The following is a 144179-nucleotide window of genomic DNA, read 5'->3' as shown; positions in this document are numbered from 1 at the left end:
TTTAATCCCACAACGGGAAAATAAATATATTTAACAATTTATATATTATACTCCAAAACAAAATCTAATCAAACCGGGAGGGAGGGTAATAAACACATGGATGAATTCCAGCAATCTGTAATTAACTTTAAGTTATTTATTTCCTACAATAGCATGTTACAACAGAAGTATTCGTGCACTGATGATTACCGAAAGGATGAAACAATAGTGTCTGTAGCTATTAAAATATAATTATAGTAATTGTGGAGGGGGGAGATAATTCTATGATCGTGCACGATTATAAAGAAAATTGAAAATAAAATAGTAATATTTTGTTACAGAATATCAGAAAACGTCGGTTTCAAACTCCACGTATGAGGGACTAGTCTTTGGGTTTTTATGTTTTTGTTTAGTTTTGGTTTATATCTGTTACACCAGAAATGGTGTCCCACACGCTGCGCGGAATACTTTTTTTTTTTTTTTTTTGCAATTCACGATGGTGTTTTTAATGCGTGCATACACACACAATACATATATATATATATATATATATATATATATATATATATATATATATATTGTATTTAGGCAGAAATTTTTATATAAGCAAACTTTGTTAAAAATAACACGATTCCATTGCTTTATTAGACATACATTTTGTTACCGATTTTATGTTGTTAATTATAGGTTGCAATAACATTAAGTATGAAAATAAAAACATTTTAAAATCCTTAACGTATTTTATCTTGTGACGTTACGGAATTTAAATTGTTATCGTCTTTCATGAAACAATCCGTGGCCGTTTTTCGCGTGCGCGTTCCTCCGTTCTTTTATAAATTCTCTTTTCTCAAGCTTTTTTTTCCATTTTACTTTTGTCACCTGAAAATGATTCTATGAAGAATCGAAAACGTTCCTGATACATATGAAACATTCTTTTTTTTTTTTTTTTTTTTTTTTTTTTACCACAAAAAAAAGATCATTAGAAAAATTGAAAAACGAACAGTAAAATGAAGTAGAGGAGTTCTCGTATTTTTAACGTTTGCTTAAACATATTTCTATAAAATGTATTCAAACTAGGATCAAAGTGTACATCTCCTTAGTCGGAGGTTTTAAGGAACTGGATATACACCCACGCAAAAACTGATTTTGTGTCTAACTTTGTTCTCGTGGGGGGGGGGCATGAATAAAAAAAAATAAACCAATCAAACATCTCCAACACAGGTGCATAAAATGAATTTAAAAAAATATACAATCTCATTTTAATGAGTACTAGCAAGCGTAGTTCTCGGTGAGCATGAAACTCCATTCCTTCATAATTATGCTGATCCATAATAAAACCTTGATAAATTAAACGACTAGAAATAAAAAAAAAAATTTTAATTTTAAATGCTTTGATGATAATTATGTCTAGACAAGCATGTTCAAGTGATATTTTGTATTTAGTTATTACTGTTAAGGTCTCTAATGTTGGAAGGCCTTCTACTCTAAGGTTTCTTTCTTTGAACTACTGGACTTTAAAATTACTTCCCTGTTTCCTGCTTCCCTGACTTGGTACAAGTTTAGCAGAAGTTTAAATGTAATGTGAACAAACATCTCGCTGCTTTCTTAATCTCACACCGTCAGTAGCCTGCTATACACGATTCCAACTAGTAGCCCCTTTATGCCAAAGTAGCGATATGGCTTGTTTGGGTTGTTAAAAAAAAAAAAAAAAAATTTTTAATGCTCAATTCAAAGTAGTGCGGATGATGTATCTGTTCAATTATGGTCGCATTCTTCCAGACATTTCCTTTTTACCGTTGAGGTGCAGTATCTGTTGTGTTGATACAATTGTTTCAGGAAGTTCCTCTTATTTATAAGTGTATATCTGTTCTATGGCTATAATAGCATCATCCGATGCGACCTCTGTTACATTTTTTTTGTTGTTGTTGTTAGTTCTGCGAGGGCAGTCTCAAAAGTAAGGCCTATATTTTTTTTAACTCAAAGACTGGAATGATACCATTTAAAACGAGCGACCTTTTGTATTCCACAATTTAATTTTCTACATGCTCACCACCATTCTCGATGCACTTTTGTCAGCGTCATTTGATGCCTCTGACATAAAAGTCCGGAGCGTGCTTTGTCATTTGCATCTCAGTTGCTACTCTGAGGAAATCGAACCCACTTTCTAACTGTGCTGACATGAATTGCATCGGCTTCATAAATGGAGGAATTCAATAACGCATCTCTGCTTTTGACGCACATTCATAACAGTCGTTGCTTTCTTAGTCTCACACCGTCAGTATCTGCAACAGATGAAACTTTCACGTCGTGAATGCATTGGTGCCTCCGTTCAGTCTCTAAAGACAAATGATACCCCCTGTAGGGGAAGCTGCGCGTTTGTGAGGCAATGGTTGCGCAATCTCCAACTACACCTCTCCTGAATCGGCACTATTTGAGTCCAGTGGCTAGAAGTCCAGGATGACTGGAAACAAGGCCGAGATAAGCGGAGAGCACATACAGCACCTGGAAGTCCCAAATAGTCACCCATCTGATACTGGCCAGGCTCATTGTTTCTTAACTTCGATGATCTGACGGGAATCGGTGTGTTAAACATTATGCTGTATGAATGCATTAGTTCAGTTATGTTAAGTGTTATTTGCAATCTTCTCTGATCTATTTGGGCAGGATATTAAAAATAGGAGGCATTACTTTTCTCCCGTCCTTCATAAGATACCATTATCCTTTTTATTTCATTCATTAAACACTAACAAGCTTTAAAAACCGAATCCTTAGTAACTTACATGATTTCCTCTGAATGTCCATGAAAAGAATAAAAATGCTTAGAGCAGTTAATAGTATTATAAAATAATTGTACTTTGTAAATATAATACACTTAATTTTTTATTTACATTTATCGAATCTTTCTTTAAACTTTACACGTTCTTTCTATCAAAGAACTTTCTCTCCATAGATACATTGATTACGTCATTGATTTCATAAGCGTTTTTTTTTTTTATAGAACTAACTTTTTGTGATTAATTTTTCTTTTGGGAATATGTAAATTACCATTATTACGTTCATAAACCAGACACAATAGACCACTAGGAAAACATTTAGAGCATTGTTACCGAAATACAACCTAATTAAATGAATAGTTTGCGATAATTGGACTTCTATATTCTTCCCTTTACGCACGAGCCACATACCCAAAATTATATTTAAATTATAAATGCCAAAAACTAATCTTTGGAATAAACATTTGTATAATATTTGTATTATTCAACTGTTTATTCAAAAGATTGTTTGGTATTTGTAATTTAAATAAATTCCGGATGTATAGCCTCCTCGTGGGTGGCGTATGGATGGCATAATCTAGAAGCCCACTTTTCACAAATTCTACTCATTAAATTACGCTGTATTTCGGCAATAACTCTCTGAATATTGCCTTCTACGTGAGCTATTGTCTCGTTTATCAACGTAAACATGGGGCATATTTAGATAAATAAATGGGGCATATTTAGATAAATAAATGGGGCATATTTAGATAAATAAATGGGGCATATTTAGATAAATAAATGGGGCATATTTAGATAAATAAGCGGGGCATATTTAGATAAATAAACGGGGCATATTTAGATAAATAAACGGGGCATATTTAGATAAATAAACGGGGCATATTTAGATAAATAAACGGGGCATATTTAGATAAATAAACGGGGCATATTTAGATAAATAAACGGGGCATATTTAGATAAATAAACGGGGCATATTTAGATAAATAAACGGGGCATATTTAGATAAATAAACGGGGCATATTTAGATAAATAAACGGGGCATATTTAGATAAATAAACGGGGCATATTTAGATAAATAAACGGGGCATATTTAGATAAATAAACGGGGCATATTTAGATAAATAAACGGGGCATATTTAGATAAATAAACGGGGCATATTTAGATAAATAAACGGGGCATATTTAGATAAATAAACGGGGCATATTTAGATAAATAAACGGGGCATATTTAGATAAATAAACGGGGCATATTTAGATAAATAAACGGGGCATATTTAGATAAATAAACGGGGCATATTTAGATAAATAAACGGGGCATATTTAGATAAATAAACGGGGCATATTTAGATAAATAAACGGGGCATATTTAGATAAATAAACGGGGCATATTTAGATAAATAAACGGGGCATATTTAGATAAAATCTAATGAGTTCAAATCGTCTATTTCGTGAAATTATTCGTTCATCAAATGTTTCCAAATGCTTTTCAAAATTTGCACATGTTGCTAGATATCGGTCTGTTCATGATGAATAGCCAAACAAAGCTGAACTCGGAATAACAACAGTTGCCTAATATGCAATTAAAGAAAATAGTTGTCGATTTTAAATTTCGCCGCCTCCAAAAGCACCCTATATAATTAAACTCATTTTAGCTACTCAATCGATTCTTATATTTGAGGCGGGGTACTTTATTTTGATATCATTTAAGCTAAAAAAAAAAAAAAAAAACATAGTTTCAAAATTGCTATTTAATATCGCTTCCCATCCCTACCTCCCAAAAATCATTCAATGTTGATTCAATGTAACTTCGGTAATAACACTGAAAATGTTCATTGTTATAAAATTAATAATTAACAGATGCTCACACCTAGGAGTATCCTTTACTTCTACAAGGTCACCTTTCGCTCATGCACAAAGTATTGTTGCCACAGCTAGATTGGTGTATCTGCCATTAGTCTTTCTCTTAGAGTGGGTCCAAACAAAAGTCTCCAACCCGCACTACCAACCAAATTCCAACCTCTGTCCCATCGCCGTACTTGTTTTACAGTTATTTTAATGGAATATGTTCCGACAAACTCAAAGCACTTGTACCTCTCTGATGTAAATGATTGACTAGATTAACTCGACAAGCAGCAAAATTCCACCCTTACACTGTAGAGATCCTAGATGCTAGAAAGCTTTCTACTTTAATAGTTTCTTCCCTTAGCTGATTGACTTCGGAATTCCCTTCTTGATCCCTGCTTCCTTGACTGTACTGACATGCAGAAGTTCAAGTGTAATGTGAACGGACATCTAGCCTCTCAACTCCTTACACTATGTAGGGATATGAGAAGCTAGACGTCTGTTCATATTACACTTGAAAAGTTAATTTGGTCCAAAATAGTTGCCCCTTACGTCCAAGTGACACTGTCTTTTTTGGGGTTAAATAAGTTTAAAACAAGATAGTAACTTAAATTTAACGTTTAAATTATGAGCGGACAAGACGTCTTCAATCAATCCATGTGGCGAAATCGATTAGGTATTTTAACAGTCTTATATTACGCTTAGTTCTGATTTTAAAGAATTTCTGGGTCAACTAAAAAATTCCTGGGCAACGTCAGCTAGGGACAGGTAGCGTTATATAATATGCCTGTTATGAAATGGAAAGGGACCAAATTCTAAAGATCAACGTTGGCTTTATTAGTAAGTTTAATGATTCTATATTCTATACTAAAATAATCTAATTACATATTAATTTTTAATAGACATTAAATCAAATATTTATTTTTTAATTATACATATTAAGTTTCTTTTGTTTTCATGGACATCTTCCGAACACCATATAAAACTTTTGAGAACTCATTTAGACACTGTTAATTTTTTTTTTTTTTTTTTTTTTTGTTTTTTTAATTATCGCTCTTCACAAATAAGATTCGCCATTTTATTAAATAATCAACCTAAAATGTGATTATTTCTTGTGGTAAGAATCGAAATAATTAAGTTTATTTTTCTAAAGTAGAATTGTGTATTTTATGATCTAACACAGATTAAATTTTTTTTTTTTTCCTAAACGCCATAATATGCAAATTTAACTGGAATGCGTCACTTCCGCTTCCAGGTTTCACACGATGACTCCCGACCTAATTTAACCGGAAGTGGATGAAAAATAAAGGCTGACCACAAGACAAAGGTAAATACAGTAGCTGTTATCTAACCCGGTGAATTCTACCAAGAGCCAGGAAGGAATCGACCATGCGGAGAATTGTGAAACTACTTTTGATCTTAACAGCGTTTGCAATTGTGCTACTCGCGCCTGGTTTCATTATCATGAACGGTCGAAATCGTAACTACCCAAGCCATTTAATACTTCTAGAAAAGATCAACGCTCGACAATGGCGAGTTCCAATCGTAGAAATCTATCCACTCCCCACGGCGCTGGTGCCTTCTACACAAAGTGCTGTTGATGTAACGGGTGGAACGGTTGACCAGGTAACTATCCAGCAGATTTCGAACTGGTTTAAACGCTTCGACAAGTACAAACCCAACGAATCCATAAATCACACTTCACACCGTTTTTTTAGACCCTTTCTCATTGCTAACGAAGACGTGTGTGGAACTACCACCGTTGACATTCTAATATATATCCAAAGCTTACCCGAAAATTACGCACGGCGCAGCGCCATACGCGAAACCTGGAGTGGCCGTTCTGTCTTTACGGATATTAACTTAAGAACGGTGTTCGTTTTGGGGCGGTCTAGTTCCAGCAATAATGGGAATGAAATGCAGTTTCTAATCAGTAATGAAAACCTCATGTATAAGGACATCATTCAGTTTGACTTTATCGACTCTTTCAAGAATCTCCCTATAAAAAGTATTGGTGCACTGCGTTGGATATACCAGTATTGTCCCCAAGCCAAATACATCATCAAAGCCGACGACGACATCTATGTGAACATGTTTCTCGTGGTCGAAAAGATTATATCGGAAATATGGCAACACCCGCAAACTTTGGCATGTCACTTCAAGAAAAACGGCACAAGCCCCATCGTCCGCGCCCCTTCCAGCAAATGGTACGTTCCGAATGAAATCTTCAAAGGACATAAATATTTTCCCGTGCGTTTTTGCAGCGGTTATGCCGTTATTTTCACTGCCGATTTGATTCCCATAATGTATAAAAACTCTTTTGGCATTCCTTATACGATCGTCGATGATGTTTACATTTTTGGTGTGTTGTTGTCCGGTGTTAAAGACGTTAACTACATCAACTATCAACGTAACTTCACGTTGGACCAAGGCCGTGCCCTGAAAGAATATGAAAATAAAAATAATATAACTCATGTAGTGGCCAGTTCTTGGGCCAAGGACAGTATGCAACGCTACTGGTACGCTACAATGAAAAAACTCAGTGATTGGGCAAAACAGCACTCGGCATTATCCAATAGTATTGGACTAGGAACTACATAAAGAAATAATCTTTGTGTTCCTTAGTTTTTTTTTATGTATAAAGTTCTTTTACTCACTTTTTTTTTTTTTTTTTTTTTTTTTTTTTTTTTTTGCGTGTATGTGTATATTTAATATTTATGTATGTTTTGGTGTAAACACACTGTCATTTTATTGTAAAAATAAAATTTATACAATATTGATATCCGCATTGAATTCCTCTTTAAAATTAATACTGTAAACGTTTTTCATCTTGTTATAGGGCTTTGTTTTCAGTACTTCAACTAGCAGCAAAATTTCTCCCTTCACTGAAGCTCCTAGATGAAAAATATTTCTGTTCTAATAGTTTCTTTCTTCGGCCTGCTTGCCTTTCGATTTTCCTCATTGTTTCCTCAACAGTAGTTATCATAAATCTACGTCCTATCACAGTAGCTTTTTACGCTTCTATGGCAATATGCTTTGGGGTGGGGGGGGACAAACAAAATAACAAAATCCCGCAAAATATACTGCAAATTTATGTTAAGAAGACAATACAATGCATAAGTCAGTTTCGGCGATGTAGTCTTCATCGGACATGAAATGCTTTTTTCTTTCCTGGCATTTCAAGTTATGCTAAAGCATAACTTGAAATGCTAGTGACACTAGGAAGAAATTGAAATATATACAGGCCTTCTGCATATAAAAATGGATGCAAATTAAACCTTGAGAGAATAGAAGGGTTACCAGTTGGCAAGTGCTAAGTAAATTTTATAAAACATTTTCATATTACTTTATAAGAATATTTTCATTTAGTAAAAGTTAATAGTGCAAACACTTGTTTAAAAAAAGTTGAGTTAGAAGTCAAAATGTCCATAGTGAATATGCTTATGTAAATAATATACGTACTAGTGTATTTAGCAGCGTGGCATTGCGTATGTGTTGATTGACCTTGTTTTTGTTGGTGCGTGTATAGCTGTGAGTAGCAGTTAGTTTCTGTTCGCCTGACTGTCGTTACTGTGTAAGAATATGTGCACGAGATGTAGAAATCTGGTACGCAAGTCATTAAGTCCTTTTCGCCTTCCCTGTGATCTGTAGAAAAATGGATTTTGTTGACCAAGTATTATAGGGATTAAATTAGAGTGGTGGAAATATATACTAGCAGAATACCCGGCGTTGCTCGGGATGTAATGAGATAGGTGGAAATATATACTAGCAGAAGACTAGAATTTGTCAGGATAATGCGTTGTACATTACATGTCCTCCCGAAGGTAAAATTATTTCATGTGCTGTAAATTACCTATCCTACAGAAGGTACAATTATTTCATACATGTGTAATACCCGTCCTAGGTTAGGTAAAATATTCTTTTTCTTGAAATACCAATGATAGGCATGAAAACTTCCTCTATCCTAAGAATAACAAATATGTTCAAAATCCACTTTAATTTTCTCATTGCTTATATGGTTCCAAGCAACGCCGGGTAGCCCTGTTATCTATAAATAAATCCCACCTGTCTGTCTGTCAGAAACTTTCGATGGAGGCAACGGATTTTCACGAGATCGGACGACAAATATCGAAAAATTGGCTAAAAACATTAATTCCTTCACCCTCAACTGGGCCCATTTCTACAGTGAGGGGTCGCTTTTTACGAAAGTCATTGCCTCTTTTTGATGTCCAACCTTAATTTGAACCTACATCACTTCCAGTTTGACGATGGGCGCAGCAGCTAAAGCATCACTTTTTTTTTTATATACTTTCCTACTAGCCTGCCTGCCTACTACCACTTTCCCCCCCCCTCGCAATTTTTTTTTTTTTTTTTTTTCGCTCAACCAACATCCTTACACATCTCCACTTTTTTTCCACCTTTGCGTCACTAGTTCGAGCCTGCCTGCCTACTACAACTTTTTTTTTGTTTTGCTTGACACATCTACAAGCACCCGGGCACCTAGGTTACCTTTTTATATAAGTGAACATTTTTTGTGTGTGTGCGTGCGTGCGCGCACGGAACGGTCTCTACAGTGGTTCATCTGCAGACTTGAAACTTGATTCAGACCTGTGGATCAAATTCGATTTTGTTTTTAGCCAGTAAAAATAGCTACTAACAGGTCAAAATTGGAAACTTGACAGGCGTGAATCGATTTAGTGCTCTGCGCATGCGCAAATATGTATTTATATGTTTAAGTTGATTAATTTGTAAAGTTTTATATCCATGTGAACTTGCCTCACATGGTAGAGTAACGCTGGAGAGCTAAATGTTTTGGTTTCGATTCTTACTGATGGCACTAGTAATATTTTTTTAAATTTTTGAAATCATTACGATATATTTGGTACAATAAAATATCAATAGAGGATAGGCGTAAAATTAAATACGAAATCTGCATAAATTGCAATATTTTATTTAAGCGTATTTTGCAACCGGGCAATGCCGGGCGGCTTACTAGGGTGGGTGGTTGAATGTATGAATCCGTTTTTATGACGTCTGACTTTATAAATGTGTTCTCGACTACCTTTTTGAAGTAATTTTTTCTCGAGTTTTCCATACATTTGTCTTTGTCGCGGTCCGAGGATTTTTTTTTTTTTTTTTTTTTTTTGTAGATATTATAAAAAAAAAAAAAACTTAAGCATAATTTTAACAATCTTTGCTGAAATGAAAAATGTTGCCTACATACACACAACTTAAACAAATATTTGTATCCCTAATTTTCATATTTTTATAGTTTGTTTTTTTATTTACAAGAATGTTTGATAAATGATTGTTTATCAGTTTTTAAAACTGACACAATTGTACTATAATAAACAAACAAAATGTTAGTATCTAACAGTTCAGCCCGGCTTTGCACGGGCTCTATGTACTGTTCATAACTTTGTGTATGTATTAGTGATGGGACGATTCCAATATTTTTCCCGATTCCATACTAAATTCCCAATTCCGGTACAACTACCGATTTCGAGTCTTTATAAATCTCTAAATATGTAACTATAGAGTTTTTTCCCTCATTTCTGTAAAAAAAAAAAAAAAAAAAAAGTTAAAAGTGCAGATATTTCCCTAAACGTAAAATAAAATTACACATGTGAAAGACGATCGATAGTTTTTTGCTTTACCGGTAATTTTAAATCAATAAATATTTATTTTATGATTACCAGCAATGGAAGATTTTGCTTTATACAAAATCAAATAAAAAAAGACAAAAGAATCGTTTTGGCATCGGAAAATAGGTACCAATTTTTTCGATACCAATTCTGAACCCCCAAATTTATCAATTTTTTTTTTTTTTTTTTTCGATTCCGATTAATCGCCCCCAACACTAGCGCGTGTGTATATATATATATATATATATATATATATTAGTTTGACTCCTGTCCAGGTAACCTACATTTAAAATTTCAAGTGTTTAGACTCGAAATTGGTGGAGGAGTTTAGTCTGCAAAGGTCAACTCTTTCAACTTTGATCTTTTGACAACCAACTTTTCGCCTCAAAACTGATTAAAAAACTTGCTGCATGTCTGAATACAATTTATGTAAAATTTGAAATGTTTGACCCAAAATTTGCTGAATAGTTTGCTAGAGCCCGCAAAGGTCAAATCTTTTGAACTATGACCCCTTGGCAGACAAATTTTCGGCCAAAAACCGATTAAAAAGCTTGCCTTATGTTTAGTTTAGACCAAAAATTGGCTGAGTTATTTTGTAGAGACCGCAGAAGTCAAATATTTTATCTTTGACCTTAACATTTGCTTTGGGCTCAAATCAAAGTTTGATCCATGTCCAAGTAACCTACATCTAAAATTTCAAGTGTTTACACCCACAATTGGCAGAGGAGTTTATGATACCCAAGTCAGTTTTCTTTTTAAAACTTGAAATCGCTACTATATATTGGGTGCAATATAAATAGATAATTGGCTTCATAATAATAAATACGAAATCTGCATAATATTAAAATATATTTAAGCGTATTTTACGACCGGACAGCGCCGGGCGGCGTGCTAGTATTTCATTAAAAATAATACTTTTTAAAATGAGAAATAAAGTTTTTATGGTAATCAAATACTTTTTGCTTGTAGCGGATATATATTATTTACCAAGGTTTAAAAGTAAAAATATTGTTCTTCCTTGTATTATTCTAATAAAGTTATTAAATCAAAATAGTATTTATACAAAATTCATTTTCAGTTTTTTTAGCAATTTATTAAAAATCATGGATTACAATAGAAAAATACGAGCATGAAAAGTAAAAAAAAACTAGTTAAAGCTGGAAGAGAAAAGAACAAAATATTCTTATAAAAATATATAATAAATTTATAACTTAATTTAAAATATTACAGCATTAAAAATTGATTATATGTTATAAATTAGTTTTAAAAATTCTTTATGCTGCATTATTTTAAGTTATAAACTTATATTTTTTACTAGAATATCTTGTCTTTTTCTTTTCCATGTTTAAGCTTAACTATATTGTTTTTTATGCTCGCATTTTTATAGAAAAGCCACGATTTTTCCAGGCTTCCAGTAAATTCACTTATTCTTTGTTTAATTTAACTCTTATTTTTTTCGTTCTAATCAAGTTTTTCTTGAATTATTACTGTCAGGTTCGCTCTATCAAGGGGTCCGGTCACAATTGCACTGATGCATTACACCTTGACCAATCCTGCAAAGCCAATAAACTTTGATTTATTTTTATTTTTTCTCCCTGGCCAACATGTTACCCAATTAAGATAGTTTAATGTCGTGACAATTACTACCTGGTTCTTGTATCGGGTTGTAAACGAAAGTTTTAGCCCTGTTAAGTTTCGATTAAATTTTTTTTGTTTTTTGTTTTTGTTTTTTTTTACATAATATTAGATTATGTAATCGTTAATGTAGTAGCCATTCTTTTCTATAAACTTTCGATTTATCGATGACGTTCGTAAAATTTGTTCGGTTTTTGGTAGGTTTTGAACAAGAAATAGGAAATGTTTTGTTTCTTGTGTGTGGGGGAGTCTATTTTTACGTTTTCTGCTAAAGTACGGTTAGATTCAGTCAAAAGATCTAGCGGATAAATGTCTGTATATTCCTACCATATTCCTCGGATTCCGTACGAAAATATCACTTAGATGTACATGGTAGAATGATAAAATTGTCGCTCTAACAAAGATGACCGGCTTCCATCTCCGTTTGATGAAAACCGGGGTTTTTTTTTTTTTAATTTATTTTTTTACAGACCATCTACTACGAGGGGTGTGCAATAAGTAATGCCCTTGGCCCACTTCCCATAGCAGTAGAGCAACGAAACTTGGCACAGTTATTAGTCTTTCTTTACATAGGAACCACCCAGAGTTATGCATTTATCCCATCGTTTGATGCAGCTCTGGAGACCGTTTTTGTAGAACACCCCAGCTTGGTCCTCCAACCACGACGTGACTTCACAAATCCAGGCTGCATCATTTGGGAAACGCTTTCCTGTCAAAAACAACTTCATGGCTGGGAAGAGGTGAAAGTCAGAGGGTGCAAGGTCAGGAGAGTAGGGAGGATGGGGATCTGATCTGGCGACATGCGAGTTGTGGACTGGGGCGTTGTCCTAGAGGAGGAGGGGGGTACCTTTGTTGATCTTGCCCCGCCTCTTGAGTTTGATAGCTTCCCTTAATTTCCTCAAAAATGAAGCATAATAGGCTCCTGTAATTGTGGTACCCTTTGCCAGAATATCTGTCATCACTACTCCGTCCTGGTCCCAGAATACTGTGAGCATGACCTTGCCAGCGGACGGCTGCACCCTTGCCTTCTTTGGACGTAGTGAGTCCAAGTGCTTCCACTGCATTGACTGGGCTTTGGTCTCTGGATCATGATGGGTCCAGGTTTCATCCTGTGTAATCAGTCTTTTGAAAAACTTTGACTCCTCTTCTTGGCACATCTCCAAATTTATCCTCGAGCACTCGACGCGTTCTCGCTTCTGGAATAGTGTGAGCAACCTGGGAATCCATCTGGCAGACACCTTATGCAAATGGTCATGAATGATAGTTTCCACAGATCCTGTACGAATCTTGACATCTTGGGCTATTTGGCGAATAGTAATGCGCCGATCTTCCAAAATGGCAGCCTCAACTTGACGGACAAATACCTCATCAATGGCAGAAGGGGGCGACCAGGTCTGAGAGCTGTTTCCACAGACTTCCGGCCATGTTTGAATTCACGATGCCAGCGTTTTACAAGATCATATGATGGGGCATTATCACCATAAGTTTCTTTCATTTCATCAAGTCTCCTGTGGTGTGCGTCCTTTCAAACACAAAAACCGGATCACTGCTCGACATTCAACAAGCTCCATTTCACACCTGACTCGGTTCAAACACCTGTAAAACAGAAACCGCAATTAGTTCAGAGCTGTAATTTGCCACATAACCCGTAGAGATATAAATCCTTGCACATGCAAAATCTCAGCTAGATCAGACAACTGGAAGTGGGTCAGGGGCATTACTTATTGTACGCCCCTCGTAGTTAGCCAGTAGTGTACAAATCCCGAGAGCGATAACTTTCTATCATGTCTGAAAGTGTCACAATGTTCAACGAGCGAGATTGGAGACGGTTATATTTAGAACGTTTTCCCATGCAATCATTTTATCTGCTTTTTATTTTTTACTTCATTTTAAACTAGCCTGGGTGCCCGACGTTGCCCGGGTGTTTGGAGGTGTGTGCTGAGCAAAAACAAAAAAAATATAGAAGGCAGGCACGAACCTGTGACACGAATGCGTAAAAAAGTGGAGTAGTGTGTGTATGAGTGTTGGTTGGGAGGGGGGGGATTGCGAGCGCAAAAAAAATAAAAATAAATAAATAAAAAGTCGTACTAGGCAGACTGGCGCGAATCCGTACCGGAAAGGAGGAAAAGAACGTGAAAAAAAAAGTGACGCGTAAACTGTTGCGCCCATCACCAAACCAGAAGTGACGCAGGTTTAAATTGATTCTAGACAATCGAAGAGGCGATAACTTTCAAAATATCAGCTAAAAAAGTGACCACTCCCTGTACAAAAGTGCCTAGTTGAGGGTGAAGAAATTAATGTTTTTAAGCAATTCTTCGATATTTGTCGTCTGGAGGGTCGAGCTTCAAAATGATACCGATCTCGTGAAAACTCGTCGCCTCTGTCGAAAGTTTTTGCGAGACATACACACATACATACATTTAAACAGACAGGTGAAATTTATATTATAGATTTAAATTTTAGATTATGTAGGCATATATTTTAGTTTAAAACTTGGGTTCGAATTGTTCGAATTGTTTCTTTATAAATAAAAATTTCATACGAAAATTTGGGACGTTAAAGCCAGCGCAAAACATTGAACATTACAAAAACATTTAAACAATTCGACGACTTTTAATGAAACAAAGTTTATGACATTAGGTAAATGGAAGACCTCTAAAAATCAACTTTTAAAAGGCAAGTCTTTAGTTGGTTCGCTAGAGCACTTTTACCTAATATTATAAACTTTCATTAAAAAGTCGTTGAGTTTGTTGAATAATATTACGTTTCACTCTGCAATTAGCGTCACATGCTTTTCCAGAGAATTCATTGTCAAGCCCAAATATCAGTTTTTCTGATAATATTTTTGTAACCTTAAATGTCTTGTGCTGATTTTAATGCCCCAAAATATCGTATGGAAAAAAAATGAATTAGTTTTACACTGTTAAAATGAAATTTTTTAGTGTTCTTTCTTTTTATTATTATTAAAATATTGTACTAAACCTTTTGTGGCATTTCCTGAAGAACCTCGATGCCAAGCCATGTTGGCATCTCGAGAAACGAAAGGGTCGATAAACTGGCTAGAGAAGCCACAAAACACCAAACCATTAAAAACATTAAAATTCCAGAAACAAACCTAAAAAGAAAAAATTAACGAACATATAGAAAACAGGTGGCTAAAAGAGTAAAATAGATGCACACAAAACAAACTGTATGAACATGAGCCTAGAATCAAAAATAAAAAAAAGCAAAATGCCTTGAAGGATTACACTGAACCGAATAAGAATTGGACACGCAAAACTAAGCCATTCTTACTTAATCAAAGCAGAGTAAGCTTCATACTCCACTCTGCAACCCACAAATAACCATAAAACATCTACTCACGGAGTGCAGAAGATATAAACACATCCAGAATAGATATTTCGGAACGGAAAATATTGAAAAAGTATTCCAGGAAGTGGAGCCTCAACAGATTTTAAAATATCTAAAAGAAACAAATTAAACTTCTGCAAACTAATCTAGTAACATTCTATTCTATAAAAACAAACTCTTTACATTCGAAAACAAACTTTTCGGAAAATTAAAAGCCTTTTGCTTCTGAAAATAAACCTCTTTAATAAATTTAAAACTTCCTATGTCAAAACTTTTCTTGGAATTAAATGACCCGTAGAGATTGAAAAGCCGTTAAGCAAATACACTCGCTCACTCCTGAAGACTCTAGGGTTGGGTTCGAATTGTTTCTTTTATAAATAAAAAAATTTTTCAAAATTTTCACAGGAACTAATAAGAAAAAGCAAATAAGCAACTTATGTTTTTGTACGCTTTTAAAATGTTCATTGCTTTGTGGTGATATTCACTTAACCGTAATGCGTGTGCATGGTGAAGGAAGGGGTATCGACCGGCCACCGAATTCATGGCGGCGGTGACGATAAGCATAGGTCGGAATTCCTTTCCTTAACAAGAAAAACCAAAAAAGGCATCGGTAAATAGCAACAACTCTGGAACAAATTCTAAAACTTAAAATTTATTTTATTTAACCAGAAATACGTCATTTTTGTACATGGGAGATGTGCAAGTTTTTCTTGAATATTCGACATCTCACCATGAGCACGAAATTAAAAAGATTAAAGTCCATTAATAACGCGGAAAAATCTGCATTTTTATAAGACGAAAGTTCAGAATTATAATCGAAGTGAAAAAATAATGAAATTGTAAGGGTATTTGCTGGAACTCTTTCGTGACTGAGGAAATCGCTATAGTCAACATATTTTATGAAGAAACACCGAATGAAAGTATACCAGAAAGGTAAGTTTTGCGTGGAAAATATTTCTTTGATGTTTGCGTGAGTTTCATGATTGAGTAATCTATCCATTGCAGTTTGAACTTGGTATTCTCAGCGGTGCAGTTTTAACGTCTTTTGGGCAGTTAGCCGCGAGCGATGATGACTTGTGGAAACGCTGTTTGACGGGGGGGGGGGGCTCCGGCCCTTTCGTATCGAGTTTCTAGAATGTTCCGACTAGACGAATAGACAAAAATATGGTCTCATGGATTTGTGTGTAAAATTAACGCGTTACAGCTACGTCTCAATGCGCTGATAGAATTGCGTGTGCAAACGGTGACAAAATCAAATTGTTCCTGAAATGAAGAAATTCCGGTCGAATAGATTCTTCTGATTACATGACGAGCGACTTGATTTAGCCGGTCACTACACATGTAATAAGTGTAATTTATTTGCTAAAAAAAATATGAATCTTTGAAAACATGGTGGTGCTTAATGCCTATCTCTATTCTTTTAAGGAGAAGAGTTTAAAATCCTTCGCGGCAATGTGATGTAAATGAGAAACGTGTATGAAGTTTGGCCTATTTGTATTATTGAGGAAGTTATATAAAACCAGACATCTGTAATAAGTCAACATTTACTGATAAAACTTTTTGTACGCGGGTGTTTAATGTCCTATTAAAAATTTATTTGTGGGTGGAAGATTGGGCTATTCGGGGGATATAACGCTATTATGAAGAAGCAGATTCCATGTCAATCAACCAACAAAACCAAACAGTCATTACTTCTCTGCTTATGAAGATGAGCTTGCCGAGTGCATCAAGCTGATGTAGGATAGGGTTGGAGAATCACTTCTTAGATGCTTCTTCATCAAGTTTGCCGGAACCCACAGAAGATCAATGGGGAATGACTTCTTCGTGATACTTATGACCAATATAGATAAATACTTGAAGCCGGAGATCGTCAAAGCAAACTTCAGTTGCACGAGTATCTGTCTTTTCAATGCCCAAATGGTCACTGTGGAAAGTCAGCCCCATGCCCGTGTTACTGATCAAACAGTCCTCCACATCTTCCTTCACACCAGGTCCTGGATATGACCTTAAACTATATCCGATGGTGAGGCCCCGGCTTGCGGGCTTTGGGTAGTGTGGAGCTATCTTTTAATTGCTATTGCTCCCAGGTACACTCTGACCCGGAGTGATAGTACCTGTTAGGGTCCCAACTATGGGTTAAATAGAAACCGACTTGAAAAAAATATATTCTATAAAAAAAAAAAATTCTTCAAAATCACTGGATTCGGCATTAAATAACCTGAAAAGAGTTGATATGCCGTAAAAACAACCAACCAATCCTTCACACTAACTTCTCTAGTATTTTCACTGTACCCCCCCCACACACACACGCACTAAAGGACTCTTATCTTCAGATATGTTTGTTTCTTTACTGACTTCATCATCTTTGTCCAACTCACTCATGGAGCTATTTGCTGCTAAAGATGTCGCTACATCATCCAAATGGCGTGGCTGAGGAAAGGTGAAAGGCAGAGGTAAAAAGAACACCATGACAGGAGAGACCAACACCGTGATCAAGAACATCGACGGATATTGGCCCTGAGGAGTATTACAGAGCTGGTACAGGGGATGGCGGTATTTTTAGGTTAAGTGTGGCATTTGTAATTCCTGGTATCACATACAATGCATTAGCATCAACATTTGACTTAGCCATCCTTCATTTTAAAGATCTTTCTGTGGTTATTGCGTACAACATCCCTGTTGCTTAATGTTCAGAGATGGTGCTTATTGCCTCAGGTGACTAAAATTTGTATGGAAATTCGTGAAAGATTCTAAAATATGCTACAAAATATTCCTCTCTGAACACGAATCAAATATTTGTTTAAAAAAGATATAACAAATATATTTCGCCCATGATAGCCCAGAGAAACTTCGAAAATTAAATTTTATGAAAAAGGTGGTGCCTAATAGCTCTTGTTTATCCTATTGTATTATCATATTGAGGGCATTTCCAACTAACCGATCCTGGATATGACCTTAAACTATATCCGATGGTGAGGCCCCAGCTTGCGGGCTTTGGGTAGTGTGGAGCAACCCCTTAATTGCCATTGCTTCCAGGTCCACTCTGGTCCGGATTTGTAGTACCTGTTAGTTTCTATTTAACCCATAGTTGGGACCCTGACTTGAAAATAAAAAATAAAAAACATTAAAAACTTTTTCTTCAAAATCACTGGATTCGGCATTAAATTGCCTAAAAAGGGTTGATATGCCGTAAAACAAAAACAACCAACCAATCTAACTAAACCTGACAACCTCATTGGAATACATTAACCTTTATTTCATCTGATCTTTAACTCTTGTTCTGTCTACGCTATTAGAAAAGATAACGATCCTCTTCACTTAATTTTTTTTTTGTTTTTTTACACTTTTGAACACGCATACATTAATAGAAACTTAATACTCGAGAGACAAAAAAAATCTTTTAATCAAAGGAAAACATGTGCTAATATCCAACAGCATCTATTTATATCTGTTTGTTGTCTACTTATTGTATCACACGCTAAATCGTGCGCATGCTTCAACATGTTACAGTATGCTTTTTAACACTGAAGTGTTTTTATTATAAAACGCAGAAAGCTAATGTCTCTTTTATTTTCAGGTCTGTTTTACAGATTACTCCCAGGAGTTTAATAATCACGCATTTTTCAATTTTCTGTTTCTTTCCCCCCCCCCTCCCTGCGATTATTACAACAGCCATCCATCCTTTTTATGGATTTATCACGTTATTTTGCCAACACATTATCACGGACAATACTCTCTCAATCTATGTAGATCTAAAATAGTGTACGTGTTCGCTCAAGGGGAAAATGCTTGTCTCTCTGTATAATAGGTAGTTTCTGTTGCAATATATTTTTGATATATTATGAAATGGTAAATGAAAATTGGAAGGTTCTACTTGTAGACACTGGCGATAAGAACTTACTAATCAAACGGAGCCACGTTCTGCTAGCAACCAATCAGAAACCTGAATGGGTGCATAAAATCCGCACATAATTTTTCATGTCCACACGAAAAAGATCTTTAAAATTTTGCAGATAAAAAGCAAAGTTCAAGACTTATACAGATCAGCTACCCAATGAAAGCACTTTTCATCTCCGGGATTTATAGATTAGCTAGCCATAGGAAACTCTTCTGAAATTAAAAATGACTTCAAATTTAAGTTGTGTCTGGGAATGTTCTTAGAAAGTTTTTGTATTGGAATGCCTCCGATAAGTATCAAAAATCGATAATCGAAAAACTTCTGATTAAAGAAGTGACATTCTGATCTTGACAAAAGTTCACACCCTTATACAGCCTAACATCAAATGTGCATTTGAGAAATTTTTATCATTTTTATTTTTTAAATTTCTTTAGCAGTTTTTCGATTTATCTTGTTTCCTCTCTCCTTCTTTAGATGTTAGAAGACTTTTGGGTACTTATGCAGACTAGGGACAGAGCTATTGCGTATTTCGGGCAAGTTATACAAACTGACGGAAGGTGCCAAACAAAATCTTTTTTGTCCATGCTAAAATGCTGTTCCATTTTAAAGATGCTGAATGACAACTTTATTTGTTTTTTATTTTACCGAAAACTATAGCCAATGTTTAAAACATTAGCAAACTGTTAAAAATTAAGGGAAAAAAAAATATTAAAAACTGTTAAAAATCAAAAAAAAATAAACTGTTAAAAATTAAGAAAAATTAAAAACTGTTAAAAATTAAGAAAAATTAAAAACTTAAAAATTAAGAAAAATTAAAAACTGTTAAAAATTAAGAAAAATTAAAAACTTAAAAATTAAGAAAAATTAAAAACTGTTAAAAATTAAGAAAAATTAAAAACTTAAAAAATTAAGAAAAATTAAAAACTGTTAAAAAATTAAGAAAAATTAAAAACTGTTAAAAAATTAAGAAAAATTAAAAACTGTTAAAAAATTAAGAAAAATTAAAAACTGTTAAAAAATTAAGGAAAAATTAAAAACTGTTAAAAAATTAAGGAAAAATTAAAAACTGTTAAAAAATTAAGGAAAAAAAATAATTAAAAACCACCATCATACAGTAACTTTCACTTCCCTTTTGTCCTCACATTCCAGGGACAATGTTTCTGACAATGAGTGAAGAATTACTATTTTCTGGGTCCGAATCTATTCCATCTAACACTTATCGTTTGGCAAGTTTTTGACATTGAAGTACTATTTGTTTTTAGCTCCTTACATCAAATGGTTTCATGCCTTGTCTGGGGGCGATTTCCATTAAAAAAAAAAAATTAAATGAAAAAAAGTATTTGTCCAGTTTACAGACCAAAATAATGAAATACTGATATTTAGAAAGCCCTTTTTAATATGGGAGAAGAAAAAAACTGGAAACTGTGGCACTAACTCGAGGTATGTTTAACCGGCTTCCTCCAAAGGAAGAAGTTCCATGAGAGTATGAAATTCACAAGCAGTCCCCATTCGCATGTATATCCTCCATTAGGGGAGACGATGACGTTAGGTTATTGCAACTAGTGGTGGGACGATTAATCGGAATCGGAATCGTTAATCATAAGAATCATGTATTTTGGGAGGTATCGGAATCGCATCGTTAAAAAATACCTTAATTTTCCGATTCCTTCATTACGATTCTTTTAGTCTGATGTTGAAAAAAAGAAAAAAATTTCCTGATATTTCTAACCGCAAGAGAGAAATGTAGCATGTTATAAAAAGAAACCAAAGAAATTCATTATTAACAGGGCAATGCTTAGTGCCCCTCCCTTACAAGGTTCATTCATTCAGACCTATTGTAATCAAAACTACAAAAGAGTTAACTTGAAAAGAAGTATGCAGGGCTCTACATTGCGAGTAAAAATTTTAAAAAATACGCTTATCTTTTTGGCAACTGTTTTTTTTTTACTGACAAATCTTCTAATACTGAATGAAAATGCTTTTTCAACTTATATTTTCTTAAAATAAAACAAGCAAAGTCAAATTATTTAAACAGTAAAAGGTTTAATAGAACAATATACTTGTTTTTTCTTTTTTTAAAAGAAGGCTTTTGAACGAAATATCTCTAAAATGAAATTGATCATGTTGTATTATTTCGCAAAGTTTTGACAGTAGTCGGCTTCTTTTGAAGTTTCCAAAAAATCGACCCCATACCTATCTCTTCCAAACCTAAAGTTATTAAATAACCCCTTCGTTAATTTAAGGGTAATTAATTCAATTCAGTCAAGTTTTTGTTTTTTTTTTAATTTCATTGAAATAAAATCCATTATTTTTTTTTCTCCAGAAAGATAAAACCCTGAATTTGATTATATTAAAAGCAGAATAAAATAATCTTTTTTCTAGAATTTTAAATTGAAAATTAAAAGTGTTTTGCGCAGTTTTTTTCCGAACGAAAAAGAAATTAATATATATATTTTTAAAAGGTTTTGTAATCAATTTTTAATCGTAAATATTATTTATAATATTTACGATTAATTAAATAATTTCATTTTAAAAAGTATTTATAAATAGAATTTTACTTAAGACTTATAGTTTAGCAATATTGAACCGCATCAACCATGTGTGAATTGAACACAGTCAACCAAAAAAAAATTCAAAAGAAAATGCATATTTGCATTTCATTATGTAAACTTTTATACATTGGTTTCAAAAATTAAATTCTATAAGTTTTTTTTGTTAACTACCGGTTGGTACAATTTACCGCCCCATCCCTTTATATTTTTTTCTTTTTGTCTTTTTTAGCGGATTATTTTCAATTAATTATCCACATAAGTGACTAGCTTTAAAACAAAATTTAATAGTAAATTATTTGTTTACAGAAACTGAATTTTCTAATATGGCCCAAAGTCCAAAAAAAGTTTTGCATGGAAACTTTTTGAAGTTGATGAAGATGATGAGTTGAAAGCCATTTGCAAAGTCTGTCAAAATATCGCGAGGAACAAAACCATCTAACATGACCACAACCAACATGTTAAAACATTTAACTATGAAGCATCCAAATGAATTGGAGGAGCAAAATAAAAAAGAAAAGGAACAAAAAATTACCAACTAGTCACTCAGAGCAGTTTTATTAGTGAGGGTCGAAATCGCAGCGTCTTTTTTTTTCCTACGTCACCATATAGGTGTCACCAATTTTTTTAACCCTCCTTAACTTCAAAGAGTAAATACAATATATACAACTAAAAAAATAATTTTTAAAAATGCTGATTCTATTCATGAAAAATTCTTTTAACTAGAAATTAAAACTTAGGTAAAGATAGCTGACTGACAGCAATAGAAGCACTGGTTAACTACTGAACCACGTGGAAAGGTGCGGGGGGAGGAAAAAAAGGAAATTAAATGATAATAAATTATGATTACCGTCTTTGAAAGGCACTAAACTCCTAAAATTTACTTCTTTAAAATTTATGGCGGCACTCCCCGGCGATTTTAAAGCACTCTCTCTCGCCAAAAAAAAAAAAAAAAAAAAAAAAAAATTTAATTTTTAAGTTTGGGAAAGATATATATATTATAACCGAATTCCTGTATGAAGACTGGATCTACTTTATTGGACGTTAATTTGTGAGATAAGTAATTTTTCGATGTTTAATATTTTTTTTAAGTTTCAATTATCAATTAAATTTTTTTAATTGCGTTTATTTTTCAATTTATTTTAAAAAAAAACAAAAAAAAACAGGGTTTTAAATGTATTTTTCAAGGTAACAAGCTTCGAAAGAAGTCTAATAAAAAAATTTTTAATTTCGACAACCCTGAGAATTTAATTATTAAAAAAATATTGAAATGTGACATTTTTTTATTTAACATTTCTATTAGTTCAATTAATTTTCTTTCAATAATTCATTGCACTCAACAAACTTCACCATTTTTTTTTTTATCTTTTTCTGTAATTTTGTTAATTATGTTTGCTCAATTTTATCTAGTATTTCATTTGTTTTTTATAGTGGTATCATTTTTGTGTTCCTTTGATATACCCTATTTCAAAATTAGTTTGGCTAAACTTATTCTTCACGTTAGAAACAACGTGTAAAAGCAATGAAAAAATAAGAAAAAATAATAGGTGTTAACTACTCCTTGTGAATTGTGGAGGTCTGAAGAACTGCCGTCACAAATACAACTATCAATAGCCAAACAAAAAATCGTTTTTGAAATTCCTTTAATTGTAACTTTTCGCTATACCTACCTTTTGGTATAAAACACAAAAACTTTCGATTAATGGTATTTCTCATATATGGTCGTTAACTTTGGAAAGGTTATTTTGTATCTACGGCGCCATGTCACGTGGTATATTGTTTTTTTTTTCATTACGCACGTTCATTTATAAATTATTAAATTAAATATTTATCTTTTTTATATTTAATTAGTATATATTTTCTTTCTCTTCCGCTATATTTTTTTTATTTAATTCATTAAATCTGTTAATTATGAGGACCAAAATAATGAATCGTGTGTATTTATTCTCTAATTTTCTTGTTTTTGTTCTGTTATATAAATTCTATTTTATTTGTTTTTTCTCTGAAGGATAAATTCTATTTTCTTTGAGTTTGTTTTTCTGTATTCCAATTAAGTAAAATAAATTTTCTCTAAAATAAATTTTGCTAATTTTTCCGTTTAGTTTACTATATAATAATTTTATTTAAACCAAAACACGACGGTGTAGACATAAAATATCTCTTCCAAAGTTAGGGAACATATTTGGGAACTACCGACCATAAGTATAAAACTACCTGGTATATTTCAAAATAATAATTCCCTAGGAATCGGAATCGTACTTGGTATCGGAATCGTTAATCAATATTTTCCTGGAATCGGAATCGTATAAAAATTAGGAATCGTCCCAACACTAATTGCAACTCTTCCTTCGGGGCAAGATCAAAGTGTAGTAACTGTTCTTCAGATGCTGCACTTCAATTTCTTGTTCTCTCTCAGTGGAGGAGAAATCTTTCACGACTGAGACCATTTTTATTCCTTTTTCTCCACATAAAAAAAAACGACCCTGGTGTCTAACACTTGTAGGTAGGCACTGATGTTCTCCTACATACAGCGCCTAGCAATTGGTTACCCATTTGATACTAGCCAGGTTCTATGTTGCTTAAATTTGATGATCTAATGAGAACCTGTGTGTCAGTGTGATTATGCCATGTGAGGAGGGGGGAGCTTTTTAATTATTGTATATTTTCACCCAACAATTTAATGAATAAAAGATGCTGTTTGTCAACTGTCGACTGTTGGGATTTCATCGGCTTGTGTAACCCGTTTGAAATATGCTGACAATAACGCAGTCACTATTCTACATAAATACCAAATTTTGTTTCCTCAAAGAATGACTTCCTGTCTCCTTCCTCCCCTCAATCTATGGTCCCCCCTTATCAAACTTTCACGAAAAACACTCATCTAGCCAAAACCACTATCAATAATTCCCTCCACTCTTTATCTGTGCCTAAACCTAAATGTAGATTCCATGAACAAAGCTTCTTTCTTAGAGCTGCATATCTGTGGAACTCTCTTCCATTTACCTGCTTTCCAACTGACTACAATTTGATTGTCTTTAAGTCCAATGTAAACAAGGTCTTGAACCGTCCTCCTAAGTAATCCAATTTACAAAATTTAATCCTTATTCTCGAGTGGCCTCTTGGCCTTGATAAGTGGGGACTCCTTTGTAAAAAAAAGTTTCCATAGCATCTACGACACGCGCTTAGTTTTTTTATGTATTACTTAATTGAACTCCAAATTCAATGTCCAGCAATTTTATTCTTTGGTTATTTTTTATTTAAATTATTTTAAAGCGTTTTGGGAGGAGGGTGCGAGTTCGGAGTAAGCGCTTCCTACGTGCTAAAATTTACAAAATCTTGACCAATATTACTTAGTGTTGCTTACCATATATATATATATATATATATATATATGCTCACCTAAATGCCTGCATTTACCAAAAATACGCCCATTTTACTCACTATATTGTATAGAATGTATTTTTAAATATTCATAAATAATCCGTTCATTAGTTTAGATTATCTTATATATAAAACTCACTGATTGTTTCATCTTTTCAAACTGTATCTCCTCAGAGATACAGTTTGAAAAGATGGAGACATAGTGAGCGGCACTGTGCGGGTCAAACGACTGCATTTTTGTAGACCGTTTTTAGCCGGTAAAAATAGCTGCTAAGTCAAAATTAAAGAAAATTAGAAGTTGGCAAGTGTAAGTCTACTTAAAGCCCCCTTATACACACCCACACATAGTGTGTGTGTGTATGTATATATATATATATATATAATCAGGCCGCTCGACATTGCCCGATGGTAGAATACGCTTAAATACGATATTTTGATTCATGCAGATTTCGTATTTATATTATATTGGACTCAATATATAGTAATGATGTAAAGTTAAATGACTCGTACATCACCACCTAGAATCAAAACCAAAACGTTTAGCTTACGATTTACTTTTTCCTTTGATGTTAATGCCTGAGCTATGAAGACGTGTTTGCTGCAAGGCTAAAAATTGAAACCTGAACCAATAGCTATTATGTTACGTATGCATATTCGTAATGTCGTCATTCCACTTGCACCAAGCCAATTCCATTTTTTTTTTTTTTTTTTTTTTTTACCCCGGCTAAAACTCAAATATCAAGTTTCACATGGGTTCGAAAGTTTCATGTCAGTAGATTAAAAATTGGCAAGTTTGGTAGGAACATTTTTTAAACATATATATATATGAGGTTTGTGTTTATAACCTTTTTTTACGCAAATATAAATCATGAAGAATATCTGCATGAATATAATTACACGTAATAGTTAACGGAAGATGATCATCCCATAAGAAAACCGAAAAATCTAATAGGGAATTAATTTAAAAAATTAATGTTTAAAAGAATCTACAAATTAGCTACATCTTTTGCAGATGAATGCAATTCTAACCCCATATATGTTCTATTTTCTTTATAAATAAATAGAAGGAAAGGGTTGTTTTTTTGTTTTTTTTTTTAATGAATACAAAAAAAAAAAAAATTCATAGGACTATAGATATACATTAGGGGGAGGCTTTACCCTGGCGTAAAATACGCTTAAATCTATTTTAATTTGTCAAGATTCAGTGGGTATTATAAAGTCATGATTTCAAAAGTAAAAAAAGTATTCAGGTCCCATCAGCTAGAATCGAAACTAACATTCAAAATTGGTGACGTTTACAATGTACCAACGTGACACGCATATAAATCGCTAAAAATAAACTAAGATGAATGAACAATGTTTAACGATTTTTTTTTTTTCAATTTTGACCCCCCTCCTTAAAAACAATTTTAACTGACTATAGACACACAAAAGTACCGCACGTAAAAAAAAAATCCAATCATTTGAGGCCCCTAGCGCCACTCTGCGACTCTCAGTTTCGGAGGAGATAGTTTAAAAAATATGAAGACAGATCGATATATAGTCGTTTATATATTAGATTTATACGTTTACATTAGTTCGTTATTAGCTATTTCATATCCAACTGACGATAGCTCAAATAGTAATGATTATGATTGGAGCGCTATGTTTTAGTTTCGATTCTAGTTGATGGCACCAAAGTCATTTCATTTTACTTTTAAAATTACTATTATATATTGGGTACAATATAATAATCAATAGAGAATTGACTCTTTAATAATGAAGATGAAATTTTCATCGATTAAAATATTTAAGCATATTTTACAACCGGGCAACGCTGGGCACTCTGCTTATATATATATATATATATATATATATATATATATGTGTGTGTGTGTGTTTTCTTTTTGTGAAATATTTTTTAATTATATTTAACTTGGAAGCTCAATATGTTAAATATAACAGCATATATAAAGAATAACAGTATAGCTACATTCCAATATCTAAATATTTACATTTTATGCAAAAATGCTCCTTCGGCACGTTAACATTTTGGTACGTGTTTTACAGATCCGTTTCGTTGTGCAGAAACAATCGGTTATGTCAATACCGACTCTTTTCGTACATATACTCGAAAAAATTGCATGACAATATAATGTCAAAAGAAAATCCATAGACTCAACATCGTGTGTTAATTCTGGTAGCCATCTTGGTTTATTCGTCTTTATTTGGATTCATCTGACTACTGTTCTGATCTTTGAGTGATTTTTCACGTTTTGGTCGATGTAACGTGAAAATCCCACTCGATATAAGAACAGTAGTCCGATGAATTCAAATACGAATAACCAATCCTCATCTCAAAAATTAAACGTCATCTTGGTTTGTTATAAAGCTAGACAGGTTTTATTCAGCGTTTGAATTAAAATGTTCTGAAAACGTTTTACTATTTTTTTTGTAGTTTGTTAAATAGGGTTATATAAAGGGTTTACATAGGCTGAAAATACGAAGCTAATTATTTACATTTTATAAATTGTAGTTCTTTTAAGTTCCCTATACAGTGAGAATGTTTGGTAGTTTACTAATATTAAGGTGTGTGTGCGTGATATATATATATATATATATATATATATATATATATATAATAAAATCTCAAATAAATCAATATACTTTAAGTTTATAGGAACTAGAGTAAAAAATTATTTCATATCTAAGGGGACAAATCTCTAAAAACATAACTAGTTAATTGGCCGAGACAAATTGAGATAATTCCATTGGAAATTTTAAGTTAATTCCTTCGTGTTTAAAATATAGTTGTATTTGCCAACTCCAACATACATATAGACCCATGCATATAGAAACATACATCCATACCAATACACACAGACGTATTTGTGTGTATATATATATATATATATATATATATATATATATATATATATATATATATATATATATATATAGTAGAAATGGTAATTAATAAAAACCTAAAGGTGCTCAATACTGTTGTAGAGCAAATATGCGTTTTATTTTTTATTACCGTATTTTTCTGTTAAGTTACATTATTGTTTCGGCTACACGACCGTTTTTTGGTCGTCATGTAGCTTCCTCGGACTTTTACAGAAACGTTCGCTTCATTTTACCATAAACGAACATTTCTGTAAAAGTCTGAGGAAGCTACATGACGGCCAAAAAATCGTGTAGCTGAAACAAAAATGTAACTTAACAGAAAAATACGGTAATAAAAAATAAAACGTGTGTGTGTGTGCCAGTCAAATTTATGGAAACTTATAAATTATTTCTTCATGTTTTAACGTATACTATTTGTGATTTCATCTACATCTGGCCTCTATTGAAATAACCGGCTCTCGCCTTGAGAAAGCTTCATGTTTAGATCAGCTGACCTGAAATCTCCTGATCTGAAATGGACCACATCCATCAAATCTGTTGCCAAGGTTGCTGGAAAAATGGTTGGGTCATTCTACCGCTCCAGTAGATATCTCACTGATGATGCAATTCTCTATATGTATAAAGGCTAAGTACATTCTAAGATGAAGTACTGTTCCCACATCTGGGTAGGAGCTGCTTGAAACACCCTATCCTGCTTTGACAGTTCAAAACAGACTTCGTAATCTAGTTTCTCTTATCTGCAACCTCTTTCCTACAGAAGAGACGTCGCGAGCCTGTCTCTGCTCTATCGTTATTCTCATGGCAAGTGCTCTTCTGGACTCCAATTTATGGTCCTCCAGCCAATCTTTCACAAAAGTTTATTCAAAATCGCTATTAATAAATCCCCCCTCTATCTATGCCTCAACCTAAACGTGGATTCTATGAACAGTTTTTTTTTCCCGAGAATTGTCTGTCCGTAAAACTGTTCCGCTAGTCTACTTTCCAGCTGACTATCATATTGTAGTCTTCAAGTCTAATGTAAACAAGTTCTTACTGAACCGTCTTCATAAATAATCTAATTAAACCAAATTTCCACCACCAACGATTACTACACTATTGTCCAAATGACTACCATAGACACATTAGCCCTTATCCTCAAGTGGCCTTCGAACCTTGATATGTGGTAAACACTTTGTAAAAAAAAATTTTTTCAGCCCACAACCTCTGAAGACTATGGTAATCCCCCTCTAACCGCTTTACGAACTTGTATCGTTTGAACTGAAAAATTTAACGTAAGCATTTTATTTCATAAAGAAATCGGATAGTGCTGTAAATTTTTGGATCGTCGAATAAAGTACGAATCTATTTTAAAAGTCGAAATAGCTGCGTGGCCTAAATTTCTCGGAGCTTCTTTTTCCCTCCATATGTCTCTTGAAATTTCTGCCAGGATTTTCTGAGGTTTAATCTTCAAACAAGAATTGGAGGGGTAGCAATGACTGGTGTATTTTTACAATCGCATCATCATGAAAAATAGCGTCTTATTTTTAATAGGTTAATTCTTGGTGTGAATATTGAGCTAATCATATATTTTTTTATTTGTGTGAATAAACAATAATTGGTGCATTTGTACATAATTTTAGTGCTTGTCCAAAATTACCCCATGGTAAAAAAAAAAATAAATAAATAAAGTATGATGTACGTGCCCGTGATAGAAAGAAAATATACTTAAAAAATCACGGAAATTGATCACGTAGTTTTATTTTTGAATAAGAAAATCAAATTTTATGGTTAATCAAGGAGCGACTGTCTTGGTGTCATTTGAAAACAATTTCAACAAACAAGAGCTAACTCCAAATAATTCAAACTTGCGAGTTTGCTTGTTTTTTTTTTTTTTTGTTTTGTTTTTTTGTTTTTTTTTTTGTTTGTTTTTTTTGTTTTTTGTTTTTTTTTTGTTTTTTTTTGTTTTTTTTATTGTTTGCTTGTTTACCTGTTTGATTTTAGCAATACGGTAGAATTTCGGAAGCAAAAAATTTAAAATAATACTTCTGTTATTTATATTAAAATCGAATATTTTATTAAAATAACAAATGTAAATTGGACATTTTTGAAAAGACGATCCAGAAATAGATCAGAAACATCCTTGTAATGCATACGAATTCTTATTTAATGCTTAAAAATTATTTTATTTATAAAAATAAATCTTGATCAATTTACGTGGTTTTTGGAATACATTTCTTTCCGTCAGGTATATGGGTCAAGGAGAAAGAAGCAACCTTAAATGTTAGTGTCCCAATGCTGGGTTAAACAGAGTTGAGAGGGAAAATGTATGACATGAAAAGAAACTGGAATTTTACGAAGCTCTCCATAATTCCAGTAATTATGAGCCACTGGCCTCATGAAAACGAATTTTTAAAACTATCTGACAAATATGGCCGGTGAGCCAAGTGCAATTGCACTTAAAAAGGCGGTTACAATCTTAATAAAAAATAAAACGAGTGAATAATTAGGTGTATCAGAAGTTTGAGGGAATTTTTGACACTCCTCACACAAAACTGCAAATAAAATATTTAAAAAAAACTCGTAATTTCTCTTTAAAGTGGGTTGTTTATTTTCTTTATGGAATATACTTCCAAAATAAACTATTAAAGTTGTTTAATGTGTTTTGAAATAATTAAAAAAAAAAAAAATTACAAAGTGTCGGCGCGCCTTCATGCAGCCATTTTTTTTTTTTTAACGTAATGAAATCAATTGAATTTTACGAGTTAAATATTTTTCAATTTTTAAACTTTAAAAATCTATCAATTTTTGTATTGGTTCAATTTTTACAGTATTTTTAGGGTCAATGTGAAATTTTATGCTCTTATATAAATATAAACCAAATATATTTTGGACAAACGTTTTTTTTTTTAATTCACCCCCCCCCATTTTGAAATGTCTATTTAAATTTATATAATTTATGTATCAAAGTTTTGTATATCACAAATTGAAGAGAAAAGATCAATAAATAAATAGAATATTATTTAAAACAAAAAGAATAGTTTTTTGGAAATTTACCTGTAAAGTCCAAAGTGTAAAACTTTTTTTTTTTTTTTTAAAGTGGAAGCTTATGTTATGCTTAGAATGTCAAGTAAATATGGGATGCGTGCAACAATTCTATCGTGGATTTTAGCTCGGACTTTATTGAAGGAAAAATCAGGCTTTTCTGCATTCTGATTGGATCAGAATTTGAAATCCGCAACACGTCTGATTGGCTAAAAATATTTTTACGGGTTTTTATTAATTCAGACTAGTGTGGGCGCAGACATTGTGGCGACTGAATCGCTAAGTGATTCCTACACATACCAAAAAACAAATGGTTCTAATTGCTACACTTTTTCTTTCACCCTTACTCCCCCACCGCAACTTATTTTCACAGGAAGGTGTGTTTTCAACCAATTAAAATCGTTTCAAACCCAAAAATTAACATGTCTAGGTGAAAGTAATAAACCAGTGTTACCTTGGAAATTCCGATAAAACGAACGGCAAAAAGCTGGAGACACAGATACTTCATCAGTCGGCCGCACGGAAAGACACAAGAATGTACGCTTAACAACTCTTTTTCCTTTGTCTGGGGAAGCAAGGCGAAAAGAACTCTGACTCGCCTGTCTTTATCAACTCTCCTGCATCTATACACGCACTAACAAATACAGGGTAAATCAACCTACACATATTAGCGGTGACTTTAATAAGTTTCCAGACTTTTTTTTGTACAAGCATTTAAAATTATCGTAGACTCTTAAAAATTCAGTATGTTATTGCTATACATATGAGTTTAATGACCAAATATGATTTCAGGTTCAAATGAACAGCTACAGCAGGGATGGAATACACCCTACTAAAGCCTGATTGTCACAACTGGTGAATTTCAAAAATGAATCTGTACGTGAGAACACTTTAGAAAAACGATATGCAATAAAATTCGGTTTTAAACTTGAAATAAATGCCACAGAAACATGGAATGCTTCAAACGGCTTTGGGGCCATTTTGCACGAATCAAGCATCAGTTTGGGTGGCATAAAGGATTCAAGGAAGGCAAGGAGTATGAAGGATGATGAAAAGTGGGGGAGAAGTGAGGAAGTCAGAACTCGAGTTGATTGGCCAAATAAAGAATTTCATGGATAAGGACCGATATGTATCTATAGAGACAGTAAGTGTAGTTTTGTCAGTATAGAAACTGTACGCACGATTATTTGCACGAAACTGAAGATGCGGAAGATTTGTACGAATGCACCAGTCCACAACTCCATCCTTGTCACAGACTAACCAAAATATACATCAAGACGGCTCTTCACCCTCCCTATAGTCCAGACCTTGCTCCCTGTGACTTTTGGTTATTCCCTAAGCTTAAGGAAAATCTTAGAGGTTGCCGTAAATGAAACAATTGAGATGAAAGGGTCATTGGCATGCTCATACAAGAGAACTTCCACGAGGCCTTCAAGAAGTTGTTGGAACGGTACAAGTGCGTTGCAGCCGGAGGAGATTACTTCGAAAGGGTTGGTTGTTTTTGTTTTACGGCATATCAACCCTTTTCAAGTTATTTAATGCCGAATCCAAAGATTTTGAAGAAAAAAAATTAATAGAATATATTTGTTGTTTTCAAGTCGGTTTCTATTTAACCCATAGTTGGGACACTAACAGGTACTACCACTCCGGGTCAGTGGACCTGGGAGCAATGGCAATTAAAGGGTGGCTCCACACACACACACACCCAAAGCCCGCAAGCTGGGGCCTCACCACTGGATATAGTTTAAGGTCATATCCAGGACCACTTCGAAAGGGACTAGTTTCAAGTGCGTAATATCAATGTGTCCATATCAAGAAAGTCTGGAAACTTATGTAAGGCATTTCATACAATATCACGCTGTCAAATACTCGCCTACGTATATTACTTAAATATACATATCATTCACACTATATATAAATATTACTTATCATTCACACTATAAACATTTAAGCACGTGACTATTCTCTCAACTTTACGCAAACATGTGTTTGCACTATGAAGATTTTAATCCTTGAAAGTAACTTTCATATTCTCTTGTATAACGTACAAGTGTTATATACTGGGTATTATTAAGATGACGTATATTCTGTATTGTTGTTGTTGTTCGTCTTAGGAGAGTCTTAGTGAGATATCTAGAGACAGGGTACATACTACTACAGGAGCACCAAGCCTGTAATTCAACGAGAAGAGATTTTTGAATATCTTGATAGACTGAGAGATAGTGCGTTTGACATTTACGTTGACAGTTGTACATATGTATGTTGTAAATCGTCTAGTGGTTGAAATGACAGCTGATTTCATTTATCAATGAATAACGGGACACTTTGTTATAAAACAGACTTGGTTTATTTAGTAAACATTCATATAGACACTATGCAGCGATGGAGGAGGTAGTGGGAGAGGCGTGGGTTGCTAACGTGACAGGTAGCTCCTCGTCGTCTGTCTCTTTTTCCGTCTCCGCCTTGTTTTGTTTACTATCTCACTTTTATGGACTTCCTCGACCTGGTAACCCATAAACCAATTGACGTAATTGGTCCATATTTTGACCAGCCTGGCGTTTGCTTTTTGTCTGACCCACGACCGAATTGCGTCATCTCCAGCTCATCACAATTTCCGGGTTACGTTTTTGTCGACCGGACATGAGCTCATTCGCACCTTGCCTCTCCATAACACAAGATGCAGAACTTTGATAGCATATTAGATGACCATGGTCCTCTGTTCATCTAGATAAATCTTATAAATAATCTCTGATGTCGTCCTTATCTATTTTAATGTAAGACATCTTGACATTCTGTGACGTCATCCAGTGTACATGGGAACAAGCAGACAAACAAGAGCCAGTTTAAGTAGAATACATGCAGAAGCGAACCACGGTTGTTTTTTGTGGAGCCCTTTTTCGGGGATTCCAGTTTGGGGATGGGGGCATTTTAAAGGAAACACCATTTTTAGGTAACACAACCCTTTGGTCTCATGTCGTCCTTATCTGTTTTAATGTAAGACATGATTTATATCAGTGGTGATATGACCTTAAACTATATCCGATGGTAAGGCCCCAGCTTGCGGGCTTTGGGGAGTGTGGAGCAACAACTTTAATTACCATTGCTCCCAGGTCCACTTTGACTCGGAGTGGTAGTACCTGTTAGGGTCCCAACTATGGGTTAAATAGAAACCGACTTGAAAAAAATATTCTATTAAAAAAAACATTTCTTCAAAATAACTGGATTCGGCATTAAATAACCTGTAAAGGGTTGCTATGCCGTAAAACAAAAACAACCAACCAACAACTTAACCCTTTATCGCCAAATTGTACTTTCAAGTCACCATTCAAAAAGGAAATATTTCTTACTCTTATGGCTTGTCGATGCAACTGGTCTTCAAAGTGCAGGTCTATGCAAGGTTCAACAAGTGAATGAGACGTAATTATGTTCGTGCGTCAGTTGCACGTTAACTTTCGTCATGTGTAAGTTTCATGATTAAAAAAAAATTATTATATAAAAAAATTCTGGCGGTAAAGGGTTAAATATGAAAGAGCGAAAGAAATGTTATGTGATAAACACAAATAACGAATTTGAAGTATAAATTCACAATGGATAATCTTATATATATTTAAGTGGAAATTTACATTTCTATGCGAGCATATGTTTGGATCTTTGCAGAGTAAAGAGGGTTCATACGCTGAGATATCGAGTAAGTCTGAGTCGATAATTTAACAGCCGTGAATCATTCACGGGTCCAAAAACAAATCCATCAAAACTTCCCAACTTAATGAACTGGAACGAATACAGTGAGGACATTACGAAGGCTGTTGCAAACAAAGTGGGCTACCTCTACAAGGCCGCCATGGAGTATTGTTGCCACATCTGGACTGGCGCATCTACCCGCTTGAATAGGGTCCAAAAGTTTTCAATCTAATAGGTCCCACTTTGTCAACTAAGCACCAACTCTTGTCCCATCGCCGCAATGTTACATCTGTGCCTATTTTACAAAATATTTTAATGAAATGTGCTCTGATAAACTCGTTGTACTTGTGGCCCCTCGACCTACAAATCCGCTTAGCCGCAAGATCTCGCCCTTTCAATGTTGAGGTTTCTAAATGCCAGAAAGCCTTCTACTCTAGTAGTTTCTTCCTTCGAACAGCTAGATTTTTTAATTCCTTACCTGCTTCCCTGACTGCACTGATATGTAGAAGTTTAAATGTAATGTAAACCAACATCTTGTTAATCCTTCCATGGCATGGTTCAAAATAGTAGCCCCCTTACGTCCAAGTGGCAATATGCCTGGTTAGGGTTATATATATATATATATATATATATATATATATATATGAAAGTGTCTGTGTGTCTACATTTCCCTACGCAATAACTCGGTCAATTTTCAGTCTAGAGACTCGAAATTTGATATACATGGTACTGAGATTTGGGAAAATCTTTAAACAGTTTTCAGCCTGAAATTTGGCTGTTAAGAGGCCATGGTTCAACGATTTGACCTTTTGAGAACTCTACCAAACTCCTCCGCTAATTTTGGGTCTAAACACTTGAAATTTTAGATATAGGTTCCTTGGACACCGATCTAACTTAATAACTTGATTTGAGCTCAAGACAATAAACATTAAGAGGTCAAAGTTAAAAAAATTGACCGCTTTTTTTCTTTTTTTTTTGCTTAACGTACACCTCATAACACTCGGGCAACGCCGAGCTGAAATGCTAGTGTGTATATATATATATATATATATATATATATATATATATATATATATATGAGAGAGAGATACATTTGATTAAGTTAATAAAAGTAATGTTCATTTGATGTGTGTACTTTGTGAGCGTTAAAATGAATGTTTGTACATTTGTTTACAATTAACGTAAATGAACAGACGAGAGTGAAGGGATTCAAGCAGTGTGTGCGTATGACAGTGCGTGCTTGAGTTAGTTGAGAACTGTAGCAAGTAACAGGAGGAACGGAGTGTAATAGAAATGTGAGGACTCTTAAATTTTTATCGCCATTGTTTATTGAAGGAAAAATCTGGCCTCATATGAGATGGATTAAAAAAAGCATTTTTTATAAATTCCCCAAAAATATACTTTTCCCGTGCGCGAAGCCAGTTGCGGAGAAACGATTTTAAGCATTTTCATTTCGAATATGTAATGGCACCCAAAGTTATGCAGTGTTTTTTGATTTTGTAAGTCTGTCTTTAAAAATCGATAGCGAAGATTGAAATCCGAAATTTGAATGTGTTTAATTTTTTTTATCTTTTTCGTCTTGAAGTGTGAGATTGATTGAATGTTATCAATATCTTTCAGATGAGGATGAAAACAAATTTTTTTACGAAAACGCTAAAATATGCATACTTTTAAATCATTAAAAATAAAAATTTAGAATGTGTAAACTTTTCATGTACCAGTACATAAAGAATGCTTTCAAGAATCGACATAAAAAAACAGGATGTGAAAATTAGAAGTGTTAATTATATCTGCAAGTGTCGTTTTACATGATACTTTTTCCAAGATACGGTAGCTCGTTACGGTTTACAAAAAGTCATCTTTTTGAAAATAAACTATAACTTTGAAGACATGGTTTTCCGTTGACGATGGTTGTGACATCCCAACAAGTTGCATCCCTCCAGAGGGTTACCAAAAACGGCCCTTTTAAGAGCTACCAAATTCTAGCGAAAGTCTTTGTCAACTTGATTTATGCAATAAAGAATTGGGGAAAATACAGTATGATTTAGTTTATGGGAAAAGTGTGGCTCATTGGTTATTATTAATTAGAGAATAAGGAAAAATGACTTTAATCATGAAATTAAAAACTGACTAAAAGTGATATTAAAACTGAGAAATGTAATGCCAAAAATTTGTTTGGTGTAAAAAAAAAAAAAAATAAAATAAAATAAAATAAAAAAATAAAAAGCTTTTCTTTGCTTTTAACTAGTATTAGGAAAAATTTAAAGCTTGATTGATCAATTATTAGGAAGGAAAAAAATTATAAAGCTAAAAATTACATATTTTACCATAAATGGCGTTTGTAATTACAATTTAATTCAATTATTTCAAAAATGTATGTGCCTGTGTAGTTACATTAAAAGTCATGAAAATACTTAAATAAATATTTAGACACGATTGGGTTCCCATACCTAAGATCCAAGATGGCGGCGGTAGGTAAAATGTACGAGCTCATGATAAAAACAATTGAATTTTAATTTATTAAAATATAGGGTAATTATATTCTAATATTTTTGCATATTTTAGCCGAGCATAGTAAATTTTATTTAGACATAAAGTTAGTTTAATTGATCCGAAAACCTTTTTTAAAAAAAATTATTTAAATTCTGCAGAAAATTGGATTAAACGCATTTTTTTTTTTTTTTTTAACTTAAAATTTTATTAAAAATTATAGAACAGTATATTATTTGGCTTTTAACATAAACTTCAGGGTTTTATCTTTCTGATAAAACGAAAAGGTGTTCAGAAATACCGGATTTTCATCAATTTTAATAAGCTTTATAAAAAGCAGTTTTCGATCGATTGGTGGTCACTACGAATATGGAATGGTAAACTTTGCCGCTAATGTTTATATTGAAGTTTCATGTTTTTTTTTTTATATACATAGTCTCTTTTTAGAGTTGCACAAGTAAGCTCTCAAAAATAGTCGTAGATGTCAATTATTGATATTTCTGGACTATTTTCTAGAAACTAGTATTTTCAGTGAATCTTGAATCTCGAAGGTGCGTTTGTTTCGTCTTAGGCATTACAAGAAACGTCGACGCTTTTGAACAACCACTCTCTCTCCGTCTTTTATTCTGATGATTTTTGTATTACTTTTTATTTATTCATTTACTTATGTTAATAAAAAAAAAACGGCTTCACGATAAAACTTCTAAGTTGCTAAGGAACGGTTTAAAATCGTGAAAAATCAAATGTTTGAGGGAAATGTACAACGTTGAAATTGTTGTGGCTTTGCAGGACAGCAATAATCAAGACAAACATAGAGGTATCATTAACAATAAGTGTATGAATAAAAGTATGTTACAGGAGTACACGTCATGATTCTGGGGCTATAACTGCAACGAAGCGCGGTATTTATTTCCTTAGTGTAGGAAGATGTGACACAGGGTTAGGTAAAGAGTCAAGCTACTGCCCCTGAAGGAGCACTCTGGTCTATTAAAAATTGTTTGACCATCCCCGTCAGCATTTCCTGGTTAAGGTGCCTCAGGGAGTAACAATAGTTACTCCACCCGAAAGACGGGAGGCAAAGCCTGTGAGGGTGGACCTCCTAGAGCAGTATCTCGACCTACTAAAATGACAGTTTTTGCTGGATTGATTGTTGAGGTTGCAACCTCGATGAGCATACGAATCCGATTGCAACCCGACACCAAATAAATGGTGCGAGTCTCTCTCATGCCGTTTAGTTGTGTTTCTGGGCAAGTCCATTTATTCCTTAAATGGGTAGACCAGCTTACTCTATTACATGAATGGGTCATATGGCACAATATAATCACGTGAACACATTAGTTCTCATCAGATCACCGTTAGTGCAAGAAGGGTGACTATTTGGAAATGCCAAGCACTGTATGTCTCCAACCGCATATACAGTGTATCACAAAATTTACGGATATAAAAATAAAATCTTGGCCAGTATTTAACGATATATGACATATGTAATATTTTTATTGTTCCAACAAGTTCAGATAGATTCTCTTCATTAAACTATCTTTTCTCTGACATGGGCTAATATACAGTGTATCACAAAAGTGAGTACACCCCTCACATTTCTTCAAATATTTAAGTATATCTCTTCATGGGACAACACTGAAAAACTGATTTTTTGACACAATGAAAAGTAGTCTGTCTGCAGCATATATAACAGTTAATTTATTTTCACCTCAAAATATAGCCATTAAAAGCTAAACCCCTGACCACAAAAGTGAGTACACTCCTAAAAACTACATCCCTAAAAAGTGAATACAATTCTCAAAAAAACTGCACCACCCCTAAATGTCTAAATTGAGTACTGTTTTTCCCCCCTCCAAAATGCCATGTGACTCATTAGTGTAACTATCCCATGTGTTCATAGGGAGCAGATGTATTCAAATTTGTAGTGCAGCTCTCACACTCTCTCTTACCAGTCACTGAAAGTTCCAACATGGCAAAGAACTCTCTAAGGATCTTAAAAAAATGTACTGTTGCGTTACATAAAGATGGCCAAAGCTACAAGAAGATTGTTAACACCCTGAAACTTAGCTGCAGCACAGTTGCTAAGATCATCCAGCATTTTAAAAGAGCAGGGTCCACTTAGAACAGGCCTCGGGTAGGTCGTCCAAAGAAGCTGAGTGCACGTGCTGAGTATTACATCCAAATGCTGTCTTTGAAAGATCAGCGTAGGAGTGCTGTTAGCATTGCTGCAAACGTTAGAGAGATTGTTAGTGTTCAGACCATACGCCACACATTACATCAAATTAGTGTGCATGACTGTCACCTCAGAAGGAAGCCTTTTCTGAAGGTAATACACAAGAAAGCCTGTAAACAGTTTGCCGGTAGAAAAGGTAAAAAGTACAAAGATAAGTGTGTCATGCCTACAGTCAAGCATGGTGGTGGAAATGTTATGGTCTGGGGCTGCATGAGTGCTGCAGGTATTGGAGAGTTTCATTTCATGGAGAGAAACATGAACTCAACATGTACTGTCAAATACTGCAGCAGAAACTGGGTTGCAGAGCAATGTTCCAGCATGACAATGACCCAAAAAACACATCCACAACAGCCACTGCTTTATTGAAGAGACTAAGGGTAAAAGAGGATGGCCTGGCCAAGCATGTCTTCAGACTTTAACCCAATAGAACATCTTTAGGGCATCCTCAAGCAGAAGGTGGAGTTACACAAAGTCTCAAATATCTATCAGCTCCATGACGTAATTGAAGAGTGGAAGAGCATGTCAGTAGCTACATTTGAAGCTCTGGTAAACTCCATGCTCAGGAGAGTAAAGGCAGTTTTAGATAATGATGGTGGCCACACAAAATATTGTTCACATGCATGCTAATATTGACAACTTTTCATAAGAGGTGTACTCACTTTTGTTGCCAGGGATTTAGCTTTTAATGGCTATATTTTCAGTTATTTTGAGGGGAAAATAAATTAACTCGGTTATATATGCTGCAGATAAATTACTTTTCATTGTGTCAAAAATCATTTTTTCAGTATTGTCCCATGAAGAGATATAGTTTGAAGAAATGTGAAGGATGTACTCACTGTATATTAGCCCATGTGAATTTTATATTTTCTAGAAACTTTCTCTTTCAGTGGAAACCTGCTCAACCCGTCCATGACAAATAACACACCAGGGATTATTGTCTGTATTATTTAGAATGTAAAATTTGTTAGTCATCAAGAAAAAATATGTAACCCAGCGAGAAACAAAAAACAAAAAAACAAAGTGAAATCCATTAAAAATTGATAATATTGAGCAAACTTCACGAACGTCACGTTTTGAAGAACAAATAGCAACCATAAACTTTCTTGCGTGAAAGAGATTGAATCGATTATTACTTCACATTAGCAAATTAAATAAGATTGATGACTAATTACGGAGTGCTCTTTTATCGACCTCCCTTTCTATCGCATTCTCTTGAACTATAACTATCCCTCTCAATAAGCACATCTCATTTTGGGCCAATATATTGTTTGTATTTTTATTGCTAGTGCCGCTTCAATAAATTTGTTCTTGAATTAAGAATAAACTTGATAAAGTATCCAATTATGTGTTGAACTAGTTGTCAGATTTTTTATTTATTTATCGTTTTTTCTTTTAGAATTATCAAGAAATTTAAACAATTTTTTTATTTACCTAAACCAATTTAAAAAAAAACATTGCTTGCATTATGAAGAAGAAATAAGGTTTTAAAAAAATGTTATGTGAGGGATCTTTGAAACATGACTAATATTGGAAAGGTTCATCGAAAATAAAAAAAAAAAAAATCGGGAAACGACGTTCTAGACAAAATGGCAACTGGATTCTCTTTCGCTTTCATATATTTTGCTGCCTAGTCATTTTAGTGGTATTTTACCTGGTAGGTTGAGACTGTGTTCGTATTCTTTTTTTTTTTTTTTTTCCATTAAAAATGGTTGATGCTTGATCTGTCTGAATCAGAGCTGTGCAAGTATTTCAAGTCTTGTCATGCTCTTGTCACGGATAATGAATTCCTTTCTAATTAACATTTTTTCTTTTTGTCGTTCTGTTTCTTGAGGTTCGTGAAAAGTAACTCACTGGTTTTGCTGTTGTCTTGAAAGGTATAACAGGATTGTGCAGTCTTAAGGGTTCAGCATTCAGCATTAACAATCAGTGATAATGTCTTAAGGTTTTTCGTTTTTGTTGTTTGTTTTTTGGCAGTTGACTCTCGGAAATTAAGGGGCTTCTTCCTGTTGGAGGCTAACACTTCACTTAACATTACATAAATATCCAAGTCTTCAAGGATAAAAAGTGCTCGCCCCACACGGTTATGTTGGGGGGAGTAGAGTAATGTAATAGTCTAGCACAAGGGTGGTCTGTGCCGTGTCCTGTAATTATTACTCTCACTCTCTTATATATGTGAATAACTAAGAACCTGTTTGGCTAACTAGCAAACTCGGCACCTTTTTTTTTCTTGAGTCATCACTTATCAAGGCCAGAATGCCATTCGAGGATAATTGTTAATGAATGTAAGATGGTAGTGTAGTAATCGTTAATAGTGTAGATAGAGAATTTATGGGGGCAGCCCAATAAGAATTTCTTTATATTAGATTTGAAGACTACCATGTTGTATTCAATTCGGAAGCAGGCCAGCAGAACAGTGTTCCACAGGTGAACAATTCTAGGAAAAGAAGCCGTGTTAATGGAATCTGTTTTGATTTAGGCAGAGATAGTGGGAGGGAAATCATAGATAATGCTTGTAGCTAGTAAGTGTATTTTGTGAAAATTTGGCAAGGGGGATTATAGATTGGAGTTCAGTCGAGCATTTGCCATGAAAATAGCGATAGAACAGAGACAGGATCGCAATGTCTCTTCTGTGGGAAAGAGTTTGCAGGGAAGAGAAAAGGGTATCACTTACTAGGTTTCGAAGTCTGTTTTGAGCTCTATCAAGGCAGGATAGAGTAGTGAGCAGTTCTTGCTCAGATATGGCAACAGTACTCCCTTTTAGGGCGTATCTGGCTCTTATAGAGATTGCATCGATGATGAGATACCTGCTAGAGTGATAGTGATCCAACCATCTTTCCAACGATCTTGGCAATAGATTTGATGTATGTGTTCCATTTCAGATGAGGAGTGAAGGTCAGTCCTAGAATTTTGTCAAAACATGGAGCTTCCCCAAGACGAGATCCGTTCAATTGGGGTGTGATAGAAGTTGGTGTTTATGATAAAGGGAGAGAAGCTTGGTTTTCGATGCATTAAAATTAACCAGCCACATTTTTCCCCATTGCACTACGTTCTCAAGATCAGAAGAGAGAATCCGAAAGATCTTGGTCATTGCTGACATTTGAAGTATTGTCATAGATTGTGGTGCCGTCTGCATAAATGTCTACGAATGATCTAAAAATGTGATTTGGAAGATCATTGCTAAAGATCAGGCAGAGTTAGACCCATCTGCCTTGACAGAGTACAAAATAGACTTCGTAGCTTAGTGGGGGATGCCCTTTTCTCTTCCCTGCAACCTCTCTCCCACAGAAGAGACGTTGCGAGCCTGTCTTTGTTTTATCGTTATTTCCATGGCAAGTGCTCGTCTGAGCTCCAATCTCTGGTCCTCCCTCGCCAATCTTTCATGAAAAACACCCGTCTGGTTAAAACTACTGTCAATAATTTTCTCCACTCTTTATCTGTGCCTAAATCCAAACGTAGATTCCATGAACAGAGCTTCTTTCTCAGAAGTGCACGATTGTGTAACTCTCTTCCGTTTGCTTGTTTCCCACCTGAATACAACTTGGATGTTTTCAAGTCCAACATAAACAAATTCCTGACAAACCGCCCTCTTAAGACACTCTATCAAATCTCCAATACTAATGTTTACTACAATACTATCTCATTGTACACGCAATAACCCTTATCTCTGGGTGGCCTCTGGGCCTTGATATGTGGTGATCTCCACGTAAAAAAAAAGATTCCATGGTTGGCGATCTTATGAAGAAGACCTTTTTATACCATTCCTTACCAAAAGTGTTCATGTCAAGATCTAATTATCTAGAAACAAAGCCCCTATCGAGAGATAAACTAATCTTGTGTGATATAAATTAGTATATCAGCTGTAAATCTCCCAGAAATTAAACCATATTGCATGTCATTGAGCATGTTATCTTTGCCGGTGGTTAACCACTTCTATTTATCACAAATTTTGAATATTTTTTATGTAGTTTTATATTTTTATGTAGTTTTATATTTTTATGTAGTTTTATATTTTTATGTAGTTTTATATTTTTATGTAGTTTTATATTTTTTATGTAGTTTTATATTTTTTATATAGTTTTATATTTTTTATATAGTTTTATATTTTTTATATAGTTTTATATTTTTTATATAGTTTTATATTTTTTATATAGTTTTATATTTTTTATATAGTTTTATATTTTTTATATAGTTTTATATTTTTTATATAGTTTTATATTTTTTATATAGTTTTATATTTTTTATATAGTTTTATATTTTTTATATAGTTTTATATTTTTTATATAGTTTTATATTTTTTATATAGTTTTGTTTTTTATATAGTTTTATGTTTTTTATATAGTTTTATGTTTTTTAATATAATTTTATGTTTTTTAATATAATTTTATGTTTTTATGTTTGTTTGTGTTTTTTGTATTGTTTTATTTTTGTACAAATTTGAGTGTTTATAATAGAATTCTTAAGTCATTTGAAAAGACTACCGTAAAAACAACAGACTTCTACTGGTTCTATGCTCCAACAACATGGCAAAAATGGAGACATACTTATGAAGTGGATCTTCATATATATTTATAAAATATAAGTAAATACCTGCTTTTCTAATAATGCGTTGTTTTGCCTTCAAACGTATCTAATACATATTTATTTTAGTCAAACTGAACCAGCGCTTCTATCAAGGAACGCAAACCCTCGTGTAATATATTGTAAATTAATATACATTATAATATAAAAATGTTATAAATATAATAGAATATTGAACCATTATAAGGGAGATAAAATTCCCGTAGGTTCCCATCAGATTTAAACACAGATTAAATATTATTTTTCTCTACTATATTTAGGTTGCTAAGGCTAATTGAATGCATCCGGTCGATATTAGGCATTAAAAAGAAAAGTAATATTATGAAAAGACAGAAGTGGGAAGGATTAAGAACTCTAATACAAGGTTTAGAAATATATATATATATATATATATATATATATATATATATATATATATATATATATATATTGTGTATTTAGGCAGCATGTTTTCATCTAGACAGACATGCGGAACTTTGTTACATAAATTCGACAGAGATATTAGAACGACCATACGAAAAATGGAGAATTTTCCAAATAAATTCTTAAAGCCGAAACACTCTAGATGGATGTAAAATTAATATCTCAATCATTTTACATTTAAGAAAACATTGTAGACATTTGCTATTTAACATCTGACATTATTTTGAAAATAGAAACCTCTTCTTTTATTCAGACATTTATTTATATTGTTCTTAATCATAAGCAACATTTTTATCCTTTTAATATAGACCTTTTATTTTTACCTGAAATTTGAATAAATTTCTTCGTCTTTTTAGTTTTATCATCCTGTTTTCTTATATCAATCGCTTTGTTTTGAATTATCCTATTGGGTTCATAATAAATGCCAGTTTTTCTTTAATTTAGGAATTGAAATCGACGTTTGTTCGTTTCTACTTAAATAAGTGCTATAAAACACGAAATTGTCAATCGCAAAGTATTAACAATGTTGCTTAATCTTTTGATTGTCTCAAAATCGGTTTGTTAGTTTTTCACAAAATCTTTCACAGAAAACTAAATTGATCAGATTCGTCGGGAAAACTCTGTCAACTTCCCTCCTAGTTTCTTCGTTTTTTATTGTTACTTTTTTTGCATTACAAGGAGTGCTTTGTTTTCCGACTCGTATCAAAGTTATCTCCCCCTTGAGTCATACTATCTAATCAGAATACATTCTATTTTGTCTAGAAATCATTGATATTCTATATTTGCATTTTGTTTTTTCGCCATTCTCTTCTGATGAGAAGCATTTAGCTTCAAAATGCCATGGCCTAACGAGGCTTTCTAATTCCCCCCCCCTTAACTTTTTCTTATTGTTTTTTTTTTACATAGGCATCACCACGTATCAAGGCCTTGAGGCCACTCGAGGATAAGGGTTAAAGAGTGTACAGTAGAAATTGGACAATATAATAATCGTTAGTAATGGAAATTTGGTAAATTTATTAACTTATATGGAACGGCTCATCAAAAACTTGTTTACGTTAGACTTGAAGACAACTATATTGTAATTAGCTGGAAGCAGGAAAACAGGACAATTCCATAGGCGTGCAGTTCTAATAAAGATTTGCTCATGGAATCTACGTTTAGGTTTAGGTACAGATAAAGAGTGGGGGAAATTATTGATAGTGATTTCTGCTAGACGGGTGTTTCTTGTGAAAGTTTGGCGAGGGAGGGGCCATAGATTGGAGCTCAGCCGAGTACCTGCCATGAAAATAACGATAAAGCAGAGATAACCTCGCAACATTTCTTCTGTGAGAAAGAGGTTGCAGGGAAGAGAAAAGGACATCCTCTACAAGGCTACGAAGTCTATTTTGAACTCTATCAAGGCAGGATAAGTCCTTTCTAGCAGCTCCTGCCCAGATGTGGCAACAGTACTCCATCCTTGGACGTACCTGGCTCTTACATAGAGAATTGCATCAGCAGTGAGATATCTAGTGGATCGATAGAAGGATCCCACCATTTTTCCAGCGGCCTTGGCAACGGATTTAATGTATGTGTTCCACTTAAGATCAGGAGTAATAGTCCAGCCCAGGAGCTTGTCAAAACATGAGGCCTCCCCAAAAGGAGAGCCGTTCATTTCAATTGATGCCAGATGGGGATCAGAGCGTTAAGATAAAAGCTTGGTTTTAGATGCATTAAAAGTAACCAGCCACTCATTTCCCCATTGTACCACATGCTCAAGATCAGAGGAGAGAGAATCAGAACTTAGTCGTTTACGGTCTTAGATGTGCTACCAATAGATAGTCATCAGCATAAATGTCTACGAATGATGTAAGGATGTGATTTGGAAGATCATTAATGTAGATCAGAAAGAGAGTTGGGCCCAGGATGGACTCCTGACGGACTCCAGCATTAATACTGAGAGCTTCTGATTTCTGCTCATCAACCACTACTCTTATGAACCTATCAGAGAGAAATTATTTAATAAGTGAGAAGACATTTCCAGCTATATTGCAGCTGGAGATCTTGTGAAGTAAACCTTTATGCCATACTCTATCAAAGGCCTTCGGTATATCAAGAGCAATTGCCCTAGAAAGGTAGCCTCTATCGAGAGATTCGCTAATCCTATGAGATATAACTGTAAGCACATCTGCTGTAGCTCTAGCAGAACAGAAACCACATTGCATGTCACTAAGAAGGTTATTTTTGCTGAGATGGTTGATTACTTCTCTATCTAACAGATTCCAGCAACTTACTCATGACGCACAGGAGACTTATTGGCCTGTATTGAGAGGGGGATGAGCGATCACCTGAATTCTTAAATACAGGGCATACTGATGAGATTTTCCAGGGTAATGGGAAGCAATTCTTCTTAAGACAATGTTTAAACAGTTTTGTAAGTATGGGCGCTAGTTCTGGTTGAAGTTTTTTGAGTACTATAATTGGAATACCATCTGGGCTGGTTGCTTTACTGGAATCAAGTTTTTTAATTAGCTTGGCAACATCACGTCCAGATATTTGTATATCCCATCGCACGTTTTCTGATATAGGAGGAAATATTGGAGGTTGGCGGCCTTGGTCGCAAAGGGTAGAATTAGTTGCAAAGTTCTTGGCAAAGAGTTTGGCGTTGTCTGATGCTGACGAGATTACTTCAGGTCCATTTATGAGAGTTGGGATAGAGCACACATTTCTGTTCAGGATTCTGTTTGCTATTTGCTAAAACTGGTGAGAACCAAGCTGCTGCTCAGCTACTTTGGACTTAATGGCCTGAGCATATAACTCTCTTGCGTTTTTTATTACTTTCTTACAATGGTTGCTGGCAGTCCTGAAAGCGGCTTTAGTTTCCATACATCTATTACGTTGGAAGCAGTGGAAAAGTGATTTCTGTGCATAATGGCAGCAGCACATTCCGGAGAGAACCACGGCTGGTTGTTAGGTTTTTGCTGGAATTTTTTCGAGGGTATGAGAAGGTCTATACCTACAATTAACCATTCCGTCAGGTCTGATACTACAGAGGACACATCCTTTTTAAACATGAAATGCAGAGATAGATCTGATATAAATGTACGGAGATATCCCAGTCAGCCATAGAGTATCGATATACTGTACGATGGAGAGGTACATCTGAGGATTTATTACATTTCATTTTTATCTTAACTGATACAACAGAGTGGTCGGAAGATCCAAGTGGAGACAGAACGGAAGCTGAACACAGTTTGATGATATAAAGTTTTAACTTTTATTTCTCATCTTTCATTTAATATTGTTTGCTCCTTTTAATATTAAGCTTTTTCTTATCTTAATAAGTTTTGCTGCGTTAAAGATTTACTCTTTGATAACACTAATATATATATATATATATATATATATATATATATATATATATATATATAGATATTAGTGTTGGGACGATTAATCTGAAAAATCGGAATTGGAGAAATTTGATTATTTTCTGATGCTAAAAACGATTCTTTTATCTTTTTTATTTGATTTTGTTTAAAGCAGTCTGGTAGTATTAATAAAATAAATTAGTCCTCGCACGAAAGAGCAGGACACAAAATGTTTTAAATAATATTAATAGAATAACAATAACAAAGACTTTCGCTGGCGAGGGCTACTATTGACTGTAACCAGTTATACAGTCCTTTTGAAATTTTCATCTCTATTTTTCTCGTTATGTACTGAATATTTGTTAATGAAACCTATATGAAACATGTTCCTTATTAAATTTTAAAGATTTTCTATTCTGCAAGAAGTTTTAAAAAAAATTTAATCTAAAAAAGTTATTTTAAAAGTTTTTGTTAAAAAAAAAAATTCAGATTTTCTCATTATTCAGAGCTGTATTACAAAGAGGAAGTTGCAAAAAATGAGTTGTGGTGTGAGGAGAAATACAAACTGAAATAGAGAGGAGAGTTTTAAAATATAATCTTAAAAAGATAAGATACAAGTTAGAAAAGCATTTCATCCAAGCCATAAACATTGTTAAACAAAATTTTTTTACTATAGGCTTTAAAAATAAAGGTACAAGATTCAATTTGAAATGTATTTATCTTCAAAGTGCACTTTTATAAATTTTACAAAGTAAGGTATAAAAATTTAATTTAAATTGAATCAAAAAATGACCTTGGATTTAATTTATGTAATGTACATTTTGTTGCAATTTAAAAACATTATCTTTCATCTAGCAATTAATGATATAGATATAAAATTTTCAATGATTTTTTTTTAAGTGCAATAGAATGTACATTACATAAATTAAATCCAAGGTAATTTTTTCATTCAATTTAAATTAAATTTTTATACCTTTGTAAAATTTATAAAAGTGCACTTTGAAGATAAATAAATTTAAAATTGAATCTTGTACCTTTATTTTTAAAGCCTATAGTAAAAACATTTTGTTTAACAATGTTCATGGCTTGGATGAAATGCTTTTCTAACTTGTATTTATTTTAAGCTAAAACTATAGTCACCTGATGATAATGTATCTTTACGCTTGAGAAAATATATGCACATTTAACATATGGATTTGCGGTATTCAGAGAAAAATAGTTATTTTATAGTTAAATATTTAAAGATTTATAAAGAATAGGAACTAGAAATTTAGAACAGAATCAGTAATTGCATTGAAATCGTCCTATCACATATATATATATATATATATATATATATATATATCCACCCATGCAGAAAATACAGGAACTGGGTGTTACTCTCTTTCTAGCTCTGATGCTTAAACCGTTAAATGTGGTTAAACTGGCTTTCTATCTTTGGATTACCATTTCCTGGAAGCAGCTGTATAGACTCTAAGTACACCTCAACAATATGCAAGTCACATCTATATCTATATATATATAAGGCAAATACGGCAGGCGCATTTCTGTATGTCTCAAAGGCTTTTTTCGCCGACGGTCCCAGGGGGAGGGGTACCATCTGCGAACTCACGTTGCGTCTAGATTTATTTACGTCAATTTTTACAAAATTATTGCTATTTCAGCCCGTCTTGTGTTCGTTCAGCTTTTTTGTATAAACCAAAACTAATTCAAAGCTAAGGCAGTTCCCGGCAATCGCACCGGGGAACGTCCAGAAGCAATCAGCTTTGATCAATGTGGGGCTAAACTCCTTATATCAGACAATTGCTATTCAATCTGAACAATGGGGAGCTGGTTTCCCCCTCCCCAAGATCTTGGGGGGAAACAACCAACCAAAGTTAGGTAAACAAACCCAAAAGTTGCTCCGCAGTAAAAGTTAACTCTGCTACTTCTATTTGACCTCATTAATGAGGTCAAATAGTAGTGGAGTTAACTTTTATTGCGGGCACGTGTCAATTCTGTTTTTAATACTTAAATTCAAACATGTTTCAGTTGCTCTTTGTTGGCCGAGCAGGTAACGTGTCAGGTTTTTTGCACACTTTCTTTTCCACCTTCGCCTCAAGGCTTCGGGTTCGATCCTAAGTACTTACCAAAACTGTTTTTTTAAGCCCCGCCCCCCAACACAACCACCCGGGCAACGATTATTTTTTTTTTTAAAGAAGTTTTAACATTTATATATATTTATATATTTAAACAGGGTTCTTACTTTGCTTCTTTTGTTTTGATCCCCCCAACACGCACACGTCTAAACCCCTGGGCAACGCCGGGTACCCCTGCTAGTCTATTATATAAACCTCACCTGTCTGATTAACTGTATGTATGCCTGCCTAAAACTTTCGACAGAGGCGACGGATTTTCACGAGATTGGTATCGTTTTGAAGCTCGACCCTTCGGACGACAAATATTGAAAAATTGGACAAAAACATTAATTCCTTCACCTTCAACTGGGCACTTGTCTACAGGGAGGGGTCGCTTTTTCACCGATACTTTCGAAAGTCATCCCCTATTTTTCGATTGACTAGCCTTAATTTAAACCTACATCACTACTGGTTTGGCGATGGACGCAACAGCAAACATGTTACGTTTTTTTTTTTTTTTCAGTCTTTTCCTCCGCGGTATGGGTTCGAGCCTGCCTTGCCTACTAACACTTTTTTTTTTTTGCTCAACACACACACCTCCAAACATCCGGGCAATGCCGGGGCACCTTGGTTAGTCTATAATATAAATCTCACTTGTCTGATTAAATGTATGTATGTTTCGCGAAAACTTTTGACAGAGGCGACGGATTTTCACAAGATTGGTATCATTTTGAAACTACTCTTCAGATGACAAATATCAAAAAAATGGTCAAAAAACATTAATTCCTTCACTCTGAACTGGGCATTTTTCTACAGGGAGGGGTTGCGTTTTTTTTTTCACCGATATTTTCGAAAGTCATCGCCTCTTTTCGATTGTCTAGCCTTAATTTAAACCTATGTAATTTCCAGTTTGGCGATGCGTGCAACAGCTAACGTGTCACTTTTTTCCCCCCACATTCTTTTCCTCCTTTACGGTACGGGTTCGAGCCTGCTTGCCTGCTACCACTTTTTTTTTTCCAACTCGCACCCTTACACACACCTCCACTTTCTTTTCCACCTTCACGTCACGGGTTCAAGTCTGCCTACTTATTACAACATTTTGTTTTTATTTTGTTGTTCAACACACACCTCCAAACACCAGGGAAACGCCGGGCACCCAGAGTAGTTTGTTTATTGTCCATACATTTCGCTGTACTCACCGACATTGTTTTGTGACATTAATGTATTCTTGCACCTGGTCATTATGCCTGTAGTTTTCAACCCATTTTATGTATCCCATTACGTATACACCGCTTTAGTTTGACTTTGATAAACTATGTGAGAATAAAGTGTCGTATATACTAAACTCTGTTGGCCCTTGCAAAAGAAAAAAATGTTCCAAATAAAGTGATTTTGAGATAATCTTGTCATTTGTCTTGAAGACATTTTTAAGTGATGAGGGAAGGAAATATAACTCGGGAGACCCCTAAGAGCACTAATTAAAGGAAGGAGGTCCTTAAGAGTTCTAAAATCAAGTTTATTACCCTTCCTAGAAGAGAAAATATTTTTAAGAGGACTAAAAAGAAAATTCAAGAGGCCACAGGAGTACTACTAAAAACACTAAATATAGTTATATTGTTATAGAAAAGTGATTCCTAAATTAATGCCTTTGGTAATAGTTATGTTGCATATTTATCTTTACATCAGTTTTTAACTCAACGGAATTAAATTACGAGGTTCCTTCAATAAGTTTCCAGACTTCTTTTCACTTGGACACTTTTATTAATAATACACACACGAAACTCTAGTCTCTTTGAAGTAATCTCCTCCAGCTGCAATGCACTTGTAACCGTTCCAACAACTTCTTGAAGGCTCTATGAAAGTCATTTTGTATAAGCATGTCAATGACCCTCGTCAAAGCCTTTTTTTATCTCCTCAATTGTCTCATAAAGACAGCATGTAAGGTTTTCCTTGAGCTTGGGGAATAACCAAAAGTCACAGGGAGCAAGGTCTGGAGTATAGGGAGGGTGAGGAACTGTCTTGATGCCCATCTTGGTCAAATAGTCTGTGACAAGGACGGAGTTGTGTATTGGTGCATTGTCTTAGTGGAAATGCCACTGACCCGATTTGAATAGTGCTGGCCTATTCCAATGGAATCTTTTCCTGAACTCCCTTAAAACCTTAAAGTAGTATTCCTTGTTGACTGTCTGTCCCATGAAAACCCAGTGTATGTAGATCATGCCCGTGCTGTCAAAAAAGGATCATCAGAAGTTTGTGTGTGGATTTGCTCTGTCTGGCCTTATTGGGTCTGGGGAAAGCAGCACCCTTCCACTATGAACTCTTGGTCTCTAGTAACCTGCAATGAAAGCTGGATCTATTGCTGTGACCCAGAGCATCAAGAACGGTGGGATCTGAATTAATCAGCTCGACCGTCTCCCTGCTGTCATGACAACGTCTTTCTGATCTTCTGTGGACACCCTTGGGACAAACTTTGTGCAAATCTTCCGCATCTTCAGTTCCTTGCAAATAATTGTGTGTACAGTCCCCACACTAACATAAAACTGTGCACTTATTGTCTCTACAGACACACGAGTATCTTTATCCATGAAATTCTTTATTTGGCCAATCAACTATGGTGTTCTGACTTCCTTAATCCTCCTACACCTCCCATCATCCTTCATAGACTTCTTGCCTTCCTTGAATCATTTATGCCAATTAGAAACTGATGCTCGATTCATACAACATGGTCCAAAAGCAGTCTGAAGCATTCCATACGTTTGTGGCATCTTTTTTTCCAATTTGAAAACAATTTCATTGTATATCGTTCTTCTAAAGTGTCTTCGTGTCCAGATTCCATTTTTGAAATTCACAAGTTGTGAAAATATTCCAGCGTTGTAGTTTGCAAAGGGTTAGAATACCAAAACCAGTCTATCCTATGAAAAGATTAATCTGGCAGCAGCCACATTTAGTGTTATTTGATATTCAGTAATTAGCGCATTTATACTTCCAGCTGTCACCAACTTCCGGTCCGTTCGATGCTGCATTTAGTCTATTCTGCTCTCTACCAATGAAAGAAAAATCCTTCTAGACTGAGACTTTTTTCCAATCCAGATCTTTTTCAGGAGCTAGATATTTTATACACTTAAAACGATCTTGTCTAACTCTGCCCTCGTGTGGAGATAAATAAATTGAAACCAAGATAATAAGACGTTAGAATCAACATGTACATATTCTATAGCACAAATACATTGACGTAAATGTTTACTATCAGAAATCGGACTTGAAAAGAAAGTTTTTGAATAGTTTTAAATGCCATTCAAATGCAAGTTGCAGTAAATCACTTTTTGAAAGGTTTCTCATGTAGGGTGGACTCACTTTAGCCGCTTTCTGGTTATTTATCCTTCACTTTTCTATTTTGACATTGATGTTATGCTCACGGGATAGTTGTTATGCTGTTGGGGCATGTCTTAAGCTGGACTTTTTTGTGTGTCCGAGTTATTAAGTAGACATCTATTATACCAAAGCTGCGTTAATTAATGTTTGTTTACCAAAGTACGGGCTGAAATATTCTTTGGTTTTGGAATTAGGTTTGAAAGAAGTTCATTTCAATTGTTATGTGTTCAAAAAACTTATCAAATTATCAATCGATTAATTTTCTATCAATTTCACACTCAATGTATGCTGAGAACAGCGGCCATCTAATCTTATACGTAATCTATTTTTATTTTTGTCTCCCTTTTACTCTGTGTCTCCCTTTTACTCTGTGTCTCCCTTTTACTCTGTGTCTCCCTTTTACTCTGTGTCTCCCTTTTACTCTGTCTCTCTCTCTCTCTCTGTCTCTCTCTGTCTCTCTCTCTCTCTCTGTCTCTCTCTGTCTCTCTCTCTCTCTCTGTCTCTCTCTCTCTCTCTCTGTCTCTCTCTCTCTCTCTCTGTCTCTGTCTCTCTCTGTCTCTCTGTCTCTCTCTCTCTCTCTGTCTCTCTCTCTCTCTCTGTCTCTCTCTCTGTCTCTGTCTCTCTCTCTGTCTCTGTCTCTCTCTGTCTCTGTCTCTCTCTCTCTCTGTCTCTCTCTCTCTCTCTCTCTGTCTCTCTCTCTCTCTGTCTCTCTCTCTCTCTGTCTCTCTCTCTCTCTGTCTCTCTCTCTCTCTGTCTCTCTCTCTCTCTGTCTCTCTCTGTCTCTCTCTCTCTCTCTCTGTCTCTCTCTCTCTCTGTCTCTCTCTCTCTCTCTCTCTCTCTCTCTCTCTCTCTCTCTCTCTCTCTCTCTCTGTCTCTGTCTCTCTCTGCGTCCCCCTCTCTCTCTCTCTCTGCGTCCCCCTCTCTCTCTCTCTCTGCGTCCCCCTCTCTCTCTCTCTCTGCGTCCCCCTCTCTCTCTCTCTCTGCGTCCCCCTCTCTCTCTCTCTCTGCGTCCCTCTCTCTCTCTCTCTCTGCGTCCCTCTCTCTCTCTCTCTCTCTCTCTGCGTCCCTCTCTCTCTCTCTCTCTGCGTCCCTCTGTCTCTCTCTCTCTGCGTCCCTCTCTGTCTCTCTCTCTCTCTCTCTCTCTCTCACTTTTACTGTGTCTTACTCTCTGTCGCACTCTCTGATACTAATGTCATACACTCCTTGCTACCAATACATCGCAACCCCATAGTTGTGCGTTCTGTGGATTTTATGTTCTCTTCTAATTCTCTTTTGTTCGTTAGCATCGTGGTTTTCACATTGGCGAGTGTTAGAGGAGGTGCATGCGGGTTCACAAGTGTAAAACAAAATATATCAAAATGAAAGGGAGAAATAATAAAATCACTTTTGCCCTTGCCACTTCCGACAGCAGAGTTATAAGTAAACACGTCCTATGCACAACTTTTACATGTGACACTTACAGTTACTACTAAACCGTTTTCCTAGCCTATATAAACATTTTGTCCTTAATTTAAAGTTAATTTTTTCCTAATGGACATACTCTCTCAAATACGTAATTCCACTGAGAGAGTACCTAAGGATTTCACTTTGATGCAATTTACTGGTTCATTTTATTTTTTCGCTTACTTCGTATAGTATTTGCCTTTCCATATATTACTATTTTATAAGTAATATATTACGTTTACCATTTCAGTTACTGTTGTGTGTATGAATATGTTCCATAACGACGTACATGTTGAATAGTTGGGTTTTATATTTTATCTGTATATTCATGTACGTGTAAATGCGTGTACGTATATACGTCGTATCATTTAGGTGATCGTATAGCATGTATATTTTAACATTTATGCAACAGTTCTGACAGGAAACGATTGACGAGGACGTATCGAAACAGTTGTAGACATACAGTTCTTTTTAACAGATGTAAATAACACAACACATACCTGAATTATTTTTGAACATTTATTTTCATGATCCGGGCAGCATCTTCCGAGATTACACGTTTTTACATCTTGGCTGCCTCAGATGACGCCGCCCCCTGCACCATAGAGAGACCAACTTTCTATGGGAAAAAAGTTGCAGGGTAGAAAAAAGGGCATCCCCCACTAGGCCACAAGTTCTATTTTGAACTCTGTCAAGGCAGGGTAAGCTGCTTCTAGCAACTCCTGCCCAGATGTGACAACAGTATTCTATCCTTGAATGTACTTGGATCTTATACAGGCATAGAACTGCATCAGCAGTAAGATATCTGCTGAATGGTAGAACAATCCCACTATATTTTCAGAAGCCTTGGCAACGGATTTGATGTACATTCCATCTCAGATCAGGAGTAAAGGTCATACTTAAAAGTTTGTCAAAATATGGAGCCTCCCCAAGATGCCAGACAGGGATGAGAGCGTTGATGGAAAGATAGAAGCTTGGTTTTAGATGCATTAAAAGTAACCAGCCACCTCTTTCTCCATTGCACCATGTGATCAAGAGTAGAGAAGAGATAATCAGAACTTGGTTGCTTATGGCCTTTGAAGTATTGCTTTAGATGGTAGTGTTATCAGCATAAATGTCTACGAATGATATTAGGGTGTAATTTGGGAGATCATTGAAAAGAATTGGGCCCAGGATGCACCCTTGAGGGACTCCAGCATTAATACTGTGAGCTTCTGATTTCTGCCCATCAACCACTACTCTTATGAACCTATCAGAGAGAAATGATTTAATAATTGAAAAAAACATTTCCAGCTATATTGCAGCTGGAGATATTGTGAAGTAAACCTTTATGCCATACCCTATCAAAGGCCTTCAATATGTCAAGGGCAATTGCCCTAGAAAGGTTGCCTCCGTCAAGAGATTCGCTAATCCTATGAGAGATAACTGTTAGCACATCTACTGTAGATCAAGCAGAATGAAAACTATATTGCATGTCACTAAGGTTATTTTTACTGAGGTGGTTGACTACTTCTGTATTTAACAGATTCCAGCAACTTACTCATGACGCACAGGAGACTGATTGGTCTCGTATTGAGAGAGAGATGACTGACCACCTTAATTTTTAAATAAGAGGTATATTGATGAGGTTTTCCAGGGTGTTAGGAAGCAATTCTCCTGAAGACAATGTTTAAACAGCTTTGGAAATATGGAAGCTAGTTCTGGTCGGAGCTTTTTCAGCACTATGATAGGAATGCCGTCAGGGTCAGTTGCTTTACTGGAATTGAGGTTATTTATTAGTTTTCTTTGCAAAATGTAAATACTCCCAACTCTAGTCAGGAAGAATGGCAATTTTTACCATGGCATGGAAGAGATATAGCGATCAGAAAGTGGCTGAGTCATTGGCTGATACAGTGCATTCAAAGCTATTATAAATCTACTCTCCTGGTGACTAAGAGAAGAGTCTATCATTCAAACACTACCGTGTTTGAATATATAGTTAAGTGGCAGTTTTAGTCATTTAGAACTGCTTTAAAGCTTAATCACTCACTCATTTTTTGAACAAATTTAAAACAATTACTACAGTTTATAGATCACCTTTTCAGTTATATTGTGAAAAAATTTTTTTCAATTTTCGTTAAGTAAAACAAAAGTTATGAATTTAGTGATGTTCAAAATCGTAAAAATTTGTGAGGTGAGCGATGTTTTTTATAACTGGTTTCCATAGCAACCACGTCGCTTCAGCGACTAGTGTTGCTACTAATTCACTGCTCTTGCGAAAAGAGAAGTAACAAGTGAAACAGAAAGAATGAAAGCAGGCGAATGCCGTACATTGTTTTACATATGTGTAAGTTATGTTATGGAGGCAAAAAAAATAAGACTGAAATTAAACAAAGAACAAGTGAATTTACTGGAAGCCTGGAAAAATCATGGATTACAATAGAAAAATGCTAACATGAAAAGTAATATGGTTAAGCTTAAACATGGAAAAGAAAAGGACAAGATATTCTAGTAAAAAATACAATAAATTTATAACTTAAAAAACATTCTTAATGCTGCCATATTTTAAAATTCAATTTAACATATACTCAATTCTTAATGCTGCAATATTTCAAGTTATAAATTTATTTTTTGCTAGAATATCTTGTCTTTTTCCACGTTTAAGCTTAACCATATTACTTTTCATGCTTGCATTTTTCTATTGTAATCACGAATGTGTATGCAGTATAATGTATGAAAGTAAAACCTGGGCAGCGAGGGTTGAGGACATGCGTTGAATGATATGCTGAATGTGTAGTATGCATTTTAAGTTGACCTCAGAAGATTAATTCTGGACAATATAGGGAATTGTGTTCAGAACACAAGCCGTCAATGGTATAGCTATGTTGGAAGAATAAATTGCAGTTCCTGGTTTAGTAAATGTAAAACATTTGAGGTAGCAGGCCAAAGAAACATGAGGAAGTGTTAAAAAAAAAAAAAAATGGATTCAAGAGAAACAAGCCACGCGCGTTATCCCTCTCTGGTTCTGTATGTGAGATGACGCCACAAAAAATAGTGAAGAAATGAATGTAGGAAGTGTGAATGGCCAAGGTTGCCTTCATATTTTCACCAAGTTTCAGAAAAATCTAATGGATGGGACAAAATTTATGGGGTAAAAAGTGTTATTTTTGCAATTTTGGGGCATTTGTGACTCCTTTTGACCTCCTAGGAATGCCGAATCTCAGTGAAAATGGGCAAACGGTGCGGTTTCACGCTTTTTTGCTTTCACTTTATTTTTTTTTTTGCTTTCACTTTATTTTTTTTTTTTTGCTTTCACTTTATTTTTTTTTTTGCTTTCACTTTATTTTTTTTTTTTGCTTTCACTTTATTTTTTTTTTTGCTTTCACTTTATTTTTTTTTTTGCTTTCACTTTTTTTTTTGCTTTCACTTTATTTTTTTTTTTGCTTTCACTTTATTTTTTTTTTTGCTTTCACTTTTTTTTTTGCTTTCACTTTTTTTTTTGCTTTCACTTTATTTTTTTTTTTGCTTTCACTTTATTTTTTTTTTTGCTTTCACTTTATTTTTTTTTTGCTTTCACTTTATTTTTTTTTTTTGCTTTCACTTTATTTTTTTTTTTGCTTTCACTTTATTTTTTTTTTTTGCTTTCACTTTATTTTTTTTTTTTGCTTTCACTTTATTTTTTTTTTTGCTTTCACTTTATTTTTTTTTTTGCTTTCACTTTATTTTTTTTTTTGCTTTCACTTTATTTTTTTTTTTGCTTTCACTTTATTTTTTTTTTTGCTTTCACTTTATTTTTTTTTTTTGCTTTCACTTTATTTTTTTTTTTGCTTTCACTTTATTTTTTTTTTTGCTTTCACTTTTTTTTTTGCTTTCACTTTTTTTTTTTTGCTTTCACTTTTTTTTTTGCTTTCACTTTATTTTTTTTTTTGCTTTCACTTTATTTTTTTTTTTGCTTTCACTTTTTTTTTTGCTTTCACTTTTTTTTTTGCTTTCACTTTTTTTTTTGCTTTCACTTTTTTTTTTTTGCTTTCACTTTATTTTTTTTTTGCTTTCACTTTATTTTTTTTTTTGCTTTCACTTTTTTTTTTTTTTGCTTTCACTTTATTTTTTTTTTTGCTTTCACTTTATTTTTTTTTTTGCTTTCACTTTATTTTTTTTTTTTGCTTTCACTTTATTTTTTTTTTTGCTTTCACTTTTTTTTTTTTTTTGCTTTCACTTTTTTTTTTGCTTTCACTTTTTTTTTTGCTTTCACTTTATTTTTTTTTTTTGCTTTCACTTTATTTTTTTTTTTGCTTTCACTTTATTTTTTTTTTTGCTTTCACTTTTTTTTTTGCTTTCACTTTTTTTTTTGCTTTCACTTTATTTTTTTTTTTGCTTTCACTTTATTTTTTTTTTTGCTTTCACTTTTTTTTTTGCTTTCACTTTTTTTTTTGCTTTCACTTTTTTTTTTTTGCTTTCACTTTATTTTTTTTTTTTGCTTTCACTTTATTTTTTTTTTGCTTTCACTTTATTTTTTTTTTTTGCTTTCACTTTTTTTTTTGCTTTCACTTTTTTTTTTTTGCTTTCACTTTATTTTTTTTTTGCTTTCACTTTATTTTTTTTTTTGCTTTCACTTTATTTTTTTTTTTGCTTTCACTTTATTTTTTTTTTTGCTTTCACTTTTTTTTTTTTTTTTGCTTTCACTTTTTTTTTTGCTTTCACTTTTTTTTTTTTGCTTTCACTTTATTTTTTTTTGCTTTCACTTTATTTTTTTTTTTTGCTTTCACTTTTTTTTTTTGCTTTCACTTTTTTTTTTGCTTTCACTTTTTTTTTTTGCTTTCACTTTTTTTTTTTTTTTTTGCTTTCACTTTTTTTTTTTTTTTTTTTTGCTTTCACTTTTTTTTTTTTTTTTTTGCTTTCACTTTTTTTTTTTTTTTTTTGCTTTCACTTTTTTTTTTTTTTTTTTTTGCTTTCACTTTTTTTTTTTTTTTTTTGCTTTCACTTTTTTTTTTTTTTTTTTGCTTTCACTTTTTTTTTTTTTTTTTTTGCTTTCACTTTTTTTTTTTTTTTTTTGCTTTCACTTTTTTTTTTTTTTTTTTTGCTTTCACTTTTTTTTTTTTTTTTTTGCTTTCACTTTTTATTCATCTTTTGTTAATTGATGAATTGTTATTTGCATTCTTCAGTTTTTCAACCTGAAACTTGTTTTCCATGTGCTAAACTTGAAATCACGGAGTACTTTGATCACAAAGTGGGTGTTGGGGGTGAGGATTTGGTGTACTTATATATAATTTTCAACCCACTAGAATTTTTTTTTTTCACCCAAACATAACTCAATCCAAGAACTGCAGGATATGTTAGCATGTATTTGTCATTAAACTATATAAAGAAAATCTTGAGGGGACAAGTTGATCAACGCGGCTTTAGTACAATAGACACATGCTTATTTTGCATATATAAACAAGAAAAATTGATGAAAATAAAAATTGGATAACTTACAATATTAATTCAAATTTAAACAAGAAAGCATGATAAAGAAAAATCCTTAAGACATGGAGTTTCAAAGCTAGTTAAATTTAAACATAAAAAAAATCAAGTCATAATCCTTAAAGCTTAAATGAAAGAATCGGCAATCCAAGGTATAAAGTTCAAAAAGTCAATTAAATTTGAAAATATATCAAGTTATTTGTAAAGTCCAAAATGAATCGTTGCAATCCAATGTGTGGATGGTTATATTGAAAATTGCAGGTCCAAAAACATCGAAAACCGAAGATCTTTGTATGAAATGGATTTATAAATAAAATAAAAATGCTTTATGGCAAGCCAAAATTTTCATTTGTAAACTTTTTTATTGGACTGATTTCACAAAAAAAGGCAAGAACACATAAAATAAAGTTGAGATTTTATCTTGCTCTTATATTAAAAGCCCACTTTTCTATTTAAAAATTATTAAAATGAACTCAATATACTCAGTCATTGATACGCGAGCTTGCATATGCCTTTGAAATATGGTGTCTTATTAAATGATTGGTTTCATTTCACTATCCTGCTGAATTTTATTTATGCATAGTTCTGCATAATTGCGTAGAATTCAAGATGAAAACGTGACACGTGGAAATATGTGACCTAGTCGGAGCATGTGCAAAAAGTCTCTACCAAGCTCTTTTCTGAATATTTGGTCTACAGAGTTGAAATTAGAGTATTTGAACCTGTAGCACACCTTCGATTTGGTTCTTAGCCGGCAAAAATTGTTGCTAAGGGGTCAAAATTGAAAACAAAATGGTTGACTCTGGCAGGATAGGTTGAATAAAACATTACTCCTGCTGTTACATTTGTGCATGCGTAAAATTAAGTATCCATAGCTGAAAATCGCTTAACTTATAACCTTTCATATTCATCTATTGGTAGCTCAGATGGTAATGATGCTGAAGAGATAACTAATGACTAAGGCTGTAGCGCTAAGCATTCTGGTTTTGATTCTAGCAGATGGGAGGCAGGTCATTTTTTTTTTTTTTTTTTTTTTTTTTTTTAATAATTATAACATTTGAAATCATTATATATATATTGGATAATAATCAATAGAAAATTGGCTCTATAATTATAGATAAGAAATTTGCACGAATTAAAATATAATATTTATGCATATTTTATTACCGGGCAATGCTGGGCGACCTGCTAGTAAATAAATAAATACAGTTTTCTTGTTTGTTTGTTTGTTTTTTGTTTTTGTTTTTTTTGTTTTTTGTTTTTTGTTTTTTTTTTTTTGTTTTTTGGGGTTTTTTTGGGTTTTTTTTACTGTTATCTTTATCTTCATAGTTGTTGTTTCACCATGTTTCGACCAACTCCTCCTCCGGCTTTCTTCAGGTGATTAACAGATAGGAAGAAGTTTTAGGAGTAAGGATTCTAATAAAAAATAAAATATAAAAAAAAAAATAAACTTATTTCCATTTTTATACTTGCAGGTGAGATCCAGAGCTGAGGATTTATTGAACATTGTATGTGCCATCCCATGATTGTTTTCTAGCCATCGTCACAATAGTAGAAAATATTACTCTGTTGCCCTGAAATCCCAAAACCCGGTTTCAAAAAGCACACAAGATGCGAATACGTCGGACGGTCTACTTCGTCGTACCATTGGCGTTGTTCTGCTTCATGGCAACCTTTATTAGAAAAAAATATACTGATTTTTCAACAGACAAAGAAATAGACTCCAAGAACAGTTTAACTGATTTCCCTTTAAGGAGCACCTACTACAAGGAGAATAACACTAGCCCAATGACTTCACCTGAACAAATAACTAGCCCAACGCCACAATCAACAACACTGCCCAAGCCACCAATAATTGGCAAAAAAACAAATTACCCATTGACTATTGATTCTCCATATTTAATAAACAATCCAGATATTTGTCAGGAGGTCAAAAATTTGACCTTTGTCATCATAGTGCACACGGCACCTAATCACTTTGAAAGACGACGAACTATACGTGAAACCTGGGCAAACAAAAACTTTTATAAGAAAATATCAGTGAGAATAATATTTCTTTTGGGCAAGCCGATCAATGACAAACTACAGTTTTCCATTGAAAATGAGAACCTGATTTACAGAGATCTGATCCAGGGAAACTTCCAGGATTCTTACAAGAACTTGACACACAAGGGAGTGCTCGGCTTCCGCTGGATCACCGAAAACTGCCAACACACCAAGATGGTGATAAAAGTTGACGACGATGTCTACGTCAACATTTTCAAGTTGTACACGGAGATCTTTCCAAAATATCACAATAAATCTCGTTACCTTTTGTGTCATGTACGCCACAAAAACACAAGCCCAATTATCCGTTCTAATGAGCCACTCAAGTGGAAAGTTAAAGATGATGAGTTCCAGGGTTTACGCTACTACCCGACAACTTACTGCAATGGTTATGTTGTCTTTATCTCCTCTGATCTTATCCGTGCCATGTACCAAGCCTCGTTTTCAACACCTTTCTTTTGGATTGATGATGTCTATCTTTATGGCCTGCTTCCTGCAAAGGTGCAAAATGTCACCTATCATAACTTAGTAAGTATTTTTACCCTCAACCAGGGACATGGACTACGCTGTTTTGTTGGTAATTCAACCTGTAAATATTTAGTGTCAAATGCATGGAGGCCAGATGTCATGAAGAGCTTATGGCTGGCAACACTGGCCAAATTGAAAAACGACAGTCGACAATACGTCAGCCATCAGCTCTTCTCCAGCCTTCGACAAATGGAATTGCAAAATGCTTTCACCGAAACACATAAACAAGTTCTCAAAATGTATCCACCCAAAAAACCTAAAAAAGCTGGCATCAAAAAGAAAGCGGTTGGCCCAAAATCCCCATCCAAAAATCAGACCAAAGGTGCTGCCAAAATTGCCGCTTTGCCAAAATCTAAAAATACCGTCAAATTAAAAAATAGTATAAAAATAAAATAGCACAACTTGTGTCAATTGGAAAAACATTGGATTCCAACTTGCCACTCTGAACTAATTTTAAGGATACCAAGTTTAATTCTATGAAAAAGATGTATAAATTGTTGTGGGGCCTAGGCAGGTTGCAATGTATCTAGGATACAAGAAAGAATAATGAAGGATATTGCCAGCAAGTCTCTTTACCAATGCATAATTCAAAAAATACTAGATATTGCATTTGTATATAAAACTTTTTCTTTTGCACAATAATTCTTCCGAATGCAGCAAGAGCAGAATGTGTTACAATTGGAATAATTCTCTAAATGCTCCCTGAAAATGACCTTAATAAATCTGCAAATATTTCAGTTCATCCTGTGCACATCTGAAAAAATACAAACTCACCTTTTACATTCCTCTAACTTATTATAAAAAAAACTTTTTTAATACATTTTTTTGGGATTATATGTATTGTTGAGAAATTTCCTATCCTCACCACAGGCTGTGATTTAAAAGGGAACTTATAAAAAATAAAAATGTTAATAAAAAGTTAATTTGGAAAATGATTTTTTTTTTTTGTTTGTTTGTTTTTTGTTTTGTTTTTTTGTTTTTTTTTTTTTTGGTGGGGTGCATCATGTTTTACATGCTATCAAGTGTTGGACAGTCATTGAGGCAAACTATTTATAGGCTGCAGGTCCCACTCACCAAAACCAACTCGATGAAGTGATCGTCCACAAAGATTGAAGAGTGTTTTTCCTGTTCTATGCAAAAAGTAAAAAATCTATTTGAACATTGTAAAAACAACTCGTTTCTTTAACACAGTAATATAAATTTCAGTACGTATTTGAATTTTTCAGATGAGAATTATTTGGATTTCTTTGACTACTGCTTTAATCTTGAGTCTTACATTGGCCGGAATGTTGTGAAAGTAACTGCACACCTTCTTCAGGTGTATCCTGTGAGACTCTGGAATCTGCACAGAATTTTGAACAGAACCTTTTACTTAATCGATGGGGGTAGCATCCTCTTGTTCCATCAGCCATGAAGTCTTAAGCAATTTGCAATTGTATTTTGAGTGTCGCCCGAACTAAGGATTAAACCTACAATTTCTAGAAGAATGTAAATTGTAACTTACAACTAAATTTTACTAAATACTTTATACATTTATGAGAACAGTAGTCCAAAGAATCCAAATAACAGGAAATTTCAATTCATTTCTTTCTTTTTTCAAATCTTCTTTGAAAGTTCCCAATTTTGTCCTTGCAATACCTTTATCCATATTTAAGTTAATAGGCAAGCCAACTCTAAAAACAGTTTAATTGATTTCCCTTTAAGAAGCACCTACTACAAGGAGAATAGCACCAGCCCAATGATTTCACTTGAACTAGCACAACGCCACAACCAAAAACGCTGCCCAAGCCATCGATAATTGGCAAGAAAACAAATTCTGAAGAAATTCTGCGGTTACATTGACCGGAATGTTGTGAAAATAAGATTCAAGATTAAATACCTATGCTGTGAAAATGGATTTAAAAAAGGTGAAATTTCTGTCAAATTTAACTTGTGATATTTTGGGTTATATTTATCAAATTGGTATGTAAATAAAAATTAAAAATCTTTCCTCTTTCGTATGAAAGTATTTTTTCTTGTACAATTAGTTTTGTTTTTATTTTTTATGCAAATTTATTTGAATTTTATTAAACTATTTTATTTACACATGGGTTTCGTTCAGACTTGTATTTTTTTTATTTATTTATTTTATTTTTTTTTTTTTTTTACAGTAAATTTTTAGTCCCACTTTTAATCTATGCTGTTCACAATATTAATCATTTCACTTTAAAATAAAATCATTTGATCTTTATTTAAAAAACAAAAAAAAGCTTATTCAATTTAATGGGCGAAGTATAAAAGTTTAAATTTTCATAAAAACTTTCAAAGTGGAAAACTTTGTAAAATTTTATTTATTGAAGCATGCTTTTCATACAATTATATAAAGCAAGATTTCAACAATTCATCTCCTTCATAAAACTCACTAGGTTTGTCTACCTCCACCCCCTCCCCAACTGTATCTCCTTTGAGACGGAAGGTCATAGAGCGGCGTAAGGCAGATCAAATTTTTTTTTTTTTTTTTTTTTTTTTTTTTTGCAGCTTACAAATCGTAAAATGCTTTGGTTATTACTGAAACGGATTCAGAATTCTCTGACAATATTTTAGATTGACTGTTCTGTGAGTACTGAAATCGTTTAGGTATTCATTATTACAAGTATTTTTTTTAATTATCAGAAAATCAATTTTCAATAAATTTCTATTTTAATCACTTAAATTAGAGTAACACTAAAAAATATACTTTGTTTTTTGGGGTTTTTTTTTTTTTTTTTTTTTTTTTTTTTTAAACAAAAAAAAGTTATCTCTATACATAATAGGCATATTTTCACCTTTTAGAAAAGAACAGTATAGTTTCAGAAACCCTGGCTCTGCACATAAATATAACATGGTCACACACCCTGTCAATAATCGATGCATGTTTTCTGCTAATATTCATTTGTTTTAATTACAATTTATAAATTGCTACAGTTTTTCCATTACGATTCACTCTCCTAATTACATGTTTGGAGGTGGCGGCAGGGTAACTTACCCACTAATTATTTTCTACTTTCATTACCCCAGTGACCACCGGGGCTAATATTTCAGATTCTACACTTACCATGCTTCACAGGATGTAACAGAAGATCTGTCCTGGTGTGAGTAAAAACTAGTGTAAGGTGAAAATCTCACATTGGCCTAAAAATGTTCCACCATTAGACCACGACAAGACTGGGTTGAATGTTTTAATTAAAGATAATGAAATGGTTTTTATCAAATTTTGATTTTTACAAAAATAAATACTACTTGATTATTCTTTTGCATGTTTAGAACAAAATGAAATATTTATTGATATCTGTACTCGTATATCTACACATGAAAAAATATATTTTACAAAAATAAGTAATAAAAATATTTTATTTCCGGTAATACAAATATGCAATGTAGAGTGGAATTAGTCTTAACTCCAGCTGAAATCAGTGCGTTTAAAATTAACAAAAAAAAAAAAAAAAAAAAAATGCAACCTGGTCTCGTCGGGGTCAAATGAGAGAACATTTTTAGACCAATGTGAGATTTTCACATCACGCCAGTTTTTTTACTCTCACCGGGATAGTTCTTCAGTAATTATTTCATGTCACCATTACTTTGGCTGTTTTTAAAAAAGGCAGAGTAATCACCTGAAACTAACGAACGCTCCATTTTAATTTTATTTCTACTTTAACAGCACTTTAATTGGTTGATCAGACATAAATCGTCATTCCATTATTTGCACTAAGTCATTTACTTTTTATTCAAGTCATTTCAGCCCATTTTTCAGTCATTTTAGTTTATCTTTAAGAATTTCATGTCAATCCTACATTCATTCATTACATGAGACTAATGGCTATCGGCCTTGTTTTACTTATTGGAAGCTTTTATCTTCAGCTATGTACTGCTTAAGTTGGCCTTGTCTTCAATATAACACAAAATGTAATGTTAGACTAACTTTGCAATGGCCAGAACTCATGTACTCATCTGTAGTATTATAAATTTGTTTTTTTGTTTTGTTTTTGTGTATTGATATTCATATTGAACTCTTTTTTTCTATTCATTTAAAAAGAAAATACAACTTTGTTATATATGGATCGTGGAATTGCATTCACTAGCAAAAGATCTAGCTAATTTGCATATTCTTTTTATTTAATTCGTTAGTTTTTTTTTCGGTTTTCTTATGGGATGATCATCTTTAGTTTACTATTATGTGTAATTATATTCATGCAAACATTCTACGTGATTTATACTTGCGTAAAAAGTTTATGGTAAACACAAAACTAATATTTGTTTAAAAAATTTTGCCTACCAAACTCCTAGACTTTTGGTCGACAAACATGAAACTTCATATATAGGGTATTCGAACCAATGCAAAACTATATTTGGGTTTTAGCCCGGGAAAATTGGTACAAAAGTGAAAATTAAAAAAAATAAATAAAATAAAATACTAAAAAAAATTGCCAGGTGACGGTTGAATGCCGGCATTACGAATATGCATGCATAACATAGTAGCTATTGATTCATGATTTAATTTTTAGCCTTGTAGCAAACACGTCTTCATAGCTTAGAGGCAAAAAACAAATCTTAAGCTAAACATTTTGGTTTTGATTCTCGGTGATGGCACACAAGTCTTTAAATCATTCCTATATATTGGGTCCAATATAATAAATACAAAATTTGCATTAATCAAAATATATGTAAGGGTATTTACAACCAGGTAAGGCCGGGTGCCCTGCTAGTTGAAATATAAAGATAAATTTGGCATTGCTGTTTTAATATCTTGAAGCCCTATACATTCAAAAATCTATTTTTGATATAATGAAATCATGTTGGAAATCAACTATTAACACTGACTAGCTAGATCCATGGAAACTCCACAGCGGCATCTTTCATATGCAATATATTGCTGGTGGGCATTCTGTGGATGTTCAGCATGAATGGAGACCCCTCAATATTATTGTAGCCCCTTTGTTAAAACTGTAAAAGTATTTATCTAAGTAATCTGATTGATGTAGTGTCAGAATATCTGGTTATTGTGGTTAATCCCTAATAGGAGTCTGTGACATATTTCCATTGTATGGATGCCTGGTGCGAACAAATACATCAATATCATTATACCATCTTTGAACAGAACAGATGCTACCCTTGGATCCTAGTATTTTAGCTTCACGTACAGCCCAAAATCGACTTTTTTTTTTTTTTTTTTTTTTTTTTTTTTTTTTACACTGCATTATTAAAAAGGAAGATCGGTGATAACATGCTACGAACATAAAAATTAGTATATAGATATGCTATCACCTATCCTCCTTTTTTTTTTTTAATAAATTGGATCTCCCGATTAAATCTCTGCACTTATATAAATCCAACTTTATAAGAAACAAACTCACAGCCGAACAGATTTTCTTTAACATTTACAGAACTTTAGTGTATAAGTCTGGGAGTGATTTTAGTTAAGTTTTGTCTGAGAATGCCCCAGATAATCAAAACTTTAATTTATCTATCAATGATAGAACAATGGGCCGTGAAAATTCTACTGTGGGTAAGTTGATAGCATGTTTTGTTTTTTTGTATGACGTCTGTAGGTTCAAACCCGCACTTAAATTTTTTTAATGTTTTTTAATGTTTTTTTTTTTCTTTTGTTAACTGGAAAGAAGTTCATATAAAATAATTTTATAAAAAAACAGTGATGCAATAACATATTTTGGACTAAGTTACTGCATGGAGGCATGTGAATCTAGTAATCTGCAAGTCTGTCAATTTATCAAGTTATCTTTCAACGTATCAGTTTATTTGTATTTTTTAGACTACTGTTCTCATCTTGAGTATTTTTGTTTCAATCAATATAACGTCTGACCTATTTCGGGTGTATCTTGTCAAACTAACGAATCTGCACAGACCCCTTTATTTAATCCACTCATGCTCTCATTCCGTCAGCCATGACTGGGTAGAAATTCTAAGTAAGAACCAGTGTAGTGGATAAAGTACTTAGTTGTAAAGTTACTCTTCCGTAACTTGAAGGTTCACTCCTCAGTATAGGCAATACTCAAAATACAATTGCAAATTACTTAGGACTTCTAGCCAGTCATGGCTAACGAAATTAGAGCATGGAGTAATTAATGTGTTCCATTCGAAATTTCATGCAGATTTTCGAATTCTACAGAATATACTTGAAGGTCAAGTTAAATTAGCATTATTTTCAATGTTTCGGTTAAAGAAAAAAAAAAAGCAGTACTCAGAAGAATCCAAATAACTTTTGCTTTGTTGATGATCGATTCATTTATTGATTCAGCTTTACATAAAATTGTAACTTAATCGTTGATAATTTGTTATACATTAAACATAATTATCCCTTTTAGCATAATATTAACAAAAATTGCACATATCCACATTTAATAAAAATAAGGATGCTAAAAAGCAAATAGCCTATTAAATCAAATGCTCATACCCGAGCATATTTACTGGTTAGCTTATTCCAATAGTAGTCATTTGCACATCTCAGAGTTAAGTATTCATCTAATGAAGAGATTTTTCCGAAACATTAAAATTAGTCCAAGTGACATGGAAGACAACTAATATTTGTATATAAAAAAAAAAACTAAAATAAACTAATTTTCACTTTGACCTACTTCTATCTATATTACACACAATGCTTCAAGCAAAGTAGATCAACCTCTTTATAAAATTGAGATTTGTTTCACATTGATATTAAAAGCCTACTTTTTCTATTTAAAAATTATTCACAACGAACTTAAGATACTTAGTCATGGACATGCAAATGACTAAATGCAAGCTAATTTGCATATTATTTGAAAAACGAACTTTCATTAATTATCCATTTTTATGATTTCTTATTGAATAATTGGTTTCATTTAACTATTATGCTTAGTTCTATTTATGCATATTTTCTACATTATGCATAATTGGGTAGTGTTTAGGGTGAAAATGTTCTAGCACATGAAAATATAAAAAAAATACAAAGTGACTGTGTGAATGGTCTCTACCAAACTACTGAATTTTTGGTCTACAGACTTCAAACTCATATATATAGAGAGAGAGAGAATTTGGGCCTGTGGAACAAATTCAATTTGGTTTTTAACCAGTGAAATTACTACTAGGTCATAAAAAAAATTATTGACCTTGGGAGGAGTGACTTCTGCACATGTATAAATATACAGCAATTATAGGTTAAGCAATTTTTTTTTTTTTTTGTATATGTATGGATTTAAGAACTGTTTTGTTTTGGAGTCCAGCTAATGGCACTTTTTTTTTTTTTTTTTTTTAAATTTGAAATCACTGTTGAGTGCAATATAGTTGATAGAATTGACTATATTAAATACAAAATCTACATAAATTAAAATCTATTTAAGCATATTTTACAATTGGGCAAGGCAGGGTAGCCTGCTAGTTTTTATAGATTTTTTTTTTTTTCTAGACTTATGTGAAGAATTAAAATAAGCATTAAAATTCAGTTTAAAAAAGTTTTTATTAAATTCTGAATAATGTACAGTTTTTTCTGGTGTAACATCTCAATTTCTATTGCCCCCCCCCCCTTTTTTTTTATCATCATCAGTACAAACCCTTTCAGTCCAAAAATCTGTAATCATCACTGACGATTCGGCAGAAGTTGTCTTGTGAAGTCAGAATGAAATGTTGATGGAAAGCTCGGGGTTTCTGTTTGTGGTATTTAACCGAACCAAATATCACAACTGCAATAGTTGTCTGCCCTTGTGAAAACGTATCTGTAAAAGACGAGAGTGCATACATTTGTACTTTATGTTGATCACAGTATTAACTTAGGAAATCATTGTAAAATTCATGTTCGAATGCAACATTTTATGAAATGGTGGGGGGGGGTAAAATCTAACTACATTACAAACGACATTAAATTAAGTGATCTAAGAACTTGACAGTATATAACAAATTAAAAATAAAGACTGAAAAGGCTAACTAACCAGTTCCAAATTTCGTTCAGAGCTAAATCAAAGTTAAGATTATGATATAAAAAAAATATGGAATGGAGATTAAAGTAGAAGGAGGAGTTAACTAGAAACCACATTAAGTCTAAGGAGATTTTCTTTTTGTTTACAAAGAGGAGACCTCAAAGACGATGTAGATGGTTTTTAGAATCTTCCAATGACAGAGTACACAACTTACTTAGAATGGAGTAAAAGTCAACACTGAAACATTTATGAGGTGCTCACCAACAACAAACCAGAGGTAGTATTCAAAACAGCCAATGGTAAATGATTCGTCATGTTTAAAAATAAATTTGGTCTGTATATAGGTGTAATTAAATTTTGCATCCACCATATATAAATATTAAAGTCTTTAAATATTCAAAGTAGAACAGGATTCATTTTATTTTATTTATTTTTTTTTTTTTTAATGAAAAATGAAATTCAGAAGCCTTACCTGATAAAGGGTGACAATCAAATATATCTACAGACGTTTCTGTTGAAGGTAAGTTTTCTATGAATTTAAGAATGTCTGCAATTCCTTCCACAGCATTACCATTCCAAACAAGTTTAGCATTGCTCAAGTATAATTTTGACAGCATCTACAAGAATAGAAAAAAAAAAAGTTTTATTTTTGGATTTAGCTTTAAAAAAAAAAAATTGTTTTTAAATCTCTGAATTACAAAGTAACATATAAGAGATTTTTAAAGTCTATCAATATTTAGACTAAGGAGTCTAAATTTTGAAATTTACAGTCTGACCTTATACTTTCAAACACTACAACGGAATTGAAATGTATATAATAAAATTGTAAACCAATATTGTCTATAGGTGACAATTTGTTAAAACTAACATTTATTTAAAATGATTTTTAATGTTATAATTTTTAACCATTTTATTCAATCACTATAATGAACATAATATAAATAATTCATTTAAATTTCACAAAAAAATACTTTGTACAGGTTTTATGTTCTTAAAAAGGGAAGGGAGAGGCTGTATACTTTTATGGAATTTGAATTTCAACATGTTCTATCGATTTTATTGCAAAACTGAATGTCTTGAAGATGTATTCTTGAATTCTTTTCAAAAACGTAAATATTTTTTTAACAAGAAATTGAGAGGAAAAGCCAGAAAAGGTGTGGGGGGGGGTCAACAAGCAAGACATTTGAGAGTAGTCTTCTTTTAGCAATGTATAACAAAAAGCAAAAACTCTTCAAGAAAAAACAATTTAATTAAAACAAAGAATTTGTATTTCATTTAATATTTTCTAGTCGTTTGCTTCAGCTTTTCTAAAACCTTAAATTTATGAGCAAAGAAAACATACACAATATTGTTTAAGAGAGATGTCACTTTGATAAAAAGAATTTTTTTTTTTTTAATCTGGAGAAATAAATGAATTTACATGCTGGATAAAATTACCAAGTAAAATATATAAAAGTTAAAGTATTTTATTACAAGGGAAGGTTTCCTTTATCAGTTAAATGATCAAACACCAAATAGACATTTCAATAACCTGTCTTGCACATTCAGAGTCTCTCCAATAACATCAAGATACTTAATGTCCTTGAAACCCAAATGATTTTAATCTGTGCAGTATAATATTAAATTTAGCTCATTTCATGGCTCTCGGCAGCTGTTTTCTATCAAATAGGTTTCGAGAAAGACTTGCCATAATACATGCTTATCAAGAGCATTTGTTACCTGCTGTTTTTCGATGGCCGCAGACTAATCCTCACACATTTAGTGTATTCTCTTTATTTGGTTGAACGTAAACAAATTGATACTATTTATACAATGAATGTTTTTTTTAAACCCCCTTCTAAATTTGTTTTGGCCTTTCACCATCATACTACATTAAAGAAATGACTAAATCATTTAGAACTGCTACCAAAAAATATAAAGTCTGCAATAGAAGACCTATATTAAAGATGGGGATTAATAACTGTAACAGAGTCGCTGACGCTGGGAGCAGCAGCAGTCACATAAAAATATGTAAATGATAAGCTGAGTGCACTCAGAGATAAAAGGACACATGTTGTTGGCGTTCAAGGGAACAGTGTTAGAGACATGTGGGTGACAGCACAGTGGAGAAGAAACGCCTCACGCAGCCGGAGAAGGAGAAATGAACTGTTTACATATTTAGAAAAAATGCGTTGTTGGAAACACCTGATATAAAGACTTGTTTAAAAAAAGAAAGACAAAAAAGTGAGTTACGTTTTTTTTCCTTTTCTTTTGTTTCCTTGAGACAATGTGTAAATGTAACACCATTATTTAAAAAAATAAATAAAAAAGTGTACACTGTTAAAAAATTAATGGGACCCGTGGAAATACCACAGTTGTATTCTTGTAGTAATTTGTAACATTTCCATTCTTATGGACATCTGGTGTAAACAACCCATTCACAACCACAACAGTATATTGTACCTACTTAAGATCAAATTCTAATATCTGTCCAAACTCCAAATGCTAACAAAGTTTATTTTAGTTTGAGTTTCAAATGACATCAGACAAAGTTATAAAAAAAAAATTTTTTAAATATGGTATCATCTAAGATACAAAATGTAAAAAAAAAATTTTTTTATTAAAGTGGCAGGTGAGATAAGTATGAATATGAAATTGCCATAGCACATAATTTATGTAAATTAAGATTGCAAGAAAATGTTTCTATAATCCTAGGAGGCTATTCTCCTAGGCAGTATCTCCTACTCCCAACTGGAGGGGAAGGGCAGCTTAGTTAAAGGCACCTTCCTTTAAGGGAATGTGAAATATATTTTCATAGTGTCACATCCTACCAATGTGGGGAGGCAGGTAAATAAACAATTAATCCTGTGCCAAATTCAAGCGACTTGTATTTTGTTCACCAGCTTGGCTTAAGAGTCATTTGAGAACTGATAAATATTTATTTTTATTATAAAATTAGCAATGCACACATCTTCATTAATAACTATCAATTATGAAAGAAATAAAATAAAATTACAGCTACCAACATAAAAGTAATCATTCATGCCATGAAAAACATGCTTTTTCGTTGTTTTACTGTAAACAATCCTCATGGTAGAATTGATGTAAGTCTGTATGCCAGATAAGCAATTTTATAATTATACTAACAGTTTGGCCTGGCTTTGCTAGAGTCCTATGTACTCTTCATAACTTTATGTTCATATATATATATATATATATATATATATATATATATATATATATATATGAAAAAAAGTTTGACTCATGTCCAGATAACCTAATCTGTTTAGACCCAAAATTGGCAGAGGAGTTTGGTAGAGCCTGCAAAGGTCAACTCTCAACTTTGACCTCTTTAGAGACATATTTTCGCCCAAAAACTGATTAAAAAGCTTGCTGCATGTCTGAATACCTTTATGTAAAATTTAACATGTTTAGACCCAAAATTCACAGAATAGTTTGCTCGCGACTGCAAAGGTCAAATCTTTGGAACTTTGACCTCTTGACAGCCAAATTTGTTGACCAAAAACCTATTAAAAAAACTTATGTAAAATTTCAAATTTTTAGACCCAAAATTGGCTGAGTAATTTGGTAGAGACCACAAAAGTAATTTTTTTTTTTTAACTTTGATCCCAATTTTGACCCCTTAACATTTGTTTTGAGCTCAAATCAAATTAAAAAATTTAATCCATGTCCAAGTAACCTACATCTAAAATTTCAAGTGTTTAGGCCCAAAATTGGCAGAGAGGTTTGGTAGAGTTTTCAAAGGTCAAATCGTTGAACTTTGACAGCCAAATTTCTGGCCAAAAACCAATTAAAAAGATTTTCCCAAATCTCAATACCCCTTATGTCAAATTTCGAGTTTGTAGACTGAAAATTGACAAAGTAGTTTGGTAGGGAAATGCACACACACAGACACACACACAATTTCACCTTTATACATATATAGATAAGTTTATAATTATATTAGTTTACAAAGTTTAAAATAAAGGAGATATTTCTGATTTCTGTAGTATGCATACAATGGCAGAGTGTTGAAGGTGAGATCAGTGTATGGTAGAAGTGGTCAGCTTGAAAAGCAGATATTTTAAACTAAATCTGTTTTCAATTTTGAATATGTTAAACCAAGACAAATGCATAGATATCGTCTGCTTATTTAATCATTAAGTTTGGGGGAAAAAAATGGCGGAAAAGAGTAATTTTGTAATCCACTCAAATTGGTCATTTATTTGAATTCACTTTTATTCATTTCTTCTAACAACATTTATAGAAAATAACAATAGCACCCTTAATTCTTAATCTGCACAGACACTTCCTGGCATTCAATAGAGAGAAAGATAATGTTGACTTGAGAGAAACAAAAAAAAGAGAGGGGGGGAGTAGAACATAAACTATACCCTTTAACTGTTAACCTACAAACTTGTAGGCAGCCCCCACCCTCCCTAAGAGGGATGCATATCTGTTGTCCATTGTTAAAAGCAATATCTTGACCTGAATCCTAAGTAACTTTTAATTCAGCACAGGAAGTTTTTTTTTCTATTCAAAACCTCTTGCAACCTTATATAGCAAAACCCCAAAGCAACCTTATATAGCAAAACAAAGGTCAGATAATTGCTAAGACAGTAAACCCCACTTGACATACATATAAACCCCCAAAACAAATAATGCTTAAGTACCAACGCGCATGTAAATCTCAGCACAGTTACTTTTAACAATATAGAAGTGAATGATGAAGGTAGGGTGGACGATTGACTGTTCAACATGATTCAATAGAAGCACCATCAACATTCATTTATTTTTAGCCACAAGCAGACCAATCTGTCAGGAGCATTTCATATGATTAAAAGATAGATATAAATGAAATTATGTAAAAATGAATATAGCAACTCAGTGACACTACAATAAATCTTAAAAATTGTTTGACATTAGATGAACTTAACATACTGACAAACAATACCTACCTTCTGTAAACAATCTATATATTAATAGGATAGCGTGTGTTATTTATTTTGTGTGTCATGCTTACACCCGAGTGACTGTCATTTAATTGTTATGGACTTCCATTTCTTGGAATAAATAATTTTACCAAACATTCTTCAAAAGTTTTGGTTTTGATTTCGATTATATCTGGTGGCACTCAGTAATCGATTTTTTTTTATACATAATTTTATCAAGAATTCTTCATAACTTTTTGGTTTTGTTTCTGATGCACCCAAGTCATATGGATATATTTTTTTATATTTTTGAAATTGCAACTTTATAACATATAAGAATCGATAGAACACTAACTTTATAATAATATATACAAAATCTGCAAGAATTAAAATACTTTTAAGCGTAATTTACAACCAGGCTACGCCGGGCGTCCCTACTAGCTTAGATAAATACTTTTGCAGTTTTAACAAAAGAGCTACAATAATATCAGGGCATCTCCATTTACGCTGAACATCTACAGAATACAAACATCAATATATTACATATGAAGGAGCCCCCTGTGCTATTTCCACAGGTCCCACTAGTTATATATGATAAATTGAATGCAAGTTACTATTTTACACACAGCTGAGCAGAAATGATGAGTTTGTACGTTTCCCCCAACAGTATTCAGTGCATAATTGGATGCAATCACTTAGATAGGATTTGAGTTTTTTATAACCAATTCCAGTCACAAGGGTTAGCGTCCTAAACCCATTTTGAGTGTCCAAGTTTTGCAAATTGGAAAATGACACACTGGATAACTTTGTTAGCTTTCATATGTTTGTTATACAATATACCAGGGTTGGTTTTGTCTAAACAGTTTAGTTTCAATCCCGGCTTAAAATACTTGCTTGTCTAGCCCCACTGAAGAGCTGTGATACAGTAAAACAGTGTATATGGTTGACTAAAATACGCCCCTCCTTCCTGATAAGTCAAATCCCAAGCTGTCATCTTAAAAATGCATTGCTCATTGAGTAAACAAATTGAGTTCTCAGGCAACTGACAATGTTTACACAGATTTCATTTACTCTTAGCATGTTGAATGATAATGAAGAGGTTAGAAGCATTGGCCATCATCTACGAAAGTATTGATTCTGGCTTCAAGCATTTGCTTATCTAATCACACTGAAGAGCTGTAGTACAGCATAGCAGTCTGGACGATATAAAACTATGGAAACAATATTCAAACATAATTGAAAAAGGGAAAATATAAATTATTTATCCTTCAAACACTACCATGTTTGAATATATGGTTAAGTGGCAGTTTTTGTAACTTAGAACTGCTTTAAAGCTTCACGGCTCACTCCTTTTTCAACTAAATTTCAAACAGTTGCTACAATTTATAGATCACCTCAGCTACATTGTAAAAAAAATTTCCAATTTTCGTTCAGTAAAACAAAAGTTATGAATTTAGTGGTGTTCAAAATCATAAAAATTCGTAAGGAGGTGAGCAACGTTTTTATGACTAGTTTCTATAGCAACCACGTCGCTTCAGCAACTAGTGTTGCTACTAATTCACTGCTGTCACAAAAAGAGAAGTAACAAGTGAAACAGAAAATGAAAGCAGACGAGTGCCGTACATTGTTTTACATGTGTATGTTATGTTTAGGGGGGGGGGCAATAAAATAAGACTGAATTTAAACAAAGAACAAGTAAATTTACTGGAAGCCTGCAAAAATCATGGATTACAATAAAAAAAAAAAATATGAGCATAAGGACAAGATATTCTAGTAAAAAATATAAATTTATAACCTAAAATATTGCAGCATTAAGAATTGATTATATAATATTAAACTGAATTTAAAAAAAAAAATTCTTAATGCTGCAATATTTTAAGTTATAAATTTTATATTTTTTACTAGAATATCTTGTTCTTTTCTTTCCCAGTTTAACAACTAGTCCTTTACTTCCCCATGTTTTAATCTTAATCATATTACTTTCCATGCTCGAATTAGATAGATAGATACACACACACATCAATGCAGAGAGAGAATAAAAGCATTGCATTAATGCATGTGAAATGTTTACAGATGACAATCTTGAAGCAACCATTGGTCCCTATTGACATTGGTGCCTGCGATAACCTGAAATCTTTCATAAACATGCTCCAAATCTACGAAAAGAACTCCAATCAAAAGCAGAAGTATCTTCATGTTCATTGCCGCATTCAGGTCAAATACACTCAACAATGACAGCAGCAGAAGGAATAAGTGAATATACTATAGTCTTATAATGCTCCATCAGTAGCGAGTGATAGTGTACACAAAAGATGGAGACTCAATTTCAAAATCAGATCATGAAAGTCTAAAGAAAACCTGCTTTTTGTAAATAAATGTTTCTGAGAGAATTTAAGATTTTTTTTTTTATAAATCAATAAATCTGTAAAAAGATCGTGGTTAATGTAGGAAAAAAAATAGCACTCAACCTAATCTAATTAATGGAAAAAAAAATGCAAAATAACACCCAAGAATATTTGTACAACAAACAAGATCGCTTGCTCTTAAACACACCAGCTAAAAAGACTATCAATCTAATGACAGCAACCTCAATCAATTAATGGAGAATAAAATAAAAGTTATTCCATAGACAAAGCAAGATTTTCTCTATTTGATTGATCAATAAAGCCTCATAAGCAAAAGTTGCATTATTTAAAAAATTAATATAAGATACATATTTCATGTTCTGAAACTTTTTTTTTTAACCCTCAATTTCTTCCTTTATATATTCAATTGTACAGCATAATCACATTGACACACCAATTCTCATCAGATGACTGAAGCTAAGCAATGAGTAGTCTGGCCAGTACCAGATGGGTGACCATTTGGGAGAGCTAGGCACCGGGTGTGCCATGCTGAGATATAGAAATTTTCAGGTTGGTATCTGAAGGCGCATTTAATTCGCTGGGAGAGATGCATCCAAAGTTTTCATTAAGACATGCATCTAGAAGGAAAAACTGACGCAAAAACCTGATGTCTACTGTCCGCGCTGTTTTGTAACAGCCATTGCACCGACAAAGATTAGTAGTTGCACCAAAATGTATGGTTGGTATTGCACAAAGTCTTCACCACTATAAACAAATCTGTGTGGATTTCCGAGCAACTCAGTCCTTGTGGCAGAGCTCATGTTAAAATCGATGAGAGGGTTAATCATATTCAATCCAACCAGTAATTTGCATACCCATCTGTCAGTCACAAGTTCAGTTATTACTCTAATCACCAGGTTCAAATATTTTGTAGGATAAACAAATTTTGCTGCACCATTACTAAATTTTATGGATATTCAAATATGTAACAATCATTCACATTTTAATGCATATATTATTCAAATCAATTAATTTATTACTTGAATAAATACAAAATATGTGCTTCACCCTCAACTGGGGATTTTTGTACAAGGAGGGCGGGGGTCGCTTTTTTCACCGATATTTTCCAAAGTCATTCCCTCTTTTCGATTGACTCGCCTTAATTTAAACCTTTGCCACTTCCGGTTTGGCAATGGATGACAAAGACATCATGTTTTTTTTGTTTTTTTGTTTGTTTTGCTTAAAACACCTCCAAACACTTGGGCAACGTTGGGCACCCAGGCTAGTTATTATATAAAAAGGAACTTTGTGTTCGAATTTGTTCCCTAAGAACTCGAAAATGACAGGGACAATTTTTATAAAATTTCACATAAAGGTACTTTATATGTCTGGCAGTGTTCTTAGGTAGGTTTTTGCATCGGAATGTCTTCAATAAGTATCGATAATCTAAATAATCCGATGAAAGGAACAGGTGATTTTGATCAAAGCTAACACTTTACAGCTACCATCTCAAGTGCATTTGAGAAGTTTTATTACCACGCATATGAAATCAATAGTAGGTTATTTGATACAAAAGTGTGTTTGAAATGAATGTTTCTATCTAAAGCATAATTGCACCATAATACTGGACTTTTGCATTTTAAACTTAAATTCTCGCCACTATCACTGCACAAGCAGTAAGGCTAGGCATATAAAAATCAACAGTAGGTTCTTCGATATGACAGGAACACGTTCAAAATGTTTCTGTTTAGAGCACAATTGAAGCATGATACTTAACTTTTGCATTTCAAACTAATTCAAGTTATTATATATAAAAAAAATTTTATAAATGTAATGTAGACGGTCACTGTGGGGAGGCATATGAAGCTTCCTGCCAGTGTATCTTAATGGGTCCCCAATTAGAACAGGCAATCGATTGGATTGAAAAAAAAAAAAAAGGGTGATTTTACCGATTTCGATTACAATAAAAATATGGGAACCTTAAACATTCATTGATCCTCATTCAATCCTGAGCAATGCCAGGTCTCCCTACTAGTATATATATATATATATATATATATGCCTTCAAACTTAAATTCTAAGCCAGAAATTATATATCTTATCCAGCAGTTTAAATTATTTTCAATTATGATAGACAAATGTCAACAAATTTCTTTTCTTTATTAATAGTAAATTTAATTGACAGAGCTCTTTTTATTATGACACTTTACTTTTGAATTTTAACTTTAAAGTCTTTAAACTTCAATTCAAACCCATTTAAAGGTTTCCAAATTGCTTTTTAATTGAAGCTTAAAAAGGCAAACGTCAAACAGCATGGTTCATTAGTGCTCCTAAACAAACCAGAAACATTTTTTCACCATATATCGTATCACAGAACCAACATTTTATCAAGCAAAAATTGGCATGTAGTGTAATTCACTAATATAGTCAGCTTCATTTTATTGAGGTTTGGCTTACAATTCACGGAAGCACAAATTTCTAAATTAAAATGACAAGTGATTATTTTAATGAACCTTATAATTTCATTAAAAACTAAAAAAAAAATAAATAAATAAATAAATAAAAAATATAATGAATCTAAATATAGTAAAAAGAAATTTCAATTTTAAAAATACAAAATTTACATGTCAAATATATATAAGAGTATTGAATGATCAACTATCGATTACAATGTTCAATATCAAGCATAATACAGAATGATCAATTTTTAAGATTAATCCTCAATGCCTGATAATAGCAAATTATATTTTTTAAATATATACTTACAAGCCACATATACTGAATATATACATAGCCGATTCAATGATTAACAGTTGATTACAAATACTTAATGTCGTGTATAATTAAAGACAAGCAATTCAGACTTAACTGATCAAGGGAAATTACTCTGATTGCATATTCAGAATTACCTCCCTTATGTTAGTCTCCATTCAATTTCTTTAGACATAACATGCTAATTCGAAATATTTTATCAAAAACATTATTTAAAATTAAATAGTAACAAATCAAATTTTAAATAAATATAGCTTTTCCAACCATATATTTTTTGCTATGTAATATTTAGCATTTGACTGCACCAACATATGACAGACGTAAAACCAAATAAGATGATTGCTGAGAATTTTCATTTTCTATGTCATTAAAAATGGCACTTCTCCAGTCAAAGATATGTTCTTTGGCTTTTTTGGGGGGAGGGGGGGGGCAACGTGTAGTATCTGTTTTGACATTACACATGATTTTGTTTTGTCCTCTAATATTAAAGGAGAAACCTTTCTCAATCGAGGCAGTTTCGTGTTTGTTTGTTTTTGCTTCTTTCTTTGTTTGATTTCCTTTTCTGTCGTTTTTGTTTATCCAGTGACTGGGGGGGGGGGGATTTCTCCACGCTAAAAACAGACTTTGCATCCAAGTTTGCTCTCCTGGCAAGTAAATAGAAACAAAACATATAGAGAAACAAATAGAAACAATCGAAAATGGTGATATTCCTACATCACACACATTATTCTAATAGCCAAGGAGAATTCCGCAGCAGTAAAATTTTACGAGCATATAAAACATCACATAAATCTTAGTTATTTGTGGAAACGCTGTATATTTCCTCAAAAAATATTATTGATAGACAATTTTTTTCTGGTCTTATCGAGAACATTGTTCTTTTGTTTTTTTAGGATATACAAAATTGTTGGTTAATTACTTAATAAATAATCTTTAATAGTTAATTATAAATTAAATAAAAAATATGTCTTGTTAGTTTCAAATAAAATTTATATCGGAAGTCATATCGATGGTTGACAAAAAGATAAAGTAATTAAGATGTAACATGTTTTAGTTTTACACACAGACACGGCGAGATCTGTTTGCATTTAGTCACATGACCAGACGAAGAGAACGCGTGCACATAAACATTCATTTTATATACAAACAAAGAAAAGACTCAACAGCTTAAATAATATGCTAGCATAAAGCCCGACAAGGAGAGGCAACTCTTTACATAGTCCAAAGGACAACTGTTATAGTTTTCACAGTATTAAAAACACAACTAACACTGTATAACAGTATTAAAAACTCAACTAACATTGACAAATTTCCAATAAAAATATCACTGATATTCATGAAGTCAGTATAAAATATAGCAGTCAGGCTGAAGAATAAAAATGTAATCTGACATTCATACACATTTTTTTCATTCAAACTCAAAATGAAACCATAATTATTTTTGTATATAAAAGTTCATATTGTATTATGTTTATTATATTTGTTTTCCGCTTTTGTTTAAGGTTTTCATATTTGGATGATAAAAGCCATATCTAAAAGTGAACACAAAAAGAATGATTTATCGGTTGGTGATAAAATATAAATTAAATCAATGTCAGATGTATTCTTATTTTTCAACCTGACTGTGAGGTATTATACAGTAAAGAAGACTCTCCAGTGTATATTTTGTATATCAAAAATATGTTCTTGATAATGGGCAGAAGTGTCTTTGGTTTGTTTCTTGTTAGGACGAAACAAAAGTATAATGCAAAGGGGAGTAACTCTTTACTTCTTTGGGCAAAATTGCCTCTCCTTTGTCCGTAGTCCTAAATTTTAAATTCTCACGAGATCAACAACTGGAAGTAGAGACAATGGAGGGAAAACAGAGTGACTTTCAAAATGGAGAAATAGCATCATTCCCGTTTGTTCCAGTTATCATACTTGGTCTTCTAACCTTTCATGTACTATGTTTGAATTGTCTTTACGTGTGTGTGTCCATAATAAACGTATATCATTATGTAACAGTGAGTGATTTTCTTATTTGTTCATAAGTATTACGTTCTTTCATCATGAGTTGCAAACATACCCACGAGAAGGCTGGACGTCCTGCGGTAAGATATTTTATGTTATATTAATCCTAACGCATCCCTCGATATAACATTTCTGATGGAAATATGGAGTGTCTTTAAATAACTAAGGTTTATATGATGCTAAATTTAGAGCTCTAGTCATACATTAGACATAAACCGTTGTGTTAACCTTAAAAATAAATAAATAGATTAAAAAAAAAAAAACTTTAAATATGCTATTCAATATTCAGTTTTCCTTCTTACAAACCAGTATATTTTCATCTTTTCTAAATTATATTCAAATGAAATTTCCTGATGATCAAAAAAGTTCAAATATCAATTTTATTAATACACAACATTTCTTAAATTAAAGTCAATATATTTGTATTTCTATGCATGTATAATGGAGTTCTTGTATGTCAATTTGATTCAACAGGTTTGCTAAAATAAAAGCACAAAATACAATATAGTACATCTATCATACCGATATTAACCAGTTATTAAAATCTAGTAAAAACTGTCAAGAGACATAAAAATTTCTGTTGGTATTTTTTATAGGATCCCAAATTATTTGACAAAAGTTCATATCTGGAATAACTCTTTCATTGTTGACAAATTTGCAAGATTATACAGAAAGTTATTATATACTAGCAGGATCCGTGGAAATTCCACAAAATGAGAAATATATTAAATTAAATGTGTTGATAAAGCTGATATTTTTTTGAATAGTGCAAAAAAAATTTTTTTTTTTGGACAAAAGAAAGAAAAAAATGCAGCTATTTTTTCTGTCCAAAAAATTGTTTAACATTTCTATAAAAATAGTGTTCATTGCATTTTAAGAATAGAACTGATTCAAAGTACTAATAAAAACTGCTGTTCATCAAAATTACTAGGAGTTCCTTTCTCACACCATTACAGCAACGATCATATATTATTATTATGATGATATTCGAAAACAAGACCCTTTTAAAGTCAAATTTTGTGAATTCAACCTTTTTTTGAAATTGTATGTTGCCTTTTCCAAAGTATAACATATGGAGTAAGGAAGGAACAAGCTGCATATTATATAGAGAAGATAAAGAGATACGCCATAGACAGTAGCGTCACGTGCAATGGACAAGATCATTTGATTCACTCTTCTAATCTATCAGTCCTACATAAAAGCAGTTATTTTTTTTTGTTTTTTTTACACAGTGGTCACCACTTATCAAAGGCCGGAAGCCACTCAGGGATAAGGGGTATTGCAAGTACATTACGTTAGTGTGGAGATTTGATGAAGTGTTTACTTAAGGGGGCGGTTCATTAGGAATTTGTTAACGTTGGACTTGAACGCATCCAAGTTGTAGTCAGGTTGGAAGCAGGCAGACGGAACAGAGTTCCACAGGCGTGCAGTTCTAAGAAAGAAGCTTTGTTCATGGAATCCACGTTTTGATTTAAGCACAGATAAACAATGGGGGAAATTTTTCACAGTGGATTCGGCTAGACGGGTGTTTTTCGTGAAAGATTGGCGAGGGGGGACCAGAGATTGGAGTTTACAAGTGATTTTTTTTTTTCTTTTGCCACACTACTAATATGATTGCCAAAAACTTTCATTTTTGCCAATGGTTATTCTTCATTTTCATCATATTAGTTAAACAAATTTGGAAAAAATTTCCAAATGCAATTCATCTTGTGCTAAAGGAAAACGATTATTTCATTAAACAAGTCTGAATATTGGATAAGATACCATTTTATATATACATATGACTACTTCATTTAATCTCATAAATTAATATACTAAAGTATAATTTTTATGCATAAACTAAGTATTTACTTCAACAGTGCTCAATACATAGATAGAGTTAGGTAGTAAGTTATAAAAATATATATGGCAATTAAGCTACACAGAATATTCCGTGTTTCATCCACGCAAGGAAAGGATTTGTCAGGCTTATGCGAAGAGTTATGATTATCTTGCGTTTTTTATATACAAACATTCTATTGAGTTTTTAGTTAGCCAATCAGTTTCCTAGTTTCCACCACGCCCTTCCTAATCGGCCAATGAGCAGGCACTTACAGGACAAAGGTCCAGTTGACCTTAGATTCAATCCTTACTTTGTGTGTGCTTTTATTAGCGGGAAGTGTATATATCTAGTGATCTGGCCTATTTTAAACCTAGGTGTAGTTTTTTTTGTTTTTTTTTTATATTATGTTAGTTTGTTTATTTATTTAAATATGACAATTTATGTACATGTATGTCTATTTTATTTATTTTCTATTGTTATTGTTAATTTCAAAATTATTTTGTATCCCTACCCTAGAGGGAAGTTTATCCTGTGTACACAGTTGCTCGCTATTTCTCTCCTACAGTTTAATAGATGTTGGAGTTCTTTAAAGTATAGAATAGCAAATTTTTCATGAAGGCATAATCTACATGGATCATCTAGGTCTCTACATGTGTTTGCTTGTCTTACTATTTTCCATTCGACTACCGGCGAACGTCTGCTTTCTTTGAGTTCCCAGTATTGGTTTGCTAGAGTTTTCATTCAGTGTTTTTTTAATTTTGAACATACTTTTGTAGTCATAGTATCGAGTTTTGAAATCTAACAAAGTCAAACCTACGTAATATTTCTTGTTATTCGGGTTTTCTTTTGCAAATATTGTGGCCTGGTAAACTATGCTTTTGGTTAGACATTTATTTTGAAGTGGGCAAAGTGTGTGGGATCTACAGTTGCATTTATCTTGTTCATTATTAGTATTTTTATTTTTACTATGGTTGTCGCTGTCCGGAGTTGGTTTAGTGTCTGCCCATTGACTCATTAGGAGGGGACATAGTGGAAACTAGGAAACTGATTGGCTAACTAAAAACTCAATCAAATGTGTGCATATAAAAACGCGAGATAGGCACAACTCTTCGCATAAGCTTGATGAATCCTAACATGGATGAAACGTGGAATATTCTGTGTAATTTAATTGCCATATATATTTTTATAACTTACTATATAATATGCATATATATATATATATATATATACATACACACACATACACAAATATGCAATAGACAAAGTAAAACTTACTGTTCATATGAGTTTCATTACAACAAACTAAATCTTCTTAATAGGTTTTATATTATAGATTAAAGTAAATTTATTTTAAAATATTAGATCTTGACTATATAAAAACAGACAAACTATTTGAAAATAGGGAAAAAGTCTCAGTCATTGAACCATTTCAAAATAAAATGCGTATGATTGGTTAACATGATCATGTGACAGTGAAACCTGTTATATCTTAGTTGCTGATGAAATTTTAGTAAAAAAATTTTTTAATTAAAAAAGATTGAAGAAAAAACATGTAAGGTCATAGTACTACTTATGCCTTCCTTCAAAAAGACATAAAAAGAAAAACTTAGTCAAGTAAATAAAGAGTAGAAGAAAAATACAGCTAAATTTGAAGTCAGCTTCACATATACATACAAGAGTCTAGATGGGAAAAAATATCCAAATATATTCACTTGGAATATTTTTGTTGAAAAATAAACCCTTTTAAAATGGGACTACCTTTATCTACATATGAGATATACAGCAAATTGGAGAAACACCAACATTACTGCCTGTCACTGAAAATAGTAACCTAGAAAAAACTATTAATGACACAAGAGAAAGAATTGTACATTTATGATGAAACAAGTGAAGCATGCATGGTCCTCCATGAGTGCACAGTGAACAAGGCATAAAAAAATGACTAAGTTCAGCATTTTCAGCACCCCAACCCCCACCTCCATTCAGCTTCAAAACTCCACATGGGGACATCAAATCCTGGTGAAAAATGAACAAACGGTGCAGTTTTAGGCCTTAACATATGTAAATTTGATTTCTGAACTATGCAAATAAAGAAATGACTAAGTCCATCAGTTGCACCTCCATTGAGCCCCAAAAGTCTCCAAGGCCTTAACATATTTAAATTTGAGTTCAGCACCATGCAAAACTGCTAAATAGACATATACAGAAAATTTTGGACAAATATGGTAAAATAGTTCCAAAAATGGAGTGTTGTTATTAGCCCTAAAAGAGCCCCAGGCGCACATCCAGGAGTTATCGCAAAGTATAGACAAACAAAATTATATAGAAATCAGTTAGTCACAACTTTTCAGAAAGCTTTATAAAAATCCAAGGTATCAATTTTTAATAAGCACAAAAGTGTCAATTTTAGCCATTTTAACCCAAAAGGCACCTCTAGGAGGCCAACCGGAGTTTTCCTGAAAAATCCGTTCTGTTACTTTTTTACTCCTATCATGTTTAACGTTTGTGCAAAAAAATTTTAAATTCCAAGCCGTAGTTATTGAGAAAAGTGCTGACAGATAAACGGATGAAGGTCCACCTTCCTTTTGTCAGGGGGGAGGGGGCCAAAAAAAGTTGTTTGTACCCAATTTTATCAAAATAAATGAAATATCACAAGTTGAAATTGAAAAGAATTTCACTATACTTACCAGTTTTTGCACACTAAACTAATTTGGGCGCCGTTTTACAAATTGTCACTGTGCAGAGAAAGACAACTCTCGTTTACTAAGAGATTTGTTCATTTTTTTTATCTCATAATTTACGACGCAATATTTTTTTTTTTTATCAAAACATTGAAAAAAGCTGCGACAAGTTTTTTGTTTTTTAATGTAACAAAAGTTGATAACATTAATACAAAATGTAGTTGTTATGCAACTATTAAGAGAAAACCAACGAACCCACAATATTTCCATTAGATGAAAATATTCAGGAAAATGTTTGGCAACTGTTTTTTTTTTTTGTTTTTTTTACTGAACAAAGCTTGTAATATTAATAACACCAACATGTAGTTTAACATAAATAATAAATCACAGTTTTTGTTTAATAAAAATTACAATACATCTACAACTATCATCACATTTTCATTTTTTGTAATATTAAGAACTAGATGTTGGTGTTATTAATATTGTAAGCTTTGTTATAGAAAGAAAAAAAAAAAAAATAGTCGTCACAGCTTTAAAAGTTTCATCCTTGTTTTACTAAAGAGTTTTATTCTTGGTATTTTTTTAAGGTAAGGTAAGGTATGGTAAGGTTTTTAACCTTACCATAACATTTTTTAATTAAGCAAAAAAAAAAAAAAAGTTTAACTTCTTTAAATGTTTTCATCTAATGAAAATATCGTGGGTCCATTGCTTTTCTTTTAATAGTTACGTAAAGACTACATTTTGTATTATTAACGTTACCCACTTTGTTACATTAAAAAAATTCGTCACAGCTTTCTATTTTTAATGCTTTGATTTAATAAAAAAAATATTGTTGGATCGAGCGTCGTAAATTATCAGATGAAAAAATGAACGAATCTCTTAGTAAAAGAGAGTTATCTCCCTCTGCACAGTGACAAATTGTAAACCAGCACACGAATTTGTGCTTCATCTCTATATAAATAAAATGAACTCATTTTTTCCTGTCGGATTTTGACATTAATAGGATTAAAAATCAAGATATTTCATGCAAATATAATATGCACAAACGGCAGAACAATATCTGAGGTGTGTTATAGGCTTATTATTTCTCAAATTCCTCGATAATCTTAGATTTCTATACTTTTTCTGCTGAGAAGTCACGGCCAAAATCGGTTAAGATCAATGGAAGTGGTAAAATATTTTCTCTCTAATAAATTCCTCCTCCCCCTGCCACCACTTAACACCGTTTGGGGATCGTTCACAAGGAACAGTTGAGAAGAGAACACCGGTTTGGCTTTGTAGTTCTTTCATGTGAAGTTATTTAAAATCACTAAACTAAGCTGCAGTGCTCTGTGGCGTAGTGGTTAGCGTGCTGGACAATTTACATTATATTTTCACGTTCGCACCGACCTACCGTAGTCGTTTTTTTTTGTTTTTTTTTTTTCCTAAACAACTGGAATGGACTTTTCTTGGTGGCCGAACTGTTAACGTTGCAGATGTTTTGTTTTTTTTTTTCACACTTTATTTTCCTACTTTTACTCATGACTCCGGGTTTGATCCTTCCTACTTACCTACCATAACATTTTTTAAACCCCCCCCCCCCCCCGTCCCGGAAACAAACACTCGGGCAACGCCGGGTACCCCCGCTAGTACCTAATATTATATATATTAAAGTTAAAAAATGTTTTGAAAAAATAACCTTGGAGATATGTACTTTATGCATTAACTATGTAGTGTTAAATATGGGACATTTTTCTTTGGATATCACACCAAAAAAGCCTTTAGTTATTTATACTAAGAGGGAAAATTTTATATATATATAAAGGTTAATCATATAATGCAAGCCAAAAAAGTCCCAATGTATATAGGCCATACAGCCACCACTATCAAAAACATAAAAGCATTTCTCTCCCTCTTCCATATTACCTGTGACAGCGATCCCTACAAGGATTTAAATACTTGTGATACCAATTAAATATGTTGCAGACTTAGAATTGGTATATGCTACTGTCACATCTACATCAAACAATCTATTATATATATAAAAGTGAATGTGTGTGTGTGTGTGTGTGTGTGTGTGTCTGCCTGTGTACATTTTCCTATGCAATAACTGTCAATTTTCAGTCTACAGACTCGAAATTTGATATACAGGGTACTGAGATTTGGGAAAATTTTTGTAATCAGTTTTCGGCCTGAAATTTGGCTGTTAAGGGGTCAAAGTTCAATTTGACCTTTGAGAACTCTACCAAACTCCAACACTTTTGGGTCTAAACACTTGAAATTTTAGATATAGGTTACTTGGACACGGATCTAACTTAATATGATTTGAGCCCAAAACAAGAAATGTTAAGGTGTCATAATAGGGGTTAAAGTTTAAAAAACTGACTGCTTTTTTTTTTTTTATTTGCTCAAGATTCACCTCTGAAAACCCGGGCAACGCCGGGCTGAAATGCTAGTTTATTTATATGAAATAGTTCAACAATGGCTTGAAATAAAATAAATAAATTCAAACTAATGCTTTCAAATATTGCATAATGGATGGATTTTCAGGCTTCTCCAATATTAAGTTACATTATCAAAAGTTAAACCTTTTATGATAGTGTTCTTTATAACAATTGATGTAAGGGACGCAACTCTAGGTAGCAACAAATCTAGATTATGAAAGTGACATTCAATTATTCTTTACTTTTATTTCTTTAACTTGACATACACAACGTCAAGGAAAACCTAGTTATAATAAATAGCACCCAGATTATATGTTGAGTTGCAATTTCCATGAGTAATGTTCAATACTAAAAGTTCAGTGTCACAACAAAAAGTAATGAGAAGATAGACTAAAAAAAAAAAATCTTATTACTAGTGCTGAATAAATGATATAAGACATTTTTAGATATTTGTTGTGTTACAATATTTTTTTACTGTAATGGGGTATGATCCCGCAGTCAGATTCTATTTATAAACAATGCTGCTATGAACTGATAAATCGAATTAATTCACGCTCTGCTACCAACCAATCAGAAACCAGAATTGCTCCATAAATATTAAATCTTTCTGTAGCTACTTCACATGTTTTCTTTAGGAAGAATATTTTGCTGTGGATTCCAACTCGAGAACTGTCTACTGCAAACCAGTCATTTCCCAGGACTTGTGTAGAACAACGAACTGTTCTGAAACTAAACATGGCTTACACTTCTATATGTTGGTACAGAAGAAAATATATGTGCATACTCCCATCTCACCAATATTATATCAGAGAGAGAGAAAAGTGACCTTGTCTGTGTGTGAGGAACGGTCTGATAAACTGTCAATTTTTGGTCTACAGACTTGGAAGTTTGATGTATAGATGATTTGGACCTATAGAACAAATTCGATTTTGTCTTTCGCTGGTAAAAATAGCTAAGGGATCAAAATTGGAACCTGACAGGTGCAAGTCAACTTAAAGTCTACACTTGCGCTTATATACATTTATATTAGTAATGCTATTTTAAGTTTTTTTGTATGCATATGGCTTCAGGTTAGATGGTAACAAATGATACTGGAGAGCTATATGTTTTGGTTTCGATTCTAGCTGATGGCACCCAATTCATTTTTTTTTTTTTGTTTTTTTTTTTTAAACTTGAAATCACTACTATATACTGGGTACATAATAATCAATAGGTAATTGACCGCATAATAAACATGAAATCTGCATAAATTAAAATCATATTTAAGCATATTTTACACTCAGGCCATGCTGGGCAACCTGCTAGTCATAATAGAACTAATTGTATTTTAACTCACCGATTTCATATGCAGTTTAAGATATTGCATAATATTTTCCAAGTTCTTTGCAATCTTGATTACATGAGAAATCTAAGGTCAAGATGAATGCAGACAGTTGGGAAAGCTATATTTTATGTTAAAACATAAAGAAATATCCAGATCTTAGTTGAATTTGGAAGAAGTTAAAAATGTTGGATTCTTCTGATCTTTTTTTCTGTTGGATAAAACTTGGCCATAATATTCAAAGTAGAGTACAGAGATGATTTATGTGAGATGAATAGAGATCATTCAAGACAAATTTGACACGTTTTGGAAAATGTTCTCTTGAAATTCAAAATGCATCACTTAGATCTTTAGTCAAATATAGTACAGTCAAAGCTGCTGCTCTGGATACCCATTGTAACTTCCAGACAGAACCTGAACACCAATTTGATTCTAGCAATCAAGTCATACTTGGTGCTGCATGAGGTACTGATCAGGTTGAAGATTTGAGTTTGGATTTTCTGTTATGGCATCCACTTTCTTTGTTGGGCATTTATTATTAATGCAATATTTTTTATTTCTAAAAGATAAGATTTTTAAAAATTATGACTAGACAAACATACAGAGAAAATGCATTCTTATGAGTGAATGTCAGAAGTAATTTATGGAGAAAAAAAATCAAACAGTGTCGTCCTATTTTTTTAATTTTTTTTTTTTATTTTTATTTTTAAAATAAAATTTGAACGCCAATGTATAGCAAATTTCACAGATATAGTTATCCAATAAAAGGTTAATGAAGATATTGTGCAAAATTTCTGCTGCCCTCATTACATGCAAGATCTTGGTTTAATTTGAAAGAAGTTAAAAATTACTAAATACTCATTTCTTTTGATTCATTCTGTCCTGTTGCATAAAACTTTCATATAATACCAAAATTGAAATTTTAGTAAAAAATTACAGAAACATGCAAGGTCATAGTAGAGAAGGGTGAATATACTCTATGCCTTCCTTTGAAAAGTTATGAAAAGAAAAACTTAGTTAAGTTTTAAGAGGAGTAAAAAAAGAAATAGAATAAATAAAATACAGTTGAAGTTGAAATCATCTTCACATATAATCAAGAGCCTAGATGGGAAAAAATATCCAAATATATTCAGATCCAGGTTGACAAAAAGGTCAGGAAACATGCATGCCCCACCCCTCCACATGCATTCTAAAGAATACAAGCCGTTATGTTAAAGCCCAACATTCATTCTAAAGAGATTAACAGCATAATTATATTTTCCAATAAAAAAAACGGATCCAAGACTTTGGTGGTCAGTCTTTAACATATTGCAGAATTCTTGTTCTTGTCATTTTCACGGATTATCAACAATGTGTCGCCATCAACCAATGATAAGGTTTTCTTTAGAACAAAGGTGTTTATTTAAAACTAACAAAGATATGCATAAATCATACAGCATTTGAAATTAGTGCACTAAAATCTAAAATTTCACACACCAATTAATGTTAAGACAAAGCTTCTTAGTTGGATCAAACTGAAAATTGAAATAGCCAAAATTGTTGAAGTTACAGTAATTTATGCATGAATATAAATGAAAAGGTATGAATTATTAAAATTTTCTTTTTAATAAGAATGTTTTAAAAAATTTAGAACACTGACTTCTTGCATATACTTTTATAATTATTTCAAAGAGAACTATTTAAAGATGTTAATATGATTTTGTATTTTCAGCAAAACTATGAACATACTCTTATTCTCCAAAAAACACTGACAAAGAATTAATTATAAAAAAAATTTTTTAATTTAAAAAATAATACACACACAAAATAAATGCTACACTTGTATTATTAAATAGTTCTCCAATGAACAGAACATTCTTTTCAACTCATAGCGATTTAGAGATTATTCAAGCCCCATGCAAGTCATCACATCGATAGTAACATTAAATACATTCATGTATACAATCATTTAAATAAAAAAGGAAACGAGATGTTGAGTTTGTTTAAAGAATAAAGAAACTAAAAATACAAGAGCATCTGAAAAGTTTTATTTTTCTTTGAAATTGGCAAACATGAATAACTTTTGATACAAGCCAATAAAATTTAAGTGGAAAAAAATTAGTACAAAGTAGAGAAAGAAGTACAAAGTCAAAAGATTATTTAACAAATAGAGAATAAGAGATCAGTCGAAAAACATCCAATGCCAAACGCATACAGATTTGTCTTGCATTTAACCCATAGGTTTGGGTGTATGCATACTGGCCTAACTAAACCAAAAGGTTTTATGCACATGTTTTTCTGCATATTATATATTTGAATGCTGGTTTGGTGTTTTAACAAAACATGCTAAATATCTTAATTGCCTAAACATAGCGAAATGATAATTGTAACAAATAAATAATGTTATAGGTGTTAACATAATAGCATTTTTTTTGTGTTAGAATTTATCATAGTCAATTGAGAAAAAAATTGAAATAGTGAAAGATGTTACATCTACTGATGTATACTATCTGAAGTATTCAATATATATATATAGTTTTCTTGGGGGGGGGGGGATTTCGATCCTTTTCATGAATAACCAACCAGATAATAAAATCGGATTGAAATAATAATCCAAGAAGAAAAAATTTATTCAAATTCTCATCCCAGCACTTCTGCATTACACAGAAGACGCCAATCTTTTGGTGCTTTCCAATAAACTGCTGTCAGGTGGCACGTCTCGGTCAGAGAACAGATGACTTTGTTATAGTAACAATTTTACTTTAATTCAAAAAAATGTTTCGGGGTTAGGGAGGGGGATCTAATGTTGCTTTAGTTCGAAAAGTGTTTCATTTAAATTAAATTTTTTTCGGGAAGTGTGTATGTGGGGTGGGGGGGGATATCAAATTTTACTTTAATTCAAAAAATAATGGGGGGAGGAGAGAACAATCCAATGTTGCTTTAATTCAAAAATTGTTTCATTAAAATCTTTTCTTACAGACTTTTCAATAAATGCTTTTATAATTATATATTGATATTATATAATAAACGTTTTGTTTTCAAACAATCTTGTGGTCAGGGGAAAAAAGAAAAAAAATCTTTCTGGTTATTTATTTGCAGCGTTATTTGACCAAGAAAGAATTGGAATGATCGCCCCTCCCCCAACAATGGCGCCGTCCGTGTAATGCAGAAGTGCCCTCATCCCTTTTTATATCAAACATGTTGGGTATTAGACACAAGTAATATTTTTTTCATCAACTGACCACATTCATATACTCATATCTAATAAGCAAATTTGAACAAGTAATTATATCACATTTTATGAACAGTTTGTAGAAAACTAGAGGCATATACTAAATCATTATGTACATTTACATATATATATTTAAATATATATATATATATATATATATATACGCAGAAAAAGATACACATCCTTACACATTGAACAGATACACACCCACTTATAAATATATGATACACGTGTGAGGGTATATGTACATAGAAAACCAATGTAGACGAGATCATTTTTTTTTTTAGTTCAGAAGATATTTCCTGAAATATAAATGAGAAATGAAGACAGAATTTGAAAAGTTTTTTTCTAGCTGGTTGATTGTTATAAGAAAAATAAAAGAGGGTTTTGTTTTATTTTGTTGTTGCTTTAAAAAAAAAAGTGGTGTAATCTAGTAGAAACGAAGTCACTTCTAGTTAGAATAAGATACTGGTGTCAAAATAATTTGAATATATTATAGTATACACTTGTATATAACTAGCCATCAATATAAATATTATCAACTGCCATAAGGGTATTCGAGAAAGGAAAGGATAAGGTAGGATTGCTAAAATAGGGTGGAATACAAAAATTCATCATTAAACTCAATATATGTTAGCTGCTTACATACAAAGAAAAGGGAAGAATTAAAAAGAAAAAAGCGTGTGTGTGTGTGTGTGTGTGTGTATATCATTTATAATATTCAGAATTTTATTATGTTTATATAATTGAGAATTCAGTAATCGTTCATATACCAATAAATTGTAAGTCAGTATAAGGTGATTTCATTTGTAAGCTTTAAAATTACCAGTTTTTGTAATTGACCATTCATATATTTACACAAAATCAAGACAACAAAGGATGGATTGATAGCAACAAGTATTATATTTTCAGTGTTTGTTACAAATGTTTTGTGGCCATTCAGACAATTTCAAACCTTATATCGTTTGAAAATATTCACAAGAACTGCTTCTCAGATATGAAAAAAGAATACATTTTTAATGAACAATATGGAATCCACTTCCCTTTTAAGGAAAAACTATGCGATAAAAGACTTACCTACATTTCTTCCTATATACAGTGATGATCATATTTATTGGCACGGTAAAATAAAAGTTAAATTTTGTCTAATAAATTCTAAAAAAGGGATTAAATTAAAGAAAATAACAAAGTATATTATGTATTTTTAACTGGCCTTTCCGATGCAGCAATCGGATTTTAGAAAAAATAAATAACAAAGGAACAAAAAACATAATTGCAAAAAACCCTTGTTCAAAATTATTGGCACGGTTTTGTTTTTCTTTTAGTATCAGTATAATATCAATCAATTTCCGGTTTACGTGCTTTCTGAACTTTTTTATAGCCATATTATGCTTGTTTAACGCTAATTCAGTGAATAATTTTTTTCAGATAATTTTTAGATAGCGATTTATTTAAACTATTATAAGTGACAATTATAATTTTCAATCGCCATGGTTAAAACTAAGGAACACAGCGAAGACGTCAGGAAGCTTGTTGTAGCATGCCATACCAATGGGGAGGGCTATGATAAGATTTCAAAGAAGCTAAACCTTCCCAAATCTACTGTTAGAGCCATAATAAACAAGTTCAAATCGCAAGGCCACGTTATGAGTTTAGAGGGTAGAGGGAGAAAAAGGATTCTTCCCCCAAGAGATGAACGGAAAATTGTTCGACAAGTAAAACAAAACCCAAGGATCTCTGTTGGGGAGATTGTTGATGAACAGAGCACCTCTGGAGTGAATGTATCTCGACATACAGTTGGTAGAGTTTTGAAGAGAGCTGGTTTAAAAGCATGTCGTCCGAGAAAGACTCCCTTATTGAAGCCTATGCACCTGAAAGCAAGGCTAGCCTTTGCAAAACGTCATATTGATAAAGATGTTGCATTCTGGAAACGTGTTCTATGGACTGACGAAACGAAAATAGAGTTATTTGGCCATAATAAAGTGTCTTATATTTACAGAAAATCTGGCGAAGCTTTCCTGCCTAAGAACACCATACCCACAGTGAAGCACGGTGGAGGCAGTTTGATGTTTTGGGGATCCTTTGCTGCCTCTGGACCAGGGCGACTTGTTAAGGTCACAGGTAGCATAAAAAAGGAAGATTATGTTAAAATATTGGATGAAAACCTGAAAGACTCTGCTAAAGAGCTCTCACTTGGTCGTCGTTGGTGGTTCATGCAAGATAATGACCCAAAGCATTCGGCTAAACTGACGAAGAAATGGCTTGAGGACAATCATATTAATGTTTTGGAGTGGCCATCACAAAGCCCAGACCTTAATCCAATTGAAAATTTATGGAGAACATTAAAATTGAGGGTAATGCAAAGGAAGCCTAAGAATCTTATTCAATTGGAGGATTATTGTCAGGAAGAGTGGGCTAAAATTACTACTGAAGAGTGCAACAACTTGGTTGTAAACTATGAAAAGCGACTGAGGAAGGTAATCAAGGCCAAAGGCTATACAATTGATTATTAAATAAATCGTGCCAATAATTTTGAACAAGGGTTTTTTGCAATTATGTTTGTTGTTCCTTTGTTATTTATTTTTTCTAAAATCCGATTGCTGCATCGGAAAGGCCAGTTAAAAATACATAATATACTTTGTTATTTTCTTTAATTTAATCCCTTTTTTAGAATTTATTAGACAAAATTTAACTTTTATTTTACCGTGCCAATAAATATGATCATCACTGTATATATATATATATATATATATATATATATATATATATATATATACACACATACATACACACACAAAGATAGAGGGAATTATAGTTATAACCATTTACTATCATCAATAGGAGGGTGTACCGGTAATGTTACAGCATCAATTTGGAAGAGTTCAATATCAGTGAATAAAAATACATACATGGTAAGTGAAATCACTAGCTACCATTAGCGATAACGCAAAGCTCTCCTTAAACATGGATTAAGCAGCACTCTTCAGTACTAATAGTGCTTATATAAACATTAAAACTTCACTTGTGGCCTGTTGTTAATAGGCAAACGATTAAAAAATAAAAATTCCATCCTGGTTTGAAGTTTTTGTCTGTCTGGTCACACAGAAGAACTGTGATACAGAGAAACTGTCTGGACAACTATGTGTTTTACATCTTAATATAATAGCAGTTTCTTCACTATGAAATTAATCAGGTAGTACGAAATAAAATTCATACCCGAGTTTTTGTCAATTGCCAGTCTATTGCAGCTTGCTATGTTCAATGCATGTATGCAAGTCTTGCTAACGGGTTAAACAGATCTGAGACTGGCAAAAAAAAAAAAAAAAAATACAAAATAGCTTTAACCTTCTTTTAAGAATTTGAAATCTTCAAGAACTAAAAAAACAAATACGTTTTGTGCTACCAGATAAACAATAAAGTAAAAAATATGTAATTATATAATGTTTGATACTAACAGTTGTTTGGATGGAAGTAGACATTGTGATGATAAGGATGAAGACTTGCTCTTTACACCACATCAAAGTTACGTCAAAGCTTTACGTACATTAGTTGTGAAATCCAAGTTACAAAGGAACCAAGATTGTACAAAACATCAAAGAATGAGGTGGTGATTAAAAAGGAGGTGGAGTGGGAGGCAGTTTTGATAAATATAAAGACTATTTAAAGCAATGATTTTCGACTACTGGTCCATGGACCACTAATAGTTCATGGTGACTATTTTTGGTCATCCACTGTATTTGCACATCTTCAAGTGAAATCCATTTTCACTAATTTCAAATAATGATTTCTAATAATGAACGTTTTGTTATTTTTGCTCTTCAACAAATTAATCCAAGATATTTATTTTAATGAATTACATTTTCAGGATCATAATATTGCTTGAGCATTTCTTAAAATCATGTGGCATGTTTAGCTTATCCTTACTCAAAAATGGTTTTAGTTCAAAATTTGTTTATTAGGTTTTATTTATAAGGGTTTAAAATCGATCAGAGATCTAAAGTAAGGAGGAAATTACTGCATGGTGGCAAGATTAAGTATGTAATCATGGTGAGAAGGGGGGGGGAGATTTTAGTGGAGAAATTGTTTAAAATCGGGAATAGTAGGGACAATACCACTATATACTGAACATGAAAAGTGTCCGTCTACTATAATTGGCGAAATATGAGATCATTAAAAATTCAGTGAATAAAAATTAACTTCAAATTTAAATTCAGAAGAAAAAAAAAAAAAATGGTAACTATTATTAACCCAAGTGATGGCCATAAATTATAGGAGAATCAGAAATAAAATATTTTCAAGCCTTTAATTAAAAAAAAAAAAAAAAAGGCTAAATTCGAAATCATGTTCACTGAAGCACAAAAACAAACATAAATGATTTTTTCTTCTTAATTAACAACACAATGTTCCAGGAAAAGTAAAATTATTTGATTGCTGTTGCATAGAAATTAAGAACCTGGTTATTTAAAAAAATAAATAAAAATCTTTACAATGCATAGATCTGTGAATAAAGAATCACATTTTCGAGTTAATATGACAAGAAAAAAGCGCAAAGGAATAATATAGAAATTTAAAGAACCAGATAACCATCCGTCCTGCAAGCATGAAGGATTTTGATCTAGAAAAGATTTCTTTACAATTAATGTTACCAGGAAAAAAAAGGGGGGGGGGGTCTTATTTTATATTTAAAACTGACCAATGTTTTATGTAGGTAATCCAATAGTCAAACTTAATATCTGCCTATTCCACTAATTATATAATTTAAAATGTTTACTTACATTATGACAAGATCGGGACAAGATCAAAGTGTAGTATCTGTTCTTCAGATGCTGCACTTCTATTTCTTGTTCTCTTTCGGTGGAGGAGAAATCCTTCACGACTGAGACAATTTTTATTTTTGTACCTTTTCTCCACGTTAAAAAACGACCCTGGTGTCTAACTCTGTCCCGTGGGGAGGCATAGTAAATAGGTACATTATGACAAGCGTTGGCATCTTGCCTGTCCTTGTAAGACTTTGTCAGTATTAGATGCACAAATCACCCAATTGTCAAAATTGTGAGCATTTTTTTTTTTTTTTTTTGTATAGCTATTGTCTCATGCAAAAAATAAGTTGGAGACATTGGTAATAAGATAACTAAACATTTTAAAATTGTAAAGAATTTTTTTTTTTTTTTAAATTGTTTACCAAAATGTAGAGATTCTATGAGATTATTATTAAACTAACTACCCATCCTCAAAAGGCACTTTTTCTTTCATGGTGTGTGTGGGGAGGGGGGGAATAAAAGAATCGATCATTATATAAATGCCAAAGTTATTGATGTGGTTAGAAAAAGAAAAGAAAAAAAAAAGAAAAAAGGATTCTAAGAATGTTTACAAGATTACATTTTAAATTCATTTTGATAATGATTACGGAGATTTCCTAAACAATGGAAATACTCACATTACCAAAAATTGAAAAAAAAAAAAACTAAAGTAAAGAGCAACTTTGATGAAGGTAAAAAAAGAAAGGCTTAAGAAAAAAAAACGTATACCTATTTTGAAAGTCTCCATTTATTTGGGAGAGTATGAAGGAGAACTTCTTGGATATGATTATTAAAAAATTAGAAAAAAAAATCTTTTGCTAAATCATAATTTTTTGTATTATTTATAAAGAGGATTTCTGTTCAGATTCTTGGTTTATATATATATATATATATATATATATATATATATATATATATTTCGAATCTCGCTAGATTCAGCCACTCTGAGGAGTCGTAGACGACGAAACACGTGTCAGTGGATAATTATATTTTAAAAATAATATATATATGCCGCTCCCCATGTGGAGGTACCAAATTGGTTAAAGGGAAAATTATTCTCAACTTATTTAGGTAAAGATGCACTTTCGTAAATAACTGAATTCATTCAAAACGTATCGCAAAAACAAATAACATATATATATATATATATACATACACACATCTATGAATTTGTTTTTGTTTTTTTTTATGTGTGTATTGATATGAATATTAAAAACTTTCAATTTATTTAAAAAGAAAATACAATTTTCTCATATATGGGTTATGGAATTGCATTCATCTGTAAAAGATCTAGCTATTTTACATATTCTTTTAAACATTCATTTTAATTAATTCCCCATTAGTTTTTTCTTTTTTTCGGTTTTATGGGATAATCATCTTTAGTTAACGTGTAATTATATTCATGCAGATATTCTACATGATTTATACTTGTGTAATATTTGCATAAAAAAGTTATAGTAAATACAAACCTCTTTCTATATATATTTATGTATGTGTATATATATTTTTAAAATTTGCCTACTAGGTAACTTTATAGCTGGCAAAAAAATCGTTGCAAAAGTGTGAAAATTAAGAAAAAAATGGAATTTGCCAGGTGAAAGTAGAACAACAGCATTGGTTCAAGTTTTAATTTTTAACCTTGCAGCAAACAGGTCTTCATAGCTCAGGCATTAATGTCAAAGGAAAAATTAAATCGTAAGCTAAACGTTTTTCTTTTTTTTAACTTTTTAAATCATTAATATATATCAGGTTCAATATAATAATACAAAATCTGCATTAATCAAAATATCATATTTAATTGTATTTTATGATCGGGCAATCCAAGGCGGCCTGCTAGAGTGTATGTGTATATATATATATATATAACGATGACACACTAATGTCTGCAGACATTAAAATTATTTTTGTAATAATTATGTCAGCCCCTTTAGGAAATTCAGTTTCTTACTGTTGAGCACTTTAAAAGTTGAAATAGAAAGTCGGTCACCTAAGCTTGCAACGCAGATCATGATGCTGTTATCATTAGATCATTATGGCCGGATGTTACAATATTTAAAAAATAAATGTTAAAATTTCAACGATATTTCTTGCGGTTGAGATTGGCCTTGAGATTAGTTCCTTGCTAATGGAGTCAGAGATGGCTCTGTGACCGGGTTCAAAACTCACAACAGGTAGCAATCATGTCACCCTGCACTGATGATTCCCGAAAGGATGAAACACTAGTGTTTATAGATATTAAAATTATTATTGTAAGAGAGATACAGATATATATTGGACAGATGAGACTATGGAGAGTAAGCTTACAAGTAAATCTAAAATAGTAACCAAGAACTTTTTGACTAACAGGACTCAGCAGAAAACTAAAATAAAAGAGTTCTGAATGAAATTCTGACTACGATCAAAGTGTAATATTTATTCTGTCCTAGATTGCAGACTTTTTTTTTTATTTTAAGTTTCTGGTTCAGCTTGAGCCTTGGAGAAGGAGTAGTATAGCTGGATTCCCCACATGAAAAACATGGCTTTGCAAGAAGTCAAATAGGAGATAATATTAAATCAAAAATGAAAACAAAAGGATGAATAAGAAATAATTTGTGTCGTTTTGTTATTTATATTGTTCAAACTTTTGTCTCTAACATCTCTATACTTATATTTCAATTACTTTTTCCATCAAATTGTCCAGACCTTTATGGTTCGTTTACAGTGATGCCTCCCAAAAGGATTTCAAACTGAACACTTCATCTAAATAATCCAAAGGATTATGAATGCAAATCTGTTGTTTATACACATATATAAAAAAAATAAAATAGTTTTTTTTTTTTTGGTCCTCTATTTTGATATATATTTTTTATTCTCCCTCTTCCTTTTTTTTCTTAGTCTTCTTGCTTTTCAAATATATTAAATGTCATTATAGCTTGCTTTATTCTGATTATCATGTGATGTGACCTGCTGATCATCCTATGCTGGAAACTCCTGTAAAATATTTGTTACAGACTTCACTTTTGTATAAGCAATATCATCTGAAGAGATGTCTAGTTACTTTTAATTGACTGACCAAAACATACTCATGAACATGTAACAACATATAGAAGCTTATGTAAAATAAGAAGTATAGCTTGCCCTACTTTGGTATTGAGCACTCTTGCTTCACTTCTGGAAAATACTAATCTGGAATTATATATATAATATTTCATCTAGGCATATTTGGTTAAATATTATGGACTATTTTTGATCAAGATCCATTCAAGTTGCATAAATGCTTAGCAAAGATAATCAATTTAAATATTCTAATAAATTTAGCAGGAATATTATGTAATAAGGTCATAATTAGCTGCATGATTACTAGGGCTATGACAACAAAATATTCTTTTCGTTATTTTGACTCTCGAGTATATATCTGACACAGTAAGACAGTTAATCGACCAAGAATCACATCACTCTATATAAAAGATATCAACAGATGCACACTCGAGAATGAAAACAAAAAGAATATGCTGTTGTCCTAGCCCTAATGATTACTGTAACAGTGAAAACATTTTAGTCTATTTATACTGAGGTTTAAATAATTGGTTTTATAGTTTTTTGTTTTCATCAAAAAATTTTTAGTCCGAACAACACAATCGTAACTGAACAAATTCTTAGAAGACTTAATATGTGATTAGAAAAACAAATAAAAACAAAAATATTATTTATAACTTTAGTATAAATATACTGAAATGCCATTAACTTGGAATTACAATCATGGAAAGATATACAAATGTAAAATAAAAATTGGCTATAATACCTAACCAAACCTGTAGGTAGGCACGTACACACACCATATCAACAGCATAAAAGTTATCTTCCTGCAGGTTCATTTTCACTTGTATATGTTTTAGAGTGCAAAGGTTTACAATTATAGAAAAAGCAAATTGCCTCCTAAATATTCTAACATTATTCTGAGATTTCCAACATAAGACAAAAAAATAAAATAAAAACTGAAAATCAAAATAAAATGTATCCAAGTAATTATAAATGAATTTAGTTTTTCACAGTTAAGATGTCTTTGCAAATGGTCAGTGAAAGAATGTTGAACTTATATCACAACTCCTTTTTTTTCCTACAGAAAATACTTATTTGAAAAAAAAAAAAGAAAGGTTTAAAACACACTTAACACTTGGTAATATCTTTGAATAGATTTCCTTTTTGTGGAAGGGGAGGGTGTAAGAATAAGCTTCATAAGCAAATAGAAAATGCCTTAGAAAAAAGAAGATTTTAAAATTAACAAATACCATCGCCAATGAACGTAACTATATTGATATGTTCAGAAAATTTGCTTTTGCAAAGGAGGGCGAAATTCTGGCGAAGTAGAGAAAAAATTACTTTGTAATAACTCCTAGATTTTAGAGAATTGTTAAACTTCTACTTCAAGACTAGCAAGATTAGAAATAAAAAAGACAGCTTACAAATATTTTTTTGTAAGGTAAAATAAAAAGCCAACAAGGTCCTTATAAACTTTTTGGTATTTATGCAGAACATGAGCCACGCTTTTTTTTCTTCTCATTTTTAAGACCAATTTTCAAGTTAAATTCAATTCTTACAGTATCTTGTTTATTAATTTGTTAGGTGGAAGTACAGAATAGTTAAAGCCTCTACCATATTAAGAATGGGTTTTCCACAGTCCATATTCTGCATAAATACCAACTTTTCTATAAACAGATAGGAAATGAAACAGCGGCAAGCAAATAAATTTCAAAGGATATTTTTTTCTTTAAGCAAAGCTCAAAACATTTAAATAGTAATAAAAGTTGTGACTTTTCTTTCAATTAAATATATGCAACTAAAAACATGATCAGTGAAAAAGTGGGCATTAAAATAAAGAGTTTTTGTGTTGAAGGAAAAAAAAACAAAAATTCATCATTCTTTATAGCAGATCGTCCAACATGACGTAGCCTATCAAAGGGGCCGGTAGCTTACGCTCAGCAGCCAATTGGTATAGTTTGGCTTCCAAGCCATCACCTGATATTTGGCGAATCACGAGTCGAGTTGTGTGGGCAAGTGACAATGGGTTATGTACATATTTCAGAATCCACTTTTCAAGTTCGGGTTGAGCCTGAAGGGCCAAAGGAAGGTTCTGTTTCCGAAGCCAAATGTCTTTAACAGGACAACCAGATCGGATTAAGAGTTTTGTAATAGTTTCGTCCCCCAGTTCAAATGCATATTGAATTGGAGTCATAGGTTTTAATAAACAAAATTTGTTGCTTGGGATGTCTAGTTCACAGTTTGATTTGAGCAGAATACGGATCAAGTCCAGATTTCGATAACCTACAGCTAAATACAATGGTGTCTGGCCCATCTTACCCTCTGTGCGGATCTTAGCACCATTTTTTAATAACAATTCCAGAATGTCAAGTGACTGAGCAAGAATCGGAAGCAAAACAAGCGGAACTTTTTTTTGCCGGTTTCGAAAATTAACTTCCGCTCCAAATTGGACTAAAAGGCTGGAAAGTTCGTAATTGTTGTGGTGGACAGCAATCCATAGGGGGGATTGCTCAAAGTGATCCCGTATATTAGGGTTGGCATTAGCTGCTAGCAAATGCAACGTACTCTGAATGTCACCACGTTCTGTGGCAATATGAAGAGGAGTCGAGCCATCTTGGTTGCAAACATCCGGACAAGCACCGGCATCCAGCAGCAATTTAACACAATGAGTACTGATCGTGTCACTGGACACGACCAAGGATAAAGGAGACTGACCATCAGTGTAGACAGCATTAACATTGGCTCCACCTTTCACCAGCAGATGCACCAGGGCCGGATCTTCTTTATTGATAGCTAAATGGAGAGGTGATAAGTTGACATTTGGACAAATATTACAATCACATCTAGCATCTGTCAAACATTTTATAGTTTTATAAAATTGAACCTTTAGACCACACTGATAGCTGACCAGAGCCCGTAGTAATGGAGTGAGTCCCTGTCGGTTGAGAAGGTTTTTTGATTCGAGATCATAATCCAGAAGAACTTGGGTACACACATGGTGTGCATACATAGCTGCCAAATGCAGTGCAGAGTCGCCATTTTTATCTTGAAGGTCAACCTGTGCCCCGTAACGAATTAAAAGATGCAATCCTTCGACCACACCATTCTTGACCATTATGTGAATGCCTGCCTGCCCTACATGCCATGGTTGCACAAATGACTCTGTAAATTTCTTGTTGATAAGAGATGGAGTACTTTCCAAAAGCCCTTCAACGGCATGCAAGTCGTTGTTGATCAAGGCCTGGTAGAAGTTGTAGCTGAGGCCAAGTCTCCCTTTGACTGGCACAATACAGTTGTCATCTTTATCATTAGAGACAGAGAAAGTGTCACATTCAAAAAGAGGTTGAGTCAGCTTCGGTAAATCACCCATGATTCCAGCTCACTCCAAAGGCACTCTGAAAGAGGAGAAAAGTTAGGTTTTAGGCTAATGCCCTTATTTAAAAGTCCACTCAGAAGATGGGTAAGCAAATGAACAAAGAAAAATAGACATACATCAAACATGGAAGACGTGTTTTTAAAACTGGGGGGACAATTTTGTACATAAAGTGCCTTTGAGTGCATGGATTAATGTCAACTTCTAATAGCAATTCCATATCGGATCACGTCACTCTTCTTACGATGTGAAGTTGCATCAAAATGTTAACCAATAATAGATTTCATTAAAACAAGAAAATCCCAAACATTTTGATTAAGCTCAAATGGTTCAGAAAACATAATTTTAAAGATTTGGCATCAACCAATTTGTGAGCAAATGGCAGAATTACAAAATCCATTTTTCTTTAAGGAAATTGAATCTAAACATGCTTGCGTCATGAAAATTTGTAGTTTTTGAAAATCCCAAAGTAACACCCAAATCACCTAAAAATAAAATACCTTTAGTTATGATAAATTTAGGTAAACATTTGCATGCATCTATAAAAAAGGTAAGTAAATTAGCGTCATCCATGCTAAAATCATGAATGGCATCAACAACAAAGTCTTAAGTGTTAATCAAAATACCTAAAGTCGAAGACAGAATCACTGGAAGAAAATAAGGTGATTGTGAAAGATTTTTGAAAAAAAAAAAAAAAAAAATCAATTATTAATACAAGCTATTGAAGCAAAAAGTTGTGTAGTGCTTTAGTATCATTGTTCATGCTCACATCTACCAAAATTAATGGCAAATTGTAGGTTCACCCATTAGGGAAAGTTCTCGTATTTACAAGGTAAATGATAGAGATAAAAAAAAATAAAATTGTAGCTATATTTGCAGAACTTCAAGCCTACATGAAAATATGTAATCAAGTGTTTTGACAAGTGAAATATTTTTCTAGATGTAAATATTTCTCTTAAAAGATTATTTTCATACGGTTTAGTATTTTATGATCATTTAGATTTAACAAAAGCTTGAAAAAGACGAAGGCATGAAAATAGTGCCAGTTTATTCCCCATTTGGTCTTACTGCAAAAATTTTGGACCTCCTTGGAGTGCAATTGGAAATATAATGTCTATATACTAATGGTCGTGAAAAAAAAAAATACTAATTGTGGGTCAATAATGAGAGAACCAGGCTATTTTCTATTCCAATCATTATTCTAGTATCGGAAGCACTTTTCAAATAAAATTTTCATTTACTTATAGTGCCAAATTTTTTTTTTCATAGATATTTTCTAGATATCCAAATTTACTTAGTTGTACAACTCAAAAATGATTCATTTGTGTCTCCGATGTCATTTGGGATTTCTTGCCTCAAAAACTTTCGAATATAAATTTTCATGAATTGAATTTTATTGAAGGAAAAGGGATTTTGTATTACTGCTATTTTCTCACAAAAAAAAAAAAAAAAAAAAGCACATTTTCTAAACAGCTTGAGCTTAAGAGATTCAAGTTTTCAGGAAGTTTTGTTTTAAGACCTGCCATCGGTTAAAATTTGAAAAAAATCTGTGACATAAGAGTGACAACTTTTTTTTTTTTGTGGACAATCCGATATGAAATTACCCAACAATAATTATGAAGGCTATCAAAGAAGCTGAGCACAACATTTTAATGGACATTTAGAAAGGTTGACTAATTAAAAAATGTATGAAAGTTGAATTCTTTTACAGAAATGTATTTCGTTTTTGAGATAAGGATTGATTATTTGGAGTCTTTGGACTATTGTTCTCATCTTGAATGCTATTTTCATGTTTCACATTGACCTTTAGGTGCATCTTATCAAACTGAAATTTTTCTGTCAAATTTAAGAATCCTCAATGTGAGCAACACTTAAAATACAGTTGTGATTTACTTAGGACTTCTATTCAGTCATGGCTGATGTAACAAGACCATACCACCCCCTTGGATTAAATAAAGGGTTCCATTCAAAATTCCATGCAGATTTTCCAAGTTCAGCAGAAAGATTCCCAGAGTTTGACAAGATACACCTGAAGAAGGTTGGAGGTTAAATTGCCCGAAACCGAGAATAACATTCAAGATGAGAATAGTAGTCCAAAGAATTCAAATAATACCAAATTTATTTTATATCAAAATTAATAAAATTAAAAACATTAATTTTTAATCTTCAAGAAATATTAATAAGCATTTATGGAATTCAACATCACTTACTAGATTTTTTATATATTCGTTTCTAAACAACCCAGAATTTCTTTGTATACCATGTTCACAAAATACTTTATCCTTATTGACGACACTATAATTTAATTGAATAAAATTTAAAAACTGATGCTAAAATAAGAACTAACAGACATGAAAATACCAAAACAGAACATTTTTTTAAATTCTAGAAAACTTAATTTTATGCATGAAAATATTCAAGAACCTAATATCTTATGACACCATAGTTTAAAACAATGGAAAAAAAAAAAAAAAAAACTGGCAAGGATCATAAAATGCAATGATCAGAAGACGGAATTTATTTTGTAATGTTCATATTTTAAATATATATAAAAAAAAATTTTAAAAATGAACAGAATTGTCTAGAAAAATAACTGATATTTCTAAATAACTAAAAAAATACTTATTTTAACACTTTACTGCAGTTTCACAGTAGATCTGATCATTAGAAATATATTTCTTGTCTCATCATCCAAATACATAGACATGAGACCAGAATATGTTTCTGGTGATCAGATTAATCATGAAACAGCAATAAAGTGCTAAAATAAATCTCTTATTTTTGTTATAACGCTTTGAGAAGATATTACACATTTATATATTCTGATGATAAAACAGTGTTCATACAGTAACTAGGAATATAGAAGTTAAATGTGGTCTGAAAAAGTCTTATTTTTATGTAGAGACATTGAAAACAATTCTTTTAAAAAGTCCCTATTTACTTGCCTCCTCACGAGGGCAGAGTTTGACAAGCAGTTTTTAACATGACGTACAGCTATTAACAAAAAAAAAAAAAAAAAAAAAAAAAAGGAGGGGTCCGGGGAAAAAATTAAAATGACCTCAGTCTAGAAGGATTTCTTTATCGACAGAAGATAGAAAAAGGTAGGTGTAGTATCAGAGCATTTTAAATTAAATGTTAAATTTTAAGACTGTCCCCTCCCAACTTCGGTTTTTCTTTTTTAAATGTTAGACATTAAAACGATAATCTAAAAATGAAGACCGTTTACCTCCTTGACATTGTATCTGAGCATATTTTAATAATAGCAAGAGGAAGGAGTTACACTCTTAGAGTGCTTTCAAGCTGAACTAATTATCAAGTTAAAGATATTCATAATTTACTTACACTAATGGAAAGAAGGAGTGCACAAATGAGTTTACGCGAATATTTTACAATCAGTTTCGTGAGTATGTTTTTCTGCTACTCATTGTCACATGAGCGACACAGAAATGTCACAAAGTGTACAAAAATTGGGGATTATGAAATCAAGGTCACAATCTAATAACAATGGATTTTATTTAACACTGAATCAAACGAGGTTCTATTTGCATCATGCACACATACCAGTTGTGAACAAGAAAATATTTACTCTCATTGTGTGTGTGAGAAAGAGTCAAAAGACGGCTTTAAGAGCTGCAATTGGTACCAAAATGGTTCGATTTAGTTGTTTTAACATATCAGTCTTGGAGAGTCGATGATTATTCTAACCAAGTTATTTTCTTTTATCCACACCTTTCTCCAACAATACTAGTGACATGGTAGATGTAGAACAAATGCAGTTCACTAGGAAAGATCAAGAAAAACATGGGAAGTGATAAAAATGGATTCTAGATAAAGAGAGATAAAGACGTGGCCAGAGATAAGTTAGTCAATTTTTAAAAGTTGTCCAACATACTGCAACATGTAAAACGGTCATTAAAGCAGTGATGAAGTGATGTAATGCAATAAAATTCAACCATGTCATAGTTGATTACGTAGCTTCTTAATTGAACAGGGTTTGTTTTTGTTTGATTTTTTTTTTGTTTTATTAGATGTTCATGACTTCCAAATGTTAAATTCTCATATTCTTATTCAAGCAAGATTCATAAACAGGCTCTGTAAACAAATAAAAAAAAAACCAAAAGAACAGCAATTTAAAATAAAAGTTAATCTTTGTTAGAAGTAAAATCTATATATTTACGATCAATTGGGTTTCATTTAGATTTGTTTTTGTTTTTTTGTTTTGTTTGCATGGTGAAGCATAGCAAGGATTTAATTTCATTTTTCAATAAGAAATTGTGACCTTGTTTTTAAACTGATATTTCATCTTTGAGAAAAGTAAAAGATTGCTTCACTGAAAATCTTTTCTATTTGATTCAGAGATACAAGAATCAAATTAGATAACTTATACGATTGAGAGCTGCTCAAATGCCATTACTATGATAGAAAGCCTTAGTAATAAAATGTAGGCAATTCTAGACTTAGTAACACTGAAAACAAAGGCCAGAAAAATATGCAAAATGATCTAGTTATTAAAAGGGAAATTATTTTTCCTAAATCCAGACCAAATAAAAGACAAAAAAAAATTGGCAGAAAGCGAAAAGTCTTGATACTAGTATTCCATTGATATAAATGCATTTAAATCTGTCTTCTAATGCAGAGTTATATAAATATATACTTCCAATAGGTAATGGTTCTATACATTTCATCTTCCAACTTCAATAATTGAGGATCAGATAAAGTATGATCCAAAGTCATTTACACAAACTATACAAAAATTGGATAGTGTTGTATACTGCAGAACAAGTAAGTAACAGCTCAAAAAGCCTCTTTTCGAGACTAGATTGCAAAAAGAGCGAACATATCAAGAGCCAGAGGATACTCCACTTCCATGACCTAATGGATCAGATGACGGTTTTCTGCATATATAGACATCATTTCATACACAAAAAAAAAGACAATGAAATAATTTGAAAAAAAAAAAAAATATAAGATAATGGACAGTGGCTGAAACAGGTATTTTCAGAAATTGATTTACAAAAAAATATGTTTTTGTCTCTAAAATTATAAAACGAGGTTTAGATATTTCAGAATTTTAAAAATTAGTCAGGTTGAAAAATATCTAGATATCACAAACCAGCATAGTTTAGAGTGCAAAAACAGGTAAAGATAGTGAAATTCCCTTCAATTTCAACTTATACAAATTTTAATTATTTCACTTTATGTCTCTGGTGTCAATAGTTTTTCCTTAGGTTACTTCAAGTTAGGTTAGTATTTCTGGTGATGGGCAATTTATTTTTACATTAAAGAAAATTTGGTGTACATAATGTTGTGTAATATATATATATATTCATGTAAAGATTTGTCAAAAGTAAGCCCACAATTTAAAAAAAAAAAAAAGACATGTTAAAAACTTCAGTGAATGAAATACTAAATAAATTTACTATTTTTTTCATACAAAATTATAATTGAAATTTTGAGAAAAGTTTTTCAAAATGTAAAAATAAGACCCAGTCAAAATGAAGACAAATCAAAGTTGCTTCATTTTTTTTTTTTTTTTCATTTTTAAAACATTACAAATTTGCTAACCAAAAAACAAATTTCAATTTGCCGATATGAAATTCAGAAACATTTTCCATTTGTCTCTTTAATTACAATTTGAAAACTTGTACTAAAAATACATATGTAACAATGATACTAATTAAAATGTGTGCAAATCAATTACAATGAAGAAATATAAAAAAGAAAAACTGAAATGTACTTTTTTGGATTCAAGGGTTCTACATCCGTAACATTAATACTGAATTTATTAAAATTATATTAGAGACAAAGTGTATTTGATAGTAATTTAAGGGCAAGTAAAGCACTCTTTAGCTTTGAAAGGAAATCTTGACTTGACTTTGACGCCATCCACCAAGGAAGGGTCCCATAGAATATGCAGCCGGATGAACATTGGCCACACACGATGGTTCAAAGTGGCCAAGATACGTAGGAAATCATCTAGAGATGACGTCTTAATAGAAGCACCAATTCCCATTACCTGACTGGACCGATATTAAGAAAGACATCTACCTTATAAAAAATCTTGTCTCAACTATTCTCCCTTCTCTGCCTGGCTGATTTAAATGGGCCAGTGGGCAGCTGAAGACCTGGGACACAACCTAGGATGAGTACTATCGGGCCACAAGTAGTTGGTCTCTGGTGCTGGAATCAAGAATGGTTAGCCATTTCCTGCAACCTGGCTCAAGATCATCTAAACGTGTGATGGTTAGATACAGTTCATGCTCAGGAGGATACGGGCTCAATCTGACCACGGGGCAGTGGTAGGCGTCGCCATTTAGGCGACAGGAAATTTACATTCTATTTTTAGATATGATGCACAATTGAAGTCAAAAGGAGAGGGACGTCACACACATGCTGATCGGTGATGGGGGGAAAAAAAAAAGAAGACTATTGCTCAGTTGAAAGGACGCATTTTCTTTTCTGCTTGGAAAAGAAAAAGAGATTAATTGCGGTGATCACACAGAGCAATGATAGAGGATAAATGGGGCAGGAGATCCCTCATTGAATATTATTTTCAGGATGGAGTCAGTGATGCGGGACCATCTCCGTAAATTGAAACTTTTAGGCAACAAACCGGATACATCCTCCCGGAATAGCGAGGCGATTACGAACTATGCCAAAAGAAAACAGGTTGGTGATGTTTTCTTTTGCTAGCCTTGGTTCATAGTTCTTACCCCTCCCTCCTAGTCTCATGTGAAGAAAAAAAAAAAAAAATTTTGCTACTTGTGGATATGGCCGAGGCTCGTTGTGTCAACCACTGAATATTCAGTTGAGAAAACATCTGTGTTTAAATCCTCATCTTTCCTACATTTCCAGAGACCCATTGGGTCTTTCCACTGAGCATTCAGTAGATAAAATTTCTGTACTTAAACTCTCAAACTTCCTAATTATGAGGAAAAACTGAAAAACTAAGATCCTTGTTCTGTGTTGATAATGTTTTTATTTCAGCACCATGCAAGTATTGATATTTTTTTTTTTAGCGAAACAAAATATAAAAGGAAAAAGATATGAAAACCTCATTATTTGAATTTTAATTTATCATTGCCCTTCTGCTTGTTTTCTTTCTTCTTGTGTTAATCTCTACTTTCCTGCTGGACTCCAGATTTCATTTTCATTTTCGCAATATTTACATAACCGTTTGCATGGAGGATTACAAGCAAACAAGCCTAGCACTCTATTTGCCTAGACCAGACTGAAATCGGGTAAGGGCCTCAATATCCGAGGGTCAAATATTTAAAGGGAATCAGTCGGGTGGCGCAATGTTAAAGTCCCTTACACCTCAACGAAAGCCGATGCACGTACTAACCCTAAGTCTGAGTGCTAGGGTTACAGTTAATTCTATGCCCTGAAACCGGATTGAGGATGCAATACAACTAAGATTGCTCATAAAGAAAGTATGTTGTGTTTCAGGTTATCTACTTTAAATAATGACCTAAAGATAGGTTAGTTTGAACATCAATTTCTAAAAGCCATCCAATGCATAACGTGTAAAACGAACATTAAACAAAATATGACAATCAAATTGTCTTTTTATCTATTTTTACATAAAAACCTTCAGATATAAATTAATTCACTATTTTAAAAAAATGTCTAGCTTAATTGTTAACACGCTATATGAATCATTAACATTTAGTGCATTAGGATTGAAATTAATTCTATATGAATAGACAAAATTCTATTTTCAGGCCATATAACCCATCTTGTTTTGAAGGGATGAGATTTTGCCCAACGTTCATTTGATCTGGTAAGCACACAAGGTGAAAAATTTCCTATTAAACTTTGAACGGCCATAATTCAGTAGTTAATTTTATGTTCTGACATAAGATATAACATTTTGGTTTAGGATACTTTCTTTACCAAAATAAATGTCTAATATCAATAGAATGGAACAGATGCGTATGACACATAATAGCATTTCAAATAATTCAAAGAAACATTTTCGAATACTCCACCTTTTTAAGAGGGATTTTCCACGTTTTGTCAAAAATGTAACTTATTGATCAATAAAATTTAAAGCTTCATTATTAATATTAATCTAGTAAGATTTAACTTTTTTTTTCATTTTTTTTTTTTTTTTTTTACAGATAAACAAATTTTCCAAGTTCTAATAAAAGATAAAAAAAAAAGTTACCAGTTAAATATTTTTTAAATAAAACAAATACGTCTATTTAAGATTATAGCAATTTAATTCTTTTTAAAACAAATATTTTGTTTTCTTTCCATAAAAAGAATTACTAGTTAAATATTTTCTAATCAATAAAATATCACTTTCTGAAATTCATTTATTTAAAATTGTATTATTTTAGTCGGCAACAGGATGAGAATTTGATTTTGGAACAATTCATTTTAAAATAGATAAAGTCGAAACTGCAACATCAGCTACATTAGATTAATAATCAAGATTTTAGTTCAGACAATCTATTTTATATTTTATCGTAAGTGAAAGCTGATAACATAGAAACATAAAATGCTTTAGCATATATAGACAGGTTTAGGTTTTTATGCATCTCTTGATTAAACAATCTCCATAAAAATGGAAAACTGCATAGTTTATTAAACAATATTGGAAACAATTCATAAAGAAAATTTTTTATTGTAAAACATGTGACATTTTTAGCTTTGATAATGTCAGTAAGATCTAGGTTAGTGTGTGTACATAACCCATGTATACACAAATATACAATGTCATAGGAGGATAGAAAACTAGTTGGAAGGAACAAAAAACTTTTTAAAAGGATGAAGTGGTTTCAAGAGAATAAAATATCCAACAAAAAAGGTTTTTGGCTCGGTGTTAGGTTTTAAAAGATTTCAATAAAAGTTAGGTAATGAACAACATTTAATGTTCATCGCGAACGATAAAATCTTAAAATTCGTCGCCAAGGCCGCTAGAAAAATGGTGGGATCCTTCTATTGATTCACTAGATATCTCACTGCTGATACAATTCTCTATCTATATAAGAGCCGGGTACGTCCAAGGATGGTGTACTGTTGCCACATCTGGGCAGGGGCTGCTAGAAAGGACTTATCCTGCCTTGATAGAGTTTAAAATAGACTTCATAGTCTCGTATGAGATGTCCTTTTCTCTTCCCTGCAACATCTTTATCGCAGAATAAATGTTGTGAGTTTGTCTCTGCTTTATTGTTATTTTCATGGCAAGTGCTCGACTGAGCTCCAATCTATGATCCTTCCCCCTCGCCAAACTTTCACAAGAAATACTCATCTAGCTGAAAACACTATCAATAATTCCCAACTCTTTATCTGTGCCTAAACCTAAACGTGGATTCCCTGAAAAAAGCTTCTTTCTTAGAACTGCACGCCTGTGAAATTGTCTTTAGTTTTCCTGCTTTACAGCTGATTACAATATGGTTGTTTTCAAGTCCAACGTTAACAAGTTCTTGATGAGCCGCTCCACTTGAGTTAACAAATTTACTGAATTTCCATTACTAACGATTACTATATTGTCTAATTTTATTACTGTACACTCTTTAACCCTAATCCTATAGTAGCCTCTGGGTGATGCTTATGTAAAAAAAAGTGTTAATGAGTATGTAAAAAAAAAAAAAAAAAAAAAATATATAGGTATTACTAGTTTTGATTCATGGGGAGTTGCAATCTACTGGGAAAGCATGAAAGACAACTTCTGTATAAGTAATTGAAATACGAGATGAATGTACATGCATTCAGTTTTTTCAAGACATTTTTTTATGCTATTTGACAGAGATTTTACATGGATTGACTTTCATACATGACAACTAACAATGGATGTCACACAAAATTAAAAAGTCCAGGTTTTCATGTTCATTCATTATCAAAGAATACATTTGTTGAGAAAGAGCAGAGAACAGCTCAAAATACTGAAATTTAATTTTATATGCCTTTGTTTTTCCCGAAGTTAATTTTTTATTGGTCTAATGTGAAGCAATAGATTATTTTTTATCTAAGAAACACATTTTAAATTGCAACAAAAAGAAACCATATTGATTTATCATTTCATAGTTGCAATAACAGTAAACCAAGTGAAAAGGAAAAGTTTATCTGAAGGGATATACAAGAGTTTAATAAGATATAGTTTTATATTGGTTACCAAATTGTTTCAGTTATTTCTAAGTTAAAAAGAAACATTTGTAAAGCATCTAGTAGCTAGGTGAAAACTGAATGGCCAATCCCAAAATATATATACATTTGACCCCTTCCTTCACTTAAAAATTAAACAAATAAACCAATCTATCTTTAAAAGTGAATGTGTCTGTATCAGTGTGTCTACATTTCCTTACGCAATAACTGTCAATTTTAAGTCTACAGACTCAAAATTTGATATACAGGGTACTGAGATTTGGGAAAATCTTTGTGATCGGTTTTCAGCCAGAAATTTGGCTGTTAAGGGGTCAAAGTTCAACGATTTAATCTTTGAGAACTCCTCCGACAATTTTGGGTATAAACACTTGAAATTTTGGATATAGGTTCCTTGGACATGGATCTAACATAATAACTTGATTTGAGCCCAAAACAATGTTAAGGGGTCATAATAGGGGTCAAGTTAAAAAAAAAATTGACCTCTGCAGTCTCTACCAAATTACTCGGACAATTTCTGGTCTAAACATTTGAAATTTTACAAAAGGGATATTCAAAGATAGGGCAAGCTTTTTTATCGGTTTGGGTGGAAAATTTGAGCTATCAATATATGAATGTATGTATGCATGTTTGCATGTCTGCCTAAAAATTTCGACCGAGGCAGCAGATTTTCACAAGATTAGTATTGTTTTGAAGCTCGACGTTTCAGACGACAAATATAAAAAAATTGGCTAAAAACAATCTCTTTACTGGGCACTTTTCTACAGGGAGGAGGGGAGGTCGCTTTCTTTTTTTTTCAGATATTTTCGAAAGTCATCCCCTCTTTCCGATTGTCTAGCTTTAATTTAAACCTACGTCACTTCCGGTTTGGCAGTAATCGTAACAGCAAAGACGTCACGTTACTTTTCTTGTTCTTCCCCCCTCCCTCCCTCTGCGGTACGGGTTCGATCCTGCCTTCCTACAACCACTTATTTTTTTTTTTTGTGCTCAACATACACCTCCAAACACCCGGGCAATGCCGGACTCCCAGGCTAGTTTTAATGAAATTTTAAGTATTTATTAATAAATGATCACAGAATATAATGAACCGATTATTTTTTAATCTTGGTGAAAATGTATTATTTTGTGTAAACAAAAAATATCTTTAAAACTTATAAAAAGTAATAAGTAATGAAAAAAATAAACAAAATAAAAAACGCATGTATTTATTTTTGCTTTTTTATGAAAATAAAGCATCATAGATGTTAACAATTTTTTTTTTTAATATTTCAGGAACATTACAAAAAGTCCCTAAAATCTATGCTGGTGAAATCAAGATAACTAAAAAAGTTAATTTCTCAAACTGATGATATGAATTAAGCATTGCTTATTCAATACTTTCACCCTGACGTAAAAAAAAAAAAAAAAAAAGAAAGAAAGAAAAAAGAAAAATAATTGCAAAAAATATTTAATAAGTTTCCAATGAAATTTTAAATGTAATATTATATTTCCCTTGGATGTATGGACATGTAAACATCAGCATAAGAATTATTTTTATAATCTTGAAAATAAAAATTAAATAAAATAATTTTTTTTTTAATGAAAAAATAAAAATAATTTAAAAAAAGATAGTTTCTATTAATAATTAATTTGGAGAAGTATGGATGGACAGAACATGGGCAATGAAAAAATACAATTGCAAATTACTTAGGACTTCTATTTAATTCTGGTTGACAGAATGAGAGCATGCTACCCCATGAAGTAAATAAAGGGTTCCATTTGAAATTCTGTCCAAATTCCTCAGAGTTCAACAGAAACATCAGAGTTTGACAAGATACATCTGTAAAAAGGTTGGCGGTTACATCGACTGGAATGTGAAAACGAGACAGTGGTCTGATAAATCCAAATACAAACAGCCACAAAGTTGGTTTATTCTTGATCAGCATTGCCCAGGATGAATATCTTAAATTCAATTTATTTATTCGCTGCGGATCAACTGAACCAAGTTTCATTGGGTCAGTGCTAATTTAGCAGGTTTTCAGTGTTATTCCTCTCTGGACCAAAGTATCGTAGGTTTGCAACAACAGACGGCACATACAAATTCAATACATTTAGGCTTATTAGCCACTATCTTATGTAGTTTTTGAACACCATTTTGGACACATTCAGTCACAATAATAAAATGCTACATTGCATCCTACAAGCAACAGCATTACAATATCTATAGAGGAAAGAGTCCATATTTTTCTCTCTAAATATTTAGTCCTATCACTGCTACCAGTTGTCACCAGAGGCAAATTCTACACACGATTTCACCAACCATAACTTTCCAACTTAGATTCATAAATAATAAAGGCTCCTACACCAAAGCCCATCCATTCTGATTGGACGAGCTATGAAAATTTTCATATTCCGGAATCTAATTCTTTGCTTTATAAACGAACGGTTACTATTATAAAATTAAATTATGGTGTCATTGACATTATTTCTCATGGCGTCAAGTTTATTTAATGCTTACATCATTGCAGTCGTGTGTGTGTGTGTGTGTTTGCATACGATAAAAATCACTATTACTTGCTTGGTAGCCGTTGACCTGCTGTTCCCTATTATTCTGTGTGTAAAGGGGTTACATTTCACCCTCTCTCTTTGCGTGCATTTCCCCTTCACAAATTGTTCTTGTGTGTTCGATTAAAATGTAAATAAACAATATGAGAAAAATAAATAATATATATCTCCATCCAGTAAATTTTTTTACATCTTTTGTCAGTTTCAACAATAAGCAAGGTTGTCTACCTAATTGTCATGTCACAATTAGTTAAGTCTTCCATGATTCAATGAAAAAATGATTTCAGCTATGCTTGTTTGGTCACGTGATGTGCCATAAACACAAGGGAAATAGCTACCATTTCTTCCAAAACTATTCTCTTTATTTCTACCTTATTGTTTTTTGTAAGTTTGGGATATTTTCATTACTGCGACATGGCAATTCATTAGATACTTGCTTCACTTTTTTCGATTTCCAACTTCACTACAATAATGAAGAAGCACAGAAATGTTTACCAATATTCTCATATTTGAAAACAATATTTTTTTTCTCAAAAACAATTGTGAAAATTAGGATAATCATTTGATGAAAAAAGTTTGCCAAACTATTTCCTTTTTTTAAAACTTATCCTACAACATTTTGAAATTCTTTTATCCTTTCTTCCTTCTGAATTATCATCATTTAAACAGTTTCCTTTTTATTTTTAGCCATCGATTTATTATTTATTATTAATAAAGCATTATACTTTCATAAAAAAAAGAAAAATCGGATAAATTTTTTTAATTTATGAGATTTTCCAGTGCGTGCTAACATACATGTTCATAGCAAAATTAAACCCTCATGTTTTTCCCCTGTTCAACTTAAGGAAGAACGGGCAACAAAGTGAGGCTGATGTAAAAAAAAAAAAAAAAAAAAAAAATGTGCCTTATGACTTCAGATATACCATTTTCATATAAGTATCAATACAAATGAAAAAATAAAAATGGCTTAAAATATTTCCATATATGTATATATAGAAAGAGCTTGATGAGCTACGAAAGAATCTTTTTAAATTTTTAAAATCCAATAAAAATTAAAGTTATGACTATTTTTGTCTCTCGCAAGTTGGGATATTTTTCCTTCTTTAAGACCATACGAGTTTTGTCACATTTTTTTTTTACACCACTTTTTCAGTAAAAATACAATATCTTTGTTAAAACATAAGATAAAGCAATGTAATTTGCTATATAAGTGTATTTTTGTGCAAGGAATCCGAATATGCTACTGAAAATCTCCAAAAATTAATTGTTTCCAAATAATCTGCAGTAACTGCACATAAACATTCTCTAATTCCTTAAAAAGGCCACGTATCCATTAAAAGAAAAGAAATTATAGAACTCAAAGTTAAATCGTTGAACTTTTTTATTTTTTATGTACAAAAAACTGAAATCAAAATCTAGCACTACCTTCAGTTATGCCCCCCCCCCATCTGACCACCTCTCTAAAATATGTGATTCTACCTTTAAAGACAATTACGTGAATACCTTGAATAATTTTAAAAGATAAGCAAAAATTATTCCAGCATTTTAGGGCAGTTAACCAATTTTTTTTTTCCATGGTAGATAAATCCTGGGTATTTTTATAAAAGGCGATTATGTGTGGTTTTAAGAGGGTCTTTGTGCAATTATGAGAAGGTGGGGAGGTTGCCACTCTGACTTTAGGTTAATGATAGGGCTAAGGAAAATTATGTGTGAACATCCTGAAGATTTAGCAACAAAACAAAAACAATTTTAGAATTTAGAGTGGGGGTTGGTTTCACAAATTTAATGCTAAATAATTCACCATTTCGAGATCATTCTAGCGTTTTAGGACAGTTGACCAATTTATTTTTATGGCAGATTAATCATGTGCACTTTTCTTTAAAAATATGTAGCTTACCGAGAAATTTTGTTTGGTGGGGAGCTTTGCCACTTGTACTTAGCGTTATTGTTAAAGCTAAAGGTTTTAGGAGGAGGATTGCCACTCCTACCTAGGGCTAGACATAAGATTAAGCGATTTAAAAAAAAAATTTTTTTTTGGTTAAGAGACTTTTTGACATCCATTGTGAAACTTTACAAGAATTACGTCAAACAGATAAAAATAAATGTTATTTAAAACAAGTGAGAGCACTAACAGAAAACGTGACGTTTAGAAAAGTATCAAGTATTTTTTGTCCCACTACCACCTATTTATAAATAAAAAAAAGAAACAACTTTCTGCTAAAGCTGACAAATTGTTAAAAATATTTTGAATTAAATTTTATTTTCATTTATAATTACATTTCATGTCTTTTTCTACCGTTTTTATTTCTTAACTGAGCACCTCCTACAAATATTTAAATATCGATTTTGCAGTTTTTTTTTATGATCGTGTAGATTAGTTTCCATTCGATAATAAATCCACTGAAAACATTTTTAAAAAGACAAAAAAAAAATAGAAGTATTGTACCACTCATACACGTGAACCAAAACAATCATATTTTACATCTTCGGATGTTTAGATATTTTAAAAATTTGTCTACTATCCAATTTTTTTAAATATTTATATGGTTGATAACAAAATAGCTCTAACTAAACATGTAAGAAATTTTTTATTACCAGATTTTCAATTAAAAAAAAATAAATAAATAAAATGGATCCGAAAAAAAAAAAAAAAAAAAAAAAAAAAATCAACAAAAATGCGTCTGTTTACACCATACTATCGCTGTTGCTACTACTAAATCAGTCTAGATTCAAATTCCAAATGATTTTTTTTTCGGATATCATGTTTTTTAATTGCTACCTACCACGAGAGAAAGCAATATACAATTATTTTTTTTAAATGGATAAACATTATAAAAACGAATGTTTTATTTAACAGTGGGTGTCCAAAGAAAATTTTTTTTTTCAAAATTTTCCATAGCCGTCATTTGGAAATCTTTTAACACAACAATAACGAGTGGTCAAATCAATTTCGGACACCGAAATAACACCTCTTCTAGTTAATTTCTAAATTTCATGAAAAAATTCTTAACACCAACGCGGTTCGAGTGTTTACAAATCAGGGGGAGCTTGGGGGGGGGGGGAGTGTATTATACAATCTTACAGAAAACGCTGTTTTATGAAGTCCACATTTTTATCACTATTTGCTTAAAACTCTAAAAATATATAACGCACATTATTATTTATTAATTCATTTGAAAGTACATTCATTTCCTAACAAAACAGTGATATTTTGAAAACTTAAAGTGCTTTGGTTTTTAAAATATGACTATTTTAGCAGAACCCCCTTGCAATCTGTGATTATCCAAAGCATTTTATCGTCCATATGTATTGCTAATATAAGATATTTCACTTCACAATTTGCTGGGCATTCGCAATAACCATTAACAAGTCTCAAAATATTGTGTATTCACAAGTATTGAGACCATAAACATAATAAACATACATTTTGTCTTTGTTTTTCTGTTTGTTTTCCATTTAAACAAACTGAGCCACAGCAACGCATGGTCGGGTACAGCTAGTTTGGAAATAAAATGCAGACTCATTCCTCAGTAAATCTATTATATAAAAGAGTTTGTGTATATGTGTTTGTATATCCAGCTAGAGAGGAATGGGCTCGACAGAAGTGAAAGAGAGAATCAGGGGGGGGGGGGGTAAACGGGAGGAGAAAAAGATAGAAGCTTTAATAGAAATATTAAACACTTTTGACCTGGGTAATGTCGGGTAGGTTTGCTTTATTAAGCAAAATAAGGATTCAAATAGATTAACCTTTCACCGATTACAATATGAAAGGATTAAAGATTTATTAAGTTTTCCTTAACGGCTTTTGCTCGAAAAAGTAAAGATTGACAAAAAATGAGTTTTAAACATTAATCACCATAAAACAGTGAAAGAGAAATGAGAAAACTTCCCCAGATTCACCTTGATATTTAAGTTTATCCAAGTTTATTATGTTAGATATTAAGGAAAAATAATTTCCCTCAGGGGAAAAATGCTGAATTTTCAAAACCGTGCCATTTTAGTAAAGTTAGTAATGAAAATACGCACGCAAAAACCAACTTACATGTCGCTTCTTGTCATAAGTCTCATAATATAGTTTGTGAAATTCATCAGCAGCAGTGCCAGCTCGATCAATCTTTATCTTGAGTTCCTGTGAAAAAACAAAACCAGTTTATTTTATGAATTTAAAATTTAAATTTAAAGTAATGCCTTCCAATGTTCTATCATAGAAATTGAGAACAGAATTAACTAAATATGGTTTACAGCTTTAGAATGTGACTAGACCATACATGACCCATTGAATCAGTATTTGTTATATAGGATAAATATATAATTTCTTAACTTTGACATTGCTTAATACTGTTTCCATAAGGATTATACAGTCAAAGGATTTCACAAAGTCAGAATACATTGTGATGTCATAATTAACCCTATTTCTACTTGTATCATTACATTTCTCTCATCACTTCTCTTACGTCGCCCAACCTCCACGTAAAACATGAAGTATGCATGGTGATAAAACATTTCAGAGTTTTAGTTACATATTAAATGATGATACACACACACACACACGTATTGGGACGATTAATTGGTATTGGAAAATTTTTAGCCTATTTTCTGATGCCAAAACCGATTCCTTTAATGATTTTTTTTTTTTTATTTAAGAAACATCTTCCACTGCTTGTAGCAATAATAAAATAAATATTTATCGATTTAAACTTCCAGTAGGACTAAAATTTCTGGATCATCCTCTCACAAATGTGTTTTTATGTTTGGGAAAATATATGCACATTTAAGATGTGTTTTTGCAGTAAACAGGACAAAATAACTATTTTATAGTTAAATATTTAGAGATTTACAAAGAATCGGAATCTGGAATTTAGTACGGAACCAATAATTGTATCAAAATCGGGAAAAATATTGGAATCATCTCGTCACTAATATATATATATATATATTCTTGTTAGATCACCAAAGTTAAGTAACAATGAGCATGGCTAGTATCAGATGGGTGCCCATTTGAGAATACTAGACACTATATATATTGCGCTGGGACATAAAAATTTCTAGATTAGTATCTGGGAGCACATTTAAAAACCACTGGGAGAGATGCACCCCCAGTCTTCATCAACATGCATCTAGGAGAAAGAAAACATAAAAACCTGAGGTCTACCGTCTGATCTGTCTTGTTACAATCATTTGCATTGACTGAGATTAGCAGTCATATCAAAAGTGTTATTAATGGTTCTACACAAAGCCTTCATCTCTGTAAACAAATCATCTGTGCGGATTTGGGACAACTTTGCTGTCAGGAGTCTATACACACACAGTTACTGACCACAGATGATCTTTAAAACTTTATCACAAATTACTTATGATCAGTCTTAATGCATAACGCCATCCTTTTCCAACATCATAAAGGATTTTTCTCAGTATTTTGCAACTGCTTAAATGGATGACATCTGTATGCACGAAGAAACAAACAAAATCTAGTTTTAGTTGTATATACAGATTATAGAACAGATTCTTTGGGAAAGAAACAAAAATCATGTCACAGAACAGCGAGATATTACTGAATTTATAAAGGACTGGGGGACCGCTTGTGAATTTGATATTTCCATGAAACTTCCTCCTTTGGAGGAAACCAGTTCAACATGCCTAGGGTGAGTGCCACTTCAAACAAACATTACTAGATTATATCGACTAAAGTCTTGTAGACAAAATTCAGATTAAATTAAAAGATAAAAAAAAGTATCATTATTCAAATTCTGATATAAAGTACAAAATAATAAAATGTTTTAAAAAATAAATAAATAAATAAATTAAAAAAGGGCAAGAAAGTTTAGACAAAATGAGAACGATTTTAAGTTTATTTGGAGTAGTGAAAGGGATTTCCCTAAGGCATCAAGAATAAGCATGAAAGAGTTCTAAGTAGTTAAAAGCTATTTTAAAAACCTTGAAACATGACAGTAGTACCAAACTTTGTAAATAGACTCAGTGGAATATTTACTAAATTTAATCATTCATTTTTAAAGTTGTTTCGACATTAATAGTGAGCAGTCTCATTATCTAATATATATATCTGTAATAATATTCCATAAATATTGACTAGGTGTTAATGTTCATGTAGAGATACACGCAGAACTTAAAGTATACATGTATATTTTAATTGAATAGATTGGTTTGGTTTTGTTTTATTTTTATGTAATTAAAATGTTTGTATTATTTGGACTACCATTCTCATCTTGGTTGATTTCACATTTCAATTCATCATGTAATTTCACTTGTCAGAAACCTATATAGAATTCCAAACTGAAACCTTTACTTTAATCTACGTTCTCATTCTGTCAGCCACAACTGGGTAGAAGTGTTAATTATTTTATATTATTCTTAGTTATTGCCTATAGTAAAGATTGAATCTCCAAAACACTCACTTAGAACAGATTGTTAATCAATGCCCTTAACTGTTACATCAGGGGTCTGTGTGGATTAAATAAAAAATCCTGTTCAAAATTTACCAAAGTTTGAAAAAAAATAAATAAATAAAATGAACCCGAAGATCAGAGGTTACATCAGACCAAAATGTAAAAATAATAACCAAGATAAGAATAGTAGTCCAAATAACCGAAATAGTGCAAATTATCGATCCTCATCTAAAAAATTCTGAAACGTAATTGAAAAGATTTTTTTTCTGGTTCTTATAACACTTAGCAGTCATTACAAAAACCAACAGGTCCTGGGTTTGACCTTAAAGTGTATCCAAGTAGAAACTTTAAAGAATATAGAGCTCACTCAGAGTTTCATCTAGGAGTTAAGGAGAATTTGTTTAAAATAGGACACTAAACTATATCGGACATTCTTCGGCAAAGTATTCCAAATTAGCATCTTTTTTTTCCTGCATGTCCTATTTCCCAAGTGTATCAAACTGTCTTGGATACGACACAAAAATGCATCCAGAGGCGAGGCCTCATCACTACTCCCAGGTTCACTTTTGATAATCTAGGAAGATTTTAAATGGTTCACATTATGCCATTGACTGCCTATCACATCACACAATAACTGAAGCTGATATTATTTGATACCATGGCAACACTTCAAATGATGTCTTCAGATGTTTACTTTTATTGACGTCTGCTTTTAGGACATATGGCCCAGCAGCTGCTGTCTTAATGCGTTCAGCCTCAAGTCATAGGACAAGGTTTGTATCGCCATTGCCAATGATACTGAGAATGCTTACATTAAATAAATTTACAGAATTTTGTATACCAGAATTTCGCAATTGTAAATACTTTGTTTCGAGATGACCTTTACATTATTGAAGAAATGTATTGTTCCTATTTACTTGCCTCCTCACCAGGGCAGAGTTAGACACAAGGTCAGTTTTTAATATGGGGAAAATCCAGCTCCCCAAAAAGCACGTCAAGAAGTAACCTCCATAACTGCTAGGCCTGAAACAGTTGTTTTAGCCAGAGATAACACCAACTATGTAGAAGCAGTTTTCAATGTAAATGTTGTGCATCATCTAATGCAAGTACTGCATCAATCCTGCAAACAAAATCAAAATATATATTACAATACCCTGGCACCAATTATTTCATACCGACACTCCAACTGGCCCATTATTCAAAAATGATGCTCAGAAACTTATCCTCCCTCCATCTCAAACATGTCTTGGTGATGTATATCATGCCTTATAAACCTGCCTCTGATGGACGTCTCGTTAACTGCTGCCCAACTGTGCCTTAGCAATTGAAATGTTCATCATAAATTATCCTCCATGGCATTTCCACACGAACTGCAGGGCAAAAGTTGGCATTAAGACAAAAGTGCCTTTTATGGTCAACACAAGACGTTTTGGAAACAATGTGTATCTTTGGTCGTCCCATTCGAAATTTTATACTCATTACCCCAGGTAAGTACAAACCATATAAAACATAGTACATTAGAAGTATATGAAGAAGCCCTGCGCAGCAGACGCATAAAATGTGCAGAGCAAGCATCAAAGAATAACCAGAAGTTGCCACCACTGGTGATCATGTTTGTATCCAAACAGGGCTCTACGGACAAACTCATCTTTAGTTGACCTTTGGCAACTAAATATTTTCGTTTACTAGCCAAATAGAAAAGTTACTAGCCAAATCTACATGATTTTTAGAATATGACATGTTCATTCTGTGACAAGTATACACATCATAAAAACTTTTCTGTGCGTTTTTTTTTTTTTTTAATAAATGTAATTCTTAAATATGCAACAAATGTTGATACTTGAAGGTATAAACATTCTAATTTCTTCAGATTTTTTAAGACTTTGTTAAAAAAAACAAAAAAACATTGTTTTAGTCAACTTTTATTGTTTAAATAATTTAACTCTGTTCGTTTTATGAAAAAAAAAAGTTGAAAAGATATTTTCACTCAGTAGAGAGCTTTGGAAGATTGTCAGTGACAGAAATACAATTGCTAAAAGATAAGTGTTTCATTATTTCTAGTCGTCACTTTGAAAAATCACTTGCAAATGCGACTGTTTCACTCGCAATGTAGAACCTTGCCAAACCTCTCGGGTAAAAATAGAATTAAAAATGGAGTTATTTAAAAGATGTCAGTTTAATCAACATGTGAAATGCATTAATGCTTCAAGGCAAGTGAAATTTCAAAACAGAAAACTTTTATCTAAATATACGTGCAAGTCCCATCTTCAAAGTTGATAAGTGATAACGATATTAGGACTCGCCCTCCAGTTTGTGATTTCAGACAGACAATTGTGTCCAATGAAGTTATACCAATATCATCCCAACTTGTGGAATCAAAGATCCTTGGCCATTCTGACTCCCATTCAGACACCAATTCCAAAGGCATCAACAGTGCCTCAAAATAATACACTAATACTGGATACATGATTCTACATGCTCAGTGTTAATTGATAGCTCTATGGCCTTCAAAACCGTCACACCAAAAGGACTGCACCTGTCAGCTCAATGAGGAGCACATGTTTACCACATGTGATGAGAAAATCTGGCTGCACCAAACATCCACAATGGAAAGAAAGATAATATAATGACTGAACTTTACGTGACATTTGATTCATTCATGTTTAATGTGTATAGTTGTTTGTGCAAACATTTGGGGTTTAGTTCAGTTGTTATCTAATGCTACATGGCTTATATTTCCCATTCTTTAGACATTGTTTTGCTCTTTAAACATTTTCATTTTGACACTTCTAATTCATATCCAAAGATGAGATGGAGGGTAAATAATTATCAAGATTGGTGTACATGACTGATGGATTTTATTTTTTATTTCAGTGAACAAAATAGTTTACAGAACAAATAAATTGGTCTTATATATTTCCTAATTGTTAATTTCCTGGTTGTAAATTCTAAAAATGGCTTACAATATAATTATATTCCAAGTCTGGAGAAATAACAAGGCAATAATTAAGTTGCCATGCAACATAAAGCCAGACCAGATCCAGAACATTAGGTTAGACACTCTACTTGAGGATATGGTCATCTGAAAACTTTGTCTTTGCAGGTAAGAGTATGTTGAAAAAAGCAAGGGATATATCAGCACTTGTAGCAGCCTAAGACTGGACAGAAAAGACTATAAACAGTGGCAAATGGATACAGTCAATTCTCACAATTGTCATCACTCTTGTCAAAGGGAATACAGACAACAAACCTGGATAGTGAGCCAGAGTAACAATGATAACTGACTAAAGGTTATCAAAAAAGCATCAATACTTTGATGTTTTCAATAGTCTTTTAACATATTTTTATATTCGATGGAAAAACATATAGAAAAAAAAAATGTTGAAAAATTAAAGCTAAATATTTTACTGTTAACATTTTCTTCTTTGCTTATGCATTCAGGTTTTTCTTCACTCTTTCTTTTCTATTGACCAGATTTTTTTTTTTTTTTCTGTGTTCATTTTCAATTCCCCCATCCTTCTTTTGTTACTGTCCGTATTCTTGGTTTGTGTCTTATTTAAAAGTTTGTAACTTGTGAGAATACTTGTATCTATGTATGTTTTACATGTGCAAGCCTTATAATATAAGGAGTCTAATATGTTAGCTATCTAAAACTAGGTAATGTTGGTGGTACCATTGCTCAAAGACATGCCATCTGGCAGGGTAAAAAAAAAAACAAAAAAACTGGTAAATGTGAAAACAGTTAAAAAAGACAACCAGATGAAGAACATTATCAGGAAAGTGAGAAACATTACTAATTATAGATTAGTTCATAGCCAGAAGTGGAGTCGAATACAATTTAACATAGCTCATAAACCAATATAAGATTATCCTGCCTTTTCTTCTTCGTTGTGTCTACTATGCCAAAACTCGAATCAAGTATGAACTGGCCAATCTATATTTATGAAAGTGTGTGTATTTCCCGACTAAACTACTGTCAATTTTTAGTCTACAGACTAAAGATTTGGGAAAATCTTTTTAATCGGTTTTCAGCCAGAAATTTGGCTGTCAAGGGGTCAAAGTTCAACGATTTGACCTTTGCGATCTCTAGCAAACTATTTAGCCAATTTTGGGTCTAAACACTTGAAATTTTAGATGTAGGTTAGCTGGACATGAGTCAAACTTTATAATATATACATTTCATATGCACATAAAGTTATGAACAGTACATAGGGCCCAAGCAAAGCCGGGCTGAACTCCTAGTGTTGAATAAAATTGATTTTATCCATTCAGAAAGATAGAATTTCATAGTCAAAAAGAGTTTGCTTCAAATGACCGATTTCAGTTTCTATGGCAGCTCAGCTCATTCTGGATTTGGGTCCTGAGTAGGACTTTAAAAGACATCCAGTGGTGAGGCCCTATTTGGAGGATGTGGAGTTGCTCCTTAGTTATCATTGCTCGCAGTTCCATTTTAGCCCAGAATAGTAATACCTGTTAGGGCATCTGGTGCAATCAGACCAGGTTGTCTGAAGATACTGGCTTTTTGACCAAATATGCAAATATTACAGGCAACCGAGTACTACCTGTGAAGTTATATTCCCTAGACATGTCCTCCTTTAGAGGAAGCCAGCTCACCCCACTTAGGATGAATTCCGTACAACAACAAAATCTATTAGTAGATAGTCAAAATGACTATCAGGAAAAAGATATGTGTGACACTTCCAATAGTCAATAGCTACACCTCATTATCCAAAACGAATAAAGTTGAATAGCATGAAAGTCATAAGATGCTATGCTACGTATTGGGTCATTTATAGTTATTTTTACGGGATGTTTTTGTTAACATGGTATAGAGTGTCATTTAAGTATTGTATCAAAGTTAAAATCTTGATATCGTGAACATTAACAGATAAGGTTGACAAATTTTTTTAAATTCCAAGATGTGAATAGTGCCTGAAAAGTTTATCGTTTACCACGAAGCTTTTTAAGTTCAAGAAGGGTAATAATAGCTTTCAGGAAAAGAAGTTAAAAAGCATGATTAACATGTTGAAGATTTTACGAAGGACAAGTGATTTGCTTGTCTCTGCAATTTGAAGTTGTTGCGTGTAGCAGTCACAGCAGTATAAATAAAGCAGACAGACGTTGCTTAAACTTTTATTAACCTTTTTCACTAATTAAAGATCCATTACGTGATCATCATTAAATCCTGCTCTTAGCTTCCCTAATATTAAGCTAAAAAGTTTTCATTTAAGTATTAATCATTTGTTGGAAAGGTTAACATTCAAATCACCAAAAATTTATTAATAGTTAGTTAAATAGATAGCTAACAAGTTTCTTAACTACAAAGTTATAATTACTTTTTAAAAATATTGAATTATTAGAACCCAAGATATGCAAATATTTGATAATGTCACTTATTCAGTAAAATTGATTTTGGCGAGGATTTCATTGCTATCAAATAAATTTTTTTTCAGAATTTTTGAGATGAGGATTCATAATTAGTATTATTTGAACTACTGTTCTCATCTTGGATGCCATTCTTATGTTTTGGTTGATGTAACTGCAGCTCTTCCTCAGGAGTTTAGCCAAACTTGGGAATCTATATGGATGGAACTGTCTTTTTAATCCATGGAGTAACTTACTCTTGTTTTGTCAGCCAAGATGCACTTGAAGGTCAAAGGTTGGACAAAATATTGAGAGAATAACATTCATGATGATAACAGTAGTCCAAATAATACAAATCATTTTATTTATAAATTAATAAAATAAATAAAAAGAAAAAAAACAAAACAAGTGAAGCATGCATGGTCCTCCTTAAGTGTACAGTGAATGAGGAATAAAAAAAAATTAAAAAAAATGACCAAGTTCAGCTTTTGCCCCCCCCCCTACCCCATTTAGCCCCCAAAGTCCCAAGGGAACGTCAAATCCTGGTGAAAATAAACAAACGGTGCAGTTTTAGGCCTTAACATATGTAAATTTGAGTTCTGCACCATAGAAATGACTAAGTCCATCATTCGACCCACCCTCTTCATTTAGCCCCAAAAGTCCAAGTTCAGCACCATGCAAAACTGCTAAATAGACATACACAGAAAATTTTGGACAAATATGGTAAAATAGTCCCAAAAATGGAGCGTTTTTATTAGCCCTAAAAGAGCCCCTGGGGCACACTCAAGAGTTATTGCGAAGTATAACAAACAAAATTATATAGAAATCAGTTAGTTACAACTTTTCAGAAAGTTTTATAAAAATCCAAGTCATCAACTTTTTTTAATAACACAAAAGTGTCAATTTTAGCCATTTTAACCCAAAAGGCACTCCTAAAGGGGCAACCAGAGTTTTCCCAGAAAATCCGTTCTGTTACTTTTTTTTATTCATATCATGTTTAATGTTTGTGCAAAATTTTAAAAAATTCCAAGGCATAGTTATTGAGGAAATTGCAAACGGACAAGGGTGAATTTACAGGTCCACCCTCCTTTTGTCATGGGGAACCAAAAAAAAAATGTTAAAACTTGGAAGTTATCTCCCTCCTTGATTGTCGAAACTTGCAAATACTTAGGGAACTTCTGCTATTGCATTTTTGGGAGTTGCGTTTACTTTTTTCCCTATTCTTTATTCAAATGTGATTATCACAAAAGGCACCAAATTTAAAGACACAAGAAATTAACTTTTAATCTGTTGTTGAACTGAATGGACGTTATTTAATTGTCTCCATTTCAAGGGATCTCTTCCTACTTCATTCCAGGCAAAAAGCATATTGGACACTCATGCAAATCATAGCTGAATCTCTACCGTGGGGAGTTTAGATAAATTCCCAAGTTTCCAGTTTTGATGTCGATGTAAAAGACACAAAATATTCATTTCTATCAAGGGAAATTACAGTGCTTACTCAAATTGGTACTTATGGCGGCTATTAACAGTAAAGAAAATGCAGAAAAGTCTGTATAATGTATGTGCTTGTTACAGAATGATGTCATATTCCAAAAATGACATAATTTGATTAAGTAATTTTTTGATTTTTATTTGAGAAAATGTTACGATTAAGCAAGTCCTGTTTTCATCAGGCATGACAAAATAAGGGGAGACAACTCACATCGAAGTTGAGATAAAACAATCAGCCTTATGTTCAATACAGTTTAGTAGTGCAATTGCTAAAGATTGTAAATCTTGATTTTCTTAGTTAATAAAAAAAATTTTAAAAGAAAAAAAACACTAGATCGATTTACATAATTTTTGGAATATGACATTCGTTCTGTAACAAGTACGTATATCATGTAAGTGCCAATTTGAATAAGCATCAAACTTTCGTACTTTATACAGCAGAGAGCATTCCGTGGCTGAAGCCACATTATGTGGAGCTTGAATTAATTCTCAGTCGAGAATTTATTTAAGAAATTGCTAATTCGGCACAATTTCTGGACATAAACTATATTGAACTTTCTACTTTACAGTGAAGTGTAATTCGGTATTCAAATTATTGATTTCACTCAGTTAAGGAGGATGGATTACTTGGAAAGGTCTCTACCAGCCCATCATCATGCAGGGTCATTCCGTGTCAAACCATCTAGAAATATGGGATTTTGAAACCCACATACCCAGATCTGGCTGTAGTTTGCACTGCAGGTAGACAATATAGGAACATCCTGAAAATTTGAGCACATAACTCAAAGTGGTTCCCAATTTAGAGCATTTTTTGTTTTGGCGTTAGTCACATAATGTGATGCCCAGGCAACAATTTTGTGATGTCATTTCTTTGAATATTTTCTGATTGGAAGATCGTATGGCTCTAAAAATTCACACAGGTAAGTCTTTTGACCCAAGGAATCCAAAAATGGCATCAGATTTTCTAAAAAATGAAGCCTTATAGAGATATTAAGGGTTTTTGGATTTTTCCACATGTGGCCCCAAATCGAATAAAAAAGGGGTGTGGCTAGCATGGTAACGCATTACTTTTTTCATATGTTGTTTTTAGATATAAAAAATTGTCTCTGGACCAAAAATGGTTAAAAGTTCTTGTTTCGTTCACTCGCAGTTTCTGTTGAAAGTCAGGTATATTTTTGATGATAATGAAAAATATTCCCTCCCTCTATTGGATGTGATAATCAATTTAGACATGGGTTAAACTTATGTCACACCTTAATTTTGGAATAAATTTTGGAGTAAGCCAGATACTAAAATGGTTAAGTTCTGGTAACAATTTCAACGACCTAGTCATCTTCAAGATTAATTGATGAGGGTTGAAAACACCAAGCCAGATAAAAGTATGCGTTTTTATAAGAAGCCATTTTATAAGAAACCAGTAATAGGATTGTAAAGATCTTAACAAACTTCTAGTACTATCTCAGGCCAACAATTTTGATAAAGAAACTTCTTGAGAATTATTTAACCCTCATAACACTTGGGGGGGGGGGGGTTTGCCATAACTTTTTAAACTTTTGTTTATATTTTCGTGAAAACATGATTTATTTTGCTCTGTTTTCTATATAGCTTCCTGAATATTTCTAACCTATCATAAGATGTGAAAAAAAAAAAAATAAAATAAAATTTACAAAATAATTTTTCTCCAGGAGTGTCCTTCAGAGTAACCCCCTATCAAATTTTTCAGAAATTCCAAAATAATAAAAGTGACCTAAAATGATCAAAATACAAAATTTTATTGCTTTCCATGATGGGATACTCCAAACTATGTGGAATCTATCTAAAAAAAAAATAAATATATAAAAAATTTTTTTTTAAATCACAAGATTTCTTGACTTGACCATACTTCTTGAAGTCACTGCACATCAACAAAATGCAAAGCACTGCTAATTTTTGTTGATATGTAATCTAAGAAGACTAAGGAACACAAAGATATAAAATTGTGTTTCGTGGGGTCTATACACATTTTTAAATTCTTGGTCAAGTTCCGAAAAAAAAAAAAAAAAATGTTTTTGCGAGGGTTAAGAAACAAATTCTATATTATCTTATTGGCTCCTGTGAAAAAAGTGATAATGGTATATCTGTACCAGAAAGCCCCAAATATTCACACCTACACTGTGTTTACCTTACAAAATACCTTACAAATATCCTTAAATTACATTTCAAGAGTACTTGACAAATTTGTTTAAGAAACTAATTAAGACATTTTTGGAACTATGTATCAAAAATTAAGAAATTTCTTGTACCGGGAGGCCAACTCATGTTTCTTATAAAAAGCATGTAAGCAAAATGTAGTGCAACTAGGTTCTAATTTTCTTTTTTACCTTTCTTCAGAAAACTGGAATTGTTGAGACATTGTTGTAGAGAGTTGGACTGAAAGAAAATGAAGATGAATTATCAACCATTTGCTTTCATCACAAACAATATTTCCAAAATTTGTGATGGAACAAAGACCACAAAGTGTTGTAGTGGATTTTTACAACACAAGAGATCAAAGGTGAACGACCGATATCTTTGCAGATGGCAAAAGACCTAAAGGCAAGAGGGTATAATGTAACACTAGGTCACTTTCTTTGTTATCAGTGCACAAAGAAATATGTGAGTCTGACAGTTGATGATACAATGGATCCAGACTACGAACCTATGAGTTCTGTAAAAACTTCACAAAAAAGCCTTGAATACGAGACTGGTATCCATGGATGTTTCCCCTGTGGACTGCACAGTGTTGTTTCTCATAGCCGTGTTCATAGTGTCAAAAGGAAGTTAGAACAAACTGTTGAAACATTCAAAAGTGACATGTCCATGGTAATAAAGTTGGCATTGGTGAACTGACTGTGCAGAATTAATGCCCAGTGAAACAAACACCAGAGGAAAAGCATCAGAACTGAATCAATTACATTATCTGATAAAAGAAGTTAAAGAGCGCTTCAACTCCTGATCAAATCCAAATCATGACACTTACTCCTGATTTCTGGTCTCGTGAATACAACTTCTAATTCTTCAAGGTGTCTGAGTATGTTGTTCGAACTGCCAAAGAATTGACAAATATTATTTTGTCAAAACCTAACTCGATTTTTCCCAGAGACAGTCGATGTGATAATACAAATGTATGAGAATGATGAATACAGCTGCGAAATGCCAGGCAAAACAAGTATAGCAAAAGGTGTTCACAAACAAAAACGCTTGATAATTTATAATTTGTATGAACTGTATGTTATAAGTGGTATGTTTTAGCTGGATCTAGACATTCTGTTCTGTGACATACGTCAGAATGCAAAACTTCTTGTTGATGCCATGAAGTCGGACATCACTTAAAAGATTTGATTTCAAACTTAGTTTGTGATTCTTCTAACAAAGAGTGTATGATGCATCGCTGTGAAATTTGCCCTGGTAGAAAAGCATTGCAATTCTTGGATGAGGAGCTGTATGATATGAATCCCAATGACCAGTTTGATTTTAGTCAATGGGACACAACTGGCCATGCAACATTAACAAACACAGAATATAAAGATATGTTGATTGATACCTTTGATAATCTTACTAAACACTCATATCTAACAAAATGGCAAGCGCCAGATACTTGAATCAAAAGAAATAGAATCTTTGTTCCAATAAGGTCCTTGTTCTGGGAGACTTTTGAGAAACTTTCAATTTTTAATATAAGACAAAATTCAAAGTTATCATTGGAGCAAGGAATATTGTACCCTGCACTCAGTGGTGATTTACTACAGAGATTCTGATCAGCAGCCAAAGCACATTTCATTGTGTTTTATTTCCGATGACAAAACCCATGACATTGCATTTGTGTATCAAACACATACGCTGACTGTTCACTTAATCCAGACCTTATTACTGCAGGTGAACAAATGATGGCTGCAGGGCTCAATATAAAAACTTCAAGAATTTCATCAATTTATGCTTGTGTAAGAAGGACTTTGGTATTGAAGGTGAGTGGGTTTAATCAAATCTTTGATTATAAAGCTATGTTTGCTTTCTATCAGATGTCTGCCATCCGTTTCTTTGCGATCAGTAAAGAAACCATGGAGAAAGTGAGAAAGTCGCTTGAAGCAAGATTTTCCAGTGCCAGGAACCAGAGCTTTTTGTACCATTGTTAACATCACAAATTGGCCATAAGTTGTCCAGTGTGGATGAAATATATATTGATATTCATGATTAACTTGCCATCAATTCTTTGTATCTCTGACATCACACCAATCCAATATATAACCTGTATTTATAACTCTTTCTGGTGGGTTGGTATTGTGAATGAAATAAATGCAGAGGAAGGTGATGTAACTGTCAAGTTCATGCATTTCCATGGACGACACAAGACACAGTTGGTTGCAGATGATACATGGTTTGTTCCCATCAAGAAAATTCTTTATGTTGTATCCCCAAGAACATGTACCAGATGGGCATACACAATAACTAACCAAAATTATCAAAAACCATTTCTGCATTTCAATGGCATAAAGAACATCATGTAAATGTTGAATGCTGACTTTAGTTGTGAAATCCACTATTTTATGAATACCATTTCACTGCAACTGTTTTATCGTTTTACCAATTTTTACATATTCAATGGACGCCTGTTTGAAGATGAAATTTATGGAATTTGGCACGAATGGTCACTCCTCTGACTTAGACCCATACAGATCAAAACTGGTTGCTTCCCATGAAGGTACTTTTCAGGAAATAGTTCAAGTTTGTTTTTGTGTATGAAATCTAATAAATATATATAACTGCCAAAAAATCACTTACCTCCTCAAAATTACTAAGCTATGGGTGCTTCTATTCTTCATGTATAAGAATTTATCCATATTTATATTATATTCCATGCATTTTTTAAATAAAAGGATTTTTAAATCAAGAGTCACGGAAAAAAAAAAAAACGTCTTTTTGACAGTTGTTTATCCGCCACCGGATATTCGTCAATTTATGATTTGGGGTTTGTATTACTGTACACATCTGAAGAAGTTGTCAAAAAACAAATATATGTTACCAAAGGCAAGATAAATTACTTTTCTACCAAACTGGATATATTTTGTGTTTTTTTTCAATGTAACATGTTTATTCAGCTCGAAAAGCATGCAGAGTTTACCTATGTATTGGAAAATTCAAAATGGCGCCCGACTCTCTTTAACACATAAGTTTGGAAAAAGGTGTTATAAATAATAAACTAGACAAAACACTATTAAAAAAACACCGAATATATGTCAACTTAGGTCACGGTAACATATATTGAGTGAATTTCTAACAGTATTTTGTCTAGTTTATTATTTATAACACCTTTTCCCGAATTTACCATGTTAAAGAGAGAGTCGGGCGCCATTTTGAATTTTCCAATACATCGGTAAACACTATGCTTTTCGAGCTGAATAAACATACGAAAATTATATCCAGTTAAGTAGAAGAGTAACTTATCTTGCCTTTGATAACATTTATTTGTTATATATTTGTTTTATGACAACTTTTTCGAATCTATGTGTACAGTAATACAAACTCATGATTTGTTATATATAGTAGCATCAAAGTGACAAAAATAATTATTTATGCCATGCAGCCTTATCTCCCTTTTGTATTTTTTACATATTTCATTTCAACTACAAAGTGGTCAGTATGTGCTACCATATTTGCAAAATAATAACATTTCATTCATGGATTTTTAGCCGATTACTAAAAATTCGCTCTACCAAATTTCCAATTTTTTTTTTTTTTTTATTCTCGTAAAAAAATACATGAATTTCTGATTTAATATATTTTAATTCTTTATCGAGTGAATTTTTTTTTTTACATATCTAAAAAAAAAGAAAAAAAGAAAACATTGAATGAAATAGAAAAAATTGTAAGTGTCCAATATTTACTTGATAATCTAAGCATAACATAAGCTTCTACTTAGAAAAAATAAATAAATAAATAAATCAACGTGGTTTAAAAAAAAAAAAGTTTTCAAAAAAACACTTTCTTTTTGTTTTAAATTAGAATATTTTATTTATTGATCTTTTATCTTCAATTTGTGATATATAAAACTTTGGTGCGTAAATTATTTAAGTTTTAATAGACATTTAAAAATGGGGGTGGAATTAAAAAAAAACAAAAAAACGTTTGTCTAAAATATTATATTCGGTTTATTGGAAAGAGCATAAAATTTCACATTGACCCTGAAAATATCGTAAAAATTGAACCAATACAAAAAAATTTATAGATTTTTAAATTTTTAAAATTGAAAAATATTTAACTCGTAAAATTCAATTGATTTCATTACGTAAAAAAAAAAAAAAAAAAAAAAAAATGGCTGCATGAAGGCGTGCCGACACTTTGTAAACACTTTTTTTTTTTTTTTTTTAAATAAAAAAAATAATATTTCTATTATTTTTTAAACAACTTTAATAGTTTATTTTGGAAGTGTATTATTCCATAAAGAAAATAAGCAAACCACTTTAAAACGAGGAATTACGAGTTTTTTTATATTTTATTCGCAGTTTTGTGTTAAGGGTGTCAAAAATTCCCAAAACATTCTGAAGGAAGCGCCAATTATTTACATATATACAGGAATTTAGAAGTTACATTTAATTATTACGATATGGTTTGGTTATTAAAGTATTAATTAAATTGTTATGAAACTAATTTTATTAAGGGGCGCTTACAGTTTTATTCATATCCCTTACAAATTAATTTGTTTTCATTTTACTGGTGTAACCAGTACCACCAGTGTGTACCACCGAACCGTACGCGCAAAACAGCTAACAAGGATATCCCCACGTTAAGAATAGCTTTCTTAATTCGCTTGGGAATGCTAAACTGCATGTGCCGAATTTGTAAATAAAAAATAAAATGAAAGTTAAAAATATGCGACCAGTTGATTATAAAAGGAACTATTTTGTTTAGATTTAAAAACAAAGCGAAACAGGAAAACAAAAATGGGTTTGTTTTACTCTACACAGATTCGAAAAAGCTGCCACAAAACAAATATAGAACAAATAAATGTTATCAAAGGCAAGATAAGTTACTTTTCTACCTAACTGGATATGTTTTTAGTGTTTATATTTAATGTAACATGTTTATTCAGCTCGAAAAGCATACAGTGTTTACCGATGTATTGGAAGAAAAAGGTCCACATTCTTTTTTAAATGAAAAAAAAAAAACTAAGGTACTTATGTATATGCACTTATGTTACCGTGCTAAAATAACATTTAGAAAGCCATTCTTAACATGAGGGAAAGTAGGGAGTTTTGTAACTATTCTGTACTTTCACCTAACAAAACAAAAACAGGGTAAATTTTTACGACGTGCCTCACCTCAGCGTATTATAAACACCCCAACATCCCCATGTTAAGAACGGCTTTCGGAATAAACATCCCGTAACCTCCCCATGTACAGAACTGCTTTCGATGTTGAGGGATGTTTATTCCGAAAGCCGTTCATAATATGGGAACGCTGGAGTGGTACTGGTAGTGCTTACAATACGCTGGCTGGGGCACGTCGTAAAAATTGACTCCGAAAATTTCGAATTTAACTTGAAAATACGATTTTTAAAAATAGCTCAGTAATATAAGTGCATACAGCACACACACAAAAAAAAAAAAAAAAAAAAAATAGCCGAAAACGATTGCAGGAAGGAAACACGTGAATCAATTTGTATCCGTAAGCATCCATTTATCCTCAATTAAAAATAAAATTTTAAAAAAATGATTACCTTGTTAGTTAACTATAACCGAAGTATTTTTTTCTATAATAATTACACTACCGAGATTTGGCGGGGGGGGGGGCACCTAAACTTTAATTTGATTTATGTCTACAAATTTTCATTCTACAAAAAATTATTTTTTTCGGGTTTGTATTACTGTACACAGATTCGAAAAAGTTGTCAAAAAACAAATATATAACAAATAAATATTATCAAAGGCAAGATAAGTTACTTTTCTACCAAACTGGATACATTTTTTTGTTTTTATTCAATGTAAAATGTTTATTCAGATCGAAAAACATGCAGTGTTTACCGATGTATTGGAAAATTCAAAATGGCGCCCGACACTATCTTTAACACGGTAAGTTTGGGAAAATGTGCTATAAATAATAAACTAGACAAAATACTATTAAAAAAAACACCGAATATATGTAAACTTATGTCACGGTAACATATAATGAGCGAATTTCTAACAGTATTTTATCTAGTTTATTATTTATAACATCTTTTCCTGAACTTACAGTGTTAAAGAGAGTGTCGGGCGCCATTTTGAATTTTCCAATACATCGGTAAACACTGTATGTTTTTCGAGCTGAATAAACATGTTACATTGAATAAAAATACAAAAAATATATCCAGTTAGGTAGAAAAGTAACTTATCTTGCCTTTGATAACATTTATTTGTTATATATTTGTTTTTTTGACAACTTTTTCGAATTTATGTGTACAGTAATACAAACCCCATACAGGCATGGTTTTGTTTTTTTATTGTTTTATTTTTCGTCATTAGTTTTTTTTTTTTTTGGTTTGTTATTTTTTTATGTGTGCTAATCCATTTACTGATCCGCCGCGCTATTTTTTTAAATCGTATTTCCAATTTTAATTAAAGTTTTTTGTTTTTATTATTCAACTGTAAGGTTATAAAGTACAGAATAGGTACAAAACACCCTCCCCATGTTAAGAATGGCTTTTTTAAATAATAACATTATTTCAGCACGGATCAATAAGTACACTGCATGGTGCATGAGTACCAAATTTAAATTTAATGCAAATAAACCAGTAAGTGATTTATTCTCTCTAATGAAACCATTTGCGTGTGGTTGTCTTTCGGCAATTATAAATAGTGCCCCCCCCCCAGCCAAAGTCGACAGCCATAGGTGTCGATCTGTACGTGCACCAACGATGCTAAACTAAAAATCGATCAATTTTCATTTAATTGAAATCCGTTATTTAAAGTAACTCGAATTCAAAATTTAGCAATAAGGTAAGCTAAAATGATTTTTAACCGACTTAAAAATAAAAAGGCAGTTATCTCTTTTCTTTCATAAAAAAGAAAGAATGTTTTTTTCTCGCGTCATTAATTAAAAATGATCAAATTTTAAAATAAAAAAAGTGCGCATTGTTTATTATTATTGTTCGATTTTAGTCAACAACAAAAACAGAAAACGTCATAATCGAAACGATTGAAAAATCCAAGTAGTAGCAGGAACGGTTTTTCTTGGATAACTTAACTTTATAACAAGCAAAATACAAAAAGTGTAGTTAGACAAAAATAGAAAATGAGAAACATATAATGAAAAGGGGGGGAAAAAAACAAGGAAAAAAAGTATTAAAAATGTCTTGAAACATAGAAAGTAGCGAACATGTAAGATTAATATTGAATGAAAATAAATCCTTATCGATACCTCGTTGTTTTCCTTAAAAAAAACTAATTGAAGCCGAATTAGAAAGGATAAACAAATTAAATACATTGAAATCAAACAAGTAAATAAGCTTCTTGCGAAACTTTAATTGATATTTGATCGCCATACAGAAAATATGTAATAAATAAAGATTAAATATGAAAATTAAATAAGGTTGTTACCTTTTCGGATGAGCCAAGCGCCATATTGGACGCAGTGAAGACCGGAAGTGATGTCATAATACTAAACTCGTCGTTGTCAGTTTTTCTTTTGGAAAGAAAGAGAAGGGGGGGAGCGAACGAGAACGCGAGGGGGTGGGAGAGAGAACGAAACGTGAGAGTGGAAGTGAAGAAAGAGCAACAAGAGAAGCGGAAGACAGGGGATAAAGCAAAGAGGGGGATGCCGAAGCGGGAAAGCGAAAAGCTTAGAAGCATTTGTCTCTGATGATGTCATAAATATTTGATAAAATATTTGGAAATCTTGGATATCTCTTTATTTCCCAAAGATCGCTTTTTTATACAAAAATACTGTTATTTTGTAATTGAGATATTTTCCTTTCTGGTTATTCTCATTTAGATTCATTCATTACCTCGACAGTTAAAGTAACTTTAAAATGGACCATTCTAAATTAACATAAGGCAATCATAATGCAGTCTTATACCAATGTCTCATGTATGATATGAAAAGAAACTGGAACCTAAAGGGGATATCGATCATACCAGTTATCATAGGTGCCACAGGACTTATGAAGAAGAACCTGAAGTCCTACCTAACAAATATTCCTGGTGAACCAAGTGCAAAAAAGATTCAGACAATTGCACTTAAGGGAACAGCGAGGATACTAAAAAGAGCTCTCGGTTGGTTTCAATAAAAAAGCGGGGCAATGTTGGCAGCTGGTTTGGCTGCCCCATACCCAGCGTTACAATCTTCAAAGGAAGAAAAATAAAAAATAAAAATTAAGTGTAAGAAGCCACCTGGCTTCCAGCTGTAAGGTTCTTCGGGGGGGGGGGGCAGCTACTATACAATACGACACAATATAGTGTATAAATATTAACTCCACTGGACGATCTATTAAAAGTTGAATATCAAATGCAGCAGCAATTCCTGGGAACATGTTTACCAGAAAGAACAGTTGGTAATAAGTCATACACCATCCAATATGACTATGCAATGCCTACAGTTATGTACCTTGAAAACAGAGCTATTAAACCTGACATAATTATATAGAACAAAAAGGAGAAAGAAGCAACCTTAGTAGAAGTTAGTGTCCCCCCCCCCCAATGATAGTGGGTGAAACAGATCTGAAAGGGATAACAAAAACCCAAAGGTCTTATGTACGACAATAAAAAGGAACTAGAATCTTAGGAAGATCTCTATCACTTCAGTAATTATAGGAGCAACTGAACTCATGAAAAAAATTTCAAAAAGTGGAGAACCTGGCAAATATACCCGGTAAACTAAGTGCATGAAAGATTGAAACAGTTGCACTTAAAGGGATGGTTACAGTCTTAAAAAGATCTCTCGGTTAGAATATTATCAGACAGCAATTGAATTCTTGGCATCCGGTAGGATGCCCCATCCCTAGCTTGAACAAACTGATAAGAAAATTTAAAAAATAAAATAAAAGACAAGTGATCATTGCAAGAACATAAAAAGATAGAAAATACTTGAAAATTCCAAAAAGTTTTCTTAAATATTTAATAAAAATCTATATGTTGAAGAAAACCTTATTTATCTTTTATTTTTTACCATAAGCCTATTCTATTACAGTGATTGATCTCTAGCAAAGGCACAAGTAATAGTGAAAGCGGAAGCAACACGAGCTACCATTGTGAATTTGAATCTATGCTTAATTTCTAATCTCGGTGCTGATTAGTGCAAGCATTTAACTTCCTGTTTAGCTTGCCCAATCAGAGGCTATCTCTCAAGCAAACCTGGGTACAGAAGAAGAGATTATAAACGGGAGTGCCTGCTAGCTTCTTCCTCTTTTCTTGACACTGTCAACAGCTCTATATTGTTTGGACCAATCTCTAAAGTTCTCTTTTGGGGCACAACCGAATCTCCTCCTTCTCCTAAGGGAAGCATTTGGCCCTGTGATTCCACAAAAAGTTCCAAGGATCCAACACAGCTATGGAAGCTGCAAACATGGACACACACACACACACACACACACACACACACACACACACACAACTATTTGCACACACGGACTACAGCAACTGTGTGCAGATAAACATTTTCATATAAACTTTACAAACAGGACATTCATCCTACCCTTCATAGATGGACTCTTTTTGATGGTTAAATTATAAAGTCAAGAATTAATCAAAACATACCTCGGGAGACAAATTCAATAGAACCATACAAACATGCTTTTCCCCAACACACGCACGAGACGATCACTGTATTTGTAGTACATGATTGAAGTACAAGCAAGTAGCTCCCATAAGGAGTTTACAAGAAACAAAAAAGAACTAAGAGTTTTTCTTCTTTTTTTTTTCTTTTACAAAGGAGTCACCACTTATCTAGGCCTGGAGGCCACTCGAGGATAAGGGTTAATGAATGTACAGTAGTCAATGGGACAATATCATAGTTATCATTAGTAGTGGAAATTTGGTAAATTGGATTACTCAAGGCGACAGCTTATCAAGAACTTGTTCACATTGGACTGGAAGACAATCATATTGTAGTCAGCTTTTCTTTTTTTTTTTTCAAAATGGCTGCATGTGAGGACGTGCCTAGGAACACTCCAGCATTTGTGCAATTATTTCATTCACAAAGCCGAAGTTCTGTGTCATCCCACTGTACAATTATCCTAAACCTTGAAGTGTTTTAAGCAGTGAAGATGTCAAGTAACAGCAGAACAAGAGGAGAAAAGGGAGCAGTACAGAAAAAAAACTGGAAAAACAAAGCTGAATCTGCCAGAGTCAACGGATGACAGCAACAGTGTTCAAAGAAGACAACAACGATGATGCGGCCAGGAATCAACAAAGGGGGATGAAAATACTGGTGAGAGTGATGGTTGGTTGTTTGTGTTTTACGGCATATCAACCTTTTTCAGGTTATTTAATGCCGAATCTAGTTATTTTGAGGAACGATTTTTAATGGAGTATATTTGTTTTTTTTTAAGTCAGATTCTATTCAACCCATAGTTGGGACCCTAACAGGTACTACCACTCCGGGTTAGAGTGGACCTGGGAGCAATGGCAATTAAAGGGTGGCTCCACACTCCCCAAGGCCCGCAAGGAGGGGCCTCACCATCGGATATAGTTTTAGGTCATATCCAGGACCTGGTGAGAGTGATGAAACAGGGTCTGAAGGATAAGATTGTTGTGGTAAGTGTGAAGAACAAGTTCTAGATGGTGATCCTGCACTGTGCTGTGAGGTCTGTGATAAATGGTAGCATATACACTGTGAAAATTACCCAATAGAAATATACGACTTTATGGTCAATGGTCAGGCTGGCAGGCGGCTTAATTGGGTATGCAGTTTCTGTGAAAGGCGATATAGCAAGGTGAATAAGATGCTGAAAAGGCTTCAGGTAAGGCAGGATGAATTACACTAAGAATATGAGGTGTTTAAAAGTAAATTGT

General features: G+C 32.6%; 3 protein-coding genes across 13 annotated transcripts in view; 1 reads left to right on the top strand and 2 right to left on the bottom strand.

Moving 5' to 3' along the window:
* Positions 1-63593, top strand: part of LOC145255396 (beta-1,3-galactosyltransferase 1-like) — a 468791-nt gene extending 405198 nt beyond the window's left edge. For 6 of the 11 annotated variants that reach the window (XM_080113955.1, XM_080113954.1, XM_080113956.1 and 3 more), the window contains one exon: positions 5851-7375. In XM_080113955.1, coding sequence (XP_079970081.1) covers positions 5985-7196 — 1212 coding nt within the window. In that variant the 5' untranslated portion in view covers positions 5851-5984 and the 3' untranslated portion in view covers positions 7197-7375. Of the gene's footprint in view, positions 1-5850; positions 7376-61559 lie in introns of those variants that run through there. The other 5 variants (XM_080113950.1, XM_080113949.1, XM_080113951.1 and 2 more) reach the window with 1 other exon arrangement.
* A 6511-nt stretch (positions 63594-70104) lies between these two features.
* Positions 70105-140913, bottom strand: LOC145255502 (NTF2-related export protein 1-like). The gene is made up of 4 exons (XM_080113966.1): positions 140769-140913; positions 121962-122048; positions 71053-71197; positions 70105-70379 (listed from the first exon to the last, which is right to left on the bottom strand). Exons 1-4 carry the CDS (start codon positions 140823-140825, stop codon positions 70222-70224), a joined length of 447 nt encoding a protein of 148 aa, XP_079970092.1. The 5' UTR covers positions 140826-140913; the 3' UTR covers positions 70105-70221.
* On the bottom strand, positions 97346-105899 carry LOC145255380 (uncharacterized). Its single transcript, XM_080113948.1, has one exon. It carries the CDS (start codon positions 105260-105262, stop codon positions 103775-103777), a length of 1488 nt encoding a protein of 495 aa, XP_079970074.1. The 5' UTR covers positions 105263-105899; the 3' UTR covers positions 97346-103774.
* Positions 140914-144179: the final 3266 nt, after the last annotated feature.

The sequence above is a fragment of the Euprymna scolopes genome, chromosome 3 (assembly GCF_053919585.1).
Source record: "Euprymna scolopes isolate OS-2025 chromosome 3, ASM5391958v1, whole genome shotgun sequence".
Classification (NCBI taxonomy): Eukaryota; Metazoa; Mollusca; class Cephalopoda; order Sepiida; family Sepiolidae; genus Euprymna; species Euprymna scolopes.
The sequence above is the reverse complement of the archived record's forward strand: the minus strand, read 5'-3'. Positions and strand labels throughout refer to the sequence as shown.

What these genes read in the sequence shown, in the direction of transcription:
- LOC145255502 (XM_080113966.1), bottom strand. Translation starts at nt 140,825, where the DNA reads ATGACATCACTTCCGGTCTTCACTGCGTCCAATATGGCGCTTGGCTCA. An exon ending in CGCTTGGCTCATCCGAAAAG is followed by an intron (nt 122,049 to 140,768) that starts GTAACAACCTTA and finishes GTTTTTTCACAG; the next exon opens with GAACTCAAGATAAAGATTGA. An exon ending in CTTATGACAAGAAGCGACAT is followed by an intron (nt 71,198 to 121,961) that starts GTAAGTTGGTTT and finishes CTATTCTTGTAG; the next exon opens with ATGCTGTCAAAATTATACTT.
- LOC145255380 (XM_080113948.1), bottom strand. Translation starts at nt 105,262, where the DNA reads ATGGGTGATTTACCGAAGCTGACTCAACCTCTTTTTGAATGTGACACT.